Source organism: Eptatretus burgeri, chromosome 1, assembly GCF_056783735.1.
Source record: "Eptatretus burgeri isolate ZD-2024b chromosome 1, Ebu_testis_v1, whole genome shotgun sequence".
Lineage (NCBI taxonomy): Eukaryota > Metazoa > Chordata > Myxini > Myxiniformes > Myxinidae > Eptatretus > Eptatretus burgeri.
Window position 1 is genome coordinate 41,079,031 of NC_140961.1, and position 133,575 is coordinate 41,212,605.

Consider the following 133,575-nt stretch of genomic DNA (forward strand, 5'->3'; position numbering starts at 1 on the left):
AGAAAAATTGGGGAATACATAAATTTACCTCTTTACATTTAATGTTAAAATGTTTACCCAAAACTTCCTGATGCTCAGCTATAATGTCTTGGAAAGGGTTTTGACATGGAACATATGTACTCTCTTCTCCACTCGTAAAAGTATCTCCATTAATACGTAACTCCTTCAATAAAACCTCGATGTAAAACTTTTTACAAACCACCCCAAAATGATGAGTTGCTTTATCTGCTGGAGTGATTGCTCCTCCTCCTCTTTCGTATGCAGCACAAGGCTGCGGGTAGCATCATTGGCTGGGGGCGCGGATTGCCATTGATGCAATGCCCCTATTACCCATACACTGATACTCATTTTGCCGACCTCAGAAGAATGATGGGCTGTGTAAACCCCACCTGGTGTTAATTCAACGGCTGGGTTGGGCTCAAACTCAGGACCCTAAGATCCCAAGCCAACCACCCTAACCGCTAAGCCAACACCAGGCTTTGATTGCTCCTCTTTCTTAGTTCAGGCTTTGCTTGCATCTATTAGGATTTGCTAACATTGTAATCTCTTCCTGTCTGCATCAATAACTTTACAAGAAACGTAAGAATATAATACATATATATATATATATATATATATATATATATATATATATATATATGTATGTATTTTTACGAATGTCCCCTCTCTGCTGCTAGAATTCTGCACTGCCTATGGCTTGGTTCATGTCCACGACAGAAAGAGCACGTCACCACAATACTTCGACATGACCTTGCAGTCACAGCCATCATGAATTTCCAGACGGAGCACGACTTGGCAACCAACTCTTCTGGCTGTGCACCAGGGCAGAGAGTCACTGTGGACACAATGAGTGCATTGTGTCATCAGGCAGGAATGGTGTACATCTGGATTCCAACCCCGGACATGAGTACAGAAGGTTAGTTGCATGTCCTTTGAGTGATATAACATTCACATTCTTGTCAATAAGCATTGCAAGCTGTTTGATTATATCTGCTTTCTGAGTCAACAAGGCCATCAGTATCATTTTTGGATTCGGAAAAATGACCCCCCTCTCTCCCCAACTTTCTCCCAAAATTAGCCTTCGTCCAACATAGACTATAATTATTGATACTCAACAATTTGTGAATAATTATTCATAACGTTGCTTGAATTGAGGAGGGATTGGGAGGTGGAGCAGCAAGCTGCACTAAAATCACTCAGGAGAATCCCCCTTATAGGCTGATTTTTTGAAAAAGTTTTCTCAATGGAATGACTTCATGGGTGAGCCATTTGGATTTATGCTTCAATGAGTGATTAAATGGTAAATGAAGCAACACATCGAAGGTATATAAATCAAGAATACTGCTGCATGGACCGCAACTGCCTGGATGGAACGTTACACGTTCCAAATGGCCACCGCATCTCATGCTGCACTTTGCCCAAATATGGCCAACTTAATTATTATATTGTTACGGATTCGCGCCCGCCGGCGTGCTGACGGCCACGTAACTCGAATCGCGGCACGTCGCCCACCGGACGGACAATCCAGTCGTGACCCTCTCGGACTAACGCCGGGAACCAGTCATGGGTGGACCTTTTCGGACTCACCGCGATCGAGCCAATCGGCCCCCGCGTGGGATAGGGTTGCTCGCCAAATTCGACCTACCTAAGTACCCACACGGAGGGTAGACCGGGCGATCGCACCTCGTCGCAGGTCGACTTCGGACATGGGCCACTTAAGCGACCCGTTCTGTACTATCGGGATAACCGAGCGGTGTTATCGTCGGCCTCGACGGTTCGATTAATTATCGGGCGTATTCAGCCCACTACCAACCCTTTACGTGAAGCAAGATGAGGATTCAATGAGAGAAATGACGAAGCGAAGCGGGAAACAGTTCAACATAAAGCACATTTATTCGCGATGAACGGAAAGCACACATATACAATTCCACCAAAAGCACATAGAAAAGAAGAAGACAAAAAGCAAATGCGACAATGCAGATCTAATACCGACTACGCGAGCACACGGCAACACTTATACAATTTTACTTCACAGACGGCGCCGACAACACACATTCCCAAAGCAAAAGAAAAGAGAACCACCCTCCAGGATGAGGGGGTAGGCGGGCCTGGGGCCGAGACCGTGTCGGGCCTACCCGTCTGGTGATGAGACGCGGAGCGGCGGTGGTGCCTCAACTCCGCGGGCCTCGCGGACAGTGTCTGGTAGGGGGTGGGAAGGGGGCCCCCTTGGTCGCACTATCTCAGCGCGGGGGGAAACAGGAGGGGGTTGCTGATGCTCGGGGAAAGGAGGATTTTTACTCTGTCTCGGGTCCCGCGACGAGCGTCTCCACCTCGACCAAGTCGCGCCGTCGGCCTCCCTGGTGTGCAGCTCCCGGCACCGACGCGAGCACCCCCTCGTCTGCCTTCGCCGCCTCTCCACAGCTCCGTCCTCTTCGCTCCGACTCCAACTCCGAACTCTTCCTCCTGCGAACTCCTTCCAACGCACACGACGACCCCAACGCACACGACGACGACCCTTTTCTGACGAACGCAGCCGCTTATATAAGCCCCGTGGCTTCGCCTTTGACCCCCTGCCTTCGACCTTTCACCTCGCTCCCCATTGGCCCGAGAAAAAGTGGGCGTGAATGCATTTTGATCCATGAATTTGCATATAGCGACCGCCCTCCAACGCCCTGGAGGCGGGGCCAAATCGCCCCTCGCTCACCGATTGGACGGAACAAAAGTGGGCGTGAGTCGTTTTTGATCCGTTTTTGGAGCGGAAAATCCGTGGTTTTGTACACGCTGTTTGGCGTGCGCCCTGCACGAGTCCAATACCGGTACCCACAAGCTGCGCAAGAACGGTGGCGATGCGACGGTGGCGAGTTGTGACGGTAAAGGTCGTGGCGGTTGTGGTGAAGCGGCGTTGTGGTTGGTGGTTGTTGTTGTGATGGCTGTTGAGACGTGGTTGGTGGTGGTAACAATGGCGGTTGGTCCAAAATAAAGATAGCAAAAGAAAAACGGCTATCCTGAAGAGTCGCAGCACGCATAAATGACATGTATTCCCACTAGACCACGGGTTTGGGCCTAACTACACATATACTTACCGAGATATCTCACCTAAGGGACCTGAATGGTGGTTTGCGAATTTGGTAACCACAACAATATTATAGGCTTATGCCAAGCCGTTAGAGCAGACCTGTGAACTGATGGGTGGGGCTAATCCCACATGTTTGCAAAAATTTAATCCTCTAGAGACTCTATATAAACCCGATTGTTTGTTCGACAAAATGGCGACAGGCACGAGGCCCACACTACCTGTATTCCTTTGTTCTTTGTTTCTTTCATACTTCTTTAATATTTTTTCACAGTTCTCGTTTTTCATTCTCATTCTTGCTTTTTCTTCTCTTTCATCTCTTTCACTCTGTTTCTCTCTTTTGTTATCCATCTCTCTCAGGAGAAGTGAATTCTTGCAGAAATTTTTCTGTAAGGCCCTTTTTAAAAAAATTTCTTTTTAATGTGCACTTAATATAACAATAAATCAAGCTAAGCCCCCAAAGGCATCACATACACAACCACTCACAATACCCGGAGTGTGATTTGGGGATATCAGAAGCAGACACAAGTTATGCTTGCAATCAAACAGCTGAAGAAGAACACGGAGAATGTTGAAAAAGGCACGCCAGGTGGGAGAGGGCATGCCAGAGCAGGTGGGAGAGGCCACGCCATAGCAAGCAGAAGAGGACACGCCCGAGCAGGCGGGAGACGGCATGCCAGAGCGGGCGGGAGAGGGCACGCCATAGGCAGAAGAGGGCACGCCAGAGCAGGCGGAAGAGGGCACGCCATAGGCAGAAGAGGGCACGCCAGAGCAGGCGGGAGAGGGCATGCCAGAGCGGGCGGGAGAGGGCACGCCATAGGCAGAAGAGGGCATGCCAGAGCAGGCGGGAGAGGGCACGCCATAGCAGGCGGGAGAGGGCACGCAAGAGCGGGCGGGAGAGGGCACGCCAGAGCGGGAGGGAGAGGGCACGCCATAGGCAGAAGAGGGCACGCCAGAGCAGGCGGGAGAGGGCACGCCAGAGCGGGTGGGAGAGGGCACACCAGAGCAGGCGGGAGAGGGCACGGCAGAGCAGGAGACTGCATGATAGGTCGGAGAAAGCACAGCAGGCTCGACAGCATTCTGGAGAAAAACGCACAGCAACCTCCATCCTCCTCTTCTTCAAACTCTGCCTCACTCCTCCTCATCTATAGCTCTTTTTACACTTCAATCAATCACGGAGTGTGGCTTTCAACCAACTACAAGCTGCCACAAAATTCCGCTGAGGCTTTCACCATGCACATCACTTGAACCTGCCTGTGTGCACGTTGAAAGAAAACGCAAGATATCTTACCCAAGCTATTTGTAAAAGCACAAACCTTCCATATCTCTCAGGCTATATTTTCCATTGACTCCTTTCCTTAAACAAACTATCATTGGTGAGATGTCATTCAACTGATACCAATATACATTGCATATTATGCTTTAACTATTGCCCCTTCCCTCACAAAAGGAACACTACTTAATTGGCCTTTTTGAGGTTCTCATCTGTTTGTGTGATGATTGTGATAGATTTGTAAAATTTTGTGTGATGGCTGGATTGGCCTGCTTACGTTCTCTTCTCAACCCTTACCATATGTTTTTGCCGATTCATCATGAAAAATACACGAACAACTCCTAATTTTCTTGTACGACATTTACACTGATGTCGAAAACAGCAAACAGAGCTGGTTCTTTATGACAAGAGAGATCTAATGGCTCCCTAATTTGAAAGAGGAACACATTGCCTCAACTGTGTACAAAGCATTCGGTACAAAGCATGGTGTGTTTCCGCAGGTCGAATTCGCATGCTTCCTCAAGCTGTATTCCTCCTCCATGGGTTGCTTGAATGTGGACACACGGTGTACGTGCATTGCAATGCAGGCGTGGGACGAGCTGCTGCTGCCGTTGCTGGTTACCTACGCTACATTCTTGGATGGAGTGCACGTCGCTGCGAGTACTTCCTGCGTGCACGCCGCCCAGCTGTGTACCTCGATGAAGAAGCCTTGGAGATGGCTACAGGGGATTTTGCCCAAAAGTTTGGGCATGTGCGGCGTTGCATCAATGAAGAACAGGAAGTTAGGGTCTATTAGATGAGGAAGGACACGACTGAAGTGGGACACATCCAGGGTGATGCTTCAGTTGCCTTACCAAATTTACGATTTTTTTTTTATTTGTGTAAAGCAATTGCAACTTCTGCAAAAGTGAGATCGGTGCATGTGTGGGATATATATATATATATATATATATATATATATATATATATATATATATATATATATACATATATATTTATATATATACAGTATATATATACCGTATAAATAGATGTAAATATACACATATATACATATTGTTGTGGTTGAGGAAATTCGCAAGCCACCATTCAGGTCCCGTAGGTGAGATATCACTGTAAGTACATGTGTAGTTAGCCCCAAACCCGTTGTTTAGAGGGAATAAATGTGATTCATTCGGGCTGCGACCCTTTAAGATAGCCGTTTTTCTGTTCTGTCTTTATTTTGAACCAACCACGTCTCAACCGCCATCACACAACAACCACCAACCGCAACGCCGCTTCGCAACAACAACGCCAACAGCCACGACCTTTACCTTCGCAACTCGCTCTCGCAACCATCGCATCACCGCCATTCCAAGCGTCACCGTGGCCAGGGACCGCCACTTTAGACCCTCCACCACCTTCACCTCTCCTCCTTCTACCGCCATTCCCGCACCGCTTGTGGCCACTGAGAGTCAGGCTGTCCTGGCCTTGTGCGGGACGCGCGCTGAGCCGCGGGTGCAAAAAGCGGCCTTTCCGAGGAAAAGTCAGATCAGGAATGATACACGCCCACTTCCGATCCCTCCAATCATTAAGCGCGGGGCGATTTGGCCCCGCCTCCAGGCGCGTCGGAGTAGAATCGATATATGCAAATTCGAGGATCAGGGGAGGTTCACGCCCACTTTTCCTCCGTCCAATGGGCGAGTGTGGCTCCGCCCCCGAGCCAATCCTGATCCGGAAATTTGCATATGGATTCTCCTGCCGTACTATAAAGTGCCGAGCGCGGGGCGAATTCAGTCAGTTTTTGTTTCGGGCTCGGGCGAGTTGGAGAGGTGTGGCGGCGGCGAAGTGTGGCAGCAGCAGTCAAGACGGGTCTGGAGGAGAGTCGGTCTGTCGGGGTTCGGAGTCTGTCGGGGAGCTGCAGAGAGGGGAAGCCAGGAGCGCGGTCGAGGTCGCAGTGGAGTCGCTCGTCGCGGGACCCAAGCAAGCCAGCTATCCTCTTTCCCCAGAGCATCAACAACCCCCCCTGTTTCCCCCCCGCGCTGAGATAGTGCGAAAAGGGGGCCCCGTTCCCACCCCATTCCAAGCAGTGCCAACGAAACCCGCGGAGGAGCGCGGAGTCGGGGCACCGCCGTGACATTTTGCGGCTCATCACAAGACGGGTAGGCTCCACGCGGTCTCGGCCCACAGGCCCGTCTGCCCCCTTGTCGTTGAGGGTGGCCCTTTTCTTTTGCTTTTGAGTATATGTGTTGTCGGCGCCGTCTGTAAAGTAAAACTGTGTAAGTGTTGCCGTGTGCTCGCGTAGTCTGTAGTAGATCTGCATTGTTGTGTTTCTTTTGCAATTGCTTTTGGTGCATAATTGTTGTAATTGTATATGTGTGCTATCCGTGTGCCGCGGAATAAATATGCCTCATGTTGAACTGTTTTTCCCGTTTCGCTTCGTCTTTTCTTTAATTGAATCTCCATCTTACTTCACGTAAAGGGTTGGTAGTGGGCTAAATACGCCCGATAATTAATCGGAACCGTCGAGGTTGATGATAACACCGCTCGGTTATCCCGATAGTACGGAACGGGTCGCTTCAAGTGGCCCGAGTCCGGAGTCGACCTGCGGCGAGGTGCGATCGCCCGGTCTACCCTCCGTGTGGGTACTTAGGAAGGTCGAATTTGGCGAACAACCCTATCCCACGCGGGGGGCCGATTGGCACGATCGTGGTGAGGCCGAAAGGCCCACCCGTGACTAGTTCCCGGCGTTAGTCCGAGAGAGTCACGAGAGGGTCATGTCAGAATTGTCCGTCCAGTGGGCAACGTGCCGCGATTCGAGTTACGTGGCCACTCGCACGCCGGCGGGCGCGAATTCGCAACAATATATTAGTAGATGTATTTATATATTTTATATTTGTAGATATCTATATATATATATATATATATATATATATATATATATATATATATATATATATATATATATATATATATTAGCGATACCCGTGCACATGCACGGGATAGCAGTACAACATAGCCGGTAGCAGACGACAGACCGTACACGGAGAATGACAAAAATACGCATTGTGCAAAATGCAAGTGGTACTATGGAACGCCAAGACTTCCCAAACATTGTCGGCATGTCCGCAAAGTGCCACAGCAATTTCATGGGGATCGTGTGACGGCGAGCCGAGTTTTTAGTGTGCAAGCTTGGTATTATAATAGATATATATATATATATATATATATATATATATATATATATATATATATATATATATATATATATATATATATATATATATATATATATATATATATATATATATATATATATATATATATATATATATATATATATATATATATGTATATATATATATATATATATATATATATATATATATATATATATATATATATATATATATATATATATATATATATATATATATATATATATATATATATATATATATATATATATATATATATATATATATATATATATGTATGTATATATATATATATATATATATATATATATATATATATATATATATATATATATATATATATATATATATATGTATGTATATATATATATATATATATATATATATATATATATATATGTATATATATATATATATATATATATATATATATATATATATATATATATATATATATATATATATATATATATATATATATATATATATATATATATATATATATATATATATATATATATATATATATATATATATATATATATATATATATATATATATATATATATATATATATATATATATATATATATATATATATATATATATATATATATATATATATATATATATATATATATATATATATATATATATATATATATATATATATATATATATATATATATATATATATATATATATATATATATATATATATATATATATATATATATATATATATATATATATATGTATATATATATATATATATATATATATATATATATATATATATATATATATATATATATATATATATATATATATATATATATATATATATATATATATATATATATATATATATATATATATATATATATATATATATATATATATATATATATATATATATATATATATATATATATATATATATATATATATATATATATATATATATATATGTATATGTATATATATATGTATATATATATATCTATCTATATATATGTATATATATGTATGTATATATATATATGTATATATATGTATATATATATATATATATATATATATATATATATATATATATATATATATATATATATATATATATATATATATATATATATATATATATATATATATATATATATATATATATTGTGGTTTTCGGAACCGCATGCAGACAACAGATAGGTCTCCCAAGACAGTTATGCCATTATTATACGTGTAGATAGTTCCCTCCCTTTTTTTTGCGGGGCACCGGGGAGTGCGTTGCGATGATTTCATAGTTAGGGTTGCTAAATCATTTTCTTTTCATCCCCACTCTTTTTCTTTTTCTTTCCTGGGATAAATCAGTCACATACGCTTTCGAAGGATCCGCTGTATCCGGAGTCTCGTTCCCTGGCGAGCCCGAAACCCGACACGTGCGGCGAGTCATGTACGCTTTCGAAGGATCTGCTGTATCCGAAGTCTCGTTCCTGGGCGAGCCCGAAACCCGGCATGTGTGGCGAGTGACATGCTCGAGGTGCTGGACTGTCAATTTGAGCTTCCAATAAGCTGTGGAGAATCGCCGTTTGCATTGGAAAGGCATGCAAACAAATATGGTGTTTTTCACAACAAGACAATCCACGGTACCCTCTGCCCTGCTTGCCTCTCATCTCGTTTACCACAGCGTACTATCCTTCACCTGACACGACGTGCGGTCCACGATGACCCGAGATCTCAAAGCAAACACCCCAGGATCGTCGAGCGGCTCCGATGGAGGATACATGGTCTGTCCAGGAGTTTATCCGGAAAACCGTGGGTCCATGGTCGGTTCACCCGAAGACAAGGGGTCCAGACCCGATGAAGATTTACTTGTGATTCGCGTGCTGATTTCGGTGTGGGCGATTCGTGTCATGTCATTGGGTCGGAGCGAGGTGTGTTCACTGTCTGGGGTGGCCTTGCCGGAAGCAAAGTGAGGCGGTTTCCGGCCCAAGCTGGTGGGCCACATAAGGGGTCGGGGCCAATCGAAGTGCCTGATTCGGGTGATGACATTGAATTCGGCATGGCCCCCTCCCCCCCCCGAGCTTCGGGCCCGTTAAAAGACGGAGAAGTTCCTCCGTCTCGTGTGTGTGTTTTCACGCGGTGTGTTCCTGTTCTCTCCTCCTGCTTCACGTCTCCACCCATGCCTCGCCTCGTCGACTCCGCCTGCCTGGTCCCGCCCACTATCCCACTTCTGACACCAAACTGTTGCGGGGTCGGGTGAGAAGACCACAAGGTGGTGAAGCTGTATCGATTGTCACCAGACTCCCTGGAATTGTAGGCCGTCGCACATGGATAAATCCGTGATGCGGCGGGTCACTTAACCGACCTTGGACGCCAATAACTCAACCGCGTGACCTAGGGTCCTCCCGTCTATGGGTTAATCGGGTTACCTAATTAATCACGTGATTTAATTACCAGGGAACCACGCCCTCTGTCCAGCATGATCCGAATCCTACTCTAGCCGGGACTTTATTCCCAATGATCCGTTCCTTTTAGCCGGTACATCCTTGGCAGTGTTGATCGGCTGCATCCAATCTGGAAAAGTGATCCGATCCTGTGGAGTGATCTGGTTCAGACAAGGCGTACCGAGGGCGTGGTTCCCCAGTAATTAAATCACGTGATTAATTAGGTAACCCGATTAACCCATTGACAGGAGGACCCTGGGTCACGCGGTTGAGTTATTGGTGTCCACGTCGGTTAAGCGACCCTCCGCGTCATGGAATTATCCGTGTGCGATGGCCTCCAATTCCGGGGAGTCTGGTGGGAATCAACATAGCTTCCCCCACCTAGGTCTTCTCACCCGACCCCGCCGGCCCACAACAATATATATATATATATATATATATATATATATATATTTTTTTATGCATATATATATATATATATATATATATATATATATATATATATATATATATATATATATATATATATTGTTGTGGATTTCCGCCCGTTCGGCGTGCGGACGACCGCCTTAGCCCAATTGCGGCTGCGCGCACCCACCGAACGCGCAATCTAGTCGTAGCTTCCGGATCAACACCGAAACCCAGCTACGGGTGTTTTTAACACGCCATAAACTAGCCAATACCTCTGTCCACGCGCTACAGGGTCGATCGGCGAATTGTCGATGTACCTAACTATTCGTGCAGACAGAGATACCGGAAGTTTATACCTTGACGGGTCCTGCACAAAAACGAGCCGCTTAAGCAGCTCATTCCGTATGCGATTGCCGAGCGGTTTTATATGGCCAAATCCCGTCGGACCAGATGTATGTTTTATTGGCTTGATAATAATCAGCCAGCTAATATTCCGAACGCATCATGGCAGTCAATGGCAGAAAGTGACACAACGAGTAGGTTAACATTCAAACAATAGGGGTATTTATTTTTGCACGGTAAGCAGTCAATGAAGCAATGGGGGCTCAGGGACAAGACACAAGCAAAAAAACCTACAGCCAATGTCTATTATCATGTACACAATCATGCACTTACTCAGTTCTATTTAGGTAGACAAGGCGCCACAGACTTTCATCCAAAACCCCAGAGAGAAAGAACCAGGCTCGTGAGCCTTTATAATTACTCAGAGCCGGGATGACCGAAGGGGCTCCGAGAGACCAGGCGGGCTACCTGGCCACCCTCATGGTGACTCGATGGGTCCTTGTTCGGCGACCCTCGGTGTCTTTGCCCAGACCCCCGAGCTCTGACTGGCTCCCTTGGTCGTCTGGCCTCCACTGCGGCCTGGCTTAGCCGACGACACGCTGGAGGAGTGAATGGGTCTCGACTCCGGCCTCCTGGTTGTGCCAGCGAACCCCCCCCAGCGAACCAACTGCCCACACTCCAACACTCTGAACTCCCTTGCTCTCAACGGGGCGTCTCTCCACTCCCACCGCCAACTGCAAGCCACAAACTCCAGCGCAGCATGAGCTCAAGCAACCAGCTCTCCACTGCTCTCAACTGCCTCCGAGCTTCCCACGCCAACTCAACTCTGAGCTCTCCACACCGACTCAACTGCGAGCTCCCCACACCAACTCAACTCAACTGCTTTGTCGGCGTGCGAACGCGGATTTTTATATCCCCAAGGGGAGGGGCCGTTCTGGGCTTCACCACCTGAAATCAGCGCCCTGCCCCTTTTCACCTTTGAACCTTCACCCAGGCTGGATCCGTCCCTTTCACTCCCGATTGGCCAGCTCTTTCAGAGGGTGAGGCCTTTTTGATCCGTTTTGCAAGTCATGCTTGCACGCGGACGTGGTTGAAATCACCGGCTTCACGCGGACGTGGTTGAAATCACCGGCTTCACGCGGACGTGGTTGAAATCACCGGCTTCACGCGGACGTGGTTGAAATCACCGGCTTCACGCAGACGTGGTTGAAATCACCGGCTTCACGCGGACGTGGTTGAATCACCGGCTTCACGCGGACGTGGTTGAAATCACCTGCTTCACGCGGACGTGGTTGAAATCACCGGCTTCACACGGACGTGGTTGTCGTTGTTGTTGTTGTTCTAAAATAAAAGATAGAAAAGAATAACACTTCCTCAAAGATGCACATGCCGGCACACAAATAATTCCCGTTATACTCGTACATTGGTGGGGAAATCTAACCTGGAACACGCACTTATCGAAATAACTGATCTTCGGGGAACCTGAATGGTGTTCTGTGAATTTCCACAACCGTAACTATATATATATATATATATATATATATATATATATATATATATATATATATATATATATATATATATATATATATATATATATATATATATATATATATATATATAACTGTTCAACCTCTAACGATAGACACTCTAGTGGTGCAGGAGATTTTCAGATATTGTGTACTCTATTTCGTGATTGTCCTCCACTGGAGATATTTATAAGCAGTGAACTGCAAAGGCAACTCTCCCTTAAGATCACGCAATGCATGGTGTGTGTTTAATGTGGGACCACCTATTTATTACGTCCTCACTGTGATGGTCGTGGGAAGGGAGGATGTACGTCGAGACAAAAGGAAGAGAAGGGAGGATACGAGAAAAAGGAGGGTGATCAGTTTGGCAGGAGAGAAGGGAAGGTAGTTTGTAAGGAGATAGGAGTAAGATGAAGGTTGAGAAGTGGTTGTTATCGAGCATGCAGGGAAGGGGAGAGGGAGGGAGGGGTGGGTAGGGGGTATTTAAAAATTGTGCCACATTTGTGTACGTAATAAATTGATTGTGTGTATTGTCTCTTCTGTACTTTATTTTTATTGTCACCAGGCTCAGTGCAACCCTAACCTCTATGACCAGGCTCAGTGCTATTGCAGTTAAGTTCAATGTAACAGACAGATTTATATTGTGTCAGTGATCCACTCAACAATTTGTGTGGGAATAAAATGAAGAGTAGCTGGTTCTGCAAAATATACATTTGAAATTGATTATGCACAATTTAAATTCATTGTGCACATTAACAATTCTTCAGACAATTTATTGATGAGTAGGAGGAATTCAACACAGTCTGAAAAATGCAACAATTTAAAGTTGTCATGGACTTTAATGCAGCTTCAGACGACGAATACGTACAAGGAATTAAAACAGCTTTTATATCTCGATTATACACAAATTACGTACACACAAAGACATGACAAAAGGGGGCATTTGAGCAACTTGGGATTCGGCATTTATCCATTGGAACAAAGCTTCGAACTGTGTTGTGGGTACAGGGTGTATGATCATATGGACAGGGTGAGGGAGATGAACAAAAGGTTCAATCGCATGGTTTCTGGGGGGTTGGTGTGGGGGGGGGGGCACTGAACTACAGGAATGTTTTTTGGCAAACCTGAACATGACTCCATTGTCAAACTCGCTCAGAGATGAATGACTGACTATATGGACTCAGATTGAGTGAATTCGAGCACTCAGTCATCCTTCAGCTTCATTGTCCTTGCAACACTTCTGCTGGCATCCATGAGAAGCTCCATCAGAAGCTGCTCGATACAGCCTTGAACTAGAACGGGCACTCATAGAACGCATACCTTCGCCGCCACTACTTTTTTGTTCTTGGTATGAGTGTGGGGAACTGGTTTGATGCTGGTTTCATGCAAATCGAATAAGAATTGACTGAGTTATGCCGAAAACCGCATCTTTTTCAAGGGCGTGACCCCCCCCCCGACATTTTACCCCAACCGGTGACATGTGTTATGACGTCATTGTGTCACAAGATTGGGCATTAAATTCTGAACATTTTGGTGCTGGGTTTATGTAAAGCGGACAAGAATTGACCGTGTTATGACAAAAACCGCATATTTTTCAAGGTCGTGACCCCCCTGACCTTTGACCTCTAACCGGTAACAAGAGTATGGGTATCATTGTGTCATATTGCATATCACAAGATGAAGCGTTGAATTCTGAACATTTTGGCGTTAGTTGCATGCAAATTGAATAAAAATTGACCGTGTTATCGTAAAAAGACGATTTTGACCTTTTCGTGACCTTGACCTTTGACCCGAACGATCCCAAAATCTAATCGAAGGCTTCCTGGCTAATAACCAATCATCCCACCAAATTTCATGCAATTCGGTTTAATACTTTTTGAGTTATACGAATCACAAGATTACAAATAAATAAATAAATAAATACACGCCGACCAAAACATAACCTTTCGCAGAATGCGAAGGTAACAATTGGTTCGTTGTTGCTCGACTAATCGCTGGACACTTGTTCTCTCACTTTCCCCCTTTTTGTCTTGTAGCCACTCGACTCAACATCCTTTGATATATGACGTGGCTAATCATTAGCCGACTACTGGGCTTTCAATCATCTGGAGCCCATTCCCTTTGATTTCATGTTGACTGGAAGCTAGAACTGTTTACAGAGAAGGGCCTGATTAATAGCAGCCGTTAATTGGTACGACTCCACTTCGATGCTCGCTGTTCCCGACCACACATCCTGCATCGGTGGAATAGTTTCCATTCCCAGGTCATTTTTATTTCTCCTCGAGGCCAGATTCGAGCAGTCATTGCTCTCCTCTATCCACCATCTATGCCACACCCTACACCCACACTCTTTTGGAGAAAACATATTTCAAGATGGTGAAGTCAAACATACCTGATCTCGAAACTCTCAAATGGTTTAAGAGGAGAAATGACAACATCTGATCAAGTGGACGACGATAGGACAAAGACTAGAAATCTGTTCATAACAAATAACTATTTTACAGCCAATAAATATTCCTACGTTCTAATTTAAGAAACGACAGCCTATATGCTGCACCACTCAAAGACCCTGCTATGCTGCACCCCGGAGGTCATAACGTAATTATTATGTTTGAATCTTGCACTGCCTTCAAAATCAAAATTAACAGAAAAGACATGCAGATTATTCATGTACATGCTTGAACTTTTGCACTTTTTTCCTCCAGTGTGCACGAAACAAAAAGCGGGGTGACGGAATTGCTTCAGCTCGTTTGTCTGTCTCCAGCCATCAGTTTATGATCGAGGAACTACATAGTTTCAATTGAGTGTTATATTCTGAAAACAAATCAGAAATCGAACCTGCAGTTTAACAGTGTTCTGTCTCGAAATTTGACCCAATCACACATGTGCAGAGAGGAGAGATACATTTTTTTTTTCTTCTGTTTCCCCATCTGGCAGTCAAACAAAATTGAAAATCATTCCAAACAGGTAACCTACTGTTTTTAAGGAGGTTATAAAGGACACAAACAACACGAATAACTATATAAGGTGGACAAAAGATGCTGCATCAACAGCGGTATACTTCTGAACAATTTTTTTTTATTACAACCTTTAAAATCTTTATTTTATTTTAATTGATTTATGCACTTGAACACGAGAACACAAATCGCCTTTTTGGCACTTTAAAAACCCTTCCTTTTAGCATTATGCCTGGTGTTGGCTTCATGGTTAAGGTGGCAGGCTTTGGATCCTCGGGTCCCGAGTTCAAATTTCGCTCATCTGTTGAATTAATACCAGGTGGGGTTAATTCGGCCTGTCCTTCCGAGGTCGGCAAAATGAGTGCCAGCATGCTGGTATATTGTGTCGGAGTGGCGATCCGTCCAGGATTGTGCCCATTAGCCAAGGAGACTGCTTAGGCAGCACCAATGCTCTGCACAGAGTATGGTCCCAATCTCCTCCTCCTCCTCCTTTTAGCATTAATTGAGGAAGATATTACGGAATTTCCCATCATCACAACCAATCAAATTTGCCACTCACAGATCTCACAAGGTAAGGTGTTCAATGAACTCTCAAGATATTTTAAACTTGCAAATACAACCCTTTGCTTCACTGCAAAGAATGCTGAGGGGGTTAGTGTAGTAGATAGTAGAAAAATCGTGCAAATTATGATACAAGCATCAAATTTGGCATTTCTGTTCTGCAGGGCTTTCTGATCAAATCTGCCTGATTGGCCATTTGAAAATCCAAATTTTGAAAAAGAAAAAAAACTTCAAAAAAATTTGAGGTCACAGCTGGCTGAAATTCTTGAAGCACAAGTGAACATCCCAGACAGAGAACCAAGGGGAGATGGAGTCATTGATGGCTCAGCACTTATCAATGCCATACCTCCACGCACTTCAAAGATATTTGATGACTATGCGAAAGAAGACATCATCCCAAAGGTGGAATCCTATGGTGTCAGGTACGAGAGGGTGGACGTAGTGATTGATGTGTACAAGATGTCAAGTCTGAAGTCTGAGGCAAGGTCGAAAAGGGGGAAAGGCATCAGAAGAAGAGTGACAGGAACCAGTAAGACCCCAAGTAACTGGAGAAGCTTTCTTCGGGATTACAGCAACAAGACTGAGCTGTTTCACTTCCTTGCAGAAAAGATGTGTGAAGCACAGACGACAAGCACAGTCATTGTCACAAAAGGAGAAGATGCCATTAGGAACACAAGGAAGTCACTGGATGCTGTGTCTCCATGTTGTCATGAAGAAGCTGACACTCGAATATTTGTACACGCCAGGGATGCAACGACGGATGGTAGCAAGTCCATTATCGTTAAGGCGAATGACACGGACGTACTAGTCATAGCAATATCTGTACTGCCATCCTTACAGGAACTAGGTCTTGAGAACATGTGGATTGCCTTTGGCCAAGGAGCCAAGGCACGATGGATTCCAGTCCATGAAGTCGTTTCTGTGATAGCACCTGAGAAAGCTAGGGGGATCCCATACTTCCATGCGTTCACTGGATGTGACGTCGTGTCTGCCTTCCGAGGTAAAGGGAAGAAAACTGCATGGCAGACTTGGAACGTCTTTAATGATGTTTCTGAAACATTCACCAATCTCAGCCAGCATCCAACATTGATTCGTGATCTTGACTTGTTTGAAAATTTTTTTTTTTCAAATTTTTCAAAATTTGGATTTTCAAATGGCCAATCAGGCAGATTTGATTAGAATCCCCTGGAGAACAAATGTGCCAAATTTGATGCTTGTATCATCATTTGCACGATTCCTCTCAAAAATTGCTGTTATCTGCCCTACTAGGTAGGGGAGATAGAGAGAGAGGAAGGAGGGGGGAGAGAGAGGGGGAGGGAGGAGAGAGAGGAGGGAGACACGGGAGGCAGAGAGGATGGAGGGAAGGGAGGGGAGAGGATGGGGGAGGGGAAGCTCGGAAGGGGGAAGAGTGAGTGAGAGGGGGGCGGGGTAAAGAATGGGGGGGAGTGGGGAGAGTGACGCCTAACCAAACGTTTCTGTATACTGCAGGAGGGAGGGGTGCGAGGAGGGAGTGAGAGAGAAACTAAGGTGTGTGAGGAGAGTGCTGCATTTTATTAGGAGGGGGAGCAAGTAGGAGAGAGAGAGAGAGAGAGAGAGAGAGAGAGAGAGAGAGAGAGAGAGAGAGAGAGAGAGAGAGAGAGAGAGAGAGAGAGAGAGAGAGAGAGAGAGAGAGAGAGAGAGAGAGATAGGGGGAGGGGGGAGTAGAAAAATAAAAAAGAGAGAATGATGAGGGTTGGTGGTGGGTGGTGAATATGTTTTGCTTAATGACTGAACACAAAAAAATCACTCGTGTCAGAACAGTTGTACACACAACGACACAACAGGGTTTATAATGTTATCCACTGGCATATCTGCAAAAACTTTGATATTCCAGTTCCAGAAAATTTGTGGGAACATGAACCAAAAGCAATCACTAAAAACATGGAAGTACCGCTCACGTACAGCATAATGATCCCATCGAGCGTGAACATCGAAAACAAGGGATTCCGACCAGATATCATACTTTGGTACAAAAGAGAGAAGACGGCTTTGCTAAATGAGGTGTTAATCCCAGTGATTTTGGACTAAACGATACAGAAATCAAGACCTCAAGAACGAAGTAAAAAGATCCTGGAAGCTGAAGAATGCCAAATTGTACCAGCAACAGTTGGAGCTGCGGGAATGATGAAGAAAAACCTCACCGTGATGTTTAAAACCATCCCTGGGAATAATATTACAAACAAACTACAGTTGGAAGTTGTCCTGGGCTCAGTCACAATCCTGATGAGAGCCCTCGGCACAAAACTTTAACAAAAAAACTTCACAGCTTGGTCCGTGAATCGTGACCCCTTACTGAAATTAAGGTGGATACTTTGAGCCCACCTTGGGAGGACTCCATTCCACATTCTGAAACCCACATATGTAGATACCAATCAACAACACACACACACACACACACACACACACACACACACACACACACACACACACACACACACACACACACACACACACACGACCTGGGTGGGAGCATTTAAAACCCTGGGGCAGACGGGTGAGAGAGAGAGGGAGGGGGTGAAGGAGAGAGAGCTGTGAGAGGGGTGAGGGATTCCCGCAGATGTGACGCCCAGTTTTACGTCCATCCGAGAGACAGCGCACACATTGATTTATCACCCTGCCTGTGAAACACTAGGATGACAGTTTATAGCTGGGTCAGGATTCAAACCCAGGTGAGACAGCTTTGAGCGAGCGTGTGTACCTCTCGGCTCTCCCGCCGTGATGTGGCAATATATTACTTCCTCACAACTGAAAACTCATTGTGATCATATCATTTATTTACTCATTGTGATCATATAATTTATTTTGTCTTCCTACCTCTGGTATCGAACCGCAGTATCACCATTGAAACTTGAAGAATGCGTGCCAAGTGAGTACACCAAGCACTCCATGGAACAGTTAAAGAAACTTGAAAACGAAACGTTTAATTTTTATCAATATTTATTGATGCCGAAGTGACAGATCATACATTAGAAGATCGTACAAAAAGGTAAAACGTCATGAAAAATAAAATTTCACATTTTCAGCGATCAGTCATCGCCTGTTGCACTGCAGAACAACACGCGACCACCGCAGGCGAGTGGTCCTGACCTTTGTTCAAGTCGATCGATGTACAGTATTCAGTGACAGTGCAAATATTGCAGAGTGTTCAGCAAGTGGCTAACTCACTCAAGGAAGCACTCCAATGAAGCAGTTAATAAGGAACGGCTGGCTTGGCAAGCAATGATCTCTAATATTAATAAACACCTCCTGGAGACACCCTTGCAATGTCCGAGTTTGACAAATGAATACTTTCCTAGGAGTCAGAACTGCTGCTAAGTTCAATTCTAGAGCTTAAATTTTGTAATTCGGCTTAGTTTAAGAGATTCTCGAGGTTATGGCATGTGCGGAAATTAAATAAAGCCACGAATACTGCCATCTTTGGGCATTTAAAGCATTTTCATGTACCCAGCGATTCATAGCTCTGATGAACAGGCATTTGATAATATTAGTCAGGAAAGTGAAAAAAAAAACTTTATCATTAAGAAATTGTTGCGGCCTGTTCCAAGTCAAGGCATGGTTGAGCAGGCCAAAAAACATGGCGGCTTCAGACCTGAGCGAGGTAACTGAGGCTACGCCTTCAGACCCCAGAGAGTGAAGTGGCCAAGGATCGCCTGATGAAGGATATAATTAAATAAGGCCGTTAATTATCTTCAAAAGGGAAGTTTTAATTAACCCAAACACCCAATTTTCACTCATGTACTTCCATGGAGTTTTCTTGGTATGCATGCAAAGTTACAAGCTGCAAGGTAAGGTATTATAGTGGAGACGCACGCACGCACATAAAAAAAACACGCACACACACGCACACACACGCACACACATTTATTAGTGTAGATTATTCGATGATAAAAGATAGTGAAAACCGTTTTGAACGTGTATATTCCCTAATCTGAGCATGTACTTTCGGCATGGCGTTTCATGACTTGTTCCTCAACGTTTTCTCTTCTTTCTAAACCTCATTTCATGCGATTGCCTGTTATTCAAGCGACTATCATTCCAAGCTGTTCCATATGCCATGGCGGTATAGAACGCGGCAGTGACTTCAACAAATAAAAAAATGTTTTTTTTTTTAAGGTTACTTCCAAATATGAATTCGTTTTAAATTTGTGCTGCATCAAGTATCGATAAAGCAATGATAATGTTATCACGTAAAATTAGTTTTTAAAAAGTCCAGACGACAAACACGACCAACTGCATCAAGGAAAGAATAACGACAAAGGGCGAGCTGCCCCTGCCGCGTTGATTCTGAGGAAACCCCGTACTCGCGCCATTTTCTTGGATCGTCCTTTTTGTGGCCTTGGGACTCGGTCAGTTCGTCTGCTGCGTGTCCCACTTGCCGATTTGCTCCCAATTGTTTTTTGCAGTCTTTGACATTTCGATCGAGGTAAGAAAAATGAAGCGCGGTCGGCGAAGCATTTTCAGTTTCATCTGACGGGGGTTTTCTCGGTCCCTCGGGTTTGACGGTAATTTTTGTGATTTGGGAGAGGCCTTTCGGGGATCGCCTCGGCACATCCTCAATTCCCTGATAATGGTTCATGAGGTGATTGTGTTTTTTTTTTTTCAGCGATCGTATTTATTTATTAACGTGACGAAACCGATGTCTATATTCCCGCGCAAGCGATTTGCTTTTTTTTTTTCTTTCTTTCTTTTCTCTCTCTTCGCTGATTTGCTTCATTTACACATTTTATCTCCTTAAACCTGTAAATGTAATAATTTGATTCCCTTTCGCCTCTTTTTTTATTTTTTATTTTTTTCTCTCTCCCCCTCATCCGGTCCTTGCCCGCCGCTCGTTTTGTGAGACGGTTTAAACGCCTTTGTGCCTGTAATGGCCGCCATTGAAGACCGAGACACGTGTTCTGTCTCGTCCGCTTTGTCAGGTCCACAACTCGTGCCTCAATATATATATATATATATATATATATATATATATATATATATATATATATATATATATATATAATTTTTTTTCTCGAACTTTCCGGTCTATTGGAATCGCCATTCCGGGACGAGGATTACTAAGCCGTGTGTGTACCGGCTTTTCTTTGTCTCGACGGACCACGAGGTAACGGCCTCCACAGCGGCCCCTCTCTTCCCCTTCCGGAATCCATATTTGGGTTACGACGCGGGAAATGAAAGGCGAGCCCTGTTTGGAGGCAACGAAAAGGGCGAGAGTTGCGGTGGAGAGGTAAATGACCACGTGGTGTTCCGATGGCCGCTTAGCGGGATGGCGCATTGGTAATTCGAATTGACGATCCAACTTCGTGAAGGAGGATTTGTGTCTGGCAAACAGGGGCGTTGTTGCGTCGCAGAGTGGTGCCGTTCGTCGGATGAACGGCGAGTTATCGCCGGCATCCTGAACGGTTTGGGTTCCTGACACACGGGGTCGAACGTCAGGCCTTGGCAGCCGGTTCGTGAAAGGCTCGTGCCAAATGGCTCCCCCTTTGGTTTCTCGTAATAACCACTCTGGTTGATTGGTAGTTGTGGATGTAGATTATGCAATGGAATATATTAGCTTGAAGTTTATATTCATGAGTTCACTTGTCGTAGGAAACGAAGTGTGGCTGATTGTTAACGTTATTTTTTAATTAAAAAAAAACATTTTTTTTTTATCCCTGACGTGCTAAAGTGCAACATCAGATTATTTTTGCTTCCCATAGGATATAGGTGTTTGTGTCGTACTTCGACATCGCAGATACTGACACTGTGAAGTCATTACCTCTGCCACCAAAGGTACATGGGGGGGGGGGGTTACGTTCCCCCCCCCCAGTTTGACCTTTTTTTTTTCCTTTTCCTTTTGTGAGTGAGATGTCTCAAAGTGTGGACGGATTCAGGCCAAACTCTGTGGAGAGGTTGTGGGTGTGACGAGAACGGATTGATTCGATTTTGGTGAAATTCAGATCCAGACAAGATCATTTTAAAATTGACTCATTTAGAGATGTAGTCAAAAAAAACGATATACATAAAAAATCACTATCTCAATGATGTCTCCAAAGTTGTGGATGAATTATCACAAAAGGTGAATGAGTGGGTGATGAGGACAAGCCGATTGTATTTTGGGTTCATGTAGGATCCAGGTCTGGCCCATCAATGGGATACAACAGGTAAACTGTTCAGCCTGGTGGAGGTATGTGCTCTCCCTGTGCTGTTCCAGTTTTATTATTGCGTTATCTTTCCTCTGAGTTGGTTTTATGAAAACTTCAGGGTTAACCTTTTTCTTAGTTGGTTTAAAAAAAACAAAAAAACACATTACTCAACACTGCAGCAAACCAAATTTGTTTTTCGTTTCTATTAAAAGCCTTTGTACTTTAATCGCAAATCTCGTCACGCATCGAAGACACATTAAAAACAATCCTAAATCTGCTTTACTAACCTTTTTATCCTATTAAAAAACCTTGTCCTTCCATCCCACATCTGCTTGCCTAATCTTCATCCGATTAAAACTTTGCAGTTCCACCACAAACCTGCTTCATCCTTGAAATATTAAAAGCCTCGTCCTTCCATCCCAAATCTGCTTTACTAACCTTTATCCTATTAAAAAACCTTGTCCTTCCATCCCAAATCTGCTTTACTAACCTTTTATCCTATTAAAAACCTTGTCCTTCCATCCCACATCTGCTTGACTAATCTTCATCTGATTAAAACTTTGCAGTTCCACCACAAATCTGCTTCATCCTTGTCCTTCCATCCCATATCTGCTTCATCCTTGTCCATCCATCCCAAATCTGCTTCATCCTTGTCCTTCCATCCGAAATCTGCTTCATCCTTGTCCTTCCATCCCATATCTGCTTCATCCTTTTGCTTCCATCCCAAATCTGCTTCATCCTTGTCCTTCCATTCCAAATCTGCTTCATCCTTGTCCTTCCATTCCAAATCTGCTTCATCCTTGTCCTTCCATCCCAAATCTGCTTCATCCTTGACATATTAAAAGCCTTGTCCTTGCATCCCATATCTGCTTGACGAGTCTTTATCCTATTAAAAGCCTTGTCCTTCCATCCCAAATCTGCTTGGCTCATCTTCAGGTTATTAAAAGCCTTGTCCTTCCATCTGATGTCTGCTTGGCTTATCTTAAACCTATGAAAAGCTTTTAAATTTCCATGCCAAGTCTGCTTGGCTTCTTGTTTTGTAAGCAACTCAAGGCTGTGTGTTTGCATCCTTGGCTGAGGACATGGCTATGGTGCTGATGCCCTCTGTAGGTTAGGGCTGGAATTTGGCCATAATGCCGGCGATAACTTGCACACCAAGTTACCTTCATCCTTGACCTATGAAAAGCCTTGTACATCCACGGCTGAGGGTGTGGCTGCTGATTTAGCTCAGGGCAGGAATTTGGAATTTGACCATGATGCCAGCGATAACTCGCCTACTCTTCGCGAAGGACACCGTGGGATCCTTAAAGTCCACATGATACCGTCAGACTCGACGCCAGTTTAATGTCCATCAGTGTGTTTGGGTAATCCGAGACCCTTCTGATTTGGAGTGACAAATCACACATGACAAAAGTTATCTTTGAACACACTGTGACTCATCAGTTTGAGGTTGGCATGTCATCAATGACGAGAGTTCATAAGAACATGGTGCCCTGTGCAGTGTTGAGGTCTCTACTTCAGTTTTATTAAAATGATTTTAAAGATCGTTTAAAAAAAAAAAAAATCCGGAAGCCTATCACCACTGAAGCAGTCTTGTACACTGTAATAAGATTACGTTAAATCACATTTTAGGGGATGGAGGCTTTAGCGATCACCAGAGAACGCAGTGGCGTCGTGCACAGCCATGTCGGTGGCTTCTTCACCACAAAACTGCACCCCCACTCGTGACGCCCTCATGTTTTATGTACCATGATTCTTGGAAGTATTATGAAGGTGATTTGTGTTCCACAATGTTCAATAAAAGTTCAAGGGTGTATAAATTAATTTATTCTGTGTTTTCCTGCCGTTTTACCCAGTGTCGATTACATCACCCTATCCATCATGTTATGTTCGTATTTCGAGTCTTATTTGTTCTTTATAACGTACTTAAAACGGTCAATTTCCTTTTTGGAATCATTTTCTTCTTTTTTTGTTTTGTTTGACTGCCAGGCAGGCAGACAGAGTAAAAAATATTATCACTCCTCTCTGCGCCTACACGGTTGGGACCAATTCAGAGCTGAAGTACTCTCAAATGGCAGACTTGTCTTCCTATATGCCTGGTGTTGGCTTGAGGGATTGGCTGGTGGGCTTGGGATCCCAGGATCCTGAGTCAAAGCTCCCTCGGCTGTTGAATTAACAGGTGGTGTTGACTCTGCCTGTTATCCTTCTGAGGTCGGCAAAATGAGTGCCAGCATGCTGGTATACTGTGTCAGAGTGGTGACCCGTCCAGGATTGTGCCCAATAGCCAAGGAGACTGCTGAGGCAGCACCAACGCTCTGCACAGAGTATGGTCCCGATGGATGGATGTCGTCGTCTTCATGTTCCGATTCGTGTTCAAAATATAACATTCACTTGAAATGAGCTGTTCCTCGATCATAAACTGATAAGAACGACGGATATGAACCAATTGCCTTCCCCATTTTTTGATTCACGTGTGTGGGGGTAACAAGGTTTTTGGAGCACTTTTGCCTTTAAAGCTTTATTTCTTCCATTCTCTTTTATTGGGACTTGAAAAACACTTTTGCATCAATAGATTCCAGCTTTAGTATTGTACGGTGAGAAGCAAATTTTATTCCCACTTCAGTTCTTCCAAATGCATTCCAACTATGAACAAAGCAGAAAGTTTTTCTCGCTGTTATTATCATGCATGTTCATCAACGACATGTGCAGCACCATGCAATTGCCGTACATCTTTGTCTTTGAAATTTTTTTTATTTTTATTTTTAACTGCACGCTTCATGATATTTGTGCCAGTGTCGAACAAAAAGGGAGTTTGTATTTTATTTTGAATCAAACCATTGTGCCAATGAAAGTGTGATGCCGTTGTGTCCATTTTGGATGCTGTCTTGCTATCTGTGACGTGTTTCCCATGTGCTTTCCAAATTTGCTTTTTCAATTCTGCTGTCCCATGGAATGGGCTTTTAAAGGCAGAATGGAAAAGTTGTCTTGTCTCCTGTGTCCTGTCCATGGATAGGGAGAGGGTATTTCCACGTAATAATGGACATGAAGCATAATATTTGAAAATTTATTTTTCAAAAGGATTTCTGTTGGATGGTGTTGAGTTAGGTCTGAATTTTCATAATTTATGCGATATTTACTCCGTTGATGATGTCACGTGATTTGGCGGCCATCTTGAAAGAACTGCCTCAACGTCTTCCAACGGTAAGTCCTTCTGATTTGGGATTCTGTCTGTCAAGCAGATATGGGATTCTGTCTGTTATCATTTTGTCGAAAATATGGCTATTTGATGAATGTTTTAATCCGAAGTAGTATTCGCTGATGAATATTACTGCTATAGGATCAGGCTGTAAAAACTCATCAACATATTTGGTCCATTTCTCCCTGTGCCTATAGATCAACATCAACGAGGCATATGCAAGCAATGAGGCTTATACAAGCTGTTAGACAACCAAATGTTCGCTGATGTATGTAAGAGATTGTATAGATATCATAAAATGCGCCCCAGCATTGACTATCAAATATGTGATCGCATGGGTTACGTCCGTTACATTGCTGAGTTACGTCCGTTACAGTGAACTTTTCAAAATATTTAAACAAACAACAGACAGATCGTATCGTTGGAATAAAGAAAGTATGCTACGAATGCTTAGTTTGCTTACCGTGAATGAAAGGTATACTACAAATTTGTTATTTCGCAGGATTTAAGCATTGTGCTATGGCCAGTTTTAGTTGTGTCCATTTCGATGTTACGTCCGTTACGCCTCTTAAATGTTGATTTTTGCTTTAGTAGTAGACAACACAGTGGGGTTTGTACCAATATCAGAAAGCCATAGAGACTAATTACGATATGTAATAAAGAAACTCTCTGTAATATGGCCAACCTTTTCAAAATTTCAACATTAGTGATGCAATTTTTGTCTCAATGCTGCGTCCGTTACGCTGGAATTACCCGAGAACAATTGATTGAATCGACAGAACATTGATCGAAGTATGCTCACAATTCTGAGCAAAAAAGGGTTGATGGGCAAAACATCAACTTCTCCTTGATTCCCATGGCGGTTGGCCACCACCGATCAATCCTCTGAGGATTCCATTCATTGTTAGAGAAAATGCTTGTTTGTATTTTATTATGCACCAGCTGGTGCATAAACACCAAGCACCAACCTGGTGTTCCCCAGGGAAAAATAAGAATAGGAAAGGGGTAAATTGTGGTGCTTAATATTGTTGTGGTTACCAGATTCGCAAACCACCATTCAGGTCCCTTAGGTGAGGTATCTCGGTAAGTGCATGTGTAGTTAGGCCCAAACCCGTTGTCTAGTGGGAATACATGTCATTTATACGTGCTGCGACTCTTCAGGATAGCCGTTTTTCTTTTACTATCTTTATTTTGGACCAACCGCCATGATCACAACCACAACATCAACCACCGACCACAACCACCGCTTCACCACAACCGCCACGACCTTCACGCACACCTCACAACCGTAGCATCGCCACCGTTCTTGCCCCGCTGTGGGTACCGGTGTTGGACTCATGCAGAACGCGCGTCGAACAGCGTGTACAAAATCACGGATTTTCTGCTTCAAAAACGGATCAAAAACGACACACGCCCACTTTTTGCCGTCCAATCGGTGAGCGAGGGGCGAATTGGCCCCGCCCCCAGGGCGATCGATATATGCAAATTTGTGGATCAAAAAGCCTTCACGCCCACTTTTTGTCGGGCCAATGGGGAGCGAGGTGAAAGGTCAAAGGGAGGGGGTCAAAGGCGAAGTTACGGGGGGGATAAAAAGGACGGTGTTCGTCAGTCAGAGGAGAGTCGCAAACAAGAAAGGTCGGAGAGTCAGCAAGGAGTCAGCAAAGAGAGGAACGAGAGAGTCAGCAGAACGGGTCGGAGAGTCAAGAAGAGGAGAGTCGGAAGCAGAGGGTCAAGACTTCGCGGGCGGTGGAGCTGCTCGTCGTGTGTGTTGGAGTCGGAACGGAGGGGACGGAGCTGTGGAAAGGCGGCGACACCAGACGAGGGGGTGCTCGCGTCGTGCAGGAAGCTGCACCCGAGGGAGGCCGACAGCGCGACCTGGCCGAGGTGGAGACGCTCGTCGCACATAATAAAGATCCTCTATACCCCGAGCATCAGCAACCCCCTCCTGTTTCCCCCCGCGCTGAGATAGTGCGACCAAGGGGGCCCCGTTCCCACCCCCTGCCAGGCACTGTCCACGAGGCCCGCGGGTTGCGGGGCCATCGCCGCTCCGCGTCTCATCACCAGACGGGTAGGCCCGACCCGGTCTCGGCCCCAGGCCTACCTCATTCTTGAGGGTATTTCTTTTCCTTGGTTTTGGGTATGTGTTGTCGGCGCCGTCTGTGAAGTAGAATTGTATAAGTGTTGCCGTGTGCTCGGTAGTCGGTATTAGCTCTGCACTGTGTTTTCACTTTTATGTTTGCTTTTTGTGTAAATGGAATTGTTTTCTTTTTTTTGTGTGCATTTGGTGGAATTGTATTTGTGTGCTTCCCGTGTGCCGCGAATAAATGTGCTTTATTGTTGAACTGTTCTCCCGCTTCGCTTCGTCTTTTCCTCCATTGAATCCCCATCTTGCTTCACGTAAAGGGTTGGTAGTGGGCTGAGTACGCCCGATAATTAATCGAACCGTCGAGGTCGACGATAACACCGCTCGGTTATTCTGATAGTACGGAACGGGTCGCTTAAGTGGCCCGTGTCCGAAGTCGACCTGCGGCGAGGTGCGATCGCCCGGTCTACCCTCCGCGTGGGTACTTAGATAGTTCGAATTTGGCGAGCAACCCTATCCCACGCGGGGGCTGATTGGCTCGATCGCGGTGAGACCGAAAGGTCCACCCGTGACTGGTTCCCGGCGTTAGTCCGAGAGGGTCACGACTGGATTGTCCGTCCGGTGGGCGACGTGCCGCGATTCGAGTTACGTGGCCGTCGCACGCCGGCGGGCGCGAAGACCGCAACACTGGTGTCAGGAGTGGGATACAAATTCATCGCCCTCCTCGCGGCACTGGTATCGGAGAACAGGAAAACGGGCTGTCCTGTCTCCGGCTAAATTCACGGGAATCGGTCCAGGGGTGAGAGAAGCGACCCCCGATTCCCTCCAAATTACGAGCGAGTTAAATTAACCCTTCACGAGAAGCAAGATGGCGTCTCAAGGCGAGCGGGAGCCGGGGGGTATTAGAAATGGATGTAGAATGTGTAGAATCCATGGCTCAGGATGGAATCCCCGAGCAGGAAATGTTGATTGCGCAGGAACACGGACTCGCCCAACTGAACCCAGGGCCCGAGGTGGGTGCGGCAGCGGCCGCGGTGTATGACACCTCCCCCCCCTCTCCACCAAGACCCTTCCCCAACCCTTGCCGAAACGGCTCAGCTGAGTGCATCCAACATGGCCCAGCTGCTAGCCATGCTGGCGGCAATGAACGAAAAGATGAATGCGAAAATGATCGAAAAGATGGATGCGAATACACAACAAATGAACAAAAAGATGGATACAAATACAAATGAAATGAACAAGCAAATGAATGAAGTGAAAACGACGATGGATGCGAATACACAGCAAATAAACGGAATGGAAGCAAACATGAAAGAAGAAATGAAAAAGCTGCGGGGTGAGACGCAGAACATGGGCCGAAGCCTGCAGGCGGGCATGAAGGCCGTGACCGGGGAGATAAAAATGGCGACTCCACGTGTGGAAGCAAACGAGCTGGGTGGGGGTGCAACGGCTGACAGGCCCGCGGTGGAGGCGGGTGAAAAAATAATTCGTGGAACGTGTTGGGCGAGGGTCGTGACGATGACCGAAAGGGAAAAATTAAATGGGGAGACCAAAACGTGTGAGACGAGACACGAGGTGACGACAACGGAAATAATAGTTGAGACAAGGGAGGTAAAGGGCGAAGAGTTGGCAGAGACATGGGAGATAGAAAAAATAGAGGAAAGACTACACGATGAAGACGGGGTAAGTGACGTGCACACACACACGGAGGTAGTGGAGGACAATGGGGGTGAGCTCGCGGAGCGTGTTGGGACCCGGTGCGAGCAGCGGGATAGCCTCCTCCAGGAACGAGGGGAGGGAGTATGCCCCCTTGAGGCGAGTCACGACCAGGTGAGTTCGGTCGTGCTTTGCGAGGTTGAGGGGACGAGTGCTGTGGACGGGTGCACGGAGAGCTTGGGGGGTGTAGAGGCCCCGGAGACCCTTGTGGGGACACAAATCCCCAGTGTGGTTGTCCCTGTGTGTGTGGTGCAAGGTGTGAGTGCGTCCCCGTGTGTGGAAGCGACCCCGTGTGTGAGTGGTGTGGTGGCGATGGTGCTGGAGTGCGTACTTCCCAGCACGCCGTGTTTGGATGAGGCACCGTGTGTGGATGAGGAACCGTGTGTGGAAGAGGCCGTGTGTGTGAGTGAAACGGCCAGTATGAGTGAGGAACCGCGGGTGTGTGCCCCCGTGTGTGTGAGTGAGGCACGGTGTGTGGATGAGGGACCGCGGTTGAGTGCCCCCGCGTGTATGAGTGAGGCACGGTGTGTGGATGAGGCACCGCGGTTGAGTTCCCCCGCGTGTGTGGATGAGGCACGGAGTGCGAGTGAGGCACCGCGGGTGAGTGCCCCCGCACGCGTGAGTGAACGGCCGTGTGCAAGGTCGCTGTGTGCCAGGGAGACCGTGTGTGTGAGAGAGCGGTATGTAAGGGAGATGTCGGTTGGCATGCGGGAGCACGCAGCCGCGTCTCCCGGTGTGAGTTTAATGGTGTGGACTGTGTGCGTCGTGACACGCAGGTGTGCGTGGGTTGAATGGAGACGACGACGGCGACAGAGGAGAGAAAGCCGGGTAGCGGCTGTAGTTGTTTCGAGGACCGTGCCGGGTTCACCCAGCAGTGAGCACGCGGTTCGTGCTGTGCAACGCACGAGACCACCACGTGCTCGCTTGCGAGAGTGAAGTCCCGGTCCGGAAACGCACGCGGTGGATTTGCCGATCCCGCGGACGGACAAAGTTAGGCAGGTAAATGGATTTGGACCGGACGGGTTCTCCACGCGATCGTGTGTGTTAAGCTCCAACGGGCAAAGCACATGTGTTCGCGTGGGGAACCCCTCGAGAAGTGGGGCTTGTGTTTTTTCTTTGCGCACGGTGACGTCATGGCTGCACGTGTGGTTGGAATCCGGCAGGAGGGGTATCTCTGCCGAATGGTACCGTCCAAGGAGGGACGAGGAACACGTGCAGCAGCGTGACGTCACGGGCAGGTGCAAAGTGCGCGAGCTCTGAGTTGCCGCGCAGGTGCTGCGCATGGAAAAAAAAAAAAAAGCAAGCTTCACTTTCGGGTGTACAGGATTCCTGGGCAAGGGGTGAAAGACCCCCTTACCTGGGCACAGGATGAAAACTAGTTAGGGGGAAGGGTTAGCTTAGCTAGACCGACTTCATGGGGCAGGGGTAAGTCCTCATGGAGTCCGTGGAATGGATTAGTTAGGGGGATTGTAGCCAGATTTAGGTTGGGAAATAAAATGAATTTTTGAGTTAGGAGACATGGACAGACTTATGAATGTGTAGAGGGGACGTAGTTTAGCTACGTAGTGTTAAATGGAACGTGCTATAGTTTAAGGGACGACGTGGGAGCACGAGTTAGTTAGGGGAGGTAGTTAGGAGGATGGCAGAGTTCGGTGGTGTGTGTGTTGAAGAGTTGTTGGTGAGTGAAGTGGAAGCATGTGCATGGTGAGTGAGTGAGGCCAGCGGGTCTGTGTGAGTGGAGCGAATGGGGAATGCATGGTGCGATGAGTGATTGGGGGGAGGAGTGACTCCCGCCCAAGGGACCCCGGGGTCAGAGTAAAGTGAGTTAGCTGGGTTAGTTAAATTACAAATTGGAGGTCGTTTTGTTGTTGGTGGGAATGTAGGCTCGAAACCCATTTGGAGGGGTGCAGGAGCCCTGTTGACGGGCTTGGGAGCGTGGCTGCGAAAGGTGAGTATCGCTGAGTGGGTACCCCGGGCACCAGGCTAGTCGGCCGCGGTAGGCCATGGGCCCATGGGGGGCCGGGATAGAGTAGTGGGCACGGGTGCGCCTGCTTGGTGCGGGGGCCCGGGGCGCCATTAGCCGCGTGGGCAGTGTTGTGGGCACGGGTGACCCTCGGAAAGGGGCCCGGGAGGCCGGCCTGCCACGTGTGCGTTTCAGGGGAGGTGCCATGGGGGGCACTCCCCGGTGTTAGGGAGCTGGTAGGCTCGGAGGCAGTGTAGTGCCCGGGGGTGCCATAGCGGGAGATTCGGCAGAGGGTCGTGCCTGCCAAAGGGAGCCACGTGTCCCAGCCAGGAGACCGTGTGAGGGCACGGAGAGAAAATTGGGGGGCGAGGCCCGAAATTGTAAGGACACCAACACAGGCGACGGGAATCTGGGTTTATAGAACCAATAGTTTAAGCAAGAGGCGCTTGTTGAAAGCCCCGGGGTAGTTTAACAGTTAAATGGATAGGGTAGATTAGGAAGTGTACCCCTCCGCACCATCCATCCCCTCGCTGTCGTTGTGGGCCGCTGGACCCACTTTGGTTATAGATCGCCGAACTCTGGGGAGGCCATTCTGAGGCTTCGTTGGGCCTCGACACAGGACGTTAGCTCTCCCTTATTCCCCTCCGGGAAGGGAACGTAGGGGTTGGGAGTAGGCTAGGTGACAGGATAGGTTCGCCGAACAAAGACGATAAAGGGGGTTAGGGGACGATTTATAGTGGGGAAGTAAAAATAAAAACAACAAAAAAAAATAAGTTGGGGCTAAATTGGGGTTTGACAAATTAAGGGAGTGGGTATGTACAGTGACAGGCAAAGGCGATAGGTGGGAGGGAGACAGGAAGGTAGGTCCGAGCCCGCCTTCCAAGTGGCCAGCACCACCGCACTCCCTCCACCAACCTCCACTGAACGGCAAAAGCTGGCCAGCTTCATCTGCTGGCTGTGTGCTGCAAGGCCTGTGCCGGCCCACTTCGTCTGCCGGCTGGCTGTTTTTTTTCTTCAAGGCCTGTGCCGGCCAGTTCATCTGCGGGCTGTGTTTGCCTGCAGCGGCCTTCTTCTGCGGGCTGTGTTTGCCTGCTCACCTTTGCCATGCCATGCCCACTGCCCACGTTCACCAGCCCCGTTCAATTTTGCTTTGCCCCCCCTGTTCATTTCCATGTGCGCCAGGATCAAGGCAACAGTTTGCAAGCTGCAAGAACTGCCCTGTTGGCAGCTACAACACGGGCCTGCAGTGGCGGCCCGTGCACCGTGTTTGTGTCCATGCATCCATTCGTTGTGCTCATTGCGTGTGCCACTTGAGCTGGCACGGAGACTGCGTTTGTGCAGCCCATGCACCGTTGTGGTTCACTGCGTTCAGTTCAAAAGGGAAGGCCTTGGACTGCGTGTGAGCAGCCAGCCACGTTCCCTGTCACCTGCATTGTTTGAGCCAGAGACTGCATGTGGGCAGCCTGGCTCCCTGCTAACTGCTTTTCTTTGCAGAGTTCAATGATCCTGGGCCATGGTTTAGTGTAAAATTTGTAAGTTAAGGTTAAGATGTACTGTACATATGAGTGCGCCCCCGGCATGTCTGTCTAGCGCCGGCAATTTTATTTAAGTCGTCCGTGTGAGTGAGTTTGTTTAGGTAGTTACGCAGCCCTCAGGTTATTTATTTTGGGGACACGAATACCATGAATGTCGCACTCAGGGATCCGTAGGTAAAATGTACGAGGGGAAAACTACACATGATGGCACACGAAAATTTGACGACTCGGGACGAGTCTGTAAAAAGGGAAGGGGGTAGTGTTGTGGTTACCAGATTCGCAAACCACCATTCAGGTCCCTTAGGTGAGGTATCTCGGTAAGTGCATGTGTAGTTAGGCCCAAACCCGTTGTCTAGTGGGAATACATGTCATTTATACGTGCTGCGACTCTTCAGGATAGCCGTTTTTCTTTTACTATCTTTATTTTGGACCAACCGCCATGATCACAACCACAACATCAACCACCGACCACAACCACCGCTTCACCACAACCGCCACGACCTTCACGCACACCTCACAACCGTAGCATCGCCACCGTTCTTGCCCCGCTGTGGGTACCGGTGTTGGACTCATGCAGAACGCGCGTCGAACAGCGTGTACAAAATCACGGATTTTCTGCTTCAAAAACGGATCAAAAACGACACACGCCCACTTTTTGCCGTCCAATCGGTGAGCGAGGGGCGAATTGGCCCCGCCCCCAGGGCGATCGATATATGCAAATTTGTGGATCAAAAAGCCTTCACGCCCACTTTTTGTCGGGCCAATGGGGAGCGAGGTGAAAGGTCAAAGGGAGGGGGTCAAAGGCGAAGTTACGGGGGGGATAAAAGGACGGTGTTCGTCAGTCAGAAGAGAGTCGCAAACAAGAACGAGAAGGAGTCGGAACGAGAGAGTCAGCAGAACGGAACGAGGGGCGAAGGATTCAGCAAAGAGAGGAACGAGAGAGTCAGCAGAACGGGTCGGAGAGTCAAGAAGAGGAGAGTCGGAAGCAGAGGGTCAAGACTTCGCGGGCGGTGGAGCTGCTCGTCGTGTGTGTTGGAGTCGGAACGGAGGGGACGGAGCTGTGGAAAGGCGGCGACACCAGACGAGGGTGCTCGCGTCGTGCAGGAAGCTGCACCCGAGGAGGCCGACAGCGCGACCTGGCCGAGGTGGAGACGCTCGTCGCACATAATAAAGATCCTCTATACCCCGAGCATCAGCAACCCCCTCCTGTTTCCCCCCGCGCTGAGATAGTGCGACCAAGGGGGCCCCGTTCCCACCCCCTGCCAGGCACTGTCCACGAGGCCCGCGGGTTGCGGGGCCATCGCCGCTCCGCGTCTCATCACCAGACGGGTAGGCCCGACCCGGTCTCGGCCCCAGGCCTACCTCATTCTTGAGGGTATTTCTTTTCCTTGGTTTTGGGTATGTGTTGTCGGCGCCGTCTGTGAAGTAGAATTGTATAAGTGTTGCCGTGTGCTCGGTAGTCGGTATTAGCTCTGCACTGTGTTTTCACTTTTATGTTTGCTTTTTGTGTAAATATAATTGTTTTCTTTTTTTTGTGTGCATTTGGTGGAATTCTATTTGTGTGCTTCCCGTGTGCCGCGAATAAATGTGCTTTATTGTTGAACTGTTCTCCCGCTTCGCTTCGTCTTTTCCTCCATTGAATCCCCATCTTGCTTCACGTAAAGGGTTGGTAGTGGGCTGAGTACGCCCGATAATTAATCGAACCGTCGAGGTCGACGATAACACCGCTTGGTTATTCTGATAGTACGGAACGGGTCGCTTAAGTGGCCCGTGTCCGAAGTCGACCTGCGGCGAGGTGCGATCGCCCGGTCTACCCTCCGCGTGGGTACTTAGGTAGTTCGAATTTGGCGAGCAACCCTATCCCACGCGGGGGCTGATTGGCTCGATCGCGGTGAGACCGAAAGGTCCACCCGTGACTGGTTCCCGGCGTTAGTCCGAGAGGGTCACGACTGGATTGTCCGTCCGGTGGGCGACGTGCCGCGATTCGAGTTACGTGGCCGTCGCACGCCGGCGGGCGCGAAGACCGCAACAATATAATATCACATTTAATTTAGACACATTTCACATTTTTTGTTGTCAGCGTTCGGCATCAGTGTTCCAGTGCCTCGGGGTAGACTACATTGCGTGTCTGACTGTTGGGTGCCAGAATGCGGAGCTTCACTGCGCTGCCGGTCCGAGAGGCGGCATATCGCTCCTCTTCAGTCTCTTTTTGTCGTTGCCGCTGTGCCTGTTCATTTCGTCTGGCATCTTGCTCCTCTTCAGTCTCCTGGTGTCTCTTAGTGTTTTCTCGCTTCACTGCAGCTGCCTTCGGACCAATGGAGCTCTTCCTTTTTCGGGGCATCTAAAATCAGTCAAATTTTGATCAGAAACTGTAAACATTCACTGGGCTGTCTTTGTCAGTCTTATTTTGACCAGGTTGTAAATAAAAAAGTCACGACTCGGGAAATCAATTAATTGCGGCAGAAAAATTGAAACTGCAAAAAAAAAAAATGCTTTTTTTCAGTTTTTTAAAACATCTTAGGTGTGCTGTCGTACTTCTGAGACATGCTGATTACGCATATGCCTTTAGTTTTGCTCTGGGATGCGTAGTTCTCGAGTTATAAGAGGACAAACAAACATACACTACCACATTATATATTTAGATTCGCAACAAATCAAACTCTGTGCTGTCATTGATGGAATAGTCTTTTTGGAAATACTGTTTGTATGTATATATGTGAATTAATTTACATGTATATACATGTCTCCGACTCATCCACGGACTATGCTACACGATACAATCCTACCTTTACGATGAAATTCCTCCATCTACCCCCACAAACATAACAATATATATTACAAGCCAAATCCCACCTGTTGCTTCACTGGCAGGAATGCAGAGAGATGGAGACTGAGGGCAGATGTGTGGTGGAGCATTAATCAAGATTCATACTCTTCAAAATGATTCCAAATATCATCCAGACATATGGAGATGACCGCTGTCTGGAGACGTCCAGAGACGGGGAGGGGAAGAGTGAGTGAGTGAGTGAGTGGGTCGAGAGAACGTTTGAGAGGGTGTGTGACTGAGGGAGACTTGGGAGAAATAGTTGAGGAGGTCGTCCTGCTTGCCTCTCTCTGCCTGTGTTCGTCACCCAGAGTCTGTTCATGTTCCTGCCCGTCTCAACATCCTGCCATAGTCTGCTCGCCTTGTCCTCGTCCTCGTCCCTCATCACCCGCTCGTTCCCGTTGCCCCAAAGCTGAGTCCCCGGTTTTTATCCCCCGCCGCGTGGCGGAAGGGGGATATTGTTGTCACCCAGGTCGTCCGGCTGTCCGTCCGGCTGTGCGTCCCTCCGTCCGGGCGTCAACATTTATAGCTGTGAGTGTGAACTCATAAACTGTTCGCCATATCGATTTGAAATTTGGGTCACACATGTACCACCTAAAAAGGAAGAACCCTATTGATTTTGGGCGTGGCCAGATCCAAGATTGCCGAATGGGGTGGCCATCTTGAAAAAAATTTTTTTGTAATAAATGGAAAACCGCTTATCTGATTTCAATTATTTTTGGTTACTACGTTTCTCACCCCTGGGGAACTTTTTCGAGATGATGACCAAATGGTGTCTTGTTTCCAATTCACCTCCCTCATTATCTGGAATATGTATGACCTTTTTCATTCAATGGTGGGGGATTCCCCATCTGATGGTATATTTGTTCCCTTCCTGTCTTTGAGTCTGGTTTGAGGCAACTTGGTTTCTTTAGTTTTCCTTTACCCATTTGTACATGATTATTTATTATCTATTTTGTGTCCCCTTTCCTTCCCCACCACAACCCACCATTGTCTCCTCTGTCTCGATCCAATCATCCATGGTGCTTTTTATTATTGTTTTGGAAATTAACCTGTTGGATTTTGAAGTAGCGGACTTCTTGTCTCTCCTCACAACCTGCTTGTGCTTTGTCCGCCATAATTTTGAACGTCTGAGGGAGTAAACCGCCAGTTTGGCTCACCTGTCGATGTTGACTGACCGAGACATGACAGTGTGCATGCAAAGTTTCAGGCTGCTGGGTTTCATGGTTTTGGAGTTATGGAGGAGGCCCACACCACACTGACATGTATTCGTATACATTATTTTTATGTATTTGTACATTGTCGTAGGTCTGATGGGTAGTTTAATCCCCCACTGGCAGTTAACACCGACCAGGCCCGGATAGCCGAGCGGTTTTCCTTGGGAAGCGGACTCGTGATCCTCGGAGATCGCTCGCGCGTGAGTGGCAGGACGCGGCACTGTCAGAGCGAGAGCGACAGAGGGATGTGCATGCAGCACAAGGGGTTTATACACGAGCCACATGACCTACACGTGTACAGCAACTTAAAATATACGTGGGGATTTAATGATGACAGAAGTGTTTACAAGGGTAATTCAAAATGTAATCATGACGTGAGGTAAATTAAAGTTGAGGCGCCTCTTCACATACTTTAATACAGACAAGGGGGAAAACAAAATGAAAAAATCTTCCCTTTTTTCTGGTACTTAGCTTAGTCCAGAGATTGTCGTTATAGAACTTTGGAATCGAGGCGCTTCGTCCTGCATGGGTACTGTACATGTGCCCAAAATGGCGCCGAACCACTCTCTCGCAGCGGGAAATGTACGCGAGTTAATCTCTGAGCGGTATTCAATGCCAAGGCTCAGAGACCGCCATATTTCCTCGTCGATCGTGCTTGTCGATACGCTCTGTGCAGAATGGCGCCGCTTCCTTTGGTGACATTCTTGAGGTTTCGAGATCCATCTCACACGACCAGCCAAGAGTCGAAGGCCTGCGTTTTGCTCACCCACATGAGCCAGTTCGCCTCAGCACGAATACGATAATTGTGCCGTCTTCATGCATTGAAGGAAAGCCAGCCACAATGCCCGAACTTGCACGCCATTTCCTCATTCCGTCGTCTCTCGACCGCGTGCGTCCCTTGCGCACCGAACTCCTAACCAACAACCCAACCTCTTCTTACTGCCTCAGTGTGGCTTGCTCGCATGAAACCTGGGATGCCTTCTCGGCGCGTCTGGTTCGCGTGTTATAAAAATGCAACTCCTCCATGGCTGGTTTGGAAATGCAAAAATGTAGGAGTCAGTCACAGGAAGCAATTGCATACTGGGGGAAATTATCCTCAATCCTTATCTAATCAACACTGCACCACCTCCTGTTGTGACGAGTACCACCAGTGGCCTGAAGCTCACAGTTTGCCTGCTTGATTTACATTGAGATGACTCCTACACGTTCATGTACGAAACAACTCTATTCAATCCTAACTTTCCTGTGAAATGACTCTACCTGCGCGCGCGCGCGCACACACGCGCGCGCGCGCACACGCACACGCGCACACGCACACGCACACGCACACGCACACACACACACACACACACACACACACACACACACACACACACGCACACGCACACGCACACGCACACACACACACACACACACACACACACACACACACACACACACACGTAGGCGACATGGGTGGTCGCTACATAATTGCATACAAGTCATGCAGTTTTTGACGGATCGGGCTGAACATTTCCGACAGAGGTTGATTATAGTGCGCATAAAAACTTGGAAGCCGATTTTTGATTTTCGGGAAAAAAAATTTTTGGGGATTTTTTTTTCAAAAATTTCAAAGTCCCCGTTGCTAGGCAACGGTGGTGTCAATAGCAACGGTGCTCAAAAGCATACAATTAGATCCTGGTATGAACCTACCTGTCAAGTTTCATCAAAATCGGTTGACTCCTCTGGCCGCCAGAGCTGTCCATTACATACAAACAAACATACAGATGGAAAAAGTGAAAATAAGGGTACTCTTGCTACCACCCAATATATGTGTATATATACAGGGTGTCCCCAAAAAAAATACAACTTTTCATCTGCAAAGAGGATGGTCATAACATATATTTTTAAAAAAATATATATGGCTGGATAGAAAGCTGAAAGGTTGAAGTTTATTGTACCAATGTCAAAATTGCCACCAAAATTTAAATTCTGGTATAGAATCGTCTTTTTCTTTTAGACCACATGTTCGACGGAGGCTCCACGTTGTCCGATCACTGCCTGCAAACGCGTTGTCATGTTCTCCATCACTTTGGGAAACGTTTCCTGAGGAATGTTCTGGATTTCTCGGTGGATGTTTTCCTTCAGCTGATCAAGAGTCTGAGGCCTCGGGTTTCCATAGATCCTGTCCTTGAGATACCCCCACAAGAAGAAGTCTGGAGGAGCAAGGTCAGGGGAATACGGTGGCCACTCAACGTCTTCGTAGAGGGAGATAAAGCGGCCCTCAAAATGTTGGTTGAGCAAACGCCTTGTTTCCCTGGCTGTATGGGGTGGTGCCCCATCCTGCTGGAACCACTGGGTTCTCATCTGGATCAGGTTGTTTCTCCTACGGGCCTGAGTACGTAGCTCAGGCAGATAGAATTCCTGAATCATTTCGTGATAGTTCCTCTGGTTTTCCGTGCAAGTGCGTCCCTGGTCATCTTCAAAGAAGTATGGACCAATTCTCCCATACCAACCAACCGCCACCCACATGGTGACTTTGAGAACAGATCGAGGCACCAGTTCAGTTGATGCATTACCAGGATTTTCAGTTCCCCAGTACCGAAAGTTTTGCTTGTTTACCTCCCCGGACAAGTGAGCATGGCATTCGTCCGTCATGTGAAGTTTTTTGAAGAAGTCTGCATCTTCCTCCAACTTTTCTGAGAACCAATTTGCAAAGTCTAGTCGTTTGCGTTTCTGTTGATCAGTTAGCACCGTTTCCGTTTGAATTTTGTATGGAAAGGCATGAATGTCTTGGCGAAGGATCCTCTGAACGGTGCTCTTATGAATGTTTGTTTGTCTCGGCAGAAAGTCGTCGAATCGATTTTTTGGACTCTGAACGACCGCCTGTCTCACCATTTCCACATTTTCTTCACTACGACCTATTCTCTTCCGACCACTGTGACCCTTGTGAAGGTCACAGATGGTTCCCACATTGGTAAACTTTGCGATGGTGCACTTTATTGTCCGAAAGTTTGGTGCATGGCGTAAGTGGATTCTGAAATGTCTCGAGTAAAGACGTTGCACCTGTATGACACTTTTCGTCTGGTGCCAAAGTTCAACAATTTTCATCCGTTGTTGTACAGTCAGTCTTGACATTTTTCTGGCGCTTGCTTGGTATCAAAATAAACTTCAGGGTCTCTGCAACAAGAAATGAAGCATTAGTGACAAAATTACTGCTTTTTTAGGATCAAACGAAGCATTTTAAAAGTTGTATTTTTTTTTGGGACACCATGTATGTTTTTTTATATTGTGGTTAGACAAAACTGCATGCCTCAAAGGCAATGGCACCCAACATTGTGATCCCCAGGCTGTTATTTCATTCGTCTTCATGCAGTTAGACGAGGAGGGGGTCGCATGAAGGGCGATCCGGGAGTTTGGTATGGGGCCCAGGTGTGCATTTTGGTTCATGAAAGGGGGCCTGTGATTGGCGGGGAAAGTCCGTTGCTATTCGACATTCAGACTGCACTCGAAGCAAGTTCAGGGCCGTGATGCCGGCTCGGGAAGTATGTTGAGTCAGGAGCTTCGACCCATGCCGAAGCAGATGGGCAACTGAGACTTTCTGGGCCTGGCAGGGCGTGGCTAGATCCGCTGTGGCCCAATACAGAAGCAAGATTCGGGTCACGGCACGTTGTTTTGGACTATCACCCCACCTTTTGCCCGGGGCTTGTTAAAGGGGAGCGTGGAGCTGTTGGCTCTTCTCTTCTTTGCCTCTTCTTCGCTGCCTCCCTTTCGCTGGTTCTTCGCTCGTTGTCTCGCTGGTGGTGTGCGATTGCCAGGACCTTCTTGAGAGCCTGATCTGGGGTGACTGCCAAGACTCCTTGCCGTGCTGTAAATGTTCTGCAACCCCTGTGCAACCAGACAGACCAGTGCGGAGCGCACGTTGCTACGAGCCCCGGAAAAGTGATTATGCAGGAGATAACGCGTCTCATCTCGAGGTGGAAATGCTCAGGCGGAGTGTCGCATGGGTGTACACACTACACAAACGGACCTTTACATGGCTAGGTTAGGACTTCCGCCTCGCGCATCTATTCTCCCCTCTCTCGATCCACCTCTCCATACTGTCTTCTTTGGATGCCCCAAGAGCATCATTACTGACTTAAAACGAGTCGCACAATGGTGAAGAATCATTTAAAAAAATTGAGTCTCCGCATCTTTACCAAAATCTAATCGGTTCATCCTCGTTACACACCCAACCTACCCACCAAATTTCATCTGGCTCTGTCCACAACTTGTTGAGACATCCTCCACACAGACAGACAGACAGACAAACAAGCAGAGAGGGGTGAAAACAACGTCCTTCACCTTCAGTAACGGAGTTGTTCTTTGTTTTGGTAGGCTTTGGTCCCTTGTCAAAGGGCTGTTTGGGGGCATGCGTTGGCTCGACTTTTTCCAGTGAAATGTCTCCCACCACCCCCCTCCCCTTCTGTTACATTTTCTCTTTTCTCCTTCACACCATCGTTCTGTTCATTCCCTCTGTTATTTTCAATCATTCTTCCATTGTTTCAATGGTTTCAACCAAAACATACGGCAGGTTATCTGGTTGCTGTTCCATTTGTCCACTGATAAAAAACCACACCACGTGACTGCTGACATTTTAGTGATCAAGCTTTTATTCCCATGGCGAGTCGATGACTTACTTGGTTTTGCATTTATCAGTTAAGTATGGGTTGGCTTGGTCCCCAGCATAACTGCTCGCAGTTCCAAAGTTTACTTCAGGTTTAAATTGATATTTGCAGTCTTTTGTTTGTTCCTTGGTCGTAGAGAGCAATTGTGTGGTCTTGTAGTTGTGATTTATAAGTGGGAAAATTGGAATATTTCTCACTGGAATATTTGTTTACAATCCTTTTTATGGGGAATGTACATTTGAACACATTTCCAAGCTCTTTGAGCAGATTTATCTCTCATCCTCTTGTGTGAAGTGCAAATGATACATTGCTGCCACTCATCTCTCGGGTATTTTGCGTCAGTAATGTCACTAATTGGTGTGATGAGCTCAAGGTAACAAATTGAATTTCCTGTGCATTTGGTGTTATTAGTCTCCCTCAGACTTAACATTTGTTTTTCTTGAGTGCAGCATTCTGTGGGTGCTAATTGACATAATTTGAATTTTAAATGTGCACGTTTGCCTCTGGTGGCAGTGCGTTTGATTTGGATACTCGAAGGTGCACTGGCACATATCTTGTCTGCTTTCTTTGCAATAATGTTATTGAAACCTGTTTGGAAGAAAGGGTTCATTTTAATTCAAATGTCTGTTTACTGTTGGGCTGTGTGCAGAGCAGCAATGAGTGAGACAGTTCGCAACGGTAGCACCGCAGCTATGGATGAGGAGCCAATGGACGTATCTGCGGCAGCTGTTCACTCCGAGCATTTCCAGACGCTCTTGGATTCTGGAATTACGACTAAAATTGCTGAGAAACTGGACGAAATCTACTTAGCCGGTGAGTCCGCGCTCTGCCACAACCGTATTCGCATTTTGGATGTTTTTTCTAACTGAGTGTCTTTGACGTTCTGTTACGGGCTGACTGACTCTTTCGGCGCAGGGTTGGTGACCCATGGAGATCTTGATGGTCGTGCCCTTGAAGCTTTGCGAGAGTTCAATGAAGATGGAGCTCATGCTGTGCTGCAGCAGTTTAAGGAGAGCGATCTGTCCCACGTGCAGGTAAAGGCTTGATGACGGTTCTTGCCTCGTGTATTCGTGCTCATGCATGCTGACTCACTCGTACAGAGCTGTCGGCAATGTTTTATTAGGTCATCTCTAACGATATGGCTGACGTCTTCATGCAGTTATTTGTTTACTAACAAAATATAATAAAAACAGTCTTGATGTGCGTTCGTCCCCATTTTTTTCTTCCGATTTTCTTGATATTTGGTATGTGGGTAGATGTCGATGAGGAATGCACGATGGTATGACCTTTGACTCGATTGAAGGTCAAGGCCACTCCAAAGTTGTGAAATCGTCCTTTTTCAAAATCTATCTCCTCCACCGTTTGTGATCCGATCTTCGAAATTTCTTCGGATTCTGATAATATGGAACAATATCTAAATTTGCTCGGGCCGTTTTTTTTTTTTTTTTTAATTAGTCCTGGTTATCGAGTCGCGTGTCTTCAAAGTTGGAAAAATCGTCTGTGATAACGTCAAAAAAAATTTGCCTGATCTTGATGAAACGTGGTATGTAGGTAGGGGTCGATGAGTGATGCACGACGGTATGATTTTAGACACGATTGAAGGTCAGGGTCACTCCAAAGTTGAAAAATCAGCTAATTTCAACATTATCTCCGCCATTTATTTATCCGATCTCGGTGGAATTTCCAACGGATTATGATAGTCGGGTACAATATCTGAATCTGGTCGGGTCGTATTTTTCAAATTTGTCCTTGTTTTCGAGTCGCGTGACTTCATAGTTGGCAAATTGTCATGTGGCCGATCTGTGCAGTACCTCGGTCCGGTTTCTATCCTTTTGAAGACACATTGATCATAAATGTTCCAAATCAACCATTTTCAAAATCTATCTCTGGATAACTCAGAAATGTAGTTTGATTTCTGAGGTTTTCTATCCTTTTTACTCCCGGGCTTTCGTCTGTACGTTGAACCAAAAGACAAAACGACATCCAAGCCATTCTAAGCCAATCGGAGATCCACATCTGCAGAGCTTCAGAGATGACCGTCACCCCCAACCGGGGGGTAATTTCTATTGATTTATTATTTATTAAAAAAAAAATTATAAATGTATTTTTGGAAACCGTTTTGTTGTTTTTTCTTCTACTCCACAGAATAAGAGCGCTTTCTTATGTGGAGTTATGAAAACATACCGACAGAGAGAGAAGCAGGGTGGCAAGGCTCCCGAAGCTTGCAAAGGCCCAGATGAAGCGAAGATAAAGGTTTGTGGGTGCTGAGTTTATTTGTACCCAACCTGTCCCGTTATTTCTGTTGGAATGGTGATTTTTCTGCCGCCTCGTCTCATCGTTTCCTACATCCATACAGGAGTTGCTCGACCGGACGGGCTACACCTTGGATGTGACCACAGGACAGAGGAAGTATGGTGGGCCACCCCCTGAGTCGATTTATTCCGGTCCACAACCAGGCATGGGAACAGAGGTTTGTGATGAAAATGCTGAGATGCGACTTTATTCTGCACAATCCTGGGAAAGTCTTAGCACGTAACATAAAATGGTAATGCTGTATCAGCATTAGCAAATAATATACATCTGACTTTGAATTGGTTCCTCCAGGCATATGCATCTTGAATTATCTTCGCCACCGAAGTGGAAGGTGGTTTTCAGCCCTGTTTGTGTGCTGTTTGTTTGTCTGTTTGTCATTTATTTGTCTTTGTGCAGGATATCTCAAAAAGTTGTGGATGTATCCGGATGAAATTTGGTGGGCAGGTTGGGTGTGTGACAAGGCCGAATTAATTCGGTTTTGGTGAAGATCTGAATCTGGATCTGGATCTGAAAATGATTTAATTTTTGAAGTGATCCTTCACCATTGAGAGATGGGGCCAAAAATGTTACAAAGCATATTTCAAAAATGCATGGGGCCGGATGTGTTTCCTTGGTCAGGCATTGCGGGGAGGAGGTATGTGCCCTGCTGAGTGCATTTCTCGTTATGAGGTGTTTTGCATGTCGTCACCGTGCCTTCGACATGTTGGAGTAATAACAGTTGCTACAGTTACTCTTAGCTCGGTCATCTGTTGCATCGATAGTTTTGCTTGACGTGTTTTGTGCTTTGTTAGCAAAACTATCCAATGTGTTCTTGCAGGTATTTGTGGGGAAGATCCCACGTGATCTGTTTGAGGACACCCTTGTGCCGCTGTTTGAGAAGGCGGGTCCCATCTGGGACTTGAGGCTGATGATGGATCCGCTCACAGGGCTCAACCGAGGATATGCTTTCCTTACGTACTGCAACAAGGATGCTGCACTCGAGGCTGTTAAACTGGTACGTCTCACAGTTTTATTATTCTTAGGTTATCTCTATCATCTCAGTCGAGATGACCTAATAACCCCAGTCTCGAAGTCTGTCCGTCCGTCCACAATCAAACCGAGTGGAGACAAATAACCAATAGTGGAATGGATAGAGGTCGATGAGACATGCACAACGATATAACTTCCAAGGTCGAGGTCAACGTCACAAGGCTGTCAAAGTTGCGAAAATCGTCGATTTCAAATCGTATCTCCTCCCTCATTTATCAAGAGAGATCAAATGCTATTAGTGATTCAGATACTATGGACTATTATCTAGAGCAACGCGAGCCATTTTTTTGAAATTTGCTCGCGTTCCAATTTTATAGCCCTTTTATCCAAAGTATATACATTATATCCAAAGTATAATGATATTTATTTTATATCCAAAGTATATACAAAAAAAAGTATTAACTTAAAAACCGGAACTCTCCGAGACAAATTTTACATTTGAAGCTTTTGTTAGATTTAACTAAAACAATGGAACACAAGTTTATATGCACACTTACTTTCATTTATGACATTAACATTGTCTTGAATGTCAGTTTGTACTTTTATTTTCATAAATGACATGCTGTGATATTAAAAGAAAAAGGTAAATTACACCGCTAGGGACTGCTTCATCATGACTTACAAACATCGGTTCATAAGGAACTGCTGGCTTTGCAAGCGATTAGCGATGAGGGGAGTGGGTGGTTTAAAGCCCGCGTACGAGCTGCGTACAGGGGTGGGTGGGTGGTACGACGGCTGCATAGATTACTTTATGAAAGTGGTGTCGGATTACATAAAAGCGTTTCAGGAGATGGTGAGCCTGTCGTCATCGCGAGGGGGAAAAATATCCCCGTTCACAGGAACATTTTCGACGTGATGTTGAATCCGTAGACGTCAATAATTGTTCCATATTACTTGGTGGATGTATTACCGTAGTTAATAATTACTGATGCATTTGAGATAAATCTACAGTTCGTTTTAATCTTCAAGTATTGTCATGTGATGGGAGACGCATATGGGGGTGGATGGGTGGTCACGAGCCTGCATATAGAGGGGGGTGGGTTGTTTTGAAACCCGGAATTAGAGCCTACGTACTTTATGAACTGCCCCTATTCCAGTCTAGCACAGAGTTACTTTCGACCTCTGGTGGAGATGACCGGCACTCCCGCTCGGGGGTATTTTTATTATTTTATTTTCTTTCCCCCTATTCCCTTGGCTTGGCTTTACAATTTGTCAATTGCAGAACAGGCCGAGTGGAGGATTCCATGCCACTTGTGAAATAGGCTTTGGCTTGTTCCAAACTGGCATGGAATCTTTTGCAGTTGCATCCTAAGTTTGCAACAGTTATAGTTAGCTCGTGTAAGTAATTGACTTCAACTGCCTTCTGCAGGGGCAACATGGGTGTTAAGTTTATGAATGGTTGAGTTTTATTTTAATTGTCCTTGTGCACAAAGAAAAAATTAGAAATTATTTGTTTGCATTTGTGCATGTTTTGAACACTCCAGCCCACTCTTCAACCTTTCTGTGCCTTCGCAATTGCCATTGACTTCATAATGCCATGACTGTTGTTTGCTTGATGAATATTTAGCATAACCTCAAAGTGGAAAGATGTGCCTTTGGTTGAAGCAGTGGTGTTTGATACAAACGGGCTGACCTTGTTTTTTGCACATTGTGCATCTGTGCCACAGTGTGACAGTTATGAGATCAGGTCGGGAAAACATCTCGGTGTTTGCCTCTCGGTGGCGAACAACCGCCTCTTTGTTGGCTCCATCCCAAAGAGCAAAACCAAGGATCAGATAATGGAAGAATTCCAGAAGATTACAGGTGCTGTGTGCCTGAATTGGTTGCCTAATTTAACAGGGTTGTTCAATCCGTTCACCTGAAAACAATGCATTGTCACGTGGGACTTGTGCTTTGTATCAATTTTGTACGTGGCTGGAGGATCTGCTTGATCTGTTTTACGTGTGCACTCCTCAGAGGGCCTTACAGATGTGATTCTGTACCAGCAAGTGGAAGACAAGCGGAAGAACCGTGGCTTCTGTTTCCTTGAGTTTGAGGACCATAAGACTGCCGCACAAGCAAGGCGCCGTCTGATGAGTGGCAAGATAAAGGTGTTTGGAAACCCTGTATCTGTCGAGTGGGCAGACCCCATTGAGGAACCTGACCCTGAGGTTATGGCGAAGGTGGGTTTTGTGTGAATTTCTACTTCCTTTGGGAGCTCACACCAACCTGGTGTTGATGGGAGCAGTTAACATGTATCTATTGATAAGTGGAATTATTTACCTCTTTATTATTACTAGTGCATGCCCGTTGGTGCGTGCCCGTAGGTGCAAAAGCAAACAAAATAAATAAAGCAAACAACATAACAAAATAAGCAAACATTAATTACTTATTTATTAAGCAAACAAAATAAATAAATAAATAAACTTTCAAACCGCATTCCAGAAACAACTACACAGGCCGTTCCTTCGCACGTGCGTGGCCGTACATGCAAAAAAAAAACCTTTCAAACCGCGTGCCAGAAACAACAACCACACAGGCCCTTGCTTCGCTCTCGTACACGACGACTGGATTGGGGCATTGTGTTTATAAATGCGCATAAGAAATCGAGAAATTATTAGAATACAGTAAGTCATCACTATGCGGAAGTAGTGCGTGCCCATATGGAATGTTCACATACAATCCTCAAATTATCGCTTGCATTGATTTTGCCTTTTATCGCAAGGAAAAACACAAAGAGAAGAGGAAAGAAGAGAAAAAAAAAACGTGCAAAAAATAATTTACTTCCTGTTTCGGAGCATACCAGCACTCTGATGTTACCCAAATTTATGCACCGTCTTATGTGAAAACGATCATAATTTGGGGCATTGTGTTTATCTATAAATGCGCATAACTAATCGAGAAATTATTAGAATACACGAAAAAAAAACGTGCAAAAAAATAATTTACTTCCTGCTTCGGAGCAAACCAGCACTCTGGTGTTACCGAAATTTATACACCGTCTTATGTGAAAACGATCATAACTTGGGTCATTGTGTTTATAAATGCACATAAATCAGGAAATTATTAGAATACACGAAGTCATCATTATCCGGAAGCCTGAACGTTGAACGTTGTAACCCGTAATGGGGAACGTGGCTGCCCGCAAAGAAAAAAAAATAAATATTCAAACCGTGAGCAACAAACAACAACCACACAGGCCGTTTCTTCGCTCTCGCGTGCCCATAATTAGGTGGCGCGGAAGTTCGCATATCGCAGTTTCGATGACTCGCAATTTAGGTTTTAATGACCAATTATTAAATTAGCGCCAACGTATTTTGCCCTTTCGCAATGTCACCACAAGGAAAAACAAAAAGAGAAGAGAGAAAAAAAAATTACTTCCTGGTTCGGAGCATACCAGCACTCTGATGTTACCAAAATTTATGCACCGTCTCGTATGAAAACGATAATAACTTGCGGCATTGTGTTTATCTATAAATGCGCATAAGAAATCGAGAAATTATTAGAATACACGAAGTCATCACTCTCCGGAAGTCCATACGTTGTAACCCGTAATGGGGAACGCGGCTGAGCTTCCCTTCCCCATCGGCCACGCCCACGCAACAACGTGTATTGTCATTGGTTTGGTAAATAAATGGCCATAACTTGGGAAGCACTTGTCTGATTAATATCAAACCTTGAAAAGGCACATCCTCAGGTCCCCAGCAATATATCTGGCAAGTTTCAATGAGATCGGACCAGCGGTTGTCGAGAAACAGCGCTCTCACACACACACACACACACACACACACACACACACACACACACACACACACACACACACACACACACACACACACACACACACACACACACACACACACACACACACACACGGAATTATAGATAGATTATTACTAGTCCGTGCCCGTAAAAAAAAAATAAATAAATAAAAATATTCAAACCGCAAGCAACAAACAACAACCACGCAGGCCGTTTCTTCGCTCTCGAGTGCCCGGACGTGCCTGGCCCTGAAGTTTGAATATGATTCGCAGTTACGATTATTCGCAATTTCGTTTTAATACCCAATTATTCAATTAGCGCCAACGTATTTTTTTCCTTTTCGCAATGTCGTGGCAAGGAAAAACAAGAGAAGACAGAAAAAAAAATTACTTCCTGGTTCGGAGAATACCAGCACTCTGTTACCGAAATTTATGCACCGTCTAATATGAAAACGATCATAACTTGGGGCATTGTGTTTATCTATAAATGTGCATAAGAAATCGAGAAATTATTGGAAAACCCGGTCATCACTATCGGGAAGTCCGTACGTTGTAACCCGTAATGACGAACGCGGCTGAGCTTCCCTTCCCCATCGGCCACGCCCACGCAACAACGTGTATTGTCATTGGTTTGGTAAATAAATGGCCATAACTTGGGAAGCACTTATCCGATTAATATCAAACCTTGAAAAGGCACATCCTCGGGTCCCCAGCAATATATCTGGCAAGTTTCAATGAGATCGGACCAGCGGTTGTCGAAACAGCGGACACACACACACACACACACACACACACTGCTGGAATTATAGATAGATTATTACGAGTCCGTGCCCGTAAAAAAATAATAATAATAAATATTCAAACCGTAAACAACAACCACGCAGGCCGTTTCTTCGCTCTCGAGTGCCCGGATGTGCCTGGCCCTGAAGTTCGAATATGATTCGCAGTTTCGTTTTAATACCCAATTATTCAATTAGCGCCAACGTATTTTTTCCTTTTCGCAATGTCGTGGTAAGGAAAAACAAAAAGAGAAGACAGAAAAAAATTACTTCCTGGTTCGGAGAATACCAGCACTCTGTTACCGAAATTTATGCACCGTCTAATATGAAAACGATCATAACTTGGGGCATTGTGTTTATTAAGAAATCAAGAAATTATTAGAAAACCCGGTCATCACTATCGGGAAGTCCGTATGTTGTAACCCGTAATGGATCCGGAAGTCCGTACGTTGTAACCCGTAATGGCGAACGCGGCTGAGCTTCCCTTCCCAATCGGCCACGCCCACGCAACAATGTGTCTTGTCATTGGTTTGCTAAATAAATGGCCATAACTTGGGAAGCACTTGTCCGATTAAATCAAACCTTGAAAAGGCACATCCTCAGGGCCCCAGCAATATACCTGGCAAGTTTCAATTAGATCGGACCAGCGGTTGTCGAGAAACAGTGGTCACACACACACACACACACACACACACACACACACACACACACACACACACACACACACACACACACACACACACACACACACACATATTGCTGGAATTATAGATAGACTAGTGCGTGGCCGTACGTGCAAAAAATTTTTCGCTTCATAAATTGCAATGACCTCCCAATGGGGAAGAGGGGTTATTTTTCGTGACGTCATCAGTGAAGTGGTATCCTGGTGAAAATTCGTCAAGTAGAACGCTGCATATGAAAAATCTGAAATTTCTTGAGCCTCATCTACACAATAATTCACCGTAAAAAAAAAATATTATGATGTCATAGGTGACTTGGTTCAGCAGCCATCTTGTTTTGAATATTTTTTAAATATTTTTTTAATGTTCTCCAGAACGGCTGGTCAGATCAAGGGGAAACTTCACATACGTATGGCTCACAAGTAGTGAATATAAGTTTGTTAATTTCTAATTGATAGGTTACATGGTTTGGCAGCCATATTGGAGTCAATAAAATGATTAAATAATGTTTTCTCTGGAATCAAATAACCTATTGAAGCGAAAATTTGCAACTATCATCTTCCTTCATGTCTGCATACACAGTGAAAATTATGACATCACAAGTCACCAGGTTTGGAGGCCATCTTAGATAGAAAACGCACCTTATCCGATTAACACAAAACTTTACACACGTGTTCCACTCAAGGATTGGAGACACAATGTAAATTTATGACGTCATAGGTCACATGGTTCGTCAGCCATCTTGGATTGAAAATTAATAAATTTTAAAAATCTTTTTCTCCAGAATGGCTGGACAGATTGAGGCAAAATTTCACAAGTTTGTTAATTTCTAATTGATAGGTCACATGGTGTGGCGGCTATATTGAATTTACCCTAAAACCTTCAAACAACTTCTTCTCCAGAACGGCTGGTCATATCAAGGGGAATCTTCACAAACGTATTGCACACAAACATTGAATACAAGTTTGTTCATGAATAATGTAATTGATCGGTCACATGGTTTGGCAGCCATGTTGGATTTAAGAAAAATATTAAATATTTTCTCTGGAACCACATAACCTATCGAAGTGAAACTTGCCAACTGTAATCTAACCCCATGCCTGCATATAGGGTAAAATTATGTCAAGTCACATGGTTTGGTGGCCAGCTTGGATAGAAAAGCGCCCCTTATCCGATTTGCACGAAACTTCAAACGCGTGTCCCACTATAGGATTGGCAGCAGAATATAAATTTATGATGTCATTGGTCACATGGTTCGTCAGCCATCTTGGATTGAAAATTAATAGATTTTAAAAATCTTCTCCAGAACGGCTGGACAAATTGAGGCAAAATTCACACACACTTTCCCCAAGACATCCTTTCACAAGTTTGTTAATTTCTAATTGATAGGTCACATGGTTTGGCAGCCATATTGAATTTACCCTAAAACCTTCAAACATCTTCTCCAGAACGGCTGGTCAGATCAAGGGGAAACTTCACAAACGTATTGCACACGAACAGTGAATACAAGTTTGTTAATTTCTTATTGATGGGTCACACGGTTTGGCAGCCATGTTGGATTCAAGAATTATATTAAATAATGTTTTCTCTGGAACCACATAACCTATCGAAGCAAAACCTGGCAAATATAATCTACCCTAATCCCCCCCCCCAATGCCTGCGAGAGGGTAAAAATTACGATGTCACAAGTCACCAGGTTTGGAGGCCATCTTGGATCGAAAAACGCATCTTATCCGATCAACACGAAACTTAACAAGCATAATCCACTTCCCCATTAGATGGAGAATTAAAATTTATGTTGTAATAGGGCACATGGTACGGCAGCCATATTGCATAGAAAATTAATAACTTTAAAAGTCTTCTTTTCTGAAACGGCTGAACAGATTGAGGCGAAATTCCACATGTACGACCGCCTCTCCATGCCGAACAAAAAGTCCCCCCCCCCTTGATGTACGACATCGTTTGGCAGCCATATTGGATTGAAGGGAAAATATTAATTAATGTTTACTCTGGAACTGCTACATCAATAAATGTGAAACTTCAGAGATGATGCAGCAGACATGTGGAATGAAGTGTTTAAATTTCAACTCGATTGGCCCCATGTTTTGGCAGCTATGTTGGATTGAAGGATAAATATTAATTAATGTTTACTCTGGAACTGCTGCTTAAATATATGCGAAACTTCACAACTATAATCGAGCCGACATGGGAAACGTAGGTTTAAAATTTCAACCCGATCAGCCACGCGGTTTGGCAGCCAGAAGTATCAAATTATTTGAATCTGAGAACTTTTTAGATTTTTGTTGTTTTTCCAGAAGGCTCACTTGGCTGCACCTGAAAGCGTTTGAGGGTACAGGAAGAGCAATTCAATTGATACCGCCAATGTCCCCAGGAAAAAGGGCTGACTCCATACATAATAATTAGATTGAACACTTTGTGCAACCCGGTTCGTAACTCGTCAGCCCCACGCTGTATCGAAGCAGGGCTGTATTTGTATCGCTCTTAAATAATGTTTTCTCTGGAACCACTTATCGTATCGAAGGGAAGCTTTGCAACTATCATTTAAGTCTCACATTTTATGAAAGGCGGACGTCTTTCATAAAAGATCACCGGTCATCACTGCCAGCAGTTATAAAGTGGCAGTTCTAATTATTATTTTTATCCCCCGCCACGTGGCGGAAGGGGGATATTGTTGTCACCCAGGTCGTCCGGCTGTCAACATTTATAGCTGTGAGTGCGATAACTCATAAACTGTTCGCCATATTGATTTGAAATTTGGGTCACACATGTACCACCTGAAAAGGAAGAACCCTATTGATTTTGTGCGTGGCCGGAACCAAGATGGCCGACTGGGGCGGCCATCTTGAAAAAAATGTTTTTTGTAATAAATGGAAAACCGCTTATCTGATTTAAATTATTTTTGGTTACTACGTTCCTCACCCCTGGGGAACTTTTTCGAGATGACCAAATTGTGTCTTGTTTCCAATTCACCTCCCTCATTATCTGGAATATGTATGACCTTTGGTATCTCTGATGGTATATTTATCTTGCCAAAACGAAGTTTTTGCAAGATATGTTAGTCAGCTTGTATGTTTTTTTTTGTTTGTTTGTTTGTTTGTTTGTCTGTAATCACGTATAAAAAATTCTGCAGAGCACAGTTATCATCGGAAATTTTTGTAACTTCGCATATCAGAGGCCTATAGAGGTCCCTTTCAGCGCATACCATTTTGAAGGTCAAGGTCACTTTGTCGCAAATCAGGGGAGTCGACGAAACCCTTATTTTTTGAGTAATTTTGATCGGATCGTCTTCAAACTTCATGGGAATATAGTTCATGGTCTGGCGCTCAGCTGATTAATTTTTGGTGGCGATTGGCCTTGACCTTCATGGTTGCACCTCAGGTCAAACGTATTTGACCCCCAAGGTCACATTTTCAAGTTTTAGGAACCATATCGTGTAGTACCTCAAATTGAACACCTCGATGAGTGCTTTCTAGATATGTCAAGCTTGAGACATTATGACGCCATTTGGTGACGTTATGAAGCAAACGCATATTTTTCATGGTTACTCTGTAGAACGATTCTCATCGGAATCTCTCGTAGGCAGATATTCCTCAAGGAGTCGCTCCTGGTGGATAGCAGCTCTGTTCACCTCAGTGTGACCTTAAAGAAGTCACACGTGGTCACCTTTTGGCAAGATACAGGTCACCCTGCGGGTGACATTGGTTTATTTTATTTTATTTATTATTCTATTCCTTGTGCACTCTCCAAAGAACCTTGGAATGAGGATGCTTAATCGTGGTTGCCTCTGTCACCTCATGTGGAAGGAGGTTATGTTTTCAACCCTGTCTGCCTGTTTGTTCGTTTGTCATCTCAAAAAATTTTGGATGGATTTGAACGAAATTAGACAGATAGGTTGGGTGTGTGATGATGACTAATTGATTCAATTTTGGTGAAGATCTAGATACGAGTTTTTTTTTTATTTTATTATTTATTTATTTATTTATTCTGTAAGTGATTCTTCACCATTCAGGGATCGGGCCAAAAACAGTCGCATGATATCTCAAAAAGTTGCAGACTGGTTATAGCAAAACTGCAGATCCAGCCTTTCAGTGGAATACCAAACTGTTTATCCTGGAGGAGGTATGCGCTCTACCGAGTGCCATTCGCGTTTTGTATGAAATTGTCAATTTATAATTCTTTGGAAGTTTTTATTAGCTTATCTGGAATTTAAGTTCCAGATAAGGTATCGTCATCGCGGTCTGTCCGTCCGTCCGTCTGTCCTATTTCGACTTCTCCAGCCAAAGCGCTGGGCTGATCCGGCTGAAATTTGGCAGCAACATTCCTCTTCTGGTTGGTGACATGAATTGCAAAACTTGTTCCGGTCACTTGACTTTAAGTAGGTCAAAATGGCTCGCTTGATAAATTTCTTCAAAAAGCTTCTCCAGACCCACCAGTCAGAATGCTACCAAATTTGGGTTAAAACATTAGGCCAGGGTCGGGATGTCAAACTGCGGAGATCATGCCGATCACGTGACCGGAAGTGTCAAAATGGTGGTCATGCAAATTCCTTCCAAAATCTTATTTTCCAGACCCACCAGTCAGAATTAGGGTAACAATATTAGGCCCACGATCCAGAAAAGCTTCGGTCCAGTGGTGCTATTATTTTTCTCTTCTTCGTGCTCTACATTCCAAAGTTTAAATAATTTATCTATTTTTTTCAAATGTTTTATATAATTATTTCTATGTTTTTGTGTTCCTTTTATTCACCTTCATGGTTTGCTTCTTTACTCTGGCAGGTAAAAGTGTTGTTTGTGCGAAACCTGGCAGCATCTGTAACAGAAGAGACTCTCCAGCAAGCATTTAGTCCTTACGGCAAATTGGAACGAGTTAAGAAACTGAAGGATTATGCTTTTGTTCACTTTGAGGAGCGTGGGGAAGCAGTGAAGGTCTGTAGACTTTTTGCCATTCCTTAAATTGTGTGGAGATCCTTGCTCCTTGTATTGGAATACTCTGAGCTGTGGTTTTTGTCTTTGCAGGCTATGGAGGAAATGCATGGCAAGACCCTGGATGGTGAGTGTCTGGTCATTGTCCTGGCCAAGCCACCTGACAAAAAGCGCAAGGACCGCCAGGCAGAGCGGCAGGCTCAAAGGCACTTGCCACGTGGAGGGTACGTGGTTGCCATCTTTGTTGTTTGAAATTTCATCGTGTGCAGTTCTTTGACAGGCTTCGATTGCCAAGAATATTGAACGGTGCACTTGTACAAATTTCTCATGAGTGATGGCGGTGTGTCTACACCACCTTTCCATAAACGAAGGAATAATTTTGTTGTTGAGTTTCTTTTTTGCCAAGTTCTGATGTATACATTTTGAAATTTGTAGTAGTGTGTGATTACATACAATGTCGGTTAATACCTTTTATTCTTGTGCTGCTACTCCTCCTCCTCCTCCTCCTCCTCCTCCTCCTCCTCCTCCTCCTCCTCCTCCTCCTCCTCCTCCTCCTCCTCCTCCTCCTCCTCCTCCTCCTCCTCCTCCTCCTCCTCCTCCTCCTCCTCCTCCTCCTCCTCCTCCTCCTCCTCCTCCTCCTCCTCCTCCTCCTCCTCCTCCTCCTCCCGGCCCATGTAGGTATGATGAATACTACTATCCTGTGCCTCGAGGGAGTATGAGGGGAAGGAACGTGCCAGTTCGTCCTGTCTACAACTACTCCCAGGACTATTACAGTTCTTATGATGATTATTACGATGATTACTACAGCGCCTATGACTACCATGGCTACCGAGGGGGCTATGAAGATCCTTACTATGGCTATGAGGAGACGTACCGCCCTCCAAGGGGCTTGGCGCTTCGTGGGATGCCCGGTCTTCGGGGTCGTGCTAGCTCTGTAACACGGGGTGGCCGAGGCGGAGCTGCATTGGGCCCGAGCCAGAGAGCTGGCATGCGAGGTGTGCGTGGGGGCAGGGGTGCCGGCAGTCATCTTCGTGGCATTGGACTGGGCGTTGTTGGCCCTGGTGGCAGGGGGCTGCGGGGACCACGTGGTCCAAGAGGAGCCGGTAACTTAGGTGGGAAGCGCAAAGCTGATGCTTACAATCAACCCGACTCGAAAAGGCGACAGACCGGGAATCGCGGTGGTGGCAGTGGTTGGGGCTCCCGTCCCATAGCCCAAAAGCCATTGCAAGCTGGAGGTGGGGATTACGGTGCTAACTACGGTTACAGCTTTGGAGACCAAGAGTTCTACCAGGATTCCTACGGGCAGCAGTGGAAGTGAGGCAGGAGCCAGGTTGTCGTTGATATTTTTCCTTCCTCTCTCCTCCACCCTCATTCCTCTCCTTCCATTTCCTTGTCGTGACCCCAATGTGGTAGTCTTGCTCTGGGTAGGTGGAGTCTGCTAATATTGTAGTTGTGCTGTGGATATCCATTGTCATGAATTGTCCCTCTATTATTTTTTTCCTTTGATATTTCCATCGTGGTCGTTTTTATTTTATTTTATTTTTTCCTTTCTTTTTTAAATGTAGGTTTGGTTTAGTTTTCACAAGCCTCCTACCCTGTCTCTGTCTCTCTCATCCCTCTTTGTGTTTTCTTTTTAAGTTTCTTGGTTCCTTTGTTTTTATCGCTCCTTGCTGGCATGACTCATTTCTTTGTCATGACTCTATTGCGGCTGAATTCTTTCACCATTGGCTTCCCGGCAACTTTTGGACATCATCTTGTTTGTGGAAGGCAGCGCTCGCTGGCCAAGCCTTTTGGCCTCCTTTGCTTTCCTGTTTTGGCCACGAAGACGACACCTTGTTTTGGCGGTCACAAGGGAACATTGTGCTAAAAGGCGCCAAACTGAAGTGGCTTGCAGACCTTTCGACACCTCAAACGGACCCCTACACCTTTCTACCATGTCCACAAAAACCTGGCCGGACCATAATTTCTACCATGTCCATAAAATCTTGTCCCCGTGTCGATCCCTGCCCTAAATTTGCTGTGTTTTGCGAGGTCCTGCCATTGGTGACGTAGGCTAGATAAGTCACTGCATTATCATGATCCTTTAATACCACAATACGGAGGTTGACATTTAGTTTAAAAAGAAAAAAAAATTGCCATTGGCTTGTGGATGTCCAGCAAGAACATGTTTATTGGTATATTGCCTGCTGTCATTGTGTACTGTTAAATCTGTATCAATTCAATAAATTTTTTTTTACAAATTCCAAAACAAATTTGACGAACGCTTTTCCCGGATGATGACCTGGCTCGAATTTTCTTGTCTGTTTGGGAGGCATGGAATTGTCAATTAATGCGGTTGTGCAGGTTGGGGAGGGATGATTGTAATTAACTGATTTGATGTTCACATTCATGTGGTTTATGAACATTCCACACTTCCTTTTCCCCTTTGAAAGCAATTTCCTTTTGGCTTTGAACTTTGGATTGAGGGAGACTACTTATGAAAGCAGTTGATATTTTGGCAAGTGGCATTATTTGGGTCTGGGATGGAGGTGGGGGTGGGGGAGGGAGTGAAAACCATCGGCTTTGCCACTTTTCCCAGAACCATCAGCAGTGACACCTAACGATTTGTACGCACCGTTTGCAACCTTCAAAATGACAAATTTTGAGAAGCCCACAGGCCTTTGCATTACCTCTGCATTACCTCTGCAAAATGAACATCACCTCAACATATCTACCTTGGCCAAAGTTTCCCTTGCTGGACCCCAATCAAGAATTTTGTTGGGGATAAATCTGAATCTTGGGCAAGGTGCGACACCTCGGCTGACCCTAGCTTCGCTTCCAATGTGGGGGTGGACATTTCTTCAAATTCTACATTTGAGCGAGCACCTGCCTTTACAAAACCCAAAACGAGGTGCATACGTGCTGAAGAATGCTGGTATGTTCACGATTCTGTTCATTTTTGATCATTGTGCAGGTCATTAAGACTTGATGTCCTATTGCGCCCCTGCCCCAATTACCTGCCATGATCCTTTGCCCACGTGTACCCTCCCCCTCTCCCTCTAAGTTTCCCCAAAAAGCTTTGAGTACATTCACATTTGGCAGGTTGTGTTTTTGCTTGTGGCACTGCAAACGGTTCCCTGAGTTTGACTTTTGGCTTCAGTAATTCCTTCAGCCATGTGTAACCTACACTTTCATTCCCTTCAATCACCCATTGTGTTATTTCCTTGTTCCTTGTGCTTTCCTTTTGTCTGACATTCCCCTCCGCTTCTAACTTACACGTGCTCAATCAGCATCTCTTCTTCTATACCTGTTTTGATTATCACCAATGTCAAAAACAGTGTTGCCCCATCCATCTGTTGGTGTTATTTTAGGAGTGAAGCTGGCCATTTATCTTGGCACTTGTTGTGTGGTCTCTGAAGCTGTTCCATTGCTTGTGGCAATTTTGTGTTTCAATCTGTTCATCATTCCTTTCCCTTCATTCCTTCCGTTCCTTGTCAAGTAGGTGCCTCCATTACTCGGCTTTTGTGCCCCTGCATTAACTGCGACTTCCACTTTTTGACCAGGTACACAGCTTTGGTGGGAAAGGGTCGGAATGGGGGGGGGGGAGGTTTGGGGGTACATTGGTTGACCTAGTTTTCAAATGTAAAATCTTATTGTAAATGATGTTCAGATCTTTTAGGAAAAAACAAAAAGAAACTGCGTTTCCCAACCGTCCTGGTTTTTGGTCGTGTGACGACACCATGTTTTGAGCTTTTACAATTGGATTTGGCACGTCATGTGTAACTGTGATCTGCTTTGTTTGCTTTGTTTCAGAGTTGAGAGCCGTGTACATTTGTGGTAAGTGAAAAGGTGAGTAAATGTGAAAAATGCTTTTTTGATTTGTGATTCAACACTGCCTTTCGTTTGGAGATTGCTTCCTCTCCCCACCCACCACTCCCTGAAAGCACAAGATGAAAATTTAAATGTCTTGTTGTACCAAACCATTTTAAATTGATTTATTTTTTGTGGTTGTCAAAAGAAAAAGGAAAGAAATAAAAGTGAAAATTTTGCATTGTTTTCTTGCTTCAAACACATCCCCAATCGTCGTCTTGTTTTACGCGCGTCTCATGGGCCTTTCTTTTGTTTTGCTGAAAACTCGAACATATTTACCATTCTGGACCAAATAAGCCTTTTTGTCCAACAAATGAAAGTTGCATATAATTTTGACGTCATGTCGCAGCTTGGAGATTTGACAAACTGTCTTGGCATTTACTAAACCTGGGAATCCTGCTGTTCAACCGCTTTCATATATGTACGTAACCCTTCCCCTCCACCCTGATGGATCCTTCCATATAGTTTGTCCGTCTTTTCGTTTGTTCTTTGGTTAAATGGTAATTTCCAAAAGAGGTGATGTATTTGTGCAATTCCAAATTTGGTGTACGTGTGCAAAATGGATGTTCTGCTTGGAAGATTAATTACTTTGTACAATATTTTGAAAAGACAGTTCATGTTTGCAATTTGGATTGAATTTGAGATCGCGGTGGGGGGTATTTTGGGGAGACGACTCGCTTTTGACTTGCACAGTTGTACATGGAAGTGAAAATCGAATTTCAATGATGAAATAAAAGATGTTAAAATAAATACAGTAAATAAATAAACATATTTTGGCTACATTTCATTACAAAGGGAAGAAAAATGAGTTATGGGGTAGGAAGGTGAGTGCTCTATCATGTTATGCCTGAAGATAGATTCGGGAAGAAAGCAAATGGACCAAATTGCTTTCATTGAGCAGATCCAGAACTGTGTAAAGGCAATATGACTGTCTTGGGCTGAGGTACCAAGATTCTCAGCCGCAAGTAAAGTGTTTGTTGCAACTGTCGAACAGGCATTTGGTTTTGGGAAGTCCCCTCAGAATGGTTCACAGCTCATGGGGACTCCACATTTGGACCCCCTGCCAAGGGCTGATCACATGATTGGTTTAATTCATTCAACTTTGCAAAACTTAACACCTGCTCACTATGGGAGTGGCTGGGGGGGTGGTGGTTGAGGTTTCGGTGAGGAAAATATTTTGCCTTGGCTAGGTAATAATACCCCTCACTTTCCAGCAGGTGTCAGTAAACTACTTGCACTGTGCCACATTTACAGTTGAAAATCGTAAGTCGTTTCCCCACCTTTGAGGAGGAGGGGGGTATTTTGTGCCCATTACCTGACCTTGACCTTAATGGGGGAACAATCTCTTTTGTGAGCATCAAAATCAAGGGCGTCAAGATCCAGCACGGGCCCTGGAGGTTGACAGCCCCTCCCTCTGCCCACCACCTCGTTTTTTTTTAAATCTAATTTTTTCAACTTTTTGAAGACCTCTCTAAAAACCTCAATTCGTCCATCAAGCTCATAAACAAAGCAAAATCATGACAACCATTTTTATCTTGCAGAACAAGTGTAAAAAGTAAGTAAAGTGTCAATAAATATCTATTATCTCTAAAATCTAACTTTGTCTGTATTTTTCTGTCTGTATCTAAAATCTGTCTGTATCTAAAATCCAGTATTTGTCTGTCTGTCTCTTTTGGCACGTTATCTCAAATAGTAATGGACTGTTTCAGATGAAACTTGGTGGACAGGTTGTGTTTGTGTGTGACCAGGACGAATTGATTCGCTTTTGGTTAAGATCTGGAAACTAGAATTTATAAAGTGATTCTTCACAATTGAGATAGAACGAAAAACGATGTACAGCAAGGTATTTAAAAATGTTGTCGACCGATTATGACAAAACTTGGTGGATGAATTGGGTAGGTGACAATAACAAGCCGATTTGTAAGGTCTGGAATCGAATCTGGCCTTTCGGTGATATCGAAAACTTAAACTGTTCAGCCTGGCAGAGGTATGCGCCCGACTGAGTTCCGTTATAGTTGCCCTGCAAACCTGAAGTGAAAAGCGGGGTTAAGCAATTGATTCATGTCTGTCCCTTCGTCCTTCTGTCTTATCAAACATTCAATTCAAACAACTTGTTTGAATTTAATGTTAAGTTTTGAACACTACTTGGAACATGAACAGGAAGACAAGTTTGCCATTAACAGTACTTTGGCTGATTTTGTCCCGATCGCACATGCACAGTGATTATTATTATTATTATTATTTTTAATAAACTGTGCCTGCCTGGCTATCAAACAAAGTTGAAAATCATTCCAAATGGGAAACTTGCTGTTTTTCAGGATATTATGAAGGACACAACTCGGGTGATTAAATGGACACTGTTAATGGCGGTAAAACCTGGAATCAATTTAAATTGAATTATATACTTGAACGCTAGAACACATTGTCTTCATAATACTCAGGAACCTCGAGTTTTGCAGTACTGTTTGACCCTGTTATTTGTGGGGATACGTTCCTGGTAAACGTTGCAAACAGCGGGGTATTGTATCCATAGGAAAAGGGGGGGGGGATAGGTTCCCGGTGGGGGAAAAAAAACAAACAAACCGCGAATACATGAAGCACAGGGTTGCAAATGTTGAAGCGGGTCCCATTTGATAAACCGTGAATATGCGAATCGTGGGGTCTGACAGTACTTGGATATGTTATGTGGGTGATGTATAAGACTGCTTCAGTGGCGCTAAACTTCTGGTATTTTATTTTTAAATCATTATTTTGTTAAAATGGAAGTACATATATACTTGAACACTGCATGGGGTATCGTGTTCTATGAACTTTCTCGTTCTTAATGCATCAATCGTACATATACGTACAAAGAAATAACAAATGATGCTGTATTTCATGATGAAATGAAACCAGAGACCAAAGGTGCTTTTGCTGGCTTTACGGCACTCAAACGGTTCAACGACGACATCAAAATCCAATTTCCTTGCTGGAGGCTCCTCCACTGCCAGTGTTCCCAAACTCCTTAGTTGATCTCAGGACACTTTGTATTGTGTATTGTATAATTATGAAGAAGTGAGAATGAGGCTTTTGCTTTACTGTTAAAAATAGGATAAGGTGGGATTTGGAAAAAAAAAAGAAAAAAAGAGGAGCTGAGGCACCTTAAGGGGCCCTGGGCAGCGACTCCCTTCTGCCTCTCTCTCATCAGTCCTGATCCAATTGCCTTTGGTTAGGGAATATGTGGGGAGGAGGGGTTGGAAGTGTGGTTTGTGCAACTTCAGTACTTGAAATTGAATGTGCAATACTTGTCACAGAAGCTGGTCATCAGAGCCAAAGACCAAACTCTAATGTTTCTTCAAATTGCATTTGGAACTCGAAAGCATTTCAAAGTGCAAAATCCATCCGCATCTGCTTTTCACTTGAACTAAACTTGAAGACGATAGTTAAAATTGTACATTTTATTCATTTGTGTTCTCCATTTTTCTCATAATAAAGGTTTGTTGAAGATTTGATGACACGAGCTCAATTGGTAAACATGACGTGGTCTGGATAGACACATTGAAGCTCAATGGGAAATCAATAAATGAACAAAAATGGGGGGCGGGGGGGCGAGAATTGATGACATTGGTCACGTGGTTTGGAAGCTCTTTATTTTGACACAAAAACCTTCAAAAATTTTCTTCAAAATGGCTGAACATATCGAGCAGAAACTTTACAGATATGATTGCTTATTCATGAGGAACAAAAAGTCCTCCATCTATGACATCAGGTCATGGTTTGGCAGCTGTGTTTTTTGTTTGTTTATTTGTTTTTTGAAAAATATACCTTTAAAAGTCTCTCGAAGGGCTTGACGCATCGAGGGGAAACTTCATCCACAATGTTCCCTCAGCCTTTTGGGGATACCATGGTGTTGATGAATAATTGTCATGGTCTGGCAGCCGTATTGCATTGAACAAAGATCTTTAAAAAAAATTCCTCTAGAACCGTTTCGTAAATTGACGTGATGCTTCACAATTATGATCTAGTAGTCATGGGGAATGTATTTTAAAATTTCAACCTCTGCACCATGGTCTGACAGCCAGAATTATTTAATACTTTGAATCTGGATCCAGGGATTTAAATCAAACTTGGTGCAAGTATGTATAATATAAGTATGTATAATAATAATATGTGGGCAGAGGCATATTTGGTGATGGCATGACGTCGAAGAGTACCCCTTCTCGTTCGTCCTGCATTGATGGAATGGAACCAGCTTCCAAAATAGCTTGCTGTGCAAAAGCGATTTCACCAGGAAAGCATTTTAAAGCAAAGATTGATATGTGATGTGTTTTGGGGGTTATTTTTATTTATTCATCTTTTGCTTGTTTTGGTAGCCTCACCAATTTCTTGAAGGGATGGAGAGGTGATTATAATTTATCGGTGTCTGCACACAGATCATCTCATACGAGTATTAGTCCAAGTGGGTTCTCGGATCTGCTGCAATCTGTATCCTGGTGAGGCCATTAAGTGCTTTGTCTTGTTGCTCTCATCCGAGGAGAGGGTATTCTGTCTTTGTCCACACAGAATGAGTACGGTTTTTCTCTGCAATCGCTTGTCGGATTGACACACAATTTTTACCAGAGAAGTGAGGACTCGTGTCTAATGGTTTAGTTATTACGTCATCGGTTACGTGGTGTGGTGGCCATGTTGGAAAAAAGGGAAAACTTTTTGGACCTCCATCTCTGAAACCACACCAGGGAAGAGAAAAATTTTCTGTATTTTTATAGTTTGCTTCATCTTCACAAAAATATAAAAAAAGGGTTCATGAAAAATTGTTCCTTTATTCCTTTACAATGTAGTTTAAAGCTTGTGGACACATCAACTTATTTCTCTTCCTCAAATTTTAACCTCAATGGAAAAACTTTAATCTTTAAAAACAAAACATGTGGGTCGTATTGTAAATTTTATCTGACACTGCAACAATACGATATCCCCCATAATTGAATCTCAAAAATTAAGCTACATAAGTTTTGAGGTTTGTGCTGTTTTTTTGAAAAAAATTTTTAATGTGTTCATATTCAAGTTGAGCCTGGTGTTGGCTTCATGGTTAGGGTGGCGGCTTGGGATCCCAGGGTCCTGAGTTCAAGCCCCGTTGGCTGCTGAATTAACACTAGGGGGTTGACTCAGCCTGTCATCCTTCCGAGGTTGGCGAAATGAGTACCAGTGTACTGGTCCCGGTGTATGCCCCGGTTAGAATAGGTGTACCATATCCCTGTGTGTCGTGTCGTAAGAGGCGACCAGGGTTGGCGTTGGGAAGGGCATCCGGCCATAAAACATTGCCTCAAGAAAAAGCCCAACCCCTGCACAGCAGGGAAAAATGGCTGTAAAAACGGTCATTTTATTATTTTATATTCAAGTTGAAGAGGACCAGCACATTGATATGTACATGCGAGTGGAACCCAGAGTTGTGATGTGAAAACATGGCAGTCTGAAACGAGTGTGCCAATCGGGAAATGATTGCACGTAGGTTTACATTGGCAAACTGGAATGGTGCTCAGTGGAGTGAACACCTCCTCCAGGCTGAACAGTTTGTTTTATATCCCGCTGATTGGCAGGATCTGCATCCGGACTGGAACCAAAATCGAATCTGCTTGTTTTTGTCGTAACTCGTCCAATCCTTTTTGAAATGTCATTCGATATATCGCTTTGACCCCATCTCTCACTGATGAACAATCACTTAAAAAATGATTGTATCTGGATCTTCACCAAAATCAAATCATTTTGTCCTTGTGACACACCTAATTTGTTTTGTTCGAATCAATCCATAACTTTTTTTAGATATGCTATATATCCTGTTTGGCCTTATCTTAAAAATGATGGGGTGAATCCATTCGTCCTTGTCACACAGGCAATCTGTCCATAACTGTTTTGGATATCCTGCTTCTAAACAAACAAGTGAAAACATAATCCCTGTCAACCTTTGGGGAGGGGGGGGGAGGCGGAGGAGGTAAAAGTAGCTCTAATAACCTGTGCAATGACCACCAAAATGACTTAAACCCGACTCCATCCAAAACAACCATAATTGCATCGATCAAATTCGACAATCCTTTTTCGTGGAATGTTCAGCCATTCTTCGATCAGGACTACTTCCAGTTGGTCAAAAGCTGTGCGGACTTGGCAACCACACACCTATCTTTCAAGAATGTCTCATGCATGTTCAGCTAGTTCTGAGTCTGGACATGAGCCAGGCTTCACATCCATGTGAGTGATGTGGTCATGAACTTCAGCTTTGATAACCTGTGGGATGCGGATGGGTGTTGTCATCCATAAAGAGGATGTTCGGACATTGTTTTTCAGGCAAAGGGATAACTACAGGCGTAATGATCTCACCCAGGATCTTGACACCAGACCTGGACGAGGTTGTTTTATACTATCCAATCTCACGACATTGTCTTGTCATTCCCCGTGAAATGCAACGGCAACCCGACTCGACCTACCCCCACACACCCTCCCCTCATCCCCTCCTCCCCGCCTGGCTGAACTCATTTTGCTGTTAACTTTTGCTCAGTCATTGCTAAGCTGGCAGAACACCAGGGTGGCCAAATTATCGATGGTGTTGACAGTTTTGTGCAGATGTACGAAGACACTGACGTGGTTTGCATGCAATTTTCGAGGTTGGATTGGTTCGGGTGATGAAAATTGCAACGTGTTGCGTGTTCAAGTCTTGATTGGGTTGCTTTCCTCAATAACCATGGTTTTGCATACGATGAATCCAGAGGGGGCGTTCGTCATTTTTCGGGACTCCATGCAAAATGCAATAGTGGTCCAGTTTGGCCCCTGTGAGCCCCGCCAATCTGTCCGCACTAAAATACGCAATTTGGCATCCGTCGGACGTCTGCATTCGATGGTTACTTATGCAATCTCAACCAACTACACTTTCCAAGGGGATGATGGGTCATATGGCAAAGGTTGTGGTGACTTCATTTGTCCTCCTTACCAGGAGTACAAAAGGTGGTGAGACACAAATTATCCTCATAAATGTGTACCGTGTAGCACCGCTTCCGGTCTTGGTGGTGGGAGAGGGTCCATATTATGAGTGATGTTTCATAACCCTCAATTGTATCACAAGTAAGAGGGCTCTGTTGTTTTCACACTCGCTTTGCCTATGTTGCTTTTGACTTCATTGCAAAACAATTGGAGGAATTCCCGTTTTATTACCTTCGCCCCCCCCCCCATTGGAAAGGTGTGTGTATGTGCGTGTAGCAGCTTGAGCGCCGTTCTACCTTGTGGTATTTTTCCAAGGCCACTTCAAATGACAAGGGAGGTGCAAAGTGCCCTCCCCTATTTGTGGGATTGTTTCTCTGTCTGCAACTTAAACAGCGATTGAAAATTCATTTCTCAGCTTCTACTGGATGAAATCGGCTGCACATTTCAGAAGTGAATCATTTGTACGTCGAGGTAATAAGTTCCAAATTTCAGCATCGTCCATTTCCGCATTCTTGAGTTTTTAACGAAAACCCTCAAAATTCATGTTGGTGCCTGTCCGTCCGTCCGTAATGTGTTGGCGCTCACGTGTCAAATGCTGTTGTCCATTGAAACGAGCTGAAATCTGAATATACGTCGGCCAATACGTCTAAATAATGGCTTTTGAAACGAACTCCTTCTCAGTGCTGAAGGTTTTGCTCGTTTAATTGGCTTATAGCAGGGGTTCTTAACCTTTTGATGATTCCAGACCCCCAATGGATTGCCCAACATGGTCCCATACCCCCTTCGCTTGACTGTCGAAATCATCACCACCAGTCCTATGAGTTGACAGTATGAATTCAAAAGATGTCAATAGCTTGACTTGTAGTCAACAGCTACAAGTATTTTACAACATAACTTTGATTCACCTATTTCAGATTATAAATCAGCAACTTTACTTCTTACAGTTGATTTTTATTACACAAAAGAAGAAAACAAACTTGAATGTGCAAGTTTTTCAATATCTCGACTACATAACACACACTCTTACTACTCTCGTGAGATATTTGATGTTTTTGTGCAATCAAAATATGGAATCGGGATACAGTTACTGATAATGCTACTTGCATGTCATGTCATCTGATACATCAAGTCGGTGTCTCCACTTTGATTTCAGATTTAATAATGCAGAGAATCCTATTTTGCAAAGGTACATAATTGTGAAGGGAACCAAAACATTCATTGCCCTCATAGCCAAGTTTGGGTAAGCTGTGATTTGCTCACACCAAAACTGCTTGACATCCATCCCCGCCCTTTCAAAATCAACTTTCTTTCTTGGAAGTCAATGAAATCATCCTTTGCTGAATTGTTGTCACTCAATCTCGATATATCAACCGAGAAAGGGTTTTGGATCCAAACAGATTCGATGCTAAGATCATTAATGTCTGAGAAGTAACCTTCAAAATTTGTACATAGGACTTCCAAATGGTTCTCGACTTCTTGAAGTATTTCTTCAGGCAATGATTTACCATCTCCAATAAGAATATTGTCAAGGATTGGAAAGTTTGCCAGGTTTCCGCTTTCAACACGGCGACTCCAAATAGGTAATTTCCTTGGGAAGGTGACAACTTTTCCCCTTGCTTGAATAATGTCCACATCCCTTCCTTGCATTGACATGTTCAATTCATTGAGGAGACTAAAATATCAGCCAAATATCCCAGGCTAACAATAAAATGTTAATCTTCAAAATGATTTGCAAGGGGGGGTTGTTGATGCTTGAGGAATTCGAAAATTTCATCCCGAATTTCAAGGTTTGATATTAATCGGACAAGTGCTTCCCATGTTATGGCCATTTATTTACCAAACCAATGACAGGACACGTTGGTGTAGGCGTGGCCGATGGGGAAGAGGTGCCTTAGTTACCAATGACAGGACACGTTGCTTGGCGTTTTGCACCCACAGTATCTATCTTCTTTCAATAATTCCAGCAATTTCTGTTTGCCTTTCAAAAGGTTTGAAATTAATCGGACAAGTGGTTCCCAAGGTATGGCCAAGTGAAAGCGCCGTTCCCCATTACGGGTTACAACTTACGGACTTCCGGATAGTGATGCCTTACTGTATTCTAATAATTTCTCTTATTCTTATGCGCATTTATAGATAAACACAATGCCCCAATCCAGTCGTCGTTTAAGGCCCTGTCACACCTTGACGATTTAGCCAGCGTATGCTGACGTATGAAAAATTTGTCTAAAACACTGGCACACGTCGAATACGTTACGGGTAAGTTTTGTATACGTTAAGAGCACGCTGGCATACATCGTAGTATGCTGAGCTCGTCGACAAATTTTAACATGCTCAAAATTTTTCAACGTATGCTAGCGTATGACTCATGTTCCGCATACGCTGGCCATAAGTTGTAGGCACGTTACGCGATCGTTGACACACGTTACTTGTAAGTTATTCATAAGTCGAAACACGTCGAGGTAATGTTTAGCATACACGAAACATATTTCTAACCTATGAGTAACATGTTGTAGGCATGTTACGCCATCGTTGACACTCGTCGACACACGTTAGTTGTAGGTTACTCATAAGTCGAAACACGTTGAGGTAATGTTTAGCGTCAGTGTTCCAGACTCCATGTTTTTTTTGTTTTTTTTCTTAGGCATGACGGTGATGTTGACACTGATTTTTAGTGCAGTTATAATATGATTAATCGGCTGCCGCTCATCGATTTAAATCATAACCGCACTAGAAATCGAAGTGTCAACATCACCATCATGCCGAAGAAAAAAACAAACAAACAAAAAAAAAAACATGGAGTCTGGAACACTGATGGGTTCCTCCTGGTGAAGCCCATTTTTATATACCAATTCCCCTAAACGCTGCCAATACGCCATGATACGGTCGCTGTAAGTTAGTTACACGTTCAGTAAGTTATGTGGTCGTCCGGAAGACGTCAAATGCGTCAATACGCGTTGGAGATACGTTACACATAGGTTAAAAGCACGTTCCTCATAGGTTCAAAGCCCGTTACGCATATGTTAGAAATAAGTTTCGGGTACGCTAAACATTACCTCGACGTGTTTCGACTTATGAGTAACTTACAAGTAACGTGTGTCAATGATCGCATAACGTGCCTACAACTTATGACCAGCGTATGCGGAATGTGTGCATCATACGCTGGCATACGTTGAAAAATTTTCAACATGCTTAAAATTTGACGACTTACTCTGCGTACTACAACGTATGCCAGCATGCTTCAGCGTGCTTTTAACGTATACAAAACTTACCCATAACGTATTCGACGTGTGCCAGCGTATTCGGCAAATTTTTCATACGTCGGCATACGCTGGCTAAAACGTCAAGGTGTGACAGTGGTTTGACACTTCGATGTCTAGTGCAGTTGTTATTTGAATCGTCGAGCCACAGCCTTTTATTAGGCTACGCCACGTGATCGTTGGCGATACGCTGCCGCGTGCTATGCATAAGTTAGACTATCGTTGGGCATAGGTTGTGAACGCCGACAACACGCTCAGCATTCGTTGATATAAGTTATCTATATGTTATCGAAACGTTCTGTGTACGTTACTAATACGTTATGCATACGTCCAACTCGTTATGAATACGTCCAAAACTGGGAAAAAAACATCAATAGTTCAGCGTATGCCAGCGTTTTACATACATTTTGCCATGATACCTTGCCTTGTCATACGTTGGCTAAAACGTCAAGGTGTGACGGGGCCTTTACGAGAGTGAAGGAACGTATTGTGTGGTTGTTTGAAAGTTTTTTTTTTGCACGTACGGCCACGCGAGAGTGAAGGAACGGCCTGTGTGTTTGTTTCTGGCACGTGGTTTGAAAGTTTTTTTTTTTTCCCACGTATGGCCACGCACTTGTTAATTAAAATGGGCTTCATTAAAAAAAACAATGCGAAACGAATGAAGGAAAGGACGAGGATGAGCTGAAACATTCAACAAGAGGGGATATTTATTTACAATTGGGGGGAAGGAACACATAAAGGGCAGAGTTAAACCGACTATAAAGGATGCAAATAATGTACAGCAAAAGCACTTAACCAGTTGCGACTTCACCAAGACAGGCCTGCACATAGACACACACCCAAAGAAATGGACCTCAAGGGTCTATTATTCCTTCAGCTCAGAGGGAAGTCAAGCTGAGGGATGAGAACGTTGCTGGCTACCTGGCCCCGAGCGCACAGCTGGACGTCCACAACTTCCCGGAGCTCGAGTCGCCAGACGCGGACCAGCGACGAGATGAGGGGAGGGGGGCGTGGACGAGGTGGCCGTAAGTCGGTGAAAGGGCACAGAGCGGGCTCCAAGAGAAGCGAAGCCTCTTCGGGGGGGGCGGGTAGTCGAGACGCCCAGTCACGCCCTCCGGTCCAATCAACGGCCTTGGTGCCCCTTTTGGCCAATGACAGGGCAACGAGCGCATTCTGCGTGCCAAAACCAGCCAATGAGGGACGACAGACGACGCTGAGGGAGGGGGAAGGATAAAGGTCCGGCTCCGTTTTTCCGGATCACCACTCGCGTCAGGCGAACGTGAACCCCCCCGTGTCCCCCAAATTGCAAGCGTTTTTAAATTCGCTTTCCATCATGCGACATGTCAAGCCAAGACGAGCTGAAGCAGGTGGGTTTCGAGGTAGATGTAGTGGTAGACGAACCCATAGTCCAGGACACCACCCCCATGCAGGAACTGCCCCCGCAACCAAGATCAGGGGCGGCGTATGGCACCCCCCCCCTTCCGTCAAACTTCCTTCCCGACCCTTGGCGGGTCCGTGGCGGATCGGCTTCGCAAGAGCCATCGTCATCGAACCGTTGGTCCTGATTATACAACGGATGGAGGCGAACGCGTGCGATATGCATAAAATGGACGCAAATATGCAGGCACTGACGGGTGATATACAAGCAACAAATGGCGAAATGGATGAGGTGAATGGGAATATGGAAAGCAAAATGAGGGGCGATATGCAAACACAGCGGGGTGAGATTCAGAGCATGGGGTTGAACCTCCAGTCGGGACAAAAGGCAAGAAGGACGATTGCACGTGGCGCAATGCGGACAACGGATTGCAAAATGGCGGCACCACGTGGCAGAGCGACTGAACCAACACGGAGTGTGCGATGTGTTGGGCCCGCGATGGAGACGGGTAAGGTCGGCACGAGAAACACCACGATAATTGATGGGGAGACCGAAACGTGTCGGGTGAGACACGAGGGGACGACGGAAAAATTAACAGAGACAGAAACGCAGGAATTAAAAGAGACAACGGAAATGAAAACAGAGGCACGGGAAGCAGAAGAGGGAGAGGATGAAGTAAATAAAGTAATTGACGAACACGCACACACAGAGTTGGTGGGGGACAATGGGGTTGAGCTTGGGGAATGTCTCGTGACGCGGTGCGAGCAGCAGGATAGCCTCCTTAAGGAACAAAGGGAGACGATATTCCTCCTTGAAGCCGATCGTGACGAGGCGAGTCCGGTTGAGGGGGTGAGTGACGTTAACGGGTACACGCGGAGCTTGGGGGGGTAAAGACGTCCCGGGACCCCTTGAGGTAACACGAATCCCCGAAGTGATTGTCCCGGTGTGTGTGGTTCAGAGTGCGAGTGTGTCAAAAGGTGAGTATGGTACGAGTGTCATGGCGTGCGTGAGTAACATGGCATGTGAAGAATTGGTACATGTACCGAACCGGACGGTGGACGGGTTTATTGTGGAAATCGCGCCGGCTCCGCAGAACGTGGCGTCCAAGATCAGTTCCTCGTTTTCGGAGCGGCCTGGGCGAACGCGATTCGGGAAGCCAGCGCATGAACGTCCCGCGTTTCGAAAAAAAACCGTCGCAGGGACGGCTAAAATGGCGACTCCGCGATGAATTCGGAACACGCGGGTTCCCACGCGTGTGCGGGGCATCATGTGCTGCATATGCCGCATGTTCTGTTCGCGGAGCGGGTTCCCGGGACGATGCGCTCGTGCTAATCTGCACGGGAAACCGCGCCGGCTCGGTGCGCGGGTGACGTCATCGGCCCGGACATCGCAGCGCGAGCTTCGGGAAAACGGTGCACGTCGTCCCGCGTGGGGAATCCCGCGAAAGCGAGCGCTTGTTGTAATTGGCAGGGTGACGTCATGGCTGCACGGATCGGCCATTGGGGGGGGACGTTAGTATCGCCCAAAGGTAAGAACGGGCGTGCCGTAAACCGCCACCTTGGCAGTGCAAGGAAAAAAAGCCTCTCCAAGTACACGGCCTGGCATAGATGTGGCAAGCATCCTGTTTGGGCATAGGAGCATTAGTTAGCGGGATGGGTTAGTTGAGATAGATCGGCCTCATGGGGGCATGAGCTGTCCTCCATGTGACCCGTGGACTAGTTAGTGGGAATGTCAGTTTATATTTAGATGGGAAATGGATTTTGGGAGACATGGACAGACATGGGATGTGTGGTGTGGACGTAGCGTAGCAATATAGTTAAATGGATGTGCTTTAGAATAAGGGATGACTGGGAGCACGAGCTAATTAGGGGGACGTAGCTAGTGGAGTGAGAGTGCCAGTATGACGTGAAAGGTAAAAATTACCCCCGTGCGGGAGTGACGGTCATCTCTGCGAGAAAATATATAGCCTCCTGAAGGTAGGGCAGTTTTTGCAAACTTTGAAGTCACCTGATGCCAAAACGAAAGGGAATATCGAAAATCCGGCCAGACAAAATTTAGATATTGTCAAATAGATTTATATGCCACAATCAAATTCAAAATCGCTTGAGAAATGTAGGAGGAGATAGATTTTGAAAATCGTCATTTTCGCATGAAAATCGTCATTTTCGCATATTTTGCCAACTTTGAAGTCACGTGACACAAAAACGAAAGTGAATATCAAAAATCCGGCCCAACCAAATTTAGATATTGTCCCATAGATTCATATGCCACAATCAAATTCAAAATTGCTTGAGAAATGTAGGAGATAGATTTTGAAAATTGTCATTTTCGCATATTTTGCCAACTTTGAAGTCACGTGACACAAAAACGAAAGTGAATATCAAAAATCCGGCCCAACCAAATTTAGATATTGTCCCATAGATTCATATGCCACAATCAAATTCAAAATTGCTTGAGAAATGTAGGAGATAGATTTTGAAAATTGTCATTTTCGCATTTTTTGCCAACTTTGAAGTCACGTGACACAAAAACGAAAGTGAATATCAAAAATCCGGCCCAACCAAATTTAGATATTGTCCCATAGATTCATATGCCACAATCAAATTCAAAATCGCTTGAGAAATGTAGGAGATAGATTTTGAAAATTGTCATTTTCGCATTTTTGCCAACTTTGAAGTCACGTGACACGAAAGCAAATATCGAAAATCCGGCCCAACCAAATTTAGATATTGTCCCATAGATTCATATTCCACAATCAAATTCAAGATCGCTTGAGAAATGTAGAAGGAGATAGATTTTGAAAATCATCATTTTCGCATTTTTTGCCAACTTTGAAGTCACGTGACACAAAAACGAAAGCGAATATCAAAAATGTAGCCCGATCAAAATTTAGATAGTGTCCCATAGATTCTCGTATGCCACAATCAAATTCAAGATTGCTTGAGAAATATAGGAGATAGATTTTGAAAATCGTCATTTTTGCATGAAAATCGTCATTTTCGCATTTTTTTGCCAACTTTGAAGTCACGTAACACGAAAACAAAAGTGAATATCGAAAATCCGGCATGACCAAATTTAGATATTGTCCCATAGATTCATATTCCACAATCAAATTCAAGATCACTTGAGAAATGTAGGAGGAGATAGATTTTGAAAATCGTCATTTTCGCATTTTTTGCCAACTTTGAAGTCACGTGACACGAAAGCGAATATCGAAAATCCGGCCAGACCAAATTTAGATATTGTCCCATAGATTCATATTCCACAATCAAATTCAAGATCGCTTGAGAAATGTAGGAGGAGATAGATTTTGAAAATCGTCATTTTCGCATGAAAATCGTCATTTTCGCATTTTTTGCCAACTTTGAAGTCACGTGACACAAAAACGAAAGGGGATATCGAAAATCCGGCCCGATCAAAATTTAGATGTTGTCCCATAGATTCGTATGCCATAATCAAATTCAAGATTGCTTGAGAAATATAGGAGGAGATAGATTTTGAAAATCGTCATTTTCGCATTTTTTGCCAACTTTGAGGTCACGTGACACAAAACAAAAACAAAAGTGAATATCGAAAATCCGGCATGACCAAATTTAGATATTGTCCCATAGATTCATATTCCACAATCAAAATCAAAATCGCTTGAGAAATGTTGGAGATAGATTTTGAAAATCATCATTTTCGCATGAAAAGCGTCATTTTCGCATTTTTTGCCAACTTTGAAGTCACGTGACACGAAAACGAAAGCGAATATCGAAAATCCGGCCCGATCAAAATTTAGATATTGTCCCATAGATTCATATGCCACAATCAAATTCAAGATCGCTTGAGAAATGGCGGAAGAGATAGAATTTGAAAATCGGCATTTTCACAACGGACGGACGGATCGAAGGTCTTCTAAACCCATATTATTAGGTCATGCTCGAAGAGATGACCGAAAAGGAAACGGAGAGAACCTGTTGAATGAATGGGCCAGCGGGCCTGAGTGTGGAATGCATGGTGCGAATGAATGATTGGGGGGGAGGAGTGAATCCCACCCAAGGGACCCCAGGGTCGGTGTAATGTTGGTTACGGGGGTAAGTTAAATTTACAAAAAGGAGGTCGTTTTGTTGTTGGTGTTGTCAAGGTACGATACCCATTTGGAGGGGTGCAGGATCAAATGTGGTGGCGCAAATCCCCAGCGTGATTGTTCGTGTGTGTGTGTGTGTGTGTGTGTGTGTGTCTGTGTGTGTGTGTGTGTGTGTGTGTGTGTGTGTGTGTGTGTGTGTGTGTGTGTGTGTGTGTGTGTGTGTGGGTGTGTGTGTGTGTGTGTGTGTGTGTGTGTGTGTGTGTGTGTGTGTGTTTACGAGTGTGGCGAAATGTGTGCTGAAACGCGCGCATAGCGTGTGTGAAAGGGACCGCGTGTGTGAGGAAAATGGTGTGCGAGGTTGCGAGTGAGCCGAAGTGCATGCCTCCCAGCACGCCGTGTGTGGATGAGGAACCGTGTGTGAATGGAACCATGTGTGCGAGTGAAAGGGCATGCGTGAGTGAACGGCCGTGTGTGTGAGGTCGCTGTATGTGAGGTAGATGGCGGCTGGCATGCGGGAACACACAACCTTGTTTTGAATGCGCAGGGTGCCTGAGTGTGAGTGCCATCTTGAGGTGTGTGAGCGTCGTGGCACGGAGGAGTTTGAGCGTGAGAGTGCGACGGAGACGGGACCAGACGGTGGACAAAGGCCGAGTGGCGGCCGTAGCTGTATTGGGAACCGTGCCGGGTTTGCACGGCAGCGCATGTGGGGTCCTTGCTGTGCAACGCACGAGACCGCCACGTGCGCGCCTGCGAGAGTGAAACCCGGTCCGGAAACGCCCTCGGTGGATGTTGCCGATCCTGCGACGGACAAAAGCTAGGCTTAGAAATGGATTCGGAACGGATGGGTTCTCCAAGTGGGCGTGTGTGTGAAGCTCTACATGGCCTGCGCGGTGTGTTCTGTTCGCAGAGCGCACGGCACGGGTTACGGACAGGCAGAGCACATGTGCTAGCGTGGGGAACCCCTCGAAATGCGAGGCTTGCTTTTGAATGCACAGGGTGACGTCATGGTTGCACGCATGGTTGGAATCCGGCAGGAGTCGATTGAATCCCTGCCGGGTGGTACCGTCTGAGAAGGGACGAGGTGTGCCAAGCACAAACAGCTGCCATGACGTCACGGGAAAGAAAGCGCCGGTTGCAAGTTGCCGCGCTAGTGCGTGCATTTAAACAAAAAACAAGCCTCGCTTCGGGTGAACAGGATTCCCAGGCAAGGGGTGGAAGACCCCCTTGCTTGGGCACAGGATACCACTAGTTAGGGGGAAGGGTCAGCTTAGCTTGATCGGCTCCATGGGGCAGGGATAAGTCCTCATGGGGCCCGTGGAATGGATTAGGTAGAGGGATGCAGTGAGATTTAGGATGGGAGATGGGAAATAATATTGGGAGACATGGACAGACTTTGAGTGGGTTGAGGGGACGTAGCTTAGCTATGTAGTGTTAAATGGAACATGCTATAGTGTAAGGGATGATGAGGGAGCACGAGGTAATTAGGGGTTTTAGTCAGAAGAATGGCAGTGATCAGCTATGTGAGGGATGAGTTGAAGATTGCAAAATGTACTTGATGAGTGAGTGATGCCAGCGGGTCTGTGTGTATGGAGCGAATGTGGAATGCATGGTGCGATGAAGTGATTGGGGGGGAGGAGTGACCCCCACCCAAGGGATCCCGGGGTCAGAATAAAGTGAGTTCGGGGGTTCGTCAAATTGACAAAATGGAGGTCGTTTTGCTGTTGGTGGAAATGGAGGCTCGATACCCATTTGGCGGGGTGCAGGAGCCCTGTTGACGGGCTGGGAGCGTGGCTGCGAACGGTGAGTATCGCTGAGTGGGTACCCCGGGACGATAAGATGATAAGAAGAACGAAGACGATACATCCCCTCGATTAGTCTTCCTGTTAGTTTAGAACCTCCAGAGGAGTTGATAAATCCATTACCAAAACCAGGAGATTAAAAAAACTGTTGTGAATGAGAAACCAGCAGTTTCACCCTCACCAGCAGGCAGTATGGGGGTAACCATCACACCAACACCTGTCAAGGTCTACTGGAGTGTCTAAACCTCTATCCAGGTTAGATCTGTGGTTCTTCAACTCAAATCGTACAACAGTGGGTTTGGGAGTTTTTGTGAGTCAAGAAAATGCTGATAGTTTAAGTACATTTTGTGTTCATTTTCGTTCCAAGGTTCGGAAACATTGTTGAGGTTATATTACCTTCAGTTTATTGCTCGCAAAGCAAGTTGATTGCCACATAAAAGGCTGAATGCCTAAACCCAGTGTTTGCATCAAAATCTTGTATCCAAAACCCATCGCTTTCTCGACCCACCTTACCCAGTCACACCCAACTGTTCCTGGACTCTGTGTCCTTTTCTCCTGACAAAGTGGAGAGCTTGCTGTCAAACCTCGACTCAGATTCTGCAACCGGTCCAGACGGCATCAGACCACGTGTCCTCAAAGCCTGCTCTTGCTCACGCTCTCTCTGTTCTATTCACCCTCTCATTTGCTCAAGGTCATCTGGCAATTGCTTGGAAATCAGCAAACATTACTGCCCTGCACAAGAAAGGTGCAAAAACAGATCCCTGCAACTACAGACCAATCAGCCATCTCCCAATAATCAGCAAGGTTATGGAATCCATCATCGCCTCAGACATGAAATCCTTCCTCTTCTCCATTGGCTTGATTTCTGATCATAAATTTGGTTTCAGACCAGGTCACTATACCTTGGATATGCTGCTGCTCTCCCAACAATGGATGGAGGTCCTCAATGCCGGACATAAAATCAGAGCCATATCCCGAGACGTATCGCGTGCTTTGACACGGTCTGGCACCCTGCCCTGCTCATCAAACTCTCTTCCTCTGGTATCCAAGGCCATCTCCACTCATGGCTCGCAGACTTCCTCTCCTGTCGCAGTCAACGTGTGGCTCTAAATGGTGTTCTTTCATCCCCTCTTCCTTTCTAGGCTGGAGTTCCTCAAGGCAGCGTTCTGGGCCCTGCTATTTTTCTCCTTTTCATCAATGATCTCTCCAACTCTGGAAAATCCTCTATCTCTTTGCTGATGACTCCACCCTCTGCCATACCATCTGTCGTCCCTCAGACTGTAAAGCAACAGCTTCTTCCCTCACTGCAGATCTGGGTAAAATCACAAACTCGTCCAACACGTGGAACATGTCTTTCAATCTGGACAAATCTCACACTCTCACGATGTCTCCCCGAAAGGACCGTTTGGAACCCCCCCTCCCCCATCCACTTTCTCAACAATCCTCTGGAAGAAGTCCTTTCATTCAAGCTTCTGGGTCTCACTATCTGCCATGATCTTTCCTGGGAAAGCCACATTTCCAACCTGACCTCCAAAGCCAGTCGCCGACTGGGAATCCTCCATCGTGCAAAGTCCTTCCTCGGCCCACCTGAGCTCCTGACCACATGCAAAGCTTTCGTCCGCAGCCTGATGGAGTACTGCTCTCCCCGCTGGGCTGACCTCTCACCTTTCTCCGTTTCACGCTGTGGAAACCAAGGCATTTCGGATCATTGGTATCTCACGCAGTAAGGCTGAGTCTTTGGGCCTCTCACTCTCTCACCACAGGCAGGTCGGTGGTCTTTCTGTCTTCTACTGCCTTCTTTCCAGTCTCACCCCCCCCCCCCCCGCTCTCTCTGCGATTTGTCCCCACCATATTTCTACAGGGCGCTCAAGATACACCAAAAACCCCTTTCTGGTTATACTGTTGCGAATCTGGAAGCCGTGAGCACTCAACATACAGGTCCTATAGAGCAGTTATATCGGTATGTGTTTTTAGTTCGGGTCCCCATCCCGTGTCTAATGGGTAATTTAATGTACATGCGCTGCGAAGTTACTTTGAGAGTCAGGGTTTTCTTGTAGTTATTGTTGGTGGTGTAAAAATAAATCACCCTCACCTCCACCTCACTTCCTCACGCCGACGCCATGGTGGGCGGAGTTCAAGGAGGAGCCTCGCGGCGGCCCTCGACCAATCAGCGTGCTACGGGGAGGATGGCCGCCGCTCAGCCAATCAGACCCCACGACGGTGAGAAAGGCGGTCCGTGTGACGTCACCACGCCCCCGGGCCAATCAACGGACTTGCCGCTCACTTTGGCCAATGGCAGGGCGACGAGCCATTCTGCGTACCAAAACCGTCCAGTGAGGGAGGGCGGAGGCGTCCCCCCCCCCCGGAGACGAGGTGAATAAGGGTGGGATTAGAGTACCTATACATAGAGAGTAGCGACATAGGGGGACCAGAATTTGATGGTCACGTGACACATGGGCGCCATTTTGTTTTACACTCTAGCGCCAAGCTACGCATCGAATCCAGATCTTCACCGAGTGAGCTCGGAGAGACCGAGTTTGAAACTGAGTGAAACTTTATTAGTCAAAATGACGGGTTGTTGCGCCTTTGGGTGCAGCAACAAATCTGAGAAGGGGTACAGGATGTATAGGTTTCGTTTTCAATTTCTGCATTTAAGCTTTTAGCCGTCGACAGTGCCTTTAGGCACGGCTCCCGGTATTGGAAGTATGTCATCATGTGACCCATATAAACTTTCAAGGACATCTAAGCTTTTAGAAGTTATCTATGGAAATAAGAGAAAATTAGTTGTTTTGATAAGTAATTTGATGAACAATTTTGGTATTTGTCTATTTCTTATGTTGACCAAAAACCAGTCAAGTTTTAGACTAAAAAAAAGGGCAAAATAATGTACACATATGGACATTGACATGTATGGTATATAAGTCTTACTGTATATGCGTTGAATGTGTTACCATGGTAAAGATTATTGTAATAAGAATTATATCAATCATAGCAGCAATTGATATTATTATTGATTTATTTGATTTATAGCCTGTATGATTAAATTGGAACAAAAAATTACCTATAGAACCACTGCCCCCACGCCTGCCCCAAAAATGAAATGCTTTAAATTTGGGGGCCCTCTTTATGCATGCCGTTGATCTTATTTATTATCATAACCCCAGTAAGGATCAATGGTAGTCTGGGATGTTGGCATCTAGAAAGCTAACAATATGGGCAATCATTATTTAGCAACCCAATTAATTTACATATTTATCACTTAATTGCACATTCTTATGAAAATACACAATTTGTAATGAATTGTCTGTTTATTTGGTTACCTTGGCAACACATTAGATGGGTTTCATAAAAAAAAAATCTAGCCTACAATCTCTGACCTTCATACTTTCATTTGGTGTATTTCCATTTTTGTTCAGAATCATCAATCATGTAGTATTGTCTTGAAAACTTGCTGTCAAGTTGTTAATATTTCACCAAAAATAATTTTGCTGTAAACACTAATATATAACTAATCATGATATTACGTATTTATACACTTGAATTTGAAAATGCCTGCAGTGTATGAGCAATACAGGTAACTCTGCATGCATGTAAGTCAGCCTTATTAAGTCGAATAATCGCACAAGTTTAAACAAATATTGAAACCGTATTATGCAAGACGTGTTATTTACCTTCTGTGAGGCAGATTTGTTCTACGTCGAACAGATTTCTGTGGTCCCAAGAGATTCAAGTTAAGCAGAGTTACCTGTACTTGTAATTTGTAGCATTTCTTTATCGTTCATCATCTTGCAAATTGATGGAACACTGTTGACAGAAATAAAATAGCAAGTCAAACCTACTGCGATTTTTCATGGACTGTTTCTTCACAAGATTGTACCAGTTGAATACTTAACATAAGCATTTTGACATGAACGTGCTTCATAGATTCATCCAATAATTGCATAGCAGGCCTGTGCAATTAACTATTCTTTGCCCATAAAAAAGGGTCATTTCAATTGTTAAGATATTTTTGAAATCCGATACAATCATTTTGGCATAGTCACTTTTTGGTGTGTTTGAGAGCGTGTTGGGTGGTAACTATGATGATAAATTACATGTAGGTATCGGTGTTTGTTGTTTTTGTTTGTTATGGGTGAGATGATAATGTGGTGAGATGAAAAAAGTAAAGATGGGTGAGGTGGGGAGGGATGGGTAGGGGCAGGTATGGATCAAATTGAGGCCCCAACTTAGGCCTATGGACTCGAGATTTTTATTTGGCTCGACTTCATGTCATAAGCCTACACAGGCCGAGTTTCTCCCAAATGTCTCGTTCTCTGGCAAACTTACTCTGAGTTTCCCGTGTAATGAGTACATGCATTTTAACATTTTATCACTTTCAACCCCATTGATTCTATAATCAAGATCTTTGGCCGAGTAAAACATGAGAATAAATATATATATATGTCCAGTGATGTATCCCACCCTCCTGATGTATTGCTAAATTCATGCATGCTGCTACGGCGGTAGCGCACGCACCACGCGTTATCCAAAGTGAAACAAAATGGCGCCTATAGCTGAGTTGTCGCTGCTCTCTATATATAGGTACTCTAGGTGGGATGCGATCGGACCACCAGAGCTTGAACTTGAGAGATCGTTCCTCCAAAAGAACCGTAAGGGGTGCGCGCCATCTCTCAGTCGGTGAACTAGCGAGTGTTTGAGATAGTTGATGACCATCGAGCAGGCAAGGGTGTAGTCAATCTGATGGGCAGGTTGAACAAGCGTGGAGTTATCAGCCCTTGCTTTGACGTTCAACTCAATGACTCGGAGAAGTGGCAGAGAAACCACCTGCCTTCTCGACAGTTTGGGATACAGAGGAGAGGTTTGGTTGCCAGAACAAGCGGAGCTCAGGAAGCTGATCGCAGCTCGCCGGTGTCTGGATTCTGCTCGCCTCTCGCTGGTGCCTGGTTCGAATCGGCTTGCCCAAACCACACGAGGTGGACAGGTCCGAGGCAGGCTCTGGTCTTCAGCTCGCCTTTCCCTCCGAGCTGGATGCCTCAATTAAGGCTGTGGCCACCGTTTCGTGTGTGTGTGTGTGTGTGTGTGTGTGTGTGTGTGTGTGTGTGTGTGCGTGCGTGCGTGTGTGTGTGTGTGTGCGTGTGTGTGTGTGTGTGTGTGTGTGTGTGTGTGTGTGTGTGTGTGTGTGTGTTTGCAGCGCCAGTCTCGTAAGTAGGAATTGTATAAGTGCTCTTTGCTTGTACATAAATTGCCTTGCATCTCTGTATTCGGATAACTCTGCTTCTTGCGTGCCCCCCCCCCCGCCCCATTATAAATAAAGCCATGTGTTAAATGTATCAGTTCGTTTTTGTTTCTTTTATTGGTTGAACACGGTGCGTGTTGGAGATTTAGCAAGGCTGTTGTTGCCGCCATAAGGGGACATTTGGACCGACGGATCTTGGTGATCATCCGCTCGGGTCGCACACGGTTCGAGCACGCTTGCGGCTCTTTCCGTACGAGCGCTGTCGAGGGTGAATTTCCCCGGTAGTTTGGACAACGTGGGTATATAGGTAAATTGAAATTGGCAATCGACCCTTCCCCACGTGGTCGACCTATTGGCGATCTTCGGTCCGATAAGGGACCCGTCGGCTCAGGAGTTATCTGAGGTGACGACCGATAAATTCCGGGTGTTCGGTGGAGCCGAATCTACTGTTCCATCTTGCGGTCGTGCTCGTCGCCGACACTCGGTCTCCAACAATACTACCAAAATCATGAATCGCTGCTCACCTTCACTTTCATTCCTCTTTTTCCACTTTTGGAATAACCCCCCTCACTCTGTTCAATCCCATCCTTCCCTCCAGATTTTCAAAACAGCTGTTCACCACCACCTCTTGTCGTCCCCCATCCAAATCCTCGATCTTTTCTACCCCCGTTAATCCACCCCAAACCCACCTCCTTCAAATTCCCTGTAATGTCCATCTTGTATTCCCCGTGTTCCCCGCCCCATCCCTCTCCCTTCCACAGATCTCCAAATGTCTCTGTTCCCCACTGTTTTGTCCTTCCCACTCCCGCCCCTCTTGCCCCCCCCCTTGCTGTATGTTGTGTGTTGGTTCTTACACGAGCCTCGACAAGGAGTACAAAAAAAAAATAAAAAAGGAACGAAGTTACATAAGGAAATGTTGCTTTTGTATGTAAATTGTAACAACTGTTGTGAAAACAATAATTGAAGAGATGAATGAATTTGATGTTTTTATCCACGAGTTTCGAGTTCATCGGAATTGTGATTGCGTATTTCGGAGAGAGAGGAGTGCAGTCTTTTTTTTTTTTTTTTTCCAGTGCAGGAGTGAAAAATTCCAGTCTTTTATTAATGTCGTTTGCAATGGTCACGTTGGTTGATCGATTTAACCACTTAATTTTAAAATCCTTTTTTGTTGTTGTTTTTTTTTAACGGGGTAAAAGCAAAAAAAGTGATTGTGCCAACTTGGCAGTAAAAAAAAAAACACCTGAAACTTTTTATTGGTCCATTCTTAAAGTTTATGCATGTGTTCAACGGGCAAAGAAAAATCTTCATATAGTATGTGCGCTACATGATGACCATGGCGGAAAAGTTTGCGGGAGTATTCATGAAATTAATGTGATCATACTTTTCTGTCATACGTTTCCTTCCGTTGTCTCCGTTCGCCTTCAATGAGCGAGCGTTCTTTAGAGGATTAATACGAGACTTATAATTACAAATACGTCGAGATTAAAAAGGAAAGTGTTTCGTGATCTCGCGACATTTGAGGCCCTGCAACGTGAAGAGGAAGAAGCGCTGTTATTTCACGTTTATTTAATTTCTCCTCACGTTATATTTGTTTAAGGATTTGGAAATTGCGGGGTTTTTTTGGCAAAATAAACTTAAAACTATATCATGCCGCTTCTTGACTTACTACCAAAGCGGTTCTGCTGTTCACTCGCCGTTAAACATGTTACGCAAGCAACGAGAAAGACGGTACGGTACATTTTGCATGCTTTCACGGTGTGATACGGTCATATAAAGTACATAATCGTGTTGTCTGGTCCTTTGGAGATTGTGACGCTGGAAAAGAGTTTTCATTCTCGATTTTTTTTTTTTTTTTTTTTTTTACTCTTTAATTTCGGATTTAAATCTGAGGTAAACCTTCGCTCGTGCGCGATGAGCTCCGTGAATGATTTACGTCTCCATGGCAACGTCCCGTGGGGGACATCCGGCCAGATGTCAAGTATGCTCCGCGATGCTGCGCCTCTGGCGTCGCATTTTCGACATCGTTGAGAGTTTAATTTGCTCGCAAGTCCGTTGAACCTTTGCCGGATGTTATTACACTCGCAGAAACCGAGGGGGAGGGAATGGCGGGGTCTAAGCGTGGAAAGAGCAAAGGGGGACAAGACCACAAAGGAGTCTGTTGAACACATGCACCATCTCGACCTGTGTGCGATGAGATCGTGACTGGCCCCATCAACTCAGCTTCATTGTGGGAGATTCCAATGATCTTGAAGACCTTGGTTGTCATGGCGCGTCAAGCTGAGGTCACGTGGTTGGGATCTGGGACAGTAAATGATTGAACAACAGCTAGTTTGGTCTTTTCGACTGTGTGCCCGCTGGATATCGTACTTGTCAACTCTCTCTCCATCGAGTGCAGCCTGTGGCTGCTGGTTGCATCATTGGTTGGGACGCGGCTATGCCGCTGATGCAGTGTCCCCTTTACCAGTACACTGGTGCTCATTTTGTTGACCTTGGAAGGACTGGAGATGACAGGCTGAGTCAACCTCCTGGTGTATTTTAATTCAGCGGCCAATGGGGCTTGAACTCAGGACCCTTGGATCCCAAGCCACCACCCTAACCACTAAGCCAACACCAAGGCTTGGTTGTCAACTATAATTATGTCTGCGACTTTAGGGTCAGATCATGTTGCAAATGACAATACACGAAATCAGTGTTTCTCAAGGTGGGGCGCGGCAATATTTTGGTGGGGCATGAGGATACAAAACTCTTTTCAAGATCAAAGGAACCATGATGTGGCTGTCTGAGGAGAGCGAAAATAAATACCCAATCTCGACGACTTTGGCAAGGGAAGTATTGATAAATTTTCCATCATCTTATTTCGTCGAATGTGGATTTGGGCAATTGCATGGTAACTTGCGTTACGTTTAATGGGAGTTTGACTATATATTTGTACTGAGATTCGACTACTTTATGGATCTGAAGGTAGATTTTACCTGTGAGGATACAGTATAAGCACACTAACTAAACCACACAAAAAAGACCAACAAAGCAACCTTTGGTTAGGTTTGGAAGAAAGTTTAATATTGGTAACTCAGGTTACAACTAGAGGGGGAGCACTCGGTAGAGTGTAAAACCCCCGCCGCCAATACTGCGAGGTCACTCAAGTGAACCTGATATCCTATTCATTCAATTTGACGTCAACAGTGCTCACAGAGTTATAGTTTGCAACTTTCCCTTTTACTTTTAACTTTTACATACTCAATTCATTCGTCATAACAAGATTCCTTGAGACAAAAATTGATTTTACGTGGGTATATCCACCTGAAGTTCCAAAATCAGCCGCAATTATAATTTTGGCATGTTTTTTGTTGAAAATCACTTATAACATGTAGAAATGCAAAAAAAAAAAAAAAATCGAAATTTTGTTGGAAAAAAAAAAGTTGCAAAATTTTGTTTCTTTTTCTCTAACAATTTTTTTTTGGGGGGGGGGTTGGAAATCACTAATAACACGTAGAAATGCAAAAACAAAAATTCAAATATTTTTTTCAAAATGGCGCAATGGCGGCCATATTGGACTTTGGACCAAGTCCAAAATCTAATGGCATGATCCTTGGACCATACCTAATCCTCCCACCAAGTTTCATCGAAATCCGTCAAGGAGTTTTTCCGTAATACTGTTCACAAATAAACAAACAAACAGACAGGGGTGAAAACAGTAACCTCCGTCCATCTTCGATGGCGGAGGTTAAAAAAAGGACATGTCTAAAATTGTGAATACCTCTTATGTGAAAGTCTCCTCACCTATATATTAATACTGAAGGACCAATTTTGTGCTCCTCCTGGCGGTCGCGTCACGTTTTTCTCAGTAATGTGACCTGGACTGAAAGAAACTTTGTACCTGTAAGAGTGCATCACACATAGTGGCAATCGTCAACCTTCAACTCTGAAGCAGAATAAACACTTTTCCTTTTACATTCGTTTACATGGCGACGTGTGATGTCACCGCTGAGAGGCGTCAGGACGTCATGACATCATCGGTCATTCGCTGATGACATTACGTCTGTCGTCGACAGACCGTTACTGCTGAGAGGTGTAATTCCACTCCTCGAAAATAGCGTCTGCAATGTAAAACCCTCTTCTGCACATGCTGACAATCTCAGAATGTGAATTTGACACAAAAAATGTAACAAGAAACATTTTATCTTCTATAAATTAATACTGAAGGACCAATTTTGTGCTCCTCCTCGCAGTTGCATCACGTTTTTCTCGGTACTGTGACCTGGACTGAAAGAAACTTCGTACCTGTAAGAGTGCATCACACATAGTGGCAATAGTCAACTTTCAACTCTGAAGCAGAATAAACACTTTTCGAAGAGGTGGGGGCGGGGGATGAAGAGACGGGGCAGCGAGTGAAGAGGCGGGGGGCAAGGTAACAAATTTTTCGGTGGAGGTAAGCAAATTGAAAGCGGGAAATGGGGTGGGGGATGATTGGGCGGGGGCTGGGGTGAATTAGGCAGGGTTGAGTGTGAGGGGGGGTGGTGGCCCGGGGGCAAGTAGGGTGAGGAATCAAGAGACGGGGGGCGGGGAGTGAAGATGCGGGGGCGGGGCAGGGGATGAGTAGGCGGGGGCAAGCACGCCCTGTCCAGTCCATGTCCCTCGAGTGTGGGTGAGCTGGTGAGGGTGGTTGAATGAACGGAATCCGTCTGTGACGGGGTTTCGGCTAGTATTAAGTAATCCTGGTAAAACCTTTCCTGTGCTGATATGATATTGTGATGTGAGTTATAAGTTTACAATGTAATAATTACAAGATTATCAATGATTCGATTATAGAAAGCATATATTTAGGTAACTTGCGTTGCGGTAACTCTCGTTACATTATGTCCATGCAAACAAATATCCCACCATTCCTGGGCAAACAAACATTTCAATAGTATTTTATCTAGTTTAAGTACTCTTGGTGATAAATCTCAACTGAGGAAGTAACTAAACTTGTATTTTCACTCAAATACTACAAGTAACCTGTAAAGTTTGTAAACGTATTCAAGTTTGGATGCAAAATTGCCAAAAAGCCAAAAAGTACTGTATATTCTCTTGACTCAGAGGAAGCATGGTTGACATCTTGAATCAAAAAATCAAAAAATACTTGAAATCAAAATAACGAAAATGCTCGCATACTTTTTTGTGCAATATCCTGTGATTTAAGATAAGATTAATTAACAGCAGCTCTCCAGCATGAAAAATCTCTCAAACTATTTTATTCGTATCATTAAAAGTATTGAAGCAATTTGCATAATTATTTTTGTCCATGGAACTTGAACTCATGTGTAACACAAGCAGGGTATTCACTATCTGATGCACTGAAGTTGAAATTTTCAGGTCATATCCACATTCTTATGGAATTGCCTATTTAGTGTTGTTACCGATTTGCTGCAAGCTTAGAGAAATCGACTGGAAATCATGAAACGTGATTTAAGGCTGAAACAGACAAAATTGGTTCCTCGAGTCAAACAAATCTGCAGCCAGCGTCAAGGGCACGGCTCCCATTGAAGTGAGTAGCAATTGAATAAAATTTGCAAAATAGTTTTAGTAAAGCCTTTTGAATACATATGCAGTATATACTGTAGTGTCTCCAATCATGGTGGGGCGTACGATTTTTTTTTGAAAATCAAAGGGGCGTGGGACAAAAAAGGTTGAGAAACACTGCACAAAATATTTATGACAACATGAATGACTAGTATCCAAGATACAGTGTACAAAATAACTGACATGATGACCTGGAGCTATGCACACCTCTGAGCTCTCCAGCCTGGGGTCCCTGAGCTGTCAAGAATCTCGACCCAGCTTTTAACTGTCACCCTGGTGTTCAGCAGGCCATGGGATGCATCAATGTGTGCGCCGTCCATTGAAGGGCGTTTAACTGGGTGGTCGGTCTTGTACTGTACGTTAAATATCCCACGGTATGTTTCATGAAGAGTCGGCGAGTTATCGTCGGCACTAAACAAATTAGAAATTTTTTGCCGGAGTCGACTTTAATTGAAAACTCGTCCTGGCCAGTCTGTTCGTGAAAGACTTGGGCCAAAAAAGCCTTCCTTCGCCAATGGCACAAGCAGGTGAGAATAATTGCACCAGTACCACTACTACTACGACTACCACACTAATAGTGGTAGTCGTAACATACATAACACCAATTAAAACTGCTCCAATCAAAAAAATAAATAAAACCTTCAACAAAATGTATGAAAAGTCACATTTATGTAATTTTATTTTTTCGAAATAAAAGGTCAGCTGATTTGGTTCTATTTTCCTGCCAATTATTATATTGTCAGGGTGAGTGGAGTGAAAGAAGATCCGGATCCCACGACAAGAATTTTTAAAGTGATTCTTCACCATCGAGATCGTGCAAAACCGATATATAGCACGATATCTCAAAAAGTTGTGGACGGATTGAGACGAAACTTGGTGGACAAGTTGGGGGGTGGCAAGGACGAATTGATTCGATTTAGGTGAAGGTGATTTTTCACCATTGACAGAAAGGGCCAAAAACGACATAGTACTGCATAGCATGATATTTCAAAAATGTATTGGGCCCGATATGTTCTCGTGGATCAGGCCTTACGTGGTGGAGGTATGCGCTCTACCGGGTGCCCTTCTAGTTTTGAATATGGAACCCGACACCGTTTGATCCTCAGAATACCGCATTGCTTTGGACGATTCATATTCTATTGGTTTGGTACCAGTTGGACGGAGGTTTTGTTTTCACCCCTGTTTTTCTGTCTGTTTTTCTGATCTGTCTTTGTGACCAAGATATCTCAAAAAGTTATGGACAGATTCGGACGAAACTTTGTGGACAGGTTGGGTGTATGACAGCGACGAAATTATTATGATTTGAAGATCCGGATCTCGATACGACCATTTTAAAATTTCTCAGTGATTCTTCACTCTTCTTTACGGATGTGAGACTTAGATTCTGACAAAGCATCCGAGACGATGACTTAACTCCTTCGGGACCAGGTACTTCTGAGAATCCTTGGCTATCGTTGGTCAGACTTTGTGTCCAACGAGCGGTTGCTGAGAGAGACTCAAATGAGATTTGTTACCTGCATAGTCCGTGAGCATCAGCTGTGGCTGGATCGGCATGTGGCTTGTTTTCCTGACGCTGATCCTGCTCACTAGATTCTCTCAGCGAGGGAGCCTCTTGAGTGGAGGAAGCCGATGGGCCGACCACGTGCCTCATGGTTGCAGCAGGTTGATCAGCATCTCAAGGAGATGGGGATGGGCCAGTCATCTGCCTGGGGGATGGCCAGACGGACGCCCCTGGAGTACCGGCGGAAATTGGACGCAGCGACATGTTGCTCCGGAGCATGCTGCCATTCCTCACCCAACCATGATCATTGAGATATGGGGCCAAAAACGACATACAAGGTGTCCACGTTGAAATGAAACTTTGAAGCCTTTTAATTGTTTTTTGTTGAATATTGCAAACAGGAATATTCACACAGCTCACACTCAGTATGCTTGAGTTTCATTTGGAACGAGTACATGGGTACGCATCAATTGGGTGCATCAGTGTATGATGGAGTAAACACTCAACATGGGCACCATTTGTAGCATGGATTAAATCACAACGGTACTCGTTTTCTCTCCACACACTTTTTAACATCTTGGGACTGGACAGAGGTCACTGCCGCTGTGATGCACTCTTTCAGTTGAACAATGTCCTGCACATTTGTTTTGTCCACTTTCCACTTCACATATAAAATTTATACGTAAAAATTTGTAAGGCTTCAAAGTTGTTTCATTTCAATGTGGTCACTCTGTATAGCACGATATTTCAAAAAGTTATGGACTGATCATGACAAAACTTTGTGAATGAGCTGGGTATGTGACAAGAACAAGCTGATTGGATTTTGGTTTAGGTCCTGATGCAGATCCAGTCCATCAGTGGGATATAAAACGTAAACTGTTAAGCCGAACGGAGGTATGCTTTCCACCGAGTGCTTTTATAGTTTAGAATGAGATTATTGGCATCTTTATGGTGATGTGACTTTGTGTGTTTGAAGATTGCCCGATCAAGACGGTTGAGAGGCGGGAAGGAAAAGGTGATTTGCACACCTGTTTTGGAACATTTTGATGCTGTGTACGCTCAACAGCTTGGGAGCTTGTGGGAAGAAGCTCGGTGAGTGTATCAATCCAACCTTTGTACTTGTTTAATTTGAATCGGAGCAAAATGTGTTGTTTGGTTTGTCAATTTTTTTTTATATTGTATTTGCAAAGTTAATTCACACAGGTTTATCTTATCCTGTGTGTTGCTGATCTATCTATACTCTTGGTCCTGGAATGCTTGATGCTGTTGTGAGATAGTTGCAGTTGACCAGCTTGCCTTGTTAACACGGTCTGACAGTAATTCTCTTATTAAACTTGCAAAATCCTGGTCTCCATGAATTTGTTCCTCTTTTCTCTCACCCGTGGCACCAACTTGAAGGAAAGCCACATTTTCAAGCTGGCCTCAAAGCCAATCGCCAACTGGGCATCCTACGTTGTGCAAATTCCTTCCTTGGCAGACCTGAGCTTCTAACCACATTTCAAAGCTTATAACCATTCAAAGCTTTCATCCGCAGCCTAATGGAGTACTGCTCTCCCCACTGGACTGGTGCTCCCATCTCACACCTAGCTTGGCTTCATGCTGTGGAAGCAAAGGCTTTTTGGATTATTGGTATCTCCTGCGATGAAGCTGAGTCTTTGGGTCTCTCGCTTTCACCACAGGCAGGTCGGTAGTCTTTCTGTCTTCTACCGTTTCTTCTCCGGCCTTACTCTCCCCTGGTCTGTCTGTCTGTCTGCTCTGTCCCCTCGATATTTCTGCAGGGCGTTCAAGGTCTGCCAAAAACCCCATTCTGGTGAAACTGCCAAACTCAAGAATCACTGCTCACCTTCACTCTTTCATTCCTCTTTTTTTTCCTGCCTCTGGAACAAGCTCCCACACACTCTTCAATCCCACTCCTCCCTCCAGGTCTTCAAAACAGTTGTTCACCACCATCTCGTATCTTCCCCCATCCAAAATCTTGATCTTTTTCTATCCCTGTTTATCCACCCCAAACCCACCTTCTTCAAATTCCCTGTTTTCTTTCCTGAAAGTCCCTGTAGTGTCCATCTTGTGTACCGTGTTCCCCACCCCATCCCTCTCCCTTCCACAGATCTTCTAATGTCTCTGTTCCCCACTATTTTGTGCTTCCCTCTCCTGCCCCTCTTGTCTCCAGCCTTGTTATATGTTCTGTCTGTTAACTCTTACACGAGCTTCGACATTGTATACAAAAAAAACAAAAAACTTCCCAAGTCTGTTCAGTTCCATTCTTCCCTCCAGGATTTCAAGACAACTCTTCACCATTGCAGATCATCCCCAATCCAAAACCATGATCTTTTCTACCCTTGCTAAACCCCCCCAAATCCCTCCTTCCAATTTTCCAGTTTCCCTCCTTGAACTTTCCTTCCATCCCATGCATGCGTGTTTTGTGTCCTCTCTTTGTTATGTCATGATGTATTCAATGCACTAGCTCTTCAACGAGCCTCGTGTATGTACAGGTTAACTTGTATTTTTGTTTTTGTGTAACAAAATTCCACAATCTAAAGCTTTTATTCTAGCAAATGTTAAAATTGCAGTCTGTGGTGTGCTTTGCATTTAAATACTCGCGTTTTGTGGTTTCAACAACTGCATGCAGTGTATCCACAATGATTTTGTTACATTCCTCTCAAATACGTTCTTTTATTGCCTCTTTTGTTTGCGGATGGATGGATTTCAAATGGCCCTATAAGAAAAAGTCGAGTAGTCAAGTCTGGTGATCTCGGGGGGGGGGGGGGGGACATTCCACTGGTCCACGTTGACCAATCCATCGTCCTGGTATCCTGGCATCCAACCGGTGCCGAGTTACCAAGGCAAAATGTGGAGGTGCCCCATCCTGCTGAAACGAGAAACGTCGGAACGTTGCAAGCGGAATATCGTTTCTCCAGTTACAGTTGCTTCAAAAAAGTATGGTCTGGGTGAAGATGTTCCATGGATGCCACACCAGACCATGACCCTCGGATTCTGAACATGGGTCTCTAACAAGCAATGGGGGTTCTCATTCACCCAATAACGGCAGTTATGACTTTTTACCATTCCACTGGGATGGAAAATAACCTCATCACTTAACATGATGTCGCAATAAATTGAAGGTTGCAACAATTCCTGTTGTGTTATCCAGTCATAAAACTCTTCACTTCTGTCACAATCATCCCCGTGAAGCTCTTGCACGCATTGGACTCTATCAGGGTGATATTTGTTTCTCTTTAGAATGCGTGCAGTTGATGTGACTTACCGATTCTTGACCAATTTTTCGTGTTGATGTAAAGGGGCTAACAGCAACATTTGCTAAACCATCCACAGTGTGATCAGGATCTGTACTTGAGCGTGGACAACCACTTATTTGTTTATCTGCCAAAATTCCAGTTTCACGAAATTATTTCATGAACTTTAACACTGTTCCTTGTTCAGGCATGGGCTTCGTTAGGTGGCGGCAATGGAATTCTTGACAAGTTTATCTCTGTCATAAACATCTGGTGTGTAAGAACTTCTTGACTGGTTCAGCGTGTGTTGTCTTGACCGGTTCAGCTTCCTCTTGCACATTGTAATCCATTTTCAAAGGTATCCTGGAAAAAACAAAACAAAAAACAACCCTACGATTCCAGATTTTTACACCCTGTATAATTGTGTGTGTGTTTTCTTTAGGTGTGTGTTTTGTTTAGGTGTGTGTTTTGGTTAGGTATGTGTTTAACCTTCTGTTCGCTATTACTCCTATCCTCTCCCACACTTCATTCTGTTCTTTTTTCCACTCCTCCCATACTCAAAAACCCTCCTTTTTCTCTGTCATCCTTCCTTCTCGCTTTTCCCAATTTACCCTCCTCAACCACACAGCAATCTGCACAGCCTGAAACCTTGTGTGCATACTAAAGGAATTCCAAGGAAGTGCATAAGTGAAAATTGGGCGTTTTGGTTAATTACAACACCCCTTTTGGAGATAATTATCTCCAAAAGGGGTGTTGTAATTAACCAAAACGCCCAATTATTATAATTATAATTAATTATAATTAATGGCCTTATTTAATTATATCCTTTATCAGGCGATCCTCTGCCACCTCACTCTCTGGGATCTTATGGCGTATCCTGGGTGACCTTGTGGGGATCTGAAGCCACCATGTTTTTTTGCCTCCTCAACATTCCTTGACTTGGAACAGGCCACAATGATTTCTTAATGCTGAAGTGCTTCTCCCACCCCCTCCCCCCCTCCTTCCTCATATTATCGAATGCCTGTTCATCATAGGTTCAAATCGCTGGGTACATTGCAATGCTTATAACCTGCCTGGAGACACCAGCGTTTTTTGGCTTTATTTCATTTTCGCACATGATAACCTCGAGAATCTCTCAAACTAAGCTGAATTACAAACTTTAAGCTGAATCGAACTCTGCAGCAGTTCCGACTCCTAAAAATGTGTTCATTTGTCCAATTTGAACATGGCTTTGGGTGTTTCCGGGTGCATCGACGGCAATTGGTAATCACTTGCCTTGCCAGGCATTCCTTTAGAGTGCTTGCTGGAGTGCTTAAGCCCCTTGGTAAGTGCTCTACAATCTTCGCACTGTCACTGAATGCTGGATATTGATTGACTTGAACAAATTTCAGGGGCCACTCGCTTGGTTGTTCAGTGGTGAAATGGGCTGTCTGGCTCTTTATTTATTTATTTATTTATTTATTTTTTGTTTACCACGTTGAGGCTTGTGGAAGAGCTAATACACACAAACGTATAACAAGGCAGAAGACAAGGGGTAGGAGAGGGAAGCACAAAATAGTGAGGGACAGATGAGATCGGTGGAAGGGAGAGGGATGGGGTGGGGTTCACAGGGTAAGCAAGATGGGACTACAGTGACTTTTAGGAAGGAAGACAGGGAATTTGATGGAGGTGGGTTTGGATTGGATTAACGGGGGTAGTAAAGATCAAGATTTTGGATGGGGGAAGATATGAGATGGTGGTGAACAGCTGTTTTGAAGACATGGGAGGTGGAGTGGGATTGAAGAGAGTGTGGGATTTTGTTCCAGAGGTAGTGAAAATAGGAATGAAAGAGTGAAGGTGAGCAGTGATTCTGGATTTTGGCATTTTCATCAGAAGGGGTTTTTTGGCAGAGCTTGAGCATCCTGAGGAAGGTGGGGGGTGGGGGGGAATTCACATACTGATCGTTGGGGGGGGGGGCAAGACAGAAAGACCACCGACCTGCCTCCGGTGAGATACTGAGAGACCCAAAGACTCGGCTTCATCACTCGGAGATACCAATGATCCTAAAAGCTTTGGTTTCCACAGCGTGAAGTTGAGGCAGGAGCTCCACCCCAGAGAGGGGAGCAGAACTCCATCAGACTGTGGATGAAAGCTTTGTACGTGGTTAGAAGCGCAGGTATGCCACAGAAGGACTTTGCACGACGTAGGATAGATACTCAGTCCGCAACTGGCTTTGGAGGCCATCTTGGGGATTTGGCTTTCCTCGGAAAGATCGTGGCAGGTAGTGAGACCCAGAAGCTTGAAAGGACTTCTTCCAGAGGATTGTTGAGAAAGTGGATGGGGGGGGAGCTGTGTGGAGGGTGGAGGTTTCCAGATGAGACATGGTGAGGGTGTGGAATTTGTTCGGATTGAAAGACATATTCCATGTGTTTGACCAGCTTGTGATTTTATCCAGGTTTGCAGTGTCAAGAGACTGCTGCCTGCCGATCAGATGAATGAGAGATGGTACGACAGAGGGTGGAGTCATCAGCAAAGAGAGGAAGAGGATTTCCCAGAGAATGAGAGAGAACATTTATGAAAACCAGAAAAAGCACAAGGCCAAGAAAACTGCCTTGAACTCCAGCCTGGACGGGAAGAGGAGATGAGAGAATTCCATTAAGAGCCACGCGTTGACTGTGACAGGAGAGGAAGTCTGTGGGCCATGAGTGGAGATTTCCTTGGATACCATAAGAAGAGAGTTTGGTGAGCAGTGTGGGATGCCAGACCGTACCGAAAGCTCGTGATATTTCTGGGAAGATGGCTCTGATCTCATGTTTGGCATTTAGGACCTCCATCCATTGTTTGGAAAGCAGAAGCAGCATGTCTGAGGTTGAGTGACCTGTTGTAAATCCAAATTGATGGTTGGAAATCAGGCCATTGGAGAAGAGGAAGGATTTGATGTTGGAAGTGATGATGGATTCCATGACCTTGATGATGATAGGGAGCAGGCTGAAAATGTGTTTAAAAAAAAGTGCAATTTTCACTGAAAATGTGCAATTTTATTTTGCACCACATTATCCCTCTTGGTATGATCTTTCATCATATGACCCGTCACTTCGGCATCGATAAATACAGATAAAGAAATGAAACGTTTCGTTTTTATAAGTTTCTTCAATCGTATTTTGTGGGGTCTGGCGGCCCAGGTTAACCCTCCGACCCAATTAGTGGTGACGGCGGTTAATACCTCCAGCCCCTGGACAGCCGAACTTTTCCTTTGGAGGTCGACAGCCGAAACTCAGAGATTAATGCGTGCACGGGAAAAGGGAACAATGGCGGATGGACAGAGGACCACAGCATGGGTGGGGGGGGGTGGGGGTTATACTCGAACCCGAGGACAAATGCACGGATACAGCTTCTTAAAATGAACGCATTTAATGAAAATAGACAAATATTTACAAAGGGCAATAATTCAAAAGGTAATAACCCCCTCCTCTCCGACCCCCTCCTCTCCGACCCCCTCCTCTCCGAACCCCTCCTCTCCGACCCCTCCTCTCCGACCCCTCCTCTCCGACCCCTCCTCTCCGACCCCCTCCTCTCCGACCCCCTCCTCTCCGACCCCCTTCTCTCCGACCCACCTCTCTCTGACCTCCCCTCTCTCTCCGACCTCCCCTCTCTCTCCGACCCCCTCTCTCTCCGACCCCCTCTCTCTCCGACCCCCCTCTCTCTCCGACCCCCTCTCTCTCCGACCCCCTCTCTCTCCGACCCCCTCTCTCTCCGACCCCCCTCTCTCTCCGACCCCTCTCTCTCCGACCCCCTCTCTCTCCGACCCCCCTCTCTCTCCGACCCCCTCTCTCTCCGACCCCCTCTCTCTCCGACCCCCTCTCTCTCCGACCCCCTCTCTCTCCGACCCCCTCTCTCTCCGACCCCCTCTCTCTCCGACCCCCTCTCTCTCCGACCCCCCTCTCTCTCCGACCCCCTCTCTCTCCGACCCCCCTCTCTCTCCGACCCCCCTCTCTCTCCGACCCCCCTCTCTCTCCGACCCCCTCTCTCTCCGACCCCCTCTCTCTCCGACCCCCCTCTCTCTCCGACCCCCTCTCTCTCCGACCCCCTCTCTCTCTCCGACCCCCTCTCTCTCCGACCCCCCTCTCTCTCCGACCCCCTCTCTCTCCGACCCCCTCTCTCTCCGACCCCCCTCTCTCTCCGACCCCCCTCTCTCTCCGACCCCCCCTCTCTCTCCGACCCCCTCTCTCTCCGACCCCCTCTCTCTCCGACCCCCTCTCTCTCCGACCCCCTCTCTCTCCGACCCCCTCTCTCTCCGACCCCCCTCTCTCTCCGACCCCCCTCTCTCTCCGACCCCCTCTCTCTCCGACCCCCCTCTCTCTCCGACCCCCCCTCTCTCTCGGACCCCCCTCTCTCCGACCCCTCTCTCTCCGCCCCCTCTCTCTCGGACCCCTCTCTCTCGGACCCCTCTCTCTCGGACCCCTCTCTCTCGGACCCCTCTCTCTCGGACCCCTCTCTCTCGGACCCCTCTCTCTCGGACCCCTCTCTCTCTCCGACCCCCTCTCTCTCCGACCCCCCTCTCTCTCCGACCCCCTCTCTCTCCGACCCCCTCTCTCTCCGACCCCCCCTCTCTCTCCGACCTCCTCCCCCCCTCTCACCGACTCTCCCCCTCTCACCGACTCCCCCCTCTCTCACCGACTCCCCCTCTCTCTCCGACTCCCCCCTCTCTCTCCGACTCCCCCTCTCTCTCCGACCTCCTCTCCCCCGCCTCTCTCTCCGACCTCCTCCCCCCGCCTCTCTCTCCGACCTCCTCCCCCCGCCTCTCTCTCCGACCTCCTCCCCCCGCCTCTCTCTCCGACCTCCTCCCCCGCCTCTCTCTCCGACCTCCTCCCCCGCCTCTCTCTCCGACCTCCTCCCCCCGCCTCTCTCTCCGACCTCCTCCCCCGCCTCTCTCTCCGACCTCCTCCCCCCGCCTCTCTCTCCGACCTCCTCCCCCCGCCTCTCTCTCCGACCTCCTCCCCCCGCCTCTCTCTCCGACCTCCTCCCCCGCCTCTCTCTCCGACCTCCTCCCCCCGCCTCTCTCTCCGACCTCCTCCCCCCGCCTCTCTCTCCGACCTCCTCCCCCGCCTCTCTCTCCGACCTCCTCCCCCCGCCTCTCTCTCCGACCTCCTCCCCCGCCTCTCTCTCCGACCTCCTCCCCCCCGCCTCTCTCTCCGACCTCCTCCCCCGCCTCTCTCTCCGACCTCCTCCCCCGCCTCTCTCTCCGACCTCCTCCCCCCGCCTCTCTCTCCGACCTCCTCCCCCCGCCTCTCTCTCCGACCTCCTCCCCCCGCCTCTCTCTCCGACCTCCTCCCCCCGCCTCTCTCTCCGACCTCCTCCCCCCGCCTCTCTCTCCGACCTCCTCCCCCCGCCTCTCTCTCCGACCTCCTCCCCCCGCCTCTCTCTCCGACCTCCTCCCCCCGCCTCTCTCTCCGACCTCCTCCCCCCGCCTCTCTCTCCGACCTCCTCCCCCGCCTCTCTCTCCGACCTCCTCCCCCCGCCTCTCTCTCCGACCTCCTCCCCCCGCCTCTCTCTCCGACCTCCTCCCCCGCCTCTCTCTCCGACCTCCTCCCCCCGCCTCTCTCTCCGACCTCCTCCCCCCGCCTCTCTCTCCGACCTCCTCCCCCCGCCTCTCTCTCCGACCTCCTCCCCCGCCTCTCTCTCCGACCTCCTCCCCCCGCCTCTCTCTCCGACCTCCTCCCCCCGCCTCTCTCTCCGACCTCCTCCCCCCGCCTCTCTCTCCGACCTCCTCCCCCCGCCTCTCTCTCCGACCTCCTCCCCCCGCCTCTCTCTCCGACCTCCTCCCCCCGCCTCTCTCTCCGACCTCCTCCCCCGCCTCTCTCTCCGACCTCCTCCCCCCGCCTCTCTCTCCGACCTCCTCCCCCCCGCCTCTCTCTCCGACCTCCTCCCCCCGCCTCTCTCTCCGACCTCCTCCCCCCGCCTCTCTCTCCGACCTCCTCCCCCCGCCTCTCTCCGACCTCCTCTCTCTCCGACCTCCTCCCCCCGCCTCTCTCTCCGACCTCCTCCCCCCCGCCTCTCTCTCCGACACCCCCCCCCACCTCACCTCCCACCACCTCTCTCTGAGCTCCCCTTCTCCCACCTACACTCTCTCTGACCTCCTCCTTCCCTCTCCCTCTGTTAAGGGGACTGTTAAGGACTGCCGGTTTAGTTTTGAATTTAAACTTTCGCCATGGGGGAGCACACACAAATCTGATTCGGAGTGAGCCGACCGGAGGGGTGCAAAGGTCGCTGCAATTGCGAGGATGCATGCAGGCAGGCAGACTATGGCAGGTAGATAGTGTGGGTTTTAAATGCTCCTGTGTGTGTGGGTTTTAAATTTAAATGCAAGGCTGGGTTTTTCACTCTTAACAGTTTCCTGTGTGCATCAAGAATGGTCAATCACCCAAAGGACATCCAGGCAATGGCAGGCCAGTGGTCAAAAACAGCTCATTGATGGAGGCCAAATAAGGCTGACACAAATTCTGCAGATGCACAGCAACAGACGGGCTGCAGTTCGTCGACTGACATTCCAGTACAACTTTAGTGCCAAAAGACCCATAAAAGAATGCACAACTCATCATGACATGACATTGGAAACAAAAAAGGTCCTCCAGCATTTCAAGAATGCAAAGTCAAAATATGTCACCACGTCAATGAAAAGCAAAGCTACTGACTGGTTTCGCTCTTGATCAGAGCAACGTGTCGCTGTTTCATCCATAAAGTGACTTTGAAGCCTTTTGGCTTATATACTGTCAATGATGCACCACTAAGGCTTCAAAGTCACAAAATGGATGAAACAGCGATTTTGGTGACGAACACCTGCAGGGAAGATTTTGGATGACATTTTGTTATTGGATCGGACTCAAACTCTTCCTGGACAGCTCGGAGGTAATTGTGCCAATATGTGTCCCATCATGTCAGACTTGCTTTTTTTGATAACAGTGAGGAGCAAGAGCGTGTTTGAAGACTTGGAGATCATTTCATTGTCAAGATCAAAGCTTTTTTTTGTTGTTGTTTTTGTTACAGTAATTCTTGATTTTCAGATGTCATTGATGTTGCCCAAACTTTGCTGTTTGCTCTGTTTTAAATTTCATTTTAGTGCCAACAGCTTCAATAAAAAATAATTTAAATGATTATTGAAAAATTCTTATCACAGGGAACTTGTCACCCTTATCCTCTTTGATGTACTTTTCTTTGCATGTCTAAATACGTTTTCCTTCTCAGCTAATGTGCTTTGGAGTTTTTTTTTTTATTATTATATTCATTTTTTGTACCATTTGATGTGAAAACAGTTATTTCCATGAAACTTGGCCTCTGTTAGAAGAACACACCTCAATCTTGGCTCACCCCAGACAAAAACATCACAATGTTGGTTACAGGTCCATCTTGTTGTCACCCCAAAAATGGCAATACTCTGCTCTGCTGAACCGCTTTGCGCTCCATGGTCAAGACCAGGAAACTAACCTGCCGGCATATTATTCGGCACACCATCTACTGGGGCCCAGCCATGGACAAAGCCCCTCATCAAACTCCCCAGGCCCTTCCAGCATGGCTTTGCCTCACCTCGTGATTTACAGCGGTGATTCTGAAGGAACATGCTCTTTTCTGAAGCTTCCTGGATCTACAGTTAAACAAAGAGGTGGGTTTAGCATAATCTTATTTTGATTGTACAGATGTGTTCTGCAACAAATGCACTGGGAAATAGTTTTGTAATTAACCAGAGGAATGCTGTTGAAATCTTCAGCTTGTACTTGTGCATTCAACATGTTGGCAACTCATGGAGATAGATGTATGAAAAGATCCAGACTTGAGTCGAGGGAGCTGCAATCATGAGCATTTTGTGTTGAGTCTTGTATTAAGATCCTTTGGGGGCATTCCATGTCAAGTGTACACACCCTCCCGACACTAATACCTCATTTTCTCCCCATATGTTGGTCATTTATTCACTTGGGTGAAAAAACTCAAAATACCAACTTTTAGATCTGTGGGCCCATTTTAGGGACCTCCCAAATTTGGGCGCCCCCGGCTGTCCCACAATCTTCCAGAGGCCATATCACACGTTGTAGTGCTCCGATTTGGCTGATCTTGGTATCAAAATGCTCGTAAAAGCGAGATTTTCGAATTGCGTAAAGTAAAATCACTCCGAAACAGTAATTCAAAAAGTTATAGTTTGGGGTGCCCTTTGACCTTGGGACCCCGCTCCCCAGCCAAACCGATGGTCCCAATTTTTTCGTGTGAGAATACCCCTTCATATATTCCAACACCTCAGCATAAATGAAAATGGGATCTCAATGGGTTCAAGTGTGATGATGGTTTTACTGTTCGGGGACTCGGGTGCTGGTCACACAATACGCCACACAATGCATTGCACAATATTTGAACACGATTCCCAATACACTATATCAGTATATTGTACATAAATTTTCCACATGCACATGCAGGAACTGGAAGCGATACTAGTATGAGTAAGAGTTTTTCCTAGCATATTATAATCAAGATTTTTTGCCAACCAATGTTTTATTTGACAGCTGTGTTTCTTTTTTACTGATCGTGTAGGTTCTACTTGTAGCAGTTTTTGGTTATACGGAAAGAAGTATATCAGAAATGTCTAAAATGCAGTGATCTTCAATGTCAGGAAAAATGAAACTATTTGTGGCCCGTTTGGATGAAGAAAATTCACTTTCATTTCATGAGTGTCCTGAAAGGCTTCCATGATGCAGGCAAGCCACCATTTTCCATCATCGTGCACTGTGACGTAACCTGAGAGTTTCCTGTTAAAAGTTGGTGTCAATTTTGAAATAGCTGACTCGATACGGTGTTCCTCGCTAAGGCTGAATTCGCGTACTTGAAGAGCAGTTTCAGAAATAGGGATGAAAGCATGAAGTTTTTGAGTTCCAGCCGTTTGAGTTGGGTTTTGGCCGTTTTTAACCTTTTTTCCAGATTTCGTTCTTCCTCATCATACGCTTCTTGGATCACGTAACCGAACTTCATTTCATTCAAAACATTTTCAGCAAAGGCGAAAAGATCTTTTGGAGAAATAATTTGACTGTCGTAAGGTCTACGCAGGCTCTCACGTGTTGCTTCTCGTTTGACTGTACCTCCCACGCCATCTGAAGGGCCCTTGCCATGACTTGTGGCAAAAAATGCCATTCTGCGTCAATACCATACTCTGATTTGTGACGACATAGGTTTATGAAGGCTTTGCAATTCTTATATTGGCCAGCGCAACCGTCTGAGAAATAGTAAAGTTTCTTTACATTTCCAAAGCTTGATTTCAAGTGTTCAATGAGCATTCTTTGGAAGAGGTGGACCGAGACAACGTCGTGAGTATTGCTTTCTGATATAATCGTGAACGAATCGTGGTTAAATTTGCCATCGTCCAATTTGAAATAGTAAACCCAGGGGTGAATTGTCGCTTGAGAGCAGTTCCAATGGAATCCTTGGGCCGCATCCTGTATGACAAATGAATAGTTCTCTGAGACGTCTCCAATAATGACAAATTCTCCTTCACCGATTTCGTCTTTCTTATTTTTCAGAAACTGAGATTGGGCCTTGGCAATGAAGTCGTGTCTCACTAATTTCACTGCGCGTTCACAGAATTGTTTAATGAATTCTTCCAAAGGCAGGACCATGGAGCTCAGTTCAGATCTGTCGGTGGATGTCCACTGTTTAAACTGAATTTCATCAATGTCCTCGAGTTCATAAGCACTCAGTAGCTTGGTTTTGAAGTCTTCAATTTATGGGCAACTTTCACAAGTTCTGAAATAACATGCCGGTTGTGCTGGGTTACAAACTATGCGTGCTATCACATGATTATCGCTAGGAAGTTCGGCTATCTGTGGCATTTTGGAACCAAACGTTATGAGTTTCACATTTTTAAGTATCGTACATACACATACACTGTGTGTACCGCCTGAACCGGCCAGGGCACACTCCGAGGGACGGAGCATGGCGAACTTCGCGAATCCAACTTTCAAGCCAGGGTTCTTCTCTTTGAATTTCTGAAACAATTCCTTGAGATTGTTTAGTACCAGGCGCTTTTGAATTTTGTCTTTTCCATGTTCATTCCTGACCACCACACAGTCCTTTTTTCCCGGCATTATTCGGCTGACTTCATCACTTCGGTAAAATTCAGTTACGGCAGATTTCACTTTGTCAGGCAATATTTTACCCTGTTTGGGATTTGGAGACGATAGCATACCATTTTCTTTCTCTAAAGTTTTGGCTTGTACGGCCATTCTTTGGGAGCAACTGAATTCACTCATCATCCCTTTGATGCTCATATTCCGAGCAAATATTGTCAGTATACGTATTTGCTCTGAACGGTTCGAAACAACGTATTTTTCTTTCAGGCTTTTGATCACCTCTGGCATGCAGTTTTCACCACATTTTGACACTATTTTGTGTTTTCTCCGCAGTGCTTGGTCCAGCAACTGGTTCTAATTTCTTTCGCACAGAATCTTCCACTTTACATCGCTTTTCAGGAATGTACCCTGGGTTCCTTTCCGCCTTTCGTTTGTCGAATGGGCTTTCGCCTATCATCAATAACGACTGGTTTAATAGGTCAACTTCTGCTTCTCGCTCAAAAACCTCCTCATCCTCATCTGTCAAAATAGATTTTGCAATGCCTTCGATAGTACCTTCTGATGATAATTTCGAACTGGTCGAAGATGATTCTTCAATACGCTCTGGTGACAACTGAGTTTTTTTTTTTCTGCACGAAGTACAAAGTTTGTGATCTTTTTTTTAACCTTTGAAGAAAATTTCATCAACATATCATTTGACACATTGCGAAGATCTTTTCGTCGTTTTGTTTTATGGCAGCTGAACGGATCGCAACAGTATTTTCGGAACTCCTTTCGATCTTCAGTCGCCATGATTACTGAAAAATATGCAAAACTGAGATTAGCCCATTTATAACTTAATTCGATGATGGTTATACAAAAAATGTACACTTAAAAATCAATATACACAATAGGCAGAATAATTTTTCGCAAATGATGCTATATATATATATATATATATATATATATATATATATATATATATATATATATATATATATATATATATATATATATATATAATAGTCCAGAGATGATGATTGTCAATTTCAGACATAAAGTTGCCTGCCAGCTGGTGACGTCATTGGAACGATGATGGTAAACGTCGCCCAATGTCGAATCAAGAATTGGTGATATGTGGACCCCGAACAATAAAACAATCATCACACTTGAACCCATTGAGATCCCATTTTAATTTATGCTGAGGTGTTGGAGTATAGGAGTATACATCACTATTCTGAAGCGAAAACGCTTTTGGGGTCCAAGGTGTATGCCAGATTGGAGTATAGGAAGGGGTATTCGCACACGAAAAAAATCAGGATCATCGGTTTGGCTTGGGGTGGGGGCCCAAGGTCAAAGAGCACCCCAAACTATAACTTTTTTTGAATTACTGTTTCGGAGTGATTTTACTTTACGCGATTTGAAAGATCTCGCTTTTACGAGTATTTTGATACCAAGATCATCCAAATCGGACCACGACAACCTGTGATATGGCCACTGGAAGATTGTGGGTCAACCGGGGGTGCCCAAATTGGGGGGGGGGGCTAAAATGGGCCCCCAGGTCTGAAAATTAACACTGTTTTACCATGGATACAAATACTTGCACAAAAAAAAGAGTGAAATCTGAGACGATGTGTCACAATTTTGCTGAAAAATGTGTACACTTGACATGGAACGCCCCTTTTTGTTTGTTTTGTTCAGCACAATTTTGGGGCTTGCAGGATAGCCCACATGTATGTGTACTCGCCTCTGAGCTGTCTCGCCTGGGTTTGAATCTTGGCCCAGCTGTTGATTGTCACCCATGTATTTCACAGGGAGGGTGAGGCCATCGATGTGTGTGTCATCCACGGATGGATGTTAAACTGTGCGTCCTGTCTGCTGGCATGAGTTGGCAAACGTTAATAATCCCACGTTGTCTTACTGAAAGAGTCGGCGAGTCATCACTGACACCTTTCCTAAATTTCAAATGCCTGTCACCTCGTGCCAAATGTCGGACCTGGCCGACCGTTTCTTGAAAGACCGAAATTGTTTCTCGGCCAACCCTACATGAAGGTATGAATAATTAGTTTAGTTGTAGAACGGCATGGTATTTAATTGCAAATTCATAATTTGGCTTTGGTTATTTGATCTATCGTGGTGAAGGCTGGGCGGTTGGTGAGTGGAAGGCACACAGAAAGGTGTGGTGAAGAAGGCTATTTATTTTGGTTTTCCCTCTGAACATTTGTTTACCATTTTCAGATGCGTGTAGGAGAAGTACATATTTGCCCAACATCCCTCAGCGTTTATCCTTGATGGCCTGCCGCAATTCTTGCTGAGGCTGCTTGAATATTCCACTGTGATTAGTGTTTTATGAGGCATTTGGTCAATCAGAAGGATTTTCTTAGCTTCCCATAAAAGAGGCCATGGTCTTCTTGCTGGCTGAGTATTCTGCGCTGAATTTATTGGGTGTAGTTAGTTGATCCCTTGTGCTTCCATTAAATGTATTCAAATTTGGTTTTGGGATCTTGGTGGTCAAGCCACCTTTCGTCACCAGTCAAGAGATGATTGATAAAGTTGGCTGGATCCGAATTGAACAATTCGAGAAGTTTGCTACATGATGACAGCTGTTCCTGTAGATTGAGTGCTGAAGTTTCAGACTTACCAATCTTGCTGTGTGCTGGACCTGCCCAAGTGTTCACACAGATGATGGTTGATGCACTTCTCGTGTGTATCTCAACTTATCTTTTTTCACCAAACAAAAGCATTGTCTGACTCAACTTGTTGTTCTACATCACTATTCTGAAGCGAAAACGCTTGTTTTTATTGAAATAGTGAGTATTTTAGCTTCAAAAAATGCCTTGAGAAATTCCAAGTTCTGGATATTTTTGCGACAACGTACTTATCATCCAATGATTAGTACCTCGACCTGGGCAGCAATTTGTTTGTTTGTTTATTAATTAATTAATTTATGATCGTTAACGGTCACATCCACTGACTCTTGAGTTCGGGTTCGTTTTCAAGGGACACTTGCCCACTGTTGAAGTCATCCACTCATTTGGCAACTGTAGATAGAATATGAGGCCTGAATTCACCATGTGCATTCACCATATGTCCGTAGATTTCTTTAGAGCTGGCATCCTCGCATAAAAGTTTGATGACTCCTTGATGTTCAATTGTAGTAATCATATGATGTTGCAAACTTCTGAATTGCACACTGAAACGACAACATTAGATTAACGAAACCAATGGCATACAACAAGCAAACATCACCAATTACTTGATAAACTGCTTCTCTTTTGTTCATTAATATCCCCAATGCAAAAGCGATCTCAATACAACTCTTATAACTTGGTACTCATGTTAACTTGATGGATATTCCATGCACAGTGATTTGGATTTGCACCTTTGTATCTTACCACATAGGTGCACACATTGCCTTCGCACCACCAGGCCGCAGATTTGAGCGGCCCAGATTTCAGCCAGGTTATCTGAAGCCATACTTTGTGCTGAGCGCAGCATCTCTCGTGGCTGCCTGTGCGTTGGCCTTGAAACCGAATGAGACTTGCCTGGACTTGTGCTCGGCTCCTGGTGGAAAAGCGATCACTCTGCTCCATTGCACAACTCCAGGTGCTGTATACTTCTTTACATTTTCACGAATGTTCATTCCGAATTGAGTTTTTCTGGGTTAGCTTTAAAAAAGAATAAAGGTTTAAATGGGGGTTTGTTCCATGCATTGTGGAACCAACTGATCTCGTGTGTATTCAGGCATTCACGTGTGCAAAACTATTGATGTTGATGTTGAAGTTTGTGAACGTTTTGTTGCTGTTTTAACATTAAAATACAAATATCATGGAGGAACAAAATACCAGAAGCTGATGGGATTTTGGACGATGCTGGACAAAGATGAGCAACCAGATATTTGACCTTTCTCCAAGCTTCACTTGAATGATTAAAAATCATATGATGCAAGAGTAACTTGTGGTTTTGTATAATTGGTCAAGATGAAACTTTCAAAATGAAGTAATCCGCCCCAGAATGCTCAATGTGCATGTGCAGAAATCCCAGGAAACTGTGGTGTTCGGGGCACCGTAAAGTATATCATGTGTGCCAGATAGGGATTGTTATGTAAAATGGCTCACAAAGATTCCAAAAGAAGCCAAAATATTTGGAAACGTATTGGTGAGAAAGGTGTGCTTCTGTGCAATGAAAGAGTTGGTGAACTTCCTGAACTTTCCCAAAAAGTTGACAGCTTGAATCTCCCCATGTTGCAAAATCGCAAGGACGTGACCTGAAGGTTCGAAAGTTTGGAGGCGAACGCATTGTACCCAAACCTTCGAACATCGCAGCGAGTGAGTGGACTTTGAACCTTGTGGGATTACCTTATGTGAACGTGTCCAGCTTGGCAATTTATTTTATGCATGTCTTCAATAGAAAAAATACGATGCCGTCATTACCAACGTTCAGGTGGACTTCCCGGAGGGAGACACCGGATTTGGTTTCGTTGCTTCGTGACATAGATGGGAAGGTCAAATCTGGGGTTTCTGAATTCACAAGGAAAGTTTAAAATGATCTTTACTATTACTCATGTTGGGGAGGAGAAGGGGGTGTGAGTGGGAGCTGTGTGGGCTGCGAGTGCCGTCACAAATATATATATATATATATATATATATATATATATATATATATATATATATATATATATATATATATATATATATATATATATATATATATATATATATATATATATATATATATATATATATATATATATATATATATATATATATATATATATATATATATATATATATATATATATATATATATATATATATATATATATATATATACATATATATATATATATATATATATATATACATATATATAAATATATATATATATATAAATATATACATATATATATAAATATATATACATATATATACATACATATATATATATATATATACATATATATATATATATACACATATATATATATATACATATATATATATACATATATATATATATACATATATATATATATATATATATATATATATATATACACACAGTGGAAAATCGATATAACGCTCACCGGTGGGGTCCAAAGCAACTCGGGCGTTATAAATTATACAGCGCTATACTGATGCAATGAAAAATATTTTATATTTCATACAAACCAGAGTCAAAACACGTGGACATGTACGTCCGCCATCTTGGGTTGATGACGAAGCGGTCAAGTTATTTTCTTTTTTTAAACAAAAAATAAACACAGGAATTGAATGCATATAGAATATATTTTATTTTTTTATGTACAATCGAACATTACTGACAAAATAAAAAATACAAAATGTTCATTATCACAGAAATCGGTGAAATATTTTACGCTTCCTTAATCACAAAACGGATACAGAATTTATATCTTGAAGAATTCGGAATTTATTTCTTGAATAAATCGGTGATCTTGGTTGGTTTCATGGATGCTCTTGAGAGTCTTCGGGTGTCATCCAGAAGGATTTTAACCTGGTGTATCTTCAAACGAAGATTGGGGCATTCCTGCTCATCCAAGGACTCCAACCAACAACGACCATCAAGGAAAGACTGTTCAGCTTTGGTGTGGAGAGGCTTGGGCAGAGGTTCAACTGGTGCCTCTTCTTCTTCCGACTCCTCTAGGGGTTCCTCTTCCTCTCCAGTTGACAGCTGTTCTTCTCTGAGCAGTTCTTCAGCCAGGTCTCTTTCTTCTTGATCAACCCAGGCCTGGAGAGCATCAAGAGCTAATGTGCCAGGGGCGAGGTTGAGGGCCGTGATGGCAAACCTGCCCACCTCCTCCTTGGAGAACCCATTGAAGTCTTCTTCATTATCAGACTTGGGAGGACCTAGGCCTTTCCTCCAGCAGTTAATGATGGTGTCCTTGGTGACCTTCTCCCAGGCTAGCCCTGCAAACTCCATCGTCTTCTTAACGTCCATGGCCTTGAGGAAGACGGTCATCTCTTTCTGCTCCCTGGCCCTAGCTTCGTATAATTGATCTTTGTAGAATAGCTTGAAACAGTTGATGACCCCCCCTGGTCCAAAGGCTGGATCTTGCTGGTGGTGTTCTTGGGCATAAAGGAAGTGAAGATCTTCCCATCCTTGGACTTTAAGATGTCTCCTGATGGATGAGATGGGGCGTTGTCAATGAGGAGGATAGCTTTCTCTTCTTGCCCAAGCTTTCTCAGGTGCTTCCACACAGCAGGGCAGAACCTCTGGAAGAACCAGTCCTTGAAACAGGCTCCTGTCATCCAAGCCTTCCTGGTGTTGGTGTAAATGCAGGGAAGGAGGGATCTGTTGACATGGTGTAGACACCTGGGGTTTAGTGACTTCCCTATGACCAACGGGGTCATCTTCAGAGACCCTGACCTGTTGGCACAGAGAAGGAGGCTGACTTTGTCCTTTGGCTTCTTGTGTCCAGTCTTTCTTGATGGGTTGTCATCCAGGTCCATAGTTCTGTCTGGAGGGGTCTTGTAGTACAGACCAGTTTCATCTGCATTGAAAACCTGGTCTTCTGTAAAGTTGTTGTCTTTGATTAGTTCATTGAAGACAGAGAGGTAGTTCTTGGCAGATTCAAGGTCTGCAGACTTGGCCTCTCCATGTTGTTGGTTCATGTGGACCCCATGTCGATCCTGCCAGCGTTGCAGCCACCCCCTGGTTAAGCTGTTGTCAGCATCTTCACCTCTCTCTTCCTTGTGAAGATCCTTGTTGATCTTCTTGGCCTGATGTAGGAGGATGGTGGCTGAGATGGGTATGTCAAGCTCTCTAGACTTGCAGAACCAATTGAATAGTTCTTGGTGCAATTCCTGATCCCTCCCAAGCTTGACCCTCTTCTTCTTCATCCCTTCACTGGATTTGACAGTGACGATGAAGCTCTTGATGTTCTCTTCATCCTTCAATCATCCTCTTAGAGTTGAACCGGCGATGCCTGTATCCTTGCTGATGGTCGCTTGAGTTTCACCATTCTGTATCCGTTTAATTATGTGTAGCTTCTCTTTGGAATAACACTTCCGCTTCGGCATGGTGGCGCTGAACTGAACAGAGCAAACAAAACTAAAAATTTGAAGATTTCTTGGCTGGTAGGTGATGAAGATGTCGAAGAACTGGTACAGGAGATGTAACGGGAGCTTAGATTTAAGTTGTTGACAACTCTTCCGAAAGGATGTGGGTGGTAGAGCACGCGAACAATAGTTAATCTTGTACAGTACAGTACTGTACTTACGTTGTGTACTGTGTTGTATGGTGTTAGAAGGGAACATGAACGTGAGTTACAGGAGATACGGATGCTATGATGATTTGAATTGAATTGAATTGATTTTGTTCATCTCAGCTTCGCCATTTATACGGGAAAGGTGCGAGAAGATGACAGCTCGTGAGTATTTTCACACCACATGTCAACTCAACACGGCGTTGACAGCTGGAATTTTTTTCGCCAATTATTAGCGCTATTTTGGACTAACTGTCTCTCTTTTCTCACTTTTTTGCCTTTAAACATGAAATAGTAGTATTTTTTGGGGTCCAAGGTGTATGAGCGTTATATCAATTTTCCACTGTGTGTATATATATATGTATATATATATATATATATATATATATATATATATATATATATATATATATGTATGTATATATGTATATATATATGTATGTATGTATATATGTATATATATATGTATATATGTATATATGTATATATATATATATATATGTATATACATATATATATATATATATATATATATACATATATACATATATACATATATATGTGTATGTATATATATATATATATATATATATATATATATATATATATATATATATATATATATATATATATGTATGTATGTATGTATGTATATATATATATGTATGTATGTATATATATGTATATATATGTATGTAGGTTTATATATGTATATATATGTATGTATGTTTATATATGTATATATATGTATGCATGTATATATATGTATATATATGTATGTATGTATATATATGTATATATATGTATGTATATATATGTATATATATATATGTATATATATATATATATGTATGTATGTATATGTATGTATGTTTTGTTTGGTTTTGTGGTCAAAAGAGAAATTGCACTTGATTTTTCCATCTATTGATGAAAGGAGAAGTGTGCGTGTGTGCTTGCACGCATTATCCACTGCCACCTCAAGCTTTTATTCACAAGAAATGGTATGAACTCGACACCCCTCGTCCACAGATAGTTCTTGTATTGTTCTCTTTCTGTCAGTCTGATTTGCATTTAGGAACAGAACAATTATGGTTAACAATTTTGAAGTTGCAACAGTCACCTAAATGCTGAAAATTATGTTTGAAAGAGATTTGAATTACAGATTTTGTGCTCCCATTGGTCGGCTAAGAGTGTCCGGTGAGCAGAACCGGGTCACCGAAAATACACAAACAGCGATTGCTCAAAAGTCCTCGTGAGCATTCATACTTCATTTTAAAAGTTGTGTATTCAGAACCTTTTACAAGATTTTCAATATTTCAAATGTTTGCCACTTTTATTATCTATTGAAAAACTTTTCTGCCGCTATTAAAAAAAGATGTGGTGGAGGGGAGGAATAAAAGGGGTGGGAGGGGGGGGTTGGTTGATATTGCAATCGGTGTCTCTGTCTGTCTCCGTCACGTGATCTAAACGGTTTGGCAGAGTCACCAAATTTGGTAGTTGTGATTACCACATGGCAAGAAAGTGTGAGCGCAGTATAATTTTTGGCCCTGCCCATGGGGCCCTGGGGTGGGGTCAAAAGGTCAAATACCAAATAATGCAATTCCAACTACATTTTAAAATTCAACTTTGTACATGTAATCAACATTGGGGTACATATGAAATGGGTAACGAGGTTTTTTTTTGGATTTGACCCCTGGATAATTCCCCAGGAGGTTCAGACCAGTCACAGGGGGGTATAACGGGTAAATTTTTAAAACTCAATTTGATAAATTGGATCATTCCAAGTGGAACTTTTTTCCCCACTTTCAACCTTTCTTTAGGTGTGAAGCGTGGTGATTTGTGATGGCGCGCTATTGACTTTGCTCTAGTTTTCTATTTTCAAATGGGTCCGTTTGTTCAATTGGCCTTCACTAGATTATTCAGCCCCCAAAGGCATGTCATTCATTTTTTAAATTCACTTTTCATTATCTCAATCCACTTAGACCTGTGCTGTTCCTCCATTGTCATGACCCATCTCAGCACTGCTTTGCTGCAATGAACCATCTTCCCTGCGGAACCTGCGCCTCAGACACACGCTGGAGTCATATGTACCACAGGAGGTTCTTCAATCGATGGTTCGTATCACAGCGAAGGATGGCTGTTGGTTTGGCAGCGCGCAGCCAGAAACCTTCGACCGGGTGAGCTGGCGAGCAGGCCTGGGAACCTCCAGCCCAGAAACTGCAGTATTTTGGAAGCATCTAGTGAGATTGGGATTGGAAGGACGTAGCTTGCTTTTAACAATGAAGTACCAATTTAAAACTTTACTTCTAAGTTGGAATAATATAAAAGGCCTAATTCATCCAAACATACTTTTAGACTTGTATGATTCCTTGATGCTTGTGAAGGAAGATATGTCATAAAGTGTGTTATGAAATATCTTTTGAGTGTAAATTTTTATCATGTGCAAATCATTTTTCCTTTTGTGTAATTTTTTGAGCATTGAATTTGGAAATTTTGCGTGCTGACACATCAAATCTGATACATAAGAAAAAAAATCACAAATCCATTGCAAAGCATCCGTAAATGAAAATATATTTAAATGAAAAAACAAAACAAAGGCAGGTGAGCAACCTGAGACAATGGGGAATCATGGTCCAACCAAAAGTAAACTATCTACTCAGCTGATTTAAGCAATACACGAGCAGACCCGGTCTCTGGCAACATTTCACCCGCTTCACTCTCGGCTCCTCAGGCCAATAGACTTTACTTCCAAGTTGTAATAATATAAAAGGCCAAATGCATCCGGACATTTTTATGACTTTTATGATTCCTGAATGGTTATGAAGCATTAAGGGTTCGTACCAGTCTACTTTTAAAAATGTATCATCCCAAATGCCCTAATCTTATGATATATATATATATATATATATATATATATATATATATATATATATATATATATATATATATATATATATATATATATATATATATATATATATATATATATTGTTAAGCCTGGTGTTGGCGCAGTGGTTAGGGCAGCAGCTTGGGATCCAAAAGGTCCTGAGTTCAAGCCCCGTTGGGCCACTGAATTAATACACCAGGGGGTTGACTCAGCCTGTCATCCTTCCGAGGTCGGCGAAATGAGTAGCAGTATACTGGGCCGGTGTATACCCCGGTTAAAATAGGTGTACCATTTCCCTGTGTTGTAAGAGGCAACTAGGGTTGCGTCAGGAAAGGCATCCGGCATAAAACATGTGCCAAATCACTATGCGGATCATACGGATGATCCGCTGTGGCGACCCCGAACGGGAGCAGCCGAAAGAAGAAGAAGAAGAAGATATATATATATATATATATATATATATATATATATATTTATTTATTTATTTGCAAACGTCTGCTTTTTAGTCGAATCGCGGCTGTACGCCCACCGGACAGACAATTCAGTCGCGACTTTCCGAAACAACACCGAAAACCAGTCACGGGTGTGCTCCAAGCGCACACCATGGCCTAGTCAATATTCTACCCGCGTGCGACAGGGTCAATCGCCGAATTGTCGATATACCTAATTATTCGCGTGGGCAGCCTACTGAGAGACCGTAACTCAGCGAGGTCTGCTTGGACACGAACTGCTTAAGCGGTTCGTTCCGTTCTGGGATAACCGAGCGGGATATTATCGCGAGACCTCGCTGGACCCGATTCTTTTATCGGCTATCAAAAAGCCCGCTATTATTCCAAAGGCAAGATAGCAGTTCAATTGGCGAAAAAGGACCCAACGAACGGGTGACATTTAAACAAGCACATTTATTATTTACACGTATACAATCAATCATGCAATGAATTGGCGGGAAGGGACAAGTCGCGAGCAAGACAAAGCACTACAACCGTCTATTATTTATTATTCATAAGCACTTAACAGTTCTACTTGCGGGACACGGTGCCACAACTTCACACAAATAAACAAGGAAAGACCCCCTCAAAGACAAGGGGGTCAGACTGGACCCGTAGGCCTTTATTACGTGGAGCTTGGCAGACCGAAGGAGTTCCACCAGACTGTTGCAGGTTACCTCCACCCTCGTGGTGCCTCGATGGGGCGACCCGCGACGTCCTGTCCCCATGGCAGCTAGCGTAGCCGCGGTTGAGCCCTGGCCTTGCCAAGCGTCCAGGTGATTCGGGCCTCAGCCGGCGACGCGTTGAGAGGAACGAACGGGTCTTGATGCTCTTCCAAAGTTGATGCTCTTTGTAAGAACCCATCTGTTCCTCAGCGATGCTCGAACTGTCCCGAAGCCCGATCACCTCAGACCGTTTGGCGCTGGCTGGCGAGCTCTCTCCGGCTCTCTCCACACGAATGCGCAGGTCTGCGCGGCACAGCAGGTTTGGCCACGCTCTCAGCTCGCGTGTCCTCCGCTCTCCTGGACTTCTCCCCTGACTGTGTTCTCCAGACTCCAGACTTCACCGACTGACTCCATCGACTCGCGAACTGGTGCTCCGCTCGGCCTTTTATAGGGCTCGAGAGACGAGATCTGACCTCCGCTCTCCGACCTTCAACCCCCACTGGCCCCACCCCTTTCTCTCTTTTGATCCGAATTCCGAGGCGAAGCTTCCACAGAGCGGACGTGCGCGAGATCACCAGACTTGCGCGGAGAGCGGACATGCGCGAGATCACCAGACTTGCGCGGAGAGCGGACGTGCGCGAGATCACCAGACTTGCGCGGAGAGCGGACGTGCGCGAGATCACCAAACTTGCGCGGTGAGCAAACCCCCGCGTGTGCCTGCAGCGATGCCGTTCGATGCGGACTCGCCGCGGCTGGTGCAAAAGATGGCGTCGCTTCGAGGATGAAGTTGAGGCGATGTTATTCGGGTTGGTCTATTGGGGGAGATGCGGTTTAGGAGATGGTGGGGAGATGTCGTTGTTATGAAGGCGGTGTGGAGAGGGTAGTTGGTGGTTGACGTGCGTGGAGAAGGTGGTTGGTGGTTGGCGTTGTGGTTGGTCCAAAATAACGATAGTAAAGAAAAACGGCTAACTCAAAGATCACAGCCCTGTCCACACGGATAAAGCCCATTAAACAACGGTGGGGAAATCTAACTGAACATGGACTTATCGGCATAACTGAACTAAGGACCTTTATGGTGTTCTGCGAATTTCCACAGCTGTAACAATATATAGGCACTTCCAACCAAAAAGAGTAACAAGATATACTCTGCTAATTTAAGGAATAAGCAAGAGCAGATCTGGTCTCAGGTGATGTTTCACTCGCTTCCCATCAAGCTTCCTGAGGCCAATAGACCCTGAGCCTCGGCATATGTCCACTTTTATTACCTCCACCACCGATGATGGAAGGAGGTTATGTTTTCACCCATGCCTGTCTGATTGTTACTTGCAAAATCGAAGATTTTTGAAGTATATTGGTCAGTCGATTTTGTTAGTCTGTGTTTGTTTTCCAATGACCTACAAGTCACAATTCTAAACCGATCGTCATGAAACTTTATCAAGTTGTAGAGGTAGTCTTAACTGAGAAGCCCATTGATCTTGAGGTCAAATTTCTACAATCATCATTATTCATCCAATTGACTTGAAAATTAAACAGCAATTGCAAAGTGCATTACTGAATTGGGAAACTTTTTGAGATCAAAAGGTCGAAGGCCAACTCGAGGGCAAACATCTCAAATCATCAATTTCAATCTGAAAAATAATTAATTTTCATCCGATTGACCTGAGCTTTGATTAAGGCTTTCAATTTTATCTTGATGAAATGGTTACTTTGAATCCATGGCAACCGTTGGAGAGGGGGGGTGGGGTGGGGTGGATTTTGCAAGTGTGGTGCTCTGCACGTCTTTTTCTTGTTTTTGTTTGTGTGCAAGATATCAAAGTTGTAGATGGATTCGGATAACATTTTGTGGGCAGGTTGGGTGTGTGATGAGGACAAACTGATTGATTAGATTTTGGTGTCGATCCGGATCCAGATGCGGCTATGAAAATTTAAGTGATTCTTCACCACAGAGATCGGCCAAAAAAACGATACATCACACGATATCTCAAAAAGACTGATTTGAATGGAACTTGGTGGATACGGGTGTGTGATAAGGACGCCTTGATTCAATTTTGTTGAAGATCCCAATCCGAGAATTTTTTGAATTTTCAGTGTTTCTTCACCATTGAGAAATGGGGCTAAAAATGGCATTTTGCATGATATTCAAAAATTTATTGGCCTTGATATGTTCTATTGTATCAGGCATTGTGTGGCGGAGGTCTGTACTCTGAGTGTTCTTGTTCCTGATGTGACCGCTCATTTCTGGTCACTTGCCGGTGCGTGAGGTCAAATGCGGGAGTCTTTTTATCATGATAAACCTCAAGCAAATAAATGTCGAATTTCATCATTGCTGAGCAGGTGTGCGTGCATTTCACCCAGTTTTATCTTGGTGATAGGTTTTCTGAAAACTTGCCGAATGAGGCTCTGCAAATGAGTGAGGGCCTCACTTAAATATGCAGTTTTTTAACAGGCAAGAGCGAGCTATGATAATTTGCCGAGGATTACCTATTTGAGAAAATATAAGCTATAAAAATGGTTTGTGTTTTGGATTGTTTTGTGCAGACACAGCTATAGAAATTTCAGTTTGTGACACGGGAAGCAACGAGCTGGCTTGCGTGGTCCAAGGTGAAAGCCAGAGGTTGTCAAATTGCCAACACAGACTTGCAGTTTTATTTTTGTCTGTCTTCATGCCAGGTGCTGGCTGATGTGCCGTGCTCCAATGACCGCAGCTGGCTGTACAACTCTGAAACCGACAAGGTGCGCGAACGCATTGCACGGAGGTCTGACTTGCCAGCTCTACAAGCTAACTTGTTGCAGTAAGGGAGATTGGATGCAAATCTTTCTAAATACCTTTTTTACCTTACGGGATGGCACGTCGTCCGTCCGTCCATCCACAAATACTTGCAACTTCTTCTCTGAAACTACATATACGGTTTTGATGAAACTTTACCACACCATTCATCACCCTGTGTGTACCAAAGTTTGTTCATGGCATTTGAAAAAATGGGGCCCGAAGGGTTCTACGGGGGTTGCCCCCCAAAATAGGTATTTGCTTTCTTCTCAAACTACTTGACCACAACCTTCATCACTCATGATGTACCAAAGTTTATTCACGGCATTAAAAAATCGGGGTCTGAGGGGGTCTGTGGAGGGAGCTTATGGGGGGAGGGGCAGGGGTTGCCCCAAAGAGGTATTTCCTTTCTTCTCAGAAACAACACAATTCCGATGAAACTTGATTACAATCGTCATCACCCGTGATGTACCAAAGATTGTTCATGACATTAGAAAAATTGAGCTCTAAGGGTGTATAAAGTTGGGGGGAGGGGAGGGGGGTTGCCCCCCCCCACCATAATATACATTTGCTTCCTTCTCTGAAATTACACACACAAGTTCAATGAAATTTGATTACGACTTTCATAACCTGTGATGTATGAAAGTTTGTTCCTGCCATTAAAAAAATTGATGTCAAAGGGGTTCCATTAAAGGGGGGGGTTGGATTGCTACCAAAAATAGGTATTTGCTTTCTTCTCAGCAACTGCATATACAATTCCGATGAAACTTGACCACCACCTTCATCACCCATGATGCACCAAAGATTGTTCACACCATTCAAAATATCAAGTTTTAGGGGCATCTTTGGGGCAGGTTACCCCCCCCAAAATACGCATTTTCTTCCTTTCTTTCGAAGAAACCACACACAAATCCGATTAACATTGACCACCATCTTCATAACCCTTAATGTACTAAAGTTTGTTCAAGCCATTACAAAATTGGGGTCTTAGGGGTTCTTTGGGGGGGTGTGATTTTCTTCCCAAAATATGTATTTGCTTTCTTTTCTGAAACCACACACACAATTTCGATGAAACTTGAACACAACCTTTACCAATGTGACGAGACGACCCGTGAACCCGTTGGGTTCCTGTTGTGACAGCGGTTGATAAAAAAATCATTTCAAAAAAAAATAAGAAGAAAAAAGATAGCTCCAGCGAACGATACCGCTGAGGTTGTTTGCATTGAACAAATAATCTCGAAGAGTACTTGACTGAATCGGGAATTGATTTTTTTTTTTAATTTTAAAATACTTTTGTCTCCGTTACATATTTTGTGGGTCATCCATGTTTACTAATGGTTCCACTACCAGATGAGTGCTCAGGGGTATTGCCCCCAAGTTTGTATACAGAGTTGAGCTTCGTGGAAGAGCGAGAACACTGAAGGGATGAGGATGCCACAGCACAAAAGGAACAAAAGAAAGGGAGGGTGTGGAAGTGGGGGGGGTGGGGTGGAGAAAACACCAACAGCAGGATTGAAGTACAAAATGGAAGGAGACTTGGACAAATAATGGGTGTGGAGAGTAATGAGGACATGGGGTGGACAAAAACTGTGGATGATCCCCAGTCAGTGGCTCGCTTTGGAGGCCAAATTTGAAATGTGGTTTGCCCAAAAAAGTACATGGCTGATGGTGAGACCCAGTAGTTTGAGTGACTGAACTTCCTCAAGAGGATTGTTAAGAAAGTAGATGGGTGGGTTTGCAAAACAGTCCAGAGAGAGAGATAGAGTAATATTGAGATAGATATGCCTGGATTTAAAGACATATTCCAAGTGTTTGTCCAGTTAGTGATTTTTGTCAGGATTTACACATCAAAAAGGAAGAGGCTACTGCCTGCCTATCAGAAGGATGAGGGATGTCATGGCAGAGGGTGGAGTCATCAGAAAATAAAGTGGAATTTCCCAGTGAGAGCAATCTTTGATGAAGATGAGGAATGGGATTGGGCCCAGAACACTGCCTTGGTGCACTCCAGCATTAACAGAGAGAGAGGAGATGAAAGGATTGTGTTGAGATTTCCACTCTTCTCGGTGTGACAAGTCAAGATGACTGTATAACTTGGGTTGTTGTTGCTTTGAAGGAGTAACAAATAATTTGATGGTTGTGATCTGACGTTCATAATTTGGTACAGCTTTTACCGTCTGCTTGGTTCAACGTCTCTGCTTATTGACTGGTGCCGTATTGTCACTTAAGCTTCATTTACAGCTCCGCACTGCGGACACTGCGTCCAGGTGGCACGGTGCTTTACGTGACCTGCACTCTTAACCTGTTGGAGAATGATGGTGTCATCGATGCTGTGTCCAAAGAAAGTGGGAATGTTCAGGTAATTGGGCTTCACTTCCTAATTTTTAATTCTTGGAGATGGAAATTAATCATCATTAAGTTGCTCATGGCATTTTTGGAACATTCCAGAATAATCAGGTTGCTCAGATAACAAATGGCAATCATAAACAATGGTTGTTAAAACTTCCATTCACACTGTAGGTAATGTTCTGCAAGCATTTTGCAACACAGTCCAGTGTCACAAAATATGTGTATTCTTTCATACCAATGAAGACTTTTCAGGAAGAATGATCAGCTGCTCTTATTATTATTATTTTTTGTGCTGATAAAATATAACTTCAAAACCATCTTGATTTGCAACCGGTGACATTTATACAATGAAATTAGGTGCAACAGTCCTGCATGATGTTTCCCGACATTGAGTAGTTTTCAGATGTCAGAGTCTGGAGTGTGAGCCGGTGCGGTGGAAGGTTGGGGTGAGGTTGGGTGAGGGTGCACATCGATGTATAAGATTTTATTTGGGATTTGAAACTGGTACCTGATAACTATGCATCACTCACTCGGATGGTATTTGCGAACAAGCCAATCTGCTTATTTAATTGAAAGACCCCTGCCTTTTCTCATCCTTCCATGTAACAGAACCTCACTGGCTGGTTTGAGTTTCAGGGACAAATGCTTGGTTAGTGGTGCAACAGAGTTTCAGTAGTTGGGCATGACCTTGCGCATATTCACAGGTTGAAGACCCATCTCCTGTCCTCTCTGCGTTTCCCGGCATGTTTCGTGTGTTTGGTCCTGGGCATGAAATCGCTCGCCATGGCATACTACTTCTTCCCACAGAGGCATATCCCTGGGGTCCCCTCTACTTGAGTCGACTCCGTCGCTCCCACTGAAGCGAACCTTTGCATCCTCATTTCGACCAATATTGCAGTGTTTTGATTTTTGGGCACTGAAGTAGGTTCTGCAAATGGCATTTTTTGGGTGCTTTGATGTAAAAAGTAAAATATATTTTCCAGGATCATTTGTTTCTTTGCAGTGTGTGTGAGGTACATCGTGCCAGAGTCGAGACGGGTTCAAAAATATAATATTGGTCTAAGTGTCATCGTGGAGCTGATACATGAATCAAATGCATGACAAAGACATTAGTAGACATCATCGTACTTTTAAACGATAAAAGCAAATAGACTATGGAGTCACACTGCAGAATTGTATTCATCATGTGTCAACAAACTATGGCTATTGAGGAAAGAAATCCAATCATGAAGTTGGATGTGCAATATGGAATGCTACATTTTCCTCACCCGAGCGAAACCATCCTGCAAATTCACAATATAGATCATAGCTTTGGTTGTCTCGGCACATGACCCACGCCAATAACTCCCACAAATTGGACCACCCATGTAGTGTATCAGTTTATGAATAATTAGGCTTCATTTATCACCCACATCTCTTAAACATGTTGCCCTCAACAGCAAGTATGCAGTCGGCAAGACCATCACACCTGAAGGTTGAACCATTGGAACCATGTTGTAATGGGCGAATCCTGATTCTACCTGCATTTCAATGATGGGTGTGTGTGAGTCTGGTGATTAGATTGGGAGTAATTCATTAATTGTGTGGCATAAGGCAGTATGTGTGATTGGGTTGATGGGGAGCCTAATTGTATTGGCTGGCATTCAAATTGGCTGGAAAACTGATGTCATTATTTGGTGGAGTGCTATGACTTGTTTCAGATACAAGGATGAGATCACTATTCCTTAATCCCCGCTCTGGCCCAAGCACAAGCCAAAACATAAATTTTGTGGATAACACACCCATCCACACCATGCGCATGTCAACGCTGAACCTCAAGTCAAAAGCATCACTCATATGGACTGGCCTGCCCCATATGCAGACTTTTATCTAGTTCAACACACTAGGGAAATCCTTAATTGGATTTGTGATTGCCAAGTTCCACCTACCATATTTTGATCAACCGGAAGGGGCCTTGGTTGAAGAATGGCTAACATCCAATGAGAACTGAATTGTCTACTTTGATCGAGAAAAGTATACAAGCTTGTATTGGGATCTGTAGTTAGCACACATGTTCTTTAATCCACTTTTGCCAATGTTGAGGGTGTGTACATGTCGGTCCTGGTCCTCTTCAAACAGAATAAGAACACGTTTGAACGAGCCATAAATACAATACAAGCATCAAACTTTTGCCCGATTGTTGGTGAAGTGTATCCTGTGGGTGGGATCTCGACCTGGGTTCCAAACATCATGAGCCATTTGTTCAGATTGGAATGTTGAACAGCTTTTATTTTCTGTCCTAAACATTTGATCAGAATCGAATAAATGAGGATTTGTAAATTGGATAGGAGAACTTAAGAATGCACTTGCTTTTTGTGGATCGATCTATCCATCTGTCTTGTTTATGTTCCTGGATTAAGTTTCCCAAAGGATCGATATTATTTCACCGTTACACTCTCGTACTTTTACTATTTCCCATTTAGCTTATCTTCCAATTTCTATTCTTCAACAGCTTTACTATATCATCTGTTGCATTTAACTGTTCTTTGAGGTCACTGCAGTCATTTAGAAGTATGGCTCCAGATATTTATTTTGCTCGATAGTCACTTTTGGAAACCTTTGTTTCTGTGGGTTTTTTTTAAATTTAAAATCTTTAGTCGATATCGAACATTATTTTCTCTAGCTTCTCTTACAAAAGCAAATGTAATATTGGAATAGGTCTAACTTTTTTTTTAACGTGTGATTAAAGACCCCATCCTATTTCTTTAGTGGAATACTTCCCTCAGCCATCATTCTTTTGAGTTGTAATTTGAGCTTTGACCAACTCTGTCAATGAGTTGATTCGTTTTTTTTGTTTTTTTAATACCTTCTCAGCCATCCATCCGTCCGTGCGTGCATCATAGTATATCGTTACTGTGATAGCTTGTGAACTGCAGAAGGGATTCCAACGAAACGTAGCGAAAGTATGAACTTTAATACAAATAAGAACCGATTCCATTTTGAGTTCAACAGATCAAAGGTCCTTCGAAAATCATTTTGCAAATCTAACTCGAGTTCGAAGCATCAAATGACACACACACACACACACACACACACACACACACACACACACACACACACACACACACACACACACACACACACACACACACACACACACACACACACACACACACACACACACACACACACACACACACACACACACACACACACACACACACACACACACACACACACACACACACTGCTTTTCTCTCATTTGTGACCTCTCATATTTCATGTGATCTTAATTGAGATGAAACATAACAGTGGGTTGACCTCCAACACAGGCGGAAGCATATCCATTGACGCATTCATGTCAAATTATATTTTTGAGTTTATTGTTGTCAACCAATAGGACTCCAGTTTAACCTCTGTTTTTTTTTTTTTACTGTTGGAGTTTCATTTGTAAACAACATGGAGCTTATCCTCTGCTCTTGTGGAGTAAATATAAGAGTTGAAAGTGAAACGGGTCCCAAGGTTTCATATCACACTTTGTTCATTTCAGAGGAACAAGTTCCAACACCTTGTGATGCATGATTCAATTCAATTGTGTACTCTAATGTATTGGTGGACCTTTATATATCATGAGCATGGGAAATTGTTCTCATCGCTTCTGTTTGCTGGCATTGCAAACGCTTGTGATGTGGGGTGTGTTTTAAGTGGTGAACGAGCGATCATGTGTGGTGATGAAAAAGGGAGACGTTCTGAGCTTCTTCAATGTACAGTGGAGCGAGGAGGTGTTCTGAACAGTTCAATATAAAGAGGAAATGTGATGGATGAACTCCAGGCAGCACTTTGCTGGCAGCAATTATGCAAATGATCCATGAATAAATGAACAGCATGAGCGGTAATTACAGGAAAGTTTAAACATGGCAATGTTCGACTGAATAATATATTCTTATTAAAGGGACAAATGGCAGCATCCTCCAGACTTGTGCAAGTTCAAAAACAAGAGGAGACATTTGTGTTTGACAGTGTGCTTTGGTTTTGTCACAAGGAGGCGCTTGTGAGGTGTTTAGAGAACATGGAGGAGGATCATGAAGTGGAAATTATTTGTTGGGAATTTGGACTTGAATATCCACAACATTTGGCAAAGGGTTTATGAATACTGTATTTTAATATTTTCCATTTAATGACATAAAATAATCATACCTACATTCTCCCCAAAAATTCCATCCAACCTATCTTGCACCCCTTTGAGATCATGGAGTCGACGCCTCTCCTTCTCATTGGTATTTTGCAACACGGCTGTCTTGGGGTCTGTTGCTTGCTCACTACCACGAGATATCTAAACTAGAATCTTCAAAGGTTCGGCAAGTTTTTACACTTTTGGTATCTGAGGTCACGATTTGTGAAAAAGTTAGAACACAAAAGGGATCAGAACATAAGAAAAAGAATGGTTGGGGGGGGGGCAGAGAGAAGAGGAGAGCAGTGGATGAGGAATGAGAGCAAGGGGAGGGGGATGTGGGGATTGGGAATAGGGGGTGAATAAGCTCACACAGCAAGAAGATAAAGTGAAAACTGGGCATGAAACAAATGGAACAGGAATTGAAAGGGGTTTGGGACAATCACTTGGAAATGAAGGGTTAAGCTTGGGTAGGGTTATTGAGGGTATCAAAGATCATGAAGATGACCTGCGTTGGTGGTAAAGAACTAATGAGTGGCTTTGGCTACTCATTACTTCCTTACCTCTCGTCTGGAAATTGATTCCACAGATGACAGAAAAGAGCAACTTCGTGGGGATTTTTGGAGTGTCACAAGCAAGGGCAGACTGTGTGCAATGAAGAAATCGAGAAGGGGGGGGTGGTGGAGGAGGCAGCAAGGAAAGGGCAGAGGGTGCCAAACCAGAAAGGAGGTGGTGAAAGACAGGCCATCTATCTATCTATCTATCCATCTCTCTGTGATGTGGAAATAGCAGGCCCAGAGACTTGGTATTGATCTTTGAGCCTTTTAATATCAACTCCACAATGATCATTATGAACAAAACTTAAATGTAACAAGCTCCAACTGCTGAACCAGGTAGTCACCAATTGGCACCTTAAGGCTGCTGTTTCCTAAATCGTGGAACATTCAACTGAATTCCGCAATACATCATGACTGAGGGGAAATGTATCACTTCAATATGCCCAATGTCTTCCTCGCCAGCAAATTTGAGACGTTTAGAAATTGCTGTCCAATAAACCGCCATTCAAATACCTGCAGTAACTGGAGAGGAAACTCAAAGTTCCCAGCCTGAAAAGTTCTCCCCAAGGAGCCCCAGCCGTTTTATACCCACAGAATGATGTCATGTGGGAGGAATTTACCTTAGGCTATACGGCCTTGTAAATGCACCCAGTTAACTTAAACTGCTTATAACATTTTATAGATTACATCCATGAAGTATTTTGCCCACATACGTTGTTGCAGTTTCTGGCTTAATGGCTTGTTTTGCTTAACCAAGTGGATGATATGAAAGCAACAAAGAAGGGTCTTATCTACCCTTAGGCTCTCACAGCTGAGATCAGTTCTCTCCATTGTAAGTAAACGTGAGCAGAGATGCATCTCACTTGTCAGAATATTGGATTTTCCAAAGAGAATTTCACCAAAATTTGTTTTTGGTGAAATTTCACCAAAATTGAATTTCACCAAAAAAAAAAACCCACTCATTAATTTGCAAAACTACAACATATAACTGCCATCTGGTGCAATCTGAACTGTCAAAATCACATATATATATATATATATATATATATATATATATATATATATATATATATATATATATATATATATATATATTTTTTTTTTTTTTTTTCTTGAATTAATGCATTTAATTAACACTGCTAAACATTTGGGGAATCAAGTCACACACTTCAGACATTAGTTTTCTGAGAAGCACACAGACGAACCACATTGAACGCCATCATTGGTACAAAATGCCTTGTGCAACCCTGCATACACTCCAGAACGACAACACGAGTCATTAGTTCGCAGAGGAGACTGATGCAATGTGTCCCAGTTTGTTTCTGTGCCACCGTGACCTCCACTTTGAGTCTTCCTGTGGACTCGGTCAAAGGTAGGAGAGGGAGAGAGAAAGAGTATGGGAGAGAAGGTCTGGGAGATCGTGCATTTGTGTGGGGGTGGGGGGGTGGAGTGGGGGGAGTTGCAGATCAGGGATTATAGCATCAGAGGCTGATGCCGTTCTGGAGACTTTTGCAGCATTCCTTTTACTAAACGGCATTAAGAAGCACAAGCCAACATGTCGTGGCTACAAGAACCCTCAGAAATGATGCAGGATTCAAAAATGTGTTTCAGCTTTGGAAAATAAGTTTTTACAAAACTCTGCAGTCTAATTTCCTGAAACAGATGGGTCTACTTCGCCAGACCCATCTTTTTCAGAGGTCCATAAGAGTTCTCACCGTTCCCCTGGCCAAATTCTAAATCTCTGCCACCTTCATTGGAATGTCAGGTCTGGCCATATAGTTTGTGAAATACTTGGGCCAAAAATATTCCCTGGGCACGTACAAGTGTCTTCGGTTCAGGATGTTCATGTGTGTTTGGTCCATCGAGTGTGCACCAGACCAGACCCAATTTTTCGAAGGCTAATTCTATCCTACACCAAATCTCCAGTTCATTGGGTGAGTTGTTGGAAGACAAAAACCTAAAAGCATATCCCTTTGCCCATGGCTTTCACAACTCTGACAGAACAAATCGCTCTTCTTGGAAGGAACTGTCACAGAGGCAATGAGATGACTAAGCAACGATCTTGAGGCCACCATCTCATTCAAGAGAACATACTGTTCACGCCAAACAAGTGGTGAAGTATTTGGCTAAGAGACATAGTTGTCAAGTTTACAATTCCTGTGAGCATGTTGGACCTCCACCAATACAGTACACAAGTGTCCAACAGTAATGTGGAGAAAGAGGTCTAATCAAAGGGATCTTCTGTACATTCTTGCTTGTATGTTGTCTGCACCAAACCAGAATGGGTCGACTCGGTTCAGCGTCATAATTAAGGATGCTTTCCAATGATCCAAGATACTGTGGATTATCTGCCCACAATCACTGCACCCGCACGTGGACTCTGTGAGTGGTATGTGCTGGAAATGGTGGTCTTTTTACTAGGCCTTGTACTCAAAAACTGACAAAATTGTGTGGAAGTAGGGCACCATATTTCAGAAAATAAGTCTTCAAGGTTTGGTGTTTTCCATAATATCTGGACCTTACAAACACCATTACTGTCTTATGCAGGTCAGGTATGGGAGCATGTGCCAGAACAGCACGTCGCTGCGTCCACTTTCCGCCGGTACTCCAGGGGCCTCCGTCTGGCCATCCCCCAGGCAGATGCCAGGCCCATCCCCATCTCCTTGAGATGATGGTCAACCTGTTGCAACCATGAGGCACGTGGTCGACCCACTGGCCTCCTCCACTCATGAGACTCCCTCGCTGAGAGAATCTGGTGAGCAGGATCAGAGTCAGGAAAACGAGCCACATGTCCATACAGCCGCAACTGACACTCACGGACTATGCAGGTAACAAATCTCATCCGAGTCTCTCTCAGCAACCGCTCGTTGGACACAAAATCCGACCAGCGATAGCCAAGGATTCTCCGAAGAGACCTGGTACCAAAGGAATTAAGTCTCCGTCTCAAATCCTTGGTCAGAGTCCAAGTCTCGCACCCATAGAGCAAGACTGGAAGTACCAAGGACCTGAAGACTCGGACTTTCGTCCTCCCGCACAGGTACCGGCAGCGCCACACCCCATGATCCAGTGAATCCATGACTCCCCAGGCCCGACCCAGACGTCTATTGACCTCTGACTCACAGCCAGCAGAGATATGAATATCACTGCCAAGGTAAGTGAATCGCTCCACGACCTCAACATCCTCACCACAAACAGACACAGACAGGACAGCAGCATCCAAGATGTCACCGAAAGCCTGGATCTTAGTTTTGACCCAAGAAACCCATAATCCCAACGGCTCCGACTCCTCATTCAGCACCTCGAGGGCCCCCAAGAGGATGTCTAAAGTCTCCGCAAAGATGACTGCATCATCTGCAAAGTCAAGGTCCGAGATCTTGACATTCCCAAATGACGCACCGCAACTTGATCTCTCCGACATCCTCCCTAGAATCCAGTCCATACAAGTGCTGAAAAGTGTGGGGGCAAGTACACATCCCTGACGAACTCCAGTAGCAACTGGAAATAAGTCAGAGATGGTACCACCACACTTCACAGCACTCTCAGTACCAGAGTGGAGTTCAGACATCAGATCGATCAGTTTTGGTGGCACCCCACGAAGACCAAGAATCCTCCAGAGGACATCCCGATTCACTGAATTGAACGCTTTACAGAGATCAACATAGGCTGCAAGCAGCCCCTGCCGAAACTCTCTGCGTTCGGTGAGGACACGAAGTGCAAGGATACGGTCAATCGTTGACCTCTTTGGTGTAAAGCCTGACTGCGCTGGACGCTGGTGCTCAAGCAGATGGTGGCGAACCCTATCGAGAATTATCCGAGCAAAGACCTTGCCCGGCACTGAGAGCAGCGTCACCCCACGGTAGTTGTTGCAGTCTTGGCAATCACCCTTCCCTTTCCAGAGAGGGACAACAAGGCCTCTCTTCCCGTCAGTTGGGATGATGCCTGTGTTCCAGGCAGAGCACAAAACTGCATGCAACGACACGAGTGCAGCATTTCCACCAGCCTTGAGAAGTTCGGCATGGATGCCACAGATCCCTGGAGCTTTGCCCCGTTTCAACTGGTTCACCGCAGCCCGTGTTTCCACAAGCGTAGGTGGACCACAGTTGATTCGAGGGTCAGCAACAGGGATTGTAACACCCTTGACGTCCAACTCGACAGTTGGGGATCAGCCTGGTACAACCGCTCAAAGTAACCGGCCCAGCGGGCCTTCACTTCAGACTCCTCTGTCAAGAGCCAACCACTCTCTGCTCGAACCGCAGTGCTCTGAGGGATGGGCTTGGATGAACGTAATGCGCGAATTCCTCTGTAAGCGGGACGAGAATCACCTGTCCACAGGTGATGCTCTACCCCCTCACAGATTCCTCGCACATAGGCCTCCTTGTCCACCCTCAGTGCACGTACAGTTTTACGCCTCAGCTCCCTGAACAGCTCAGCTCTGCCATTCAGCCTGGCCCTGCGACTCTCGTCAATGGTATCCAGTGTCCCTTGAGAGACAAAATTCTTCTTTGCCCTGCGGTGAGCTCCAAGGCATCCACCGGCAACATCAAGGACGGTGGTCGTGAAGGCGCTCCACAACTCTTCAGGACCCCCCCAAAGCACCCAGACCCCCCAAGTGTCCACTCAGCCTGTTGGCAAACTCGTCAGCTACTCTCTCATCCCTCAGCTTGGCAACATCCAGCCTCGGCTGGGATGGTACCATTCTCCAGGATTTAAGGTGCAGCTTTAGAGTTGCTACAACAAGCCTGTGGTCAGCCTGTCTTATTGGAATAATTTGAAAGTGCATCTCGGATGCTGGGGCTGAGAGGCATTTACATAAAATGGGGGTGTCATTGTGGGTTTTAATGGACACAAGTATAACCGTGCAGATATTCCCCAACTGATGTACAGGGCATCACTAAACTTAGCATGGAAATGGTTTCTACCTTCAGGGTTAGGGGGGAGTATTCTTTTACAACCATGTTGAGGCTGCAACAGACTGCATTTTAAAGATATGTACAAACCTCAGTCACAAAGTTTTAGAGAAATGGCAATGGATCCTTCACATCAATATCTGGTTGAATTCTGGCAAGTGGATTTATGATCTGCATGACGATAATGGGAACCTATTATCTTTCTGGATTTCCACCATTGATACTGTGAAGATCATGCTGGGCTTGCTCAATGCAACTCGAGAAGGCAACTGGAAACTTCATTTATCTTCAATCGTGCAATGATCCCGTGGTGTTTTGTGTATCACAACCTAATTGATGCCTGCTACCGACCATCATATGTTGCTGATGTGTGTCATCTGCCAGCTGTTCACCCAAAGGTTCATGAACCCTTTTAATGTGGAAGATTTTCTATCAAAATATATTCTGAAAAATCATTTGGGAAAATTCGAGCTTGCTGATTATATCAAATTCTCTCTATAATGGCAAGCTCAAAATAGGGTAAACTGGTACAAATACAGACTTGACACCAAAACTTACCATCAGTGAAATTATATCTGAAGCAATATAAAGGAGAAATGCAGTCCTTTTCAAAATTTGGTTTCAGATTTTTATTTTCCCTTCCAAAGCGGTGTGAGCACATCAGTCTTCAACATCAGCTTCATGCACCGTTGAAAGCAGAAGCAAACTTTCCTTTCTGACTTGTTCATGAGATCTGGAGGCCATCACCATGGATCACCACCCAATTAGGGGTGCTTTGCATTGGTCAACTGGTCACAGATTCACATCACCAGTCAATCTTAAGAGCACTTTGTGTCTTGAGGCCAGTGGTTGTGTTTGTTTTGTCTTCCAGGTGTGTGTGTGTGTGTGTGTGTGTGTGTGTGTGTGTGTGTGTGTGTGTGTGTGTGTGTGTGTGTGTGTGTGTGTGTGTGTGTGTGTGTGTGTGTGTGTGTGTGTATTCATTAGGTGACTGCAACCTCCCCATAGGTTGCAATGCACAAATTGCTCATCATAGTTGGCAATGTACGTTTGCGAGTCCAGTGGTGCAAAGAGCATATGCAATGGACCACCGAGCAGTGGAAAAATGTGATATGGTCAGGTGAATCATCCTTCACCATGTTCTTGACAAACGGCTGAGTACACTTGTGGTGCCAACCTGAAGAATTATACAATCCTGAGTGCCTGGTTCCAACAGAAAATGGTTCTGGTGGTTCTGTAATGTTGTGGGGTGCATTTTCTTGGCATGGTTTGGGTGCAGTCATTCCCTCAGAAGGCAAGGTCAACGCCGATCACTATTTCATGGTAGTGAGTGATAATCTTCACTCCATGTTGCAGCATTTCTTTCCTGCTGGGAGGGGTGTCTTCCAGGATGACAATGCCCCCATCCACAGATCACATGTGGTCGCCCAATGGTTCAATGACCATGACACTGATGTTATCCATATGTCGTGGCTTTCTCAGTCACCAGATCTGTACCCAATCGAGTATTTATGAGATATTCTGAAATGATGCCTGAGACGGTGTTTTCCACCTCCATCAAACAGGTGTGAGTTGATTGACCTTCTCATGGAGGATTGGTGCTGCATCCCTCCTGCAGAATTCCAGATGCTGGTGGACTCTGCCATGACACGTACTGGCTGCACATGGTGGAACACCCCTATTAAGTGCTTTACATTGGTGTTTCCATTTTTTTCGTCCACTACCTGTATGTTGGCACGAGTGACGGGATGGGAGAGCCGATATCCTCTGCTGTCTTAGCACAAATTGCGTGGGGGGGGGGGCAGGGCATTCTACTATCTTTGAACATTTTTTTCAGTGCTCAGACTATAGCAATGCAAAATTTGCTATATCCTGTAAAAGCCTACATGTGGTGAGGCTAACATGAATGCACTGAATCTGGCAGCAAGCAAATTACAACCAATTATGAATTATACAACAACCAAACTGGCATATGTGTAAGGCATGGACTTATGACTCCTGTAAATCAATTGTTTCAATAAGATTGCTTAACACACCAACAATTTGTGAGAAGGATTACATTAAAAACGAGAAAGGCACTCAGTAGAGCACATACTGTTCCTCTGCAATGCAATACCTAATCCAGTCGAACATATTGGGCCCAATAAAGTTTTGAATATCATGTATATATCGTTTTAGGCCCCATGTCTCAATGGTGAAGAATCATTTTTTAAATTAAAAAATTCTCCTATTCGGATCTTCACCAAAATTGAATCAATTCGGCCTTGTCACACACCCGACCTGTCCACAAGTTTCGGCCGAATTCATCCACAACCTTTTGAGATATCTTGCACACAAACAGACATACAAAAAACAGACAGGGGTGAAAACATACCCCTGCCACCATAGGTGGAAGGAGGTTAACTGGAAGGGCACTCGGTCAAGTGCCATACCTCTGCCAGGCTGATTAGTTTACGTTTTATATCCCACTGATCGGCTGGATCTGGAGTTGGACCTGGACCAAAATGTAATCGGCTTGTTCTTGTCACCTAACCAACTCATCCACCAAGTTTTGTCCGAATATGTCCATAACCTTTTGACATATCGTGCTAGATCTCTGTTTTGGTCCGATCTCTCAATGGTGAAGAATTACTTAAAATTTATAGTGTCAGATCTTCACCAAAATCTAATCAATTCATTCATGTCACACACCCAATCTGCCCACCAAATTTAATCCAAATCCATCCACAACTTTTTGAGATATCCTGCACACAGATAGACAGATGAACAAACAAACAAGATACACATGCTAATCATGATAGTACCAAAATCAACCCCCCCCCCCCCAAAAAAAAAAACAACCAAACAGTTGCCATGGATACATCAAATTGTCCATTTCATTAAGATTAAAATTGACAATCTTAATGAAGTTGGATGAAAATTGATGATTTTAGAAGTTTGACCTTGAGTTGACCTTTTGACCTCAACTAGTTCGTTTCCCAATTCAGTGATCCAATATGCAAATTATTTTCAAATTTCAAGTCAATCGGATGAAAAATGACTTTTAGAAATTTGACCACAAGATGACCATTGACCTTTGACCTATATCAATAGGCTTCTCAATTGTGACTACCTGTATAATTTGGTAAAGCTTCATGGTGATTGGTTTAGAATTGTGACCTGTAGGTGATTGACAGCCAAACAAACAAGAAGGTATCAGGCAGTTGCCTGACAGGTATGACGAAAATCATGCAAATGGCGTCACTGTCACCCTGACCTTTGACACATCTAGAAATACATATATATATATATATATATAGTCAAAAAATATTGACAGGCTCACTTTTGTCCTTTGGAATCCTCTGCTAAAGCTTGGCAAAGATAGCTGAAAGCATTCGTGAATTATTATGCTCACAGACAAACATACATGCTGCACATACAAACATTCAAGAAAGACTGACGAAACATTTTATAAATTGTCACCATAACAAGATAGACGTCGTGCAGTGCACGATACTTGCAAAATCTCTAAAACAAGTTTGACCATAAAAATAATTGGTGGTTGAATTTAGTAACCTGATAGGCAAATCCTGTTCAAATTTTAAGTCAATCGGATGAAAATTGACGGTTAGAAATTCGGCTGAAGTTGTTGACCTTTGGCCGATGTTGACCTCAAACATAATGGGTGGTGGAATTCAGTGACATGAAATGCAAATCCTCTTCAAATATCAAGTCGATGGGATGAAAAATGAGGATGATAGAAATTTGACAATGTTGACCTTTGGCCTATGTTAACTTTTTGACCTCAAAAACAATAGGCTTCTTGCTTATGACGAACTCTACCAGGTGGCGAAGTTTCGTGAAGATCAGTTTAAAATTGTGACCTGTTGGCAATTGACATACAAACAGAAAGAATGAAAAATCACTCCTTGAGTGACACTTGTCGAAACAGACCAACACTCGGTGCAGCACATACCTCCAAACAGCTGAACAGTTTACACCTTGTATTCCACTGATATGTCGGATCTGAATCTGAACCTTCACCAAAATCGAATTGGCTTGTTCTTGTCACCTAACCAACTCGTCCACCCCATTTTGTTATAACTCGTCCACAACTTTTTGAGATATCATGCAATGTCGTTTTTGGCCTGATCTCTCAATGGTGAAGAATCACTTTTAAACTTCTAGTATGAGGATCCGGATTCATATCTTCACTAAAATTAAGCATTGCTGTCCATGGGTGGTCACCCACATACACAAAAATATTCAGAACGATCGTTTGAAAACTGTGGCCAAAAATCGTGTGACAAATAATCAAATGCCACAGACAAACATATTTGGTGATAAAAAAAATTTCGCTAAGTAATAACGCAAATAACCAACCAATATACTTGAAAACTCTTTGATTTTGCAAGTAACAAACAGACCGACAAACAGACAGGGGTTAAAACATAACCTCAGCCCACTTTCAGTGGTAAAAGTAAAAACATGTTTGGATGGACCTTGCTTCTTTTCATGCAACTATCCCTGTTGTGTTTGCTTACTTTTTGGTATTGCCATCCACATCGCGTTTGCATTTTAAATGTGTGTGTGTGTGTGTGTGTGTGTGTGTGTGTGTGTGTGTGTGTGTGTGTGTGTGTGTGTGTGTGTGTGTGTGTGTGTGTGTGTGTGTGTGTGTGTGTGTGTGTGTGTGTGTGTGTGTGTGTGTGTGTGTGTGTGTGTGTGTGTGTGTGCGCACACATGCATGCCAGGCTTTACATCACAAATTGTGCTATCCCTTGGGTGTTGTCCCACATCCGACCATGAGCAATTGGATGTTAGATCCCACGGTGTCTTTCATGAAGAGTATATGAGTTATCACTGATACCCGAGAACAAATTCACAATTGCCACACAAATCAATTCCAGTCAAACTGATCCCAAGCCTGCCAGCTTTTTTGTGAAAGACTTGGGTCAAAATATTTTCCCACCTGACCCCACAAGAAGGTGGAAATAAATGGTGCCATTAAAGGACACCAAAGAAGATGTCGTCGAACTTTGGGGCCACATGATTATTACATCAATATGACATGACACCCTCCACCCCCCCCCCTTTCCCTTTCTGAAATGCTTTATATATACTAGTGCGGGCCCGTAGGTGCGTGCCAGTATGTGCAGCTTCGTTCCTTCGCTCTCGTAAACGATGACTGGATTGGGGCATTGTTTCAATTAGATCGGACCAACCGTACCATAAATGGCCATAACTTGGGAAACATACTCAGGTTCCCAGCGTCAATTGTGACGTCATATCAAACGAAGCAGAAGAAGAATTGTGACGCCCCCTCTCTCTCGCCCCCCTCTCTCTCCCCTCCTCTCTTGCCCCCTCTCTCCCCCCACCTCTCTCACCCCCTCTCCCGTCCCCCTCTCTCGCCCCTCCTCTCAATTGTGACGCCCCCTCTCTCTCACCCCTCTCTCCCTCCCCTCTCTCGCCACCCTCTCTTTCCCCCTCTCTCGCTCCCCCCCACTCTCATCCTCCTCTCTCACCCCTCCTCTCTCCCCTCTCTTGAATTGTGACGCCCCCTCTTGCCTGGGAAACATTCTCAGGTCCCCAGCGTCAATTGTGACGTCATATCAAACAAAGAAGAAGAAGATTTGTGACTCCCCTCTCTCTCGCCCCTCCTCTCCCCCCCCTCCTCTCTTGCCCCTCTCCCTCACCCCTCTCTCTCGCCTCAACTCTCACCCCCCTCTCCCGTCCCCCTCTCTCCCCCTCCTCTCTGTAAATGTATTCACAAATGTCTACCAAGCACAACAATTAATTCAAACCTTGGGAAAAAACAGCTTTCAAACCATTGGGAAACAGCTCTTTCCCTTGGGAAAATTCAAACCTTGGGATTAATTAATAATTTGAACAATTAATTCAAACCTTGGGAAAAAAACAGCTTTCAAACCTTGGGAAACACTTGGGAAACAGCTGAAACGGATGAAGAACGATATCAAACCTTGAAAAGGCACATACTCAGGTCCCCAGCATTGATTGTGATGTCATACCAAACGAAGAAGAAGAATAATTGTGACGTCAATCATGCAAAAAAAACAAAACATAAATTGTTACGTCATTCATGACGTC

At 44.6% G+C, this 133,575-nt stretch overlaps 3 protein-coding genes across 9 annotated transcripts in view; all 3 read left to right on the forward strand.

Annotated features, from left to right (window-relative positions):
* EPM2A (EPM2A glucan phosphatase, laforin) overlaps positions 1–7,324 on the forward strand; it is an 87,546-nt gene extending 80,222 nt beyond the window's left edge. For all 4 annotated transcript variants that reach the window (XM_085880841.1, XM_085880850.1, XM_085880832.1 and 1 more), the window contains exons 4-5: positions 678–916; positions 4,847–7,324. In XM_085880841.1, coding sequence (XP_085736967.1) covers positions 678–916; positions 4,847–5,142 — 535 coding nt within the window. In that variant the 3' untranslated portion in view covers positions 5,143–7,324. The remainder of the gene's footprint in view (positions 1–677; positions 917–4,846) is intronic.
* Positions 7,325–19,942: 12,618 nt separating this feature from the next.
* Positions 19,943–58,640, forward strand: LOC147034328 (heterogeneous nuclear ribonucleoprotein R-like). 2 transcript variants are annotated; one of them, XM_085880878.1, is made up of 12 exons: positions 19,943–20,249; positions 41,778–41,941; positions 42,044–42,162; positions 43,274–43,381; positions 43,485–43,598; positions 44,259–44,435; positions 46,138–46,273; positions 46,427–46,632; positions 54,466–54,615; positions 54,706–54,836; positions 55,291–58,154; positions 58,405–58,640. In XM_085880878.1, the coding sequence occupies exons 2-11, from the start codon at positions 41,785–41,787 to the stop codon at positions 55,928–55,930; spliced, it is 1,938 nt and encodes a 645-aa protein (XP_085737004.1). In that variant the 5' UTR covers positions 19,943–20,249; positions 41,778–41,784; the 3' UTR covers positions 55,931–58,154; positions 58,405–58,640. The 2 variants fall into 2 exon arrangements, with proteins under 2 accessions (XP_085737004.1, XP_085737010.1); XM_085880884.1 differs by having other exon boundaries at positions 20,070–20,249; positions 41,783–41,941.
* Positions 58,641–62,080: 3,440 nt separating this feature from the next.
* On the forward strand, positions 62,081–121,608 carry LOC147034329 (tRNA (cytosine(34)-C(5))-methyltransferase, mitochondrial-like). 3 transcript variants are annotated; one of them, XM_085880909.1, is made up of 8 exons: positions 62,081–62,933; positions 89,185–89,300; positions 98,818–99,077; positions 104,905–105,108; positions 110,747–110,904; positions 115,438–115,559; positions 117,773–117,890; positions 118,585–121,608. In XM_085880909.1, the coding sequence occupies exons 3-8, from the start codon at positions 98,987–98,989 to the stop codon at positions 118,738–118,740; spliced, it is 849 nt and encodes a 282-aa protein (XP_085737035.1). In that variant the 5' UTR covers positions 62,081–62,933; positions 89,185–89,300; positions 98,818–98,986; the 3' UTR covers positions 118,741–121,608. The 3 variants fall into 3 exon arrangements, 2 of the variants coding, with proteins under 2 accessions (XP_085737035.1, XP_085737023.1); XR_015058068.1 differs by lacking the exon at positions 62,081–62,933 and adding an exon at positions 82,645–82,873 and having other exon boundaries at positions 117,799–117,890; XM_085880897.1 differs by lacking the exon at positions 62,081–62,933 and adding an exon at positions 82,648–82,873.
* The last annotated feature ends 11,967 nt before the right edge of the window (positions 121,609–133,575 follow it).

Bases quoted from the DNA above. Each gene is read 5' to 3' on its own strand.
- LOC147034329 (XM_085880897.1), top strand. From the start codon at position 82,793: ATGCCGCTTCTTGACTTACTACCAAAGCGGTTCTGCTGTTCACTCGCC. The intron at 115,560-117,772 runs GTAAGGGAGATT...CTTCATTTACAG, and splicing joins CTACAAGCTAACTTGTTGCA to CTCCGCACTGCGGACACTGC. The intron at 117,891-118,584 runs GTAATTGGGCTT...GCATATTCACAG, and splicing joins AAGAAAGTGGGAATGTTCAG to GTTGAAGACCCATCTCCTGT.
- LOC147034328 (XM_085880878.1), top strand. From the start codon at position 41,785: ATGAGTGAGACAGTTCGCAACGGTAGCACCGCAGCTATGGATGAGGAG. The intron at 41,942-42,043 runs GTGAGTCCGCGC...CTTTCGGCGCAG, and splicing joins GGACGAAATCTACTTAGCCG to GGTTGGTGACCCATGGAGAT. The intron at 54,837-55,290 runs GTACGTGGTTGC...CGGCCCATGTAG, and splicing joins AGGCACTTGCCACGTGGAGG to GTATGATGAATACTACTATC.